A 144179-nucleotide genomic window follows, 5' to 3' on the forward strand; every position below is an offset into this window, starting at 1 on the left:
AGCGCCGGTGCCTTCTCAAACGGCTGATCGGCGGGGGTACCGGGTGTCGGACCCCCGCCGATCAGAAGCTGATGATCTATCCAGAGGATAGATCATCAGTTAAATGAAAGTGCAGAACCCCTTTAAAGTTACTTTCAGTGCAGCCTGGATGATTACAGTGTTTACTACTTTACCGTTTAGAGAAATCATGTTCAAATGTGAGCGGTGGGAGGGGGATCGGGGGTCTGTGGATGTCATGAGTCATTACACTGTTATAGGGGGGAGGGATCTGTGGATGATACTCTTATAGTGTTATAGGGAGGGGGATCGGGGGTCTGTGGATGTCATGAGTCATTACACTGTTATAGGGGGAGGGATCTGTGGATGATACTCTTATAGTGTTATAGGGAGGGGGATCGGGGGTCTGTGGATGTCATGACACTGTTACGGGGGGGGGGGAATCTGTAGATGACACTGTTATAGGGAGGGGGATCTGTAGATGACACGGTTAGGGGGGGGGGGGATCTGTGCCACTCTGTGGATGACACTGTTAGGCTCCATTCAGACGTCCGTAACAGCGGCAATGTGCGGGTCCGCATTTTTTTTCGGGAATGGAATTGCGGACCCGGAAGTGCGGGTCCACATTTCCGTATACGGCAGCACATTGTGCTGCCCTATAGAAATGAATCGGTCCGCAATTCCGTTACACAAATTTCAGATGTGTGAATGGGGCCTTATAGGGAGAGGGATCCCGGTATGACACTGATATGGGGTGGATCTGTGGATGACACATAGCATAAGATGCTATAAATGGTATGTGTCATCCACAGATCCCCCTCCATAAGTGTCATCCACAGATCCCCCTCCATAAGTGTCATCCACAGATCCCCCTCCATAAGTGTCATCCACAGATCCCCCTCCATAAGTGTCATCCACAGATCCCCCTCCATAAGTGTCATCCACAGATCCCCCTCCATAAGTGTCATCCACAGATCCCCCTCCATAAGTGTCATCCACAGATCCCCAGGCAGCTAGGACATGTTGAAATCTGAGTGATTGGGGTTTTTCTTCCCCATTGCGGTTTTAGGTATTGGGTAAAGTATCGCAGCATTTCTAAGCGTACTTGTGTAAATGTATCGTTGTTATAGCTGCCCCCCCTACTTTTGTCCTGCCCCCCCAAAATTTGAAAGCTAGAGACGCCACTGCCCCTGATAGATCCCGTGTTGTCCATGTCATTCTTCTAATGGTCTAGAAATTATCCAGATGTTCTTCTTTTACAAATACAAAGATGGTTTTCTTCAGTATTAATGCTTTTCTTCTTGCTTTTGTTCCCTGAACCCCATTTTGCCAAGTCTTGATCTTATTATTTAGACCTTCGCCTTAGTTAACTCTAATGGCAAGGCCTGGATGAGTTGTTGCTGAGCCTTTGGAGTGGTATTGTCAGATCGCCCTCGCTGAAACCTTATTTCCATAAAAATAAAAAGATACATTTCTTTGGATTAGAGGACTGGATTCGATATAGTTGTGTTTCGAGGCATCTACCCTACATAGTGGTATGTTTACTTTGAAGATTTTAGACTCCCTTTAACGCTTGCTCTGTATTAGAATGTATTATACTGGGTGGCCCACAAAAAAGTAGCCCGCCTCCAGCGGTAGTAATAAAAAAACAACAATCCACTTTCTCGTCCATCTTGTCATACTTTCGCTGGAGGCGGGCTACTTTTTCGTGGGCCATCCTGTAGCTTGTATATGTAAAAAGCATAAAAATGCCCTGACTCCGATTGTAGTGAGGCACGGTGATCAAAGGGGATGTCTCATATCAACACTATAATTGTCTGATTGCTGCGGTCCAACTGCGACAATCACTCATACGTGCTACTGCTCCATTCAAAGTCAATGGGGGTGATGGAGAAAGTCGAGTACAATGCTGTCCTATCGAGTCCTATAGACTTTGGACACAGCGGTAGATGAGCACGGGATCCCTGATCTCATGATTGATGGGGTCCCAGCTGTCAAACATCGGAAAGCGTTGAATATGATAAATATGCAATAATGGGGGGAGGGAGCTACATGGGGGCAATAACTTTTTTAGATGGCTACTATAAAAGTTTGAGAACTGTAGTTCTTGGGTTTACTCGGGTTCAAGTTAAACATTATAATAGTAGAGATGAAATGAAGGAAGTGACACTATGAGAGAGATATAGGGAAGTCCATCAAGTCACAGATAGTAGACTTGCCGTGTTTTATGGTAATAAAAGCTTACGTGACCCATACTGGGCAGACTGGGAAATCTACACCACTCCTAACCGACTAAACAAACATGCAGGTAAGGTGTATTTGAACTGCCATGAGTCCTGTCCATGAGTTTCTTTGTACCAGTATTTCCCAGTGTGTGTGTGATTATTAGTAACATTGGAGCAGCTTTGTGCTTGGACACTTAATGAAGCAGCTCTCTCTTCCCCTTTCTCAGCAGAAAGTCACAGCACCATTCACCATTCACCACGTAAGTTGTAGCCAACTGCTAGGTCTGCAGTCCATTCCCGTCACCCTCCTTCCGTACCCTGTGGACGCAGACGCTGAGCCACTTACCATATCATTCAGTGTTCTGGTCGCTTATGTTCTATCTATGCTGCTGCCTCCATGTTCCTACCTGAAGCTTCTTTAGGGAGCGTGCACTCCCCTCCAGCCTCTTGAATGGTCAGTGTGCATGCTCTCAAATCCTTCCCCAGCCAATGGTTGAGGGTCCCTGGGTATTTAAGATACCCTCTCCAGTAGAAGGATGCCTGAACTTTAGGTTCTCTGGTGACCAGAAAAGGTGTTCGATAGTCTAATGCTATTCCAATTTACCTGCGTTTATCCCACGTTATCTCTTGCCTGTATTTTGTCTGTGTTTCAAGTGTGTGCCATCTTGCCTGTGCGCTCCTACAAGTCCAAGTTCAGTTCAGTTTGTGTTTAAGTTTTCTGTACCCTAAGCTTTTAGTGCTTGCACCAGAATCCCTGACCCCAGCGGGTAGGCTTCCAACCCTACACTACAATACAACGAATCCAGTTGCTTCCCTAGATCCCTGTATAGGGTTTAAAGGGTAAATACCAGGGAAGCACCTGAATAATGGCTCAAAGCCAAACCGGTACAGTGGGTCCACACTGATCCGTAACACCAACTAATCAGCTGCAAGTCAACGAAACACTGTCTCTCCACCTCTGAAATTGAAGAGGCTTCCTGACACTACTTACCACCGCCACCTATAACTAATTTACAAAAAAAAGTACTTATTATTTAAAAAAATTATTTCATGTTTGTGTTGGTATTAGTGACTGTGAAACCTCTCAAGGGCTGCACTTTATATCAGATCAGATGACAGAGAGATGAGGCCAGAGGGAAGAACAACCAAGAGGAGGAAAGAAAATAGAAGTGAGAAGATAAAGGCCCCTTTCACGCGAGTTTGACGCATTAGGTCCGGATGCGTTCAGTGAAACTCGCACTATTTTGCAAGCAAGTTCAGTCAGTTTTGTCTGCGATTGCGTTCAGTTGTTCAGTGTTTTCCTCGCGGGTCCAATGCGTTTTGATGCGTTTTTCACGCGCGTGAGAAAAAACTGAAGGTTTACAAACAACATCTCCTAGCAATCATCAGTGAAAAACGCATCGCATCCGGATGCAATGCGTTTTTCACTGAAGCCCCATTCACTTCTATGGGGCCAGGGCTGCGTGAAAAACGCAGAATATAGAACATGCTACGATTTTTACGCAACGCAGAACTGATGCGTTAAAAACAACGCTCATGTACACAGACCCATTGAAATGAATGGGTCAGGATTTGAACACATAGCACCCGCACTGAATCCTGACCCATTCATTTCAATGGGTCTGTGTACATGAGCGTTGTTTTTAACGCATCAGTTCTGCGTTGCGTAAAAATCGTAGCATGTTCTATATTCTGCGTTTTTCACGCAGCCCTGGCCCCATAGAAGTGAATGGGTCTGTGTGAAAAAACGCATTGCATCCGCACAAGTGATGCGTGAAAATCACCGCTCATGTGAACAGCCCCATAGAAGTGAATGGGTCGGTATTCAGTGCAGTGCGTTCACCTCCCGCAACGCATCCGCGCGGAATACTCGCCCGTGTGAAAGGGGCCTTAGGATCACCCAGGACAACTACTAAAGCAGGACCACCAGGCATGCCCACCACATTACAGTTGATGACCATTAATGTGCTGGATCCCAACAAACTATAGAACTGACAAAGGTGACCATTAAAGCTCTAGATTAGCAGAGTTGATCTCTGGATCACCGGGGGGACAACTACTAAAGCAGGAGCACCAGGCATAACCACAAAAAAATTGAATTTGTGTATTAATTCTTTGATCCCATTTAATAAAAAACTTCAGGTCTAACTGTTGTTAACCTCCCTTTTTCTGTCATGATTATAGTCAGGAGGTTCACAAAACTGAAATACGAGGATCTGTCTGCTGGAGTTGTCAGACCATAGATTATGGTTTTCCATGCGTTTGCCTAGGACATTGAGGGATTAGTGAAAAATAAAATTTGCAAATGTTGACGATTAGAATGAACTGTTGTATTACCATTGGTGTAACTAGTATATTTGTGTCTATGCTCTCACTTTTCTTTCGAGCTCCCCACATCCAAGTGAGCAAAGAACTCAATCGTTTGCCCATGGCTTCTAATAAAATGCACGAAGTCCCCAGATACTGTAGGGATTAACAATTAACACATAAAGGTTTTCTTCTAATGCCTGAACCTAGTTCCCTGACCATCAGAATTACTGAAGCATCTATTTATTGTGGTCTGGGCAGACACAACTTCTGTCTGGCAAGATGGATGCGAGAAGAGACATAACACACTCAGCCTTGTTTTTTAGGCCCTCAAGGGGCACCGTGATCATTGGCGGTTTTGATTTGTAGGAAGAGAACAGAAGCCTCCAGAAGAAGGAAAAAAAACAACACCGTTTTCATCTTTTTATTCCAGTGTAATAGTTTAGATATCAACATTCTAAATAAATAATGGGGCTATTTCTGGGCCAAGAAGACACAAAGGAAAAATGGGACAACCTGCAGACTGGATGTACGCACACAGTCTACGAGTTGTGTGTATTGGGGGATTTCAGGTCCACTCATTTGCGATTAGAAGTAGTGGCTTCTGCTTGTGCTCTGGATTCTCTTGGATAAAACTCTGCCAGCATTGATTCTGGGATACGTTTTAGTAGTTCCTTAGGGAAGATGCGTAGCAGCTGCCATCCAATATCCAATGACTCAAATATGGTTCGGTTCTCATAGGCTCCTGGAGAAAAAGAGCAGCGGTCGTTAGAAATACAAATGTATGCAAGGAGCATGAACTACGCAGTGTTGTTCCCGTGGCGGGTTGTGATGACGATCTACTTATCTACTTGGCTGTCAGCCACCGAAAAGGGAGGTATGGATGGTCAGCATGGCCAGGAATGGGGACGATGTGCCCAGTGATGACAATACACTGCACCATCATGCCAGTGCATAGCACCATCACGGTGTTACAGGTAGCTCATGTTTGGCGCCAGTGGTCAAGAGTGGATGATGCAGTGCCTACAGTGTTGGTCTGGGTAATATCCAGACCTAGGGCCTCTAACATCTGAGAGGAGTGTGGAGTTCTTAAGGATGTAATGTTCAGAAGATGTAATGGGTTTGTGTAAAGCTGCATAGCGGGGTACCTGGCCAATTGAGGCAAACCTATTAAGAGAAACAAGTCTACTCTTCCACTGAGTAAGGCCAAGTCCTCACAGGTGAGCTAACACAGTGATCACTTGTGAGACGAGGGGTAGATATTCTGCTGATGAAGGAGGTTGATTAGGTCTGGGAGAAGTCTGCTGTGGCTGTGGCATCAACCAGCAAGGTTGGCTACAGCTGGATCCAATCAGGGCTGTGATATGTGCCAGTACTTTGGGCTTAGAAAGTGTCTAAATTAGAGGTCAGGTAGGTGTGATATGTTGGGTTCTGAAAGGTCTAGTTCTGTGGAGTAGGAGCAGAGCCATTGAGAGTCAGAGCCTATGGGGAGGAGAATTGGAGCCTTTATGCCCTTTATGATCAGGGTCAAAGTGAGAAGAACAGGACTTTAAAGGATAGGGTGTTTGCTGTGTGAGGCAACCACTTGATACTCAGTGAAACCAGAAATTTGAGACATGTGTAGAGTGACATGGTCACTGGATGAGACTCTTTATCATATTTTATTCCTTTCTGTAACATCGAAGCTATAGTGCTACAGTGGGTAAACCAAGATGATTCTGTGCCTCTAACAGTGACTACAATCATCAAGCTTTGTACCACGGTGTCTGCAGCTGCCATGGCTAATCATTTGCACATAATCTGGTCTGCAGATGTCTCCCTTTAAAGGGAAACTACTTGAGTAATACCACCCTACAGAGGAAACATTCCCGCATGATTTCCAGAAAATGAGAAGCCATAGGTGATTATTCACAGTGTATTTGCTGGAAGATACAAAGCACCATTGAGTGAGCGATTCAGCAGTAAGCCTACACTCAAGAGTACGGGGTCTGATGGGATCGAATGACTTGTTTAGCTTTCTTGTTTACATCTGAAGACTTGTTTAAGTCTGGAAAAACTGTTTATTCATTCCCATAGACTTTTATTGAAACTCTATAAAATGACAGACTGAAATTGCAACATTGTTTTTGTTTAGACTGTGTTTTTCTACTCCACCCCTCCCACTAGAAGGTTCTAGTTCAGCTAGAAACTGTATATAAGGAGAGCAGTCTACAGATAGGGACCAGTGTTTGGTAGGAGAGACTCTGCAAGACTGCACGAGTAACCAGAAGAAGATATTGAGATGGGAATATTGTGCCACAGACCTTGGATCACCAGCCCTAGAACCAGAGATCCTGCCGGACGACTGAGCCACCGACTCATTATGAGTCTTAATTCTAGCCTAGACTTTTGATGGGTAACCCTTGGCATCCCCTAATAAACTGCCCATACTGGCAACTATTATCAGAGGGCGCTCCAATCATCTCCATATCCCAATACATACCCTGAGCAATAAACTGCTTCTCAAACTTCTGCAGGAACTCCAAATACAAGAGATCATCCGAGGACAGAGCTTCTTCACCCACCACGGCTTTCATAGCCTGGACATCCTTTCCAATAGCGTAACAGGCATACTGTGAGACAAAAAACAAGGGTTAGTGCAACAAGTCTACACCTGGTCTATTCCTAAAATTCTGGAATTGTATCCTGCCCACCAGGTATAGTCTACTGTATATAATGCTTACTACCAGGTATTATCTCCTGTATACTGCTTACCACCAGGTATTGTCTATTGTATATAATGCTTACTACCAGGTATTATCTACTGTATACTGCTTACCACCAGGTATTATCTTCTGTATACTGCTTACCCCCAGGTATTGTCTAATGTATATAACACTGACCACCAGGTATAGTCTACTGTATATAATGCTTACCACCAGGTATTGTCTATTGTATATAATGCTTACTACCAGGTATTGTCTATTGTATATAATGCCTACTACCAGGTATTATCTACTGTATACTGCTTACCACCAGGTATTATCTCCTGTATACTGCTTACCCCCAGGTATTGTCTAATGTATATAACACTGACCACCAGGTATAGTCTACTGTATATAATGCTGACCACCCGGTATTGGATGCTGTGGTGCCCTACATTCCCCCATTTAAACCCTTGCAGTGCATGTATTGTATTTTTTGTAAGTTTTGCAATTATTGGGCCACTACTACTCTTCTCAGATTTGCCGTGTACTCACCAGCTGGTTAGATACATCTCCGTGGTCTTTTCTGGTCATGCCTTCCCCTATGGCTGATTTCATGAGACGGGACAGAGATGGGAGCACGTTGATCGGAGGGTAGATCTGAAAAGTATTCATCACCTTGAGCACGAGCGGAGTTTCTCGTTTTTACAGTAAGACATATTTCCTAATGCCAATTGTCAAACACTTTGCAATCACCGTCAGGCTGGGCGCCATATTTATTTTCAGTAAGTGTCTGGAACAGAGAGGAGTTTCTGTAGGGAAACTCTTGACACCTTTTATGCTTGCCAATTGCCATTTATGGTAAAGGAGATTGAAATGCGTTACTTCATATATAATACAGCCTCCATTGTACAAGAGAAATATGGCTTCTCCATAGAGGCATATGAAGATAAAATGTTAATGACCTATCAAAGGATCTGGATACCTACAAGAGCATTTTTTACTGAAATGCATGTATTTTTGGATAATTTTTGTAATTGGGTTTTTAAAAAAATGTAGCTCCGTTTGTCTTCTGCAGCTTCTGTGTATTCTCATACGTTGCAGACTACTCAGCCCTGATCAGTGTGAAATTCATCTGACGATCTCTCTGAAGCCCCTCTCACTGCTCTTCCGAACACAAATCTAAGCCGACAACTTTACACCCAAATAAAATAAACTTGAATCAGAAATGATGTCAGATTTATGAGCGTTCAGCGGAGCAGAGAGAGGGGCTGCGCCAGAGACAGATTAAACACTGATCGAGACCTAGCAGCCTGCAATGCATGTGAATACACAGAAGCTGCAGAGGACAAAGAGTTGGAAACCAATTTCAAAAATTATTCTAGCCAAAAATACTATAAAAATATGCTCACATTGGTGTCCATAGCCTTGTTTTGGAAACCTGTCACCTGGTTTGGGGACACTAAGCTACCACCATGATGGGATTTATGGTGCCAAGCCTGCCTATAGCAAACCTGTCTGTCCCTGTAAAGTATAGTACATGAAGATCTAACTCATCAGGAGATGAGTCCAGGACTCCAGCGCCATTGGACACATGCACGCCAAAGCAAAGTGTAATATTCTCGATTGTGCCCGCACAATGCACATGCACCTGATGCTGCAGGAGATCAGTCAGCTATGGGACTAGAGACAAACAAATTGTCAAAAAATTCCACTCGGGTTTGATTCAACCAAATCCGTTGACCAATTTGATTCAGGTTCTAATTGATTCTCCCCGAATTGAAACTTCTCCAATTGGATTGAAAAATTTTGTAAAACACTGTGAGGATTTCTAGAACAATTTTTTTCCTCTCTCTGTTTCTCTCCTAAATTTGCCTGAATCGATTCACCAAAAGCTTTAAATTCGGATGCAACTTACATTTTTACAAAAATTTGAGCCAAATTCTATTTGTTTATAGTTAATTTGGAAGCCAAAATCCCAACTGCATGATGGCACCAGGTGACAGGTCCCCTTTAAACTCTGTTTAATCTGTATGTATATTAAATTAGGAAGTTCTGTCTACACCTCTTAATGATGGTCCACATGAAACTGACCTGTCTGTTGTGTAGTTGTCTGTCCACATAGATCTGTCCTTCGGTAATGAAGCCAGTCAAGTCAGGGATGGGGTGAGTAATATCTGAAAAGAGTTCAGTATAAATTAGGTCTTAAGACCACATCAGGTCGTACCCTCTTTCCAATGCAGATGAAGTTCAGGTGGTCGATGTACTATAAAGCATAGGTACCCCAGGGGGTGAATGCTAAGTCTCTAGAGAGTACTTGCATAGTCTTCGTGCTGTCATTTTAGTAGGTATTGATTTTAGAAGGTACTGGTTTTCCTTGTGGAGATAAATCTGGTGTAAGCAATGCTCCCGGGGAAAAGTAGGCAAATTAGGTCTCCTCCTGAAGGAAGAAGAAGGTCTTTCTAGTGCTACCTGCCTAGTAAGTCAATGTCAAACTCATTAAACAGACTTGAAATATCAATCGGCACCACACTGTTTGATCATAGCCTTGGGGATCCTTTCATGTATTTTATTTCAGTAAGGGCTACGTGACTTAGGAAACACCGATATAGAGGGTCCCGAAATAGTCTACCAGAGCAGATAGGGGCTTCCAAGACACATAGCTTCAATGCCTCTTCACAAGCGCCAAGATATACCAATGGGAAATAATGGAAGTGGCCTAAACCCACAACAGAAGCTAAGACAATAACCTAAACCAATAACCCTGTGGAGGGGATTATAATATGAAACAGTACCAAACTGATGGTGAATAAGGTGTTTTCCATGTTATGGGCACCTACCATCATTAGGCATTGTTAGGATTGGTATCTGGGTAATGGATCCACTTCTGCCCTCCACTCGACCGGCTCGTTCATAGATTGTGGCCAAGTCAGTGTACATATAGCCAGGGAAGCCTCGTCGACCTGGTACCTCCTCTCGAGCTGCCGAGACCTATGAGTGAACAACGGTGAGAAACAGCTGATTAAACCAATTAGATTAATTTGGCAAAGAGGATTTCAACATGGAACTGACCCACCACCCAGGCCTAAAGGAGACTATGGGGTGTGGGTAAAGGTTAAATAGAGCTTTGCCCCCAAAATATTACTTTTTTGGGTTCAATGTTGGCTTGGACTGATTGTCAGGTTCTTCCTTGGGTTTTCCAGTCTGGCAGGGACATCTTGAAAAGATGCTGGCCCCTCAATCTTTACTAGTGACATCATTAGTCATCATCATGCCTTATTGTGATGTCACTGTATGCTCAACTATTGGACCTACAGAACATCAAAACCCTATGCTTTAGCTGAATGCAATCTATTTATGGGGCGAATGGGGTCTCCCTCAGCTGCTATTGCAGCCCCTAATATCACTCTTGCCTTCTATGACAATAAAAGGCAGTATCAAGTGATGCCATGACCATGTCATACTGTTTGAAGACCATTGTATGGTAGATGGATAGATGAGTGAGTAGTTGTCTATGCCAGTACCAGGAGGTTGTTTCATGTTCTGTACACTCCTGTACCCAACCAGGAAGATAATTTTTCATGTCCTCTATGAATATATGCCTGTGGATGGACATAGCCAACTCCTGCCAAAGTCCAAGATGGGAAATTACCTCACGTAGAGCTTCAGCGTAGGAGCTCATATCTGTGAGAATGACGAGCACATGCTTCTCACATTGGTAGGCGAGGTACTCTGCTTCGGTGAGGGCCAGGCGAGGGGTGATGATCCTCTCAATGCTGCAGAACAATAATACGAGAGTGTCTATTATACTGCAGAGCAGGCTTATCTGAACATATCATATGAGATGACGTCTATGAAACCAGTGTGGGGTTAAAACTTCTACAATTGGTTATCTCAGGATTAGTACATAGAGTATACGATTGGGGGTAAACAGGTATTGTCGGCAGGGAGGCGCTATTTGACAGCCATTAATTTCATTAGCAAAGCACCTTCTCATTGGCTCCACTTGCCTCCAGTGTAATGCATGAATTGGGTGATCACTGTGGCGATTACCAGTGAAGTCAATACAGATTGATGGGATGGTCCAGCCAGTCACGTGCAGTGGACTGTCAGTGGCATCATAAGTGGTTTCAGGCTGAAAACATTGTAACCTCAGGGACCACAATATTTCTACGAGGTTCTTCTCACGTTATTTGGCTCCATACACTTACGTGGGATCGTTGGCTAAATTCAAGAACAGGCAGACATTGTCCATGGATCCGTTTTCCTCAAAGTCGGACTTGAAGAAGCGGGCCGTCTCCATGTTCACCTGTCGGGGACAGACATCCAGCATATTCTTCGATTACTGGTCACACATAGGAGATGAGAAGCCATTACTGAACTCATTAGGCGTTTGTTACTTACACCCATCGCGGCAAACACAATGGCAAAATTGTCATCGTGGTAGTCCATGACGTCCTTTGATTTCTTCACCAGCCCGGCCTGTCTGCAGATCTGTGCCGCAATCTATGGGGGAGAAAACCATAAGAAAACAAGAAGAAAAAAAAACAGGTTCTGTACTGTTCATGGGGTCTCAGCTCAAAATTGTATCATATATTATTCACTGGACACATCAAACAGTGACACTGAGGGTACAACACAATGAGATTAGGGGTACAGGATAATGACACTGACACTCGGGGTACAGGATAATGACACTGACACTTGGGGTACAGGATAATGACACTGACACTCGGGGTACAGGATAATGACACTGACACTTGGGGTACAGGATAATGACACTGACACTTGGGGTACAGGATAATGACACTGACACTTGGGGTACAGGATGATGACACTGACACTTGGGGTACAGGATAATGACACGGTGACACTTGGGGTACAGGATAATGACACACTAACACGGGGGTACAGGATAGTGACACTGACACTTGGGGTACAGGATAATGACACGGTGACACTTGGGGTACAGGATAATGACACAGTGACACTTGGGGTACAGGATAATGACACGGTGACACTTGGGGTACAGAATAATGACACTGAGACTTGGGGTACAGAATAATGACACTGACACTTGGGGTACAGGATAATGACACTGACACTTGGGGTACAGGATAATGACACTGACACTTGGGGTACAGGATAATGACACTGACACTTGGGGTACAGAATAATGACACACTGACACTTGGGGTACAGGATAATGACACTGACACTCGGGGTACAGGATGATGACACTGACACTTGGGGTACAGGATAATGACACTGACACTTGGGGTACAGGATAATGGCACTGACACTTGGGGAACAGGATAATGACACTGAGACTTGGGGTACAGAATAATGACACTGACACTTGGGGTACAGGATAATGACAGACACTTGGGGTACAGGATAATGACACTGACACTCGGGGTACAGGATAATGACACTGACACTGGGGGTACAGGACAATGACACTGACACTTGGGGTACAGGATAATGACACTGACACTTGGGGTACAGGATAATGACACTGACACTTGGGGTACAGGATAATGACACTGACACTCGGGGTACTGGATAATGACACTGACACTTGGGGTACAGGATAATGACACTGACACTTGGGGTACAGGATGATGACACTGACACTTGGGGTACAGGATAATGACACGGTGACACTTGGGGTACAGGATAATGACATGGTGACACTTGGGGTACAGGATAATGACATGGTGACACTTGGGGTACAGGATAATGACACGGTGACACTTGGGGTACAGGATAATGACACTGACACTTGGGGTACAGGATAATGACATGGTGACACTTGGGGTACAGGATAATGACACGGTGACACTTGGGGTACAGGATAATGACACTGACACTTGGGGTACAGGATAATGACACAGTGAAACTTGGGGTACAGGATAATGACATGGTGACACTTGGGGTACAGGATAATGACACGGTGACACTTGGGGTACAGGATAATGACACGGTGACACTTGGGGTACAGGATAATGACACGGTGACACTTGGGGTACAGGATAATAACACGGTGACACTTGGGGTACAGGATAGTGACACTGACACTTGGGGTACAGGATAATGACACGGTGACACTTGGGGTACAGGATAATGACACGGTGACACTTGGGGTACAGGATAGTGACACTGACACTTGGGGTACAGGATAATGACACTGACACTTGGTGTACAGGATACTGACACTTGGGGTACAGGATAATGACTCTGACACTTGGGGTACAGGACAATGCCACTGTGACACTTGGGGTACAGGATAATGACACTGACACTTGGGGTACAGGATAATAACACGGTGACACTTGGGGTACAGGATAGTGACACTGACACTTGGGGTACAGGATAATGACACTGACACTTGGGGTACAGGATAATGACACTGACACTTGGGGTACAGGATAGTGACACTGACACTTGGGGTACAGGATAATGACGCTGACACTCGGGGTACAGGATAATGACACTGACACTTGGGGTACAGGATAATGACACTGACACTTGGGGTACAGGATAGTGACACTGACACTTGGGGGACAGGATAATGACACACTGACACTCGAAGTACAGGATAATGACACTGACACTCGGGGTACAGGATAATGACACTGACACTTGGGGTACAGGATAATGACACTGACACTTGGGGTACAGGATAATGACAGTGACACTTGGGGTACAGGATAGTGACACTGACACTTGGGGTACAGGATAATGACGCTGACACTCGGGGTACAGGATAATGACACTGACACTTGGGGTACAGGACAATGACACTGACACTTGGGGTACAGGATAGTGACACTGACACTTGGGGTACAGGATAATGACGCTGACACTCGGGGTACAGGATAATGACGCTGACACTCGGGGTACAGGATAATGACACTGACACTCGGGGTACAGGATAATGACGCTGACACTTGGGGTACAGGATAGTGACACTGACACTTGGGGTACAGGATAATGACGCTGACACTCGGGGTACAGGATAGTGACACTGACACTTGGATACAGGATATTAATAATAAGATGTCTAGACTTTGGTGTTTTTCTTGACAATGTTTCGTTATTCATCTAACTTGCTTTTTCCATTAGAATGACTTGTACAAGGAATCTTCCAGCATTAAATACTGGTGCCTCATGCTTCAGTCAGCCTGATCCGTGTATGATAACCAACACCTGATGGGGGTTAGGGTGTTGATAACATTTGCATGACTAAAAACTTTAATCTCACCTCATAGCTCCAGTTATGCAAATATGATCGACATCCTTACCTCCATAAAGTCCTTGTTTGGTTTTGATAAACCAAAGGCTTACTGAAGCGTGAGGCGCCAGTATTTAATGCTGGAGAGTCTTTGTATAAGTCATTTTAATTGAGAAATACAATCGGGTGACGAGTGAAAAAGCTACAAGAAAAACATAAATGAAACAAGTCCAGCTGCTCTGACATTTTATTACTGACATTCTATGACCCCCATCTTCTCATACCTCATTGTGCGGTAGACCAGCTGCAGAGAAGATGGGGATTTTCTGTCCTCGAGCAATGCTGTTCATGACATCGATTGGGGAGATTCCAGTCTGTATCATCTCCTCGGGGTATGTTCTTCCAAAAGGGTTAATGGGCTGACCTAGTAGGTGACGGAAGTGTACGTCAGAGGATGGGGTCTTCTTCTTCCATGTGATAACAAACAGAAGCTCCATGCCCCCCACTTATCAGAGTGTAGAAATGTATTTCTTACCGTTAATGTCTAAGAAGTCTTCTGCCATTACAGTAGGACCATTGTCAATGGGCTTCCCCGAGCCATTGAAAACACGACCTACAAGGAATGAGAGGATACAGAGGTCAGACCGCTCACACTGGACACCCCACCGACCACCACCCCTCCGAAACCTCCATACACATGTATGTATCCTGAGCGAGGACATGTCCTCATCACGTCAGGTGTTCTCCACCCACTACATCTATTGTATTGGTCATATGCACTGAGGCCCATCTATCTATCTATTATCTATTATCTATCTATTATCTATCTATTATCTATTATCTATCTATCTATTATCTATTATCTATCTATTATCCATCTATTATCTATTATCTATCTATCTATTATCTATCTATTATCTATCTATTATCTATCTATCTATCTATCTATCTATCTATTATCTATCTATCTATTATCTATTATCTATTATCTATCTATCTATCTATTATCTATTATCTATCTATCTATTATCTATCTATCTATTATCTATTATCTATCTATCTATCTATTATCTATCTATCTATCTATCTATCTATATATTATCTATCTATCTATTATCTATTATCTATCTATTATCTATTATCTATCTATTATCTATCTATTATCTATTATCTATCTATCTATTATCTATTATCTATCTATTATCCATCTATTATCTATTATCTATCTATCTATTATCTATCTATTATCTATCTATTATCTATCTATCTATCTATCTATCTATTATCTATTATCTATCTATCTATCTATTATCTATTATCTATCTATCTATTATCTATCTATCTATTATCTATTATCTATCTATCTATCTATTATCTATCTATCTATCTATCTATATATTATCTATCTATCTATTATCTATTATCTATCTATTATCTATTATCTATCTATTATCTATCTATTATCTATCTATTATCTATTATCTATCTATCTATTATCTATTATCTATCTATTATCCATCTATTATCTATTATCTATCTATCTATTATCTATCTATTATCTATCTATTATCTATCTATCTATCTATCTATTATCTATTATCTATTATCTATCTATCTATCTATTATCTATTATCTATCTATCTATTATCTATCTATCTATTATCTATTATCTATCTATCTATCTATCTATCTATCTATCTATTATCTATTATCTATCTATCTATCTATCTATCTATTATCTATCTAGAAATAAAAAATAGCCAGCAGCACTCCAGGAAATTAAAGGCAAACGGTGGTTTATTAGACCCAAAGTCAAGCGACGTTTCGACAGCTTGTTGCTGTCTTTGTCATGCATGACAAAGACAGCAACAAGCTGTCGAAACGTCGCTTGACTTTGGGTCTAATAAACCACCGTTTGCCTTTAATTTCCTGGAGTGCTGCTGGCTATTTTTTATTTCTAGTTCATTGGACCTAGGTGCTGGTCCACATCTGCCGGACGTGCACCCCTCGTTTATACAGTGTGCTGCCTCCTCATTTTTTCAAGTTTTATTATCTATCTATCTATCTATCTATCTATCTATCTATCTATCTATCTATTATCTATCTATTATCTATTATCTATTATCTATCTATTATCTATTATCTATTATCTATTATCTATTATCTATCTATTATCTATTATCTATCTATTATCTATTATCTATCTATTATCTATCTATTATCTATCTATTATCTATTATCTATTATCTATTATCTATTATCTATCTATTATCTATTATCTATCTCATATCTATCTCATATCTATCTATCTATCTATCTATTATCTATCTATCTATTATCTATTATCTATTATCTATCTATTATCTATCTATTATCTATCTATTATCTATCTATTATCTATCTATTATCTATCTATCTATCTATTATCTATCTATTATCTATCTATCTATCTATCTATTATCTATCTATCATCTATCTATTATCTATCTATTATCTATTATCTATCTATCTATCTATTATGTATTATCTATCTATTATCTATCTATTATCTATCTATTATCTATTATCTATTATCTATCTATTATCTATCTATTATCTATTATCTATTATCTATCTATCTATCTATTATCTATCTATCTATCTATTATCTATCTATTATCTATCTATCTATCTATTATCTATCTATTATCTATTATCTATCTATTATCTATTATCTATTATCTATCTATTATCTATCTATTATCTATTATCTATCTATTATCTATCTATCTATTATCTATCTATCTATTATCTATCTATCTATTATCTATTATCTATCTATTATCTATCTATATATCTATTATCTATCTATTATCTATTATCTATCTATTATCTATTATCTATCTATCCATCTATTATCTATCTATCTATTATCTATCTATTATCTATTATCTATCTATTATCTATTATCTATTATCTATTATCTATCTATTATCTATTATCTATCTATTATCTATTATCTATCTATCTCATATCTATCTATTATCTATTATCTATTATCTATCTATCTATCTATCTATCTATCTATCTATCTATTATCTATTATCTATCTATTATCTATCTATCTATCTATTATCTATCTATCTATTATCTATTATCTATCTATCTATCTATCTATCTATCTATCTATTATCTATTATCTATCTATTATCTATCTATCTATCTATTATCTATCTATCTATTATCTATTATCTATCTATTATCTATCTATTATCTATTATCTATCTATCTATTATCTATCTATCTATCTATTATCTATCTATCTATTATCTATCTATCTATCTATTATCTATCTATCATCTATTATCTATTATCTATCTATCTATCTATCTATCTATCTATCTATCTATCTATCTATCTATTATCTATTATCTATTATCTATCTATTATCTATCTCTCTATTTCATATCTATCTATCTATCTATCTATCTATTATCTATCTATCTATCTATCTATCTATCTATTATCTATCTATCTATCTATTATCTATTATCTATCTATTATCTATCTATCATCTATTATCTATTATCTATCTATCTATCTATTATCTATTATCTATTATCTATCTATTATCTATCTATTATCTATCTATTATCTATTATCTATCTATTATCTATCTATCTATCTATTATCTATTATCTATTATCTATCTATCTATCTATTATCTATCTCTCTATTTCATATCTATCTATCTATCTATTATCTATCCATCTTATATCTATCTATCCATCCATCCATCCACCTGCAGCCGGTGGTCTGTGTATGTCACATTAGTAGGACACACGTGTCGGACCCGGGTCCCTGTGATGGCTCAGCGCCCTGATGGGGTGGCCCACTTTCTAGCACTCAGGGACCATCGCCCGCTCGCCCTGTCACTGCACATAACACTGACATCCCTGTCAGGAAGGAGACTCAGTGACCATGAAAGGTCAGTAACCTTCTGCGCCACTCCAGCGTCTCCTACCTCATGTCATTTGTGCCCCCGATGCAAATAAAGAAGATGGAACACGGATCCTTAAAGGGCTCCAGGTGAGAGGCGCCCCCTACAGACAGCTCAAACCATGGCTTAGATAATGCGGCACAGAGGCAGAAAAACGCCTCCTTATACATGAAAAGACGTGTTCATGTCACGTCAGTGCCGCTCTACCCCACAGCTCGTCTTCCTCCTCCGTGGACCACCTGCCTCATCATTCAGTTCATTTAAAGGCCCACCACACTGATCGGTGTCTCCTGTGCAGGAGCAGTACCCTCTGTGGCCAGCAGATGGCGCTATATGCAAAAAGTAATTCGCTCTAAAATATAAAACCCTAAAATGGGAAGCGATATGGGATCAGTGTTTGTAGGAGCCCAGTGCTGACCACATAGACAGTACATACTGACCTCAGCACGCCACCCAGCTTTCCCGCAGTCCTTTCATACCTAGAAACATCAGTCTTGAAAGGATGCCCTCTAATGGCTAAAATATGGGGCCCCCTAGTGGCTAGAAATGGGGCCACTAGTGGCTAGAAATGGGGCCCCTAGTGGCTAGAAATGGGGCCCCCTAGTGGCTAGAAATGGGGCCCCCTAGTGGCAGGAATAACAGAAACGTGTTATACCACTTAGAATAGATTTATTAAAAATAAATAAATAAACTAAAAAAAAACTTTGGGACAAGATGAAGAACATTAATGGGTTAAATAGCCAGGGCGCCAGAAGTCGTTGCAATGGATGCACTGGGCAATATTATGGATCTGAGTTGTACTGATAGAAATCTATGCCCCCACATTGCACCTCTGGGCACCTCCGATTTCATAGTGCCATGGGAGGAGGGGAGTCAACATTTGACACCTAAGGCCTCTTTCACACGACCGTTTGGCTTTTTCAGTATTTTTCGGTCCGTTTTTCACAGATCCTTTGTCCCGTTTTTTGTTTCCGTTGTGTTTCCATTCCCGTTCCGTATGGCATATACAGTATACAGTAATTACATAGAAAAAATTGGGCTGGGCATTAAATTTTCAATGGATGGTTCTGCAAAAACGGAACGGATACGGAAGACATACGGAATACATTCCGTATGTGCTCCGGTTTTTTTGCGGACCCATTGACTTGAATTAAGCCACGGAACATGATTTTCAGGCAATAATAGGACATCTTTCTACGGAACGGAAATACGGAAACAGAATGCATACGGAGTACATTCAGTTTTTTTTGCGGAACCATTGAAATGAAAGGTTCCGTAAACGGAGAGCAAAAAACCGCCTGCAAATGGAAAGAAAAAAATGGTCGTGACTCTGAGCAAGAGGCATAAAGGGAATGATAAAATTCCAGTTTACAAAAATAAAATCTGGTTTTGGGGGTCAAAAGGAACGAAGGAGTGAATATAAACGATGGAGCAAAAATGAATGATGGTGTCAGAATGTACAAAAACTGTCCGCACAGGTTTTCCACGTTCCTGAGGGTCTCAAAATTTGACCCTCTGAAGAAGGTGATACAATATCAATTTTATAAAAACAAAATTTGCTTTTGGTGTCAAAATGAAGGAGTATTGGGTCAGTACTGGAGGGGTCACTGTCACTAGTGGGGTACCTCAGGGGTCAGTACTGGAGGAGTCAGTGTCACTAGTGGAGTACCTCAGGGGTCAGTACTGGAGGAGTCAGTGTCACTAGTGGAGTGCCTCAGGGGTCAGTATTGGAGGGGTCACTGTCACTAGTGGAGTACCTCAGGGGTCAGTATTGGAGGGGTCACTGTCACTAGTGGAGTACCTCAGGGGTCAGTACTGGAGGGGTCACTGTCACTAGTGGGGTACCTCAGGGGTCAGTACTGGAGGGGTCACTGTCACTAGTAGAGTACCTCAGGGCTCAGTACTGGAGGAGTCACAGTCACTAGTGGAGTACTTCAGGGGTCAGTACTGGAGGGGTCACTGTCACTAGTGGAGTACCTCAGGGGTCAGTACTGGAGGAGTCAGTGTCACTAGTGGAATACCTCAGGGGGTCAGTACTGGAGGGGTCACTGTCACTAGTGGGGTACCTCAGGGGTCAGTACTGGAGGAGTCACTGTCAATAGTGGGGTACCTCAGGGGTCAGTACTGGAGGGGTCACAGTCACTAGTGGAGTACCTCAGGGGTCAGTACTGGAGGAGTCACTGTCACTAGTGGAGTACCTCAGGGGTCAGTACTGGAGGAGTCACTGTCACTAGTGGAGTATCTCAGGGGTCAGTACTGGAGGGGTCACTGTCACTAGTGGGGTACCTCAGGGGTCAGTACTGGAGGGGTCACTGTCACTAGTGGGGTACCTCAGGGGTCAGTACTGGAGGAGTCACTGTCACTAGTGGAGTATCTCAGGGGTCAGTACTGGAGGGGTCACTGTCACTAGTGGAGTATCTCAGGAGTCAGTACTGGAGGAGTCACAGTCACTAGTGGAGTGCCTCAGGGGTCAGTACTGGAGGGGTCACTGTCACTAGTGGAGTACCTCAGGGGGTCAGTACTGGAGGAGTCACAGTCACTAGTGGGGTACCTCAGGGGTCAGTACTGGAGGAGTCACAGTCACTAGTGGAGTTCCTCAGGGGTCAGTACTGGAGGGGTCACTGTCACTAGTGGGGTACCTCAGGGGTCAGTACTGGAGGAGTCAGTGTCACTAGTGGGGTACCTCAGGGGTCAGTACCGGAGGAGTCACAGTCACTAGTGTAGTGCCTCAGGGGTCAGTACTGGAGGAGTCACAGTCACTAGTGGAGTACCTCAGGGGTCAGTACTGGAGGAGTCACAGTCACTAGTAGAGTACCTCAGGGGTCAGTACTGGAGGAGTCAGTGTCACTAGTGGAGTACCTCAGGGGGTCAGTACTGGAGGAGTCACAGTCACTAGTGGGGTACCTCAGGGGTCAGTACTGGAGGAGTCACTGTCACTAGTGGGGTACCTCAGGGGTCAGTACTGGAGGGGTCACTGTCACTAGTGGAGTACCTCAGGGGTCAGTACTGGAGGAGTCACAGTCACTAGTGGGGTACCTCAGGGGTCAGTACTGGAGGGGTCACTGTCACTAGTGTAGTACCTCAGGGGTCAGTACTGGAGGAGTCACAGTCACTAGTGGAGTATCTCAGGGGTCAATACTGGAGGAGTCAGTGTCACTAGTGGAGTACCTCAGGGGGTCAGTACTGGAGGAGTCACAGTCACTAGTGGAGTACCTCAGGGGTCAGTACTGGAGGAGTCACTGTCACTAGTGGAGTATCTCAGGGGTCAGTACTGGAGGGGTCACTGTCACTAGTGGGGTACCTCAGGGGTCAGTACTGGAGGGGTCACTGTCACTAGTGGGGTACCTCAGGGGTCAGTACTGGAGGAGTCACTGTCACTAGTGGAGTATCTCAGGGGTCAGTACTGGAGGGGTCACTGTCACTAGTGGAGTATCTCAGGAGTCAGTACTGGAGGAGTCACAGTCACTAGTGGAGTGCCTCAGGGGTCAGTACTGGAGGGGTCACTGTCACTAGTGGAGTACCTCAGGGGGTCAGTACTGGAGGAGTCACAGTCACTAGTGGGGTACCTCAGGGGTCAGTACTGGAGGAGTCACAGTCACTAGTGGAGTGCCTCAGGGGTCAGTACTGGAGGGGTCACTGTCACTAGTGGAGTACCTCAGGGGTCAGTACTGGAGGAGTCAGGGTCACTAGTGGGGTACCTCAGGGGTCAGTACTGGAGGAGTCACAGTCACTAGTGGAGTGCCTCAGGGGTCAGTACTGGAGGGGTCACTGTCACTAGTGGAGTACCTCAGGGGTCAGTACTGGAGGAGTCACAGTCACTAGTGGAGTACCTCAGGGGTCAGTACTGGAGGAGTCACAGTCACTAGTAGAGTACCTTAGGGGTCAGTACTGGAGGAGTCAGTGTCACTAGTGGAGTATCTCAGGGGTCAATACTGGAGGGGTCACTGTCACTAGTGGGGTACCTCAGGGGTCAGTACTGGAGGGGTCACTGTCACTAGTGGGGTACCTCAGGGGTCAGTACTGGAGGAGTCACAGTCACTAGTGGAGTACCTCAGGGGTCAGTAATGGAGGAGTCACTGTCACTAGTGGGGTACCTCAGGGCTCAGTACTGGAGGAGTCACAGTCACTAGTGGAGTACCTCAGGGGTCAGTACTGGAGGAGTCACAGTCACTAGTAGAGTACCTTAGGGGTCAGTACTGGAGGAGTCAGTGTCACTAGTGGAGTATCTCAGGGGTCAATACTGGAGGGGTCACTGTCACTAGTGGGGTACCTCAGGGGTCAGTACTGGAGGGGTCACTGTCACTAGTGGGGTACCTCAGGGGTCAGTACTGGAGGAGTCACAGTCACTAGTGGAGTACCTCAGGGGTCAGTAATGGAGGAGTCACTGTCACTAGTGGGGTACCTCAGGGCTCAGTACTGGAGGAGTCACAGTCACTAGTGGAGTACCTCAGGGGTCAGTACAGGAGGAGTCAGTGTCACTAGTGGAGTACCTCAGGGGGTCAGTACTGGAGGAGTCACAGTCACTAGTGGGGTACCTCAGGGGTCAGTACTGGAGGGGTCACTGTCACTAGTGGAGTACCTCAGGGGTCAGTACTGGAGGAGTTACAGTCACTAGTGGGGTACCTCAGGGGTCAGTACTGGAGGAGTCACAGTCACTAGTGGAGTACCTCAGGGGTCAGTACTAGAGGAGTCAGTGTCACTAGTGGGGTACCTCAGGGGTCGGTACTGGAGGAGTCACAGTCACTAGTGGGGTACCTCAGGGGTCAGTACTGGAGGAGTCACAGTCACTAGTTTAGTGCCTCAGGGGTCAGTACTGGAGGGGTCACTGTCACTAGTGGAGTACCTCAGGGGTCAGTACTGGAGGGGTCACTGTCACTAGTAGATTACCTCAGGGGTCAGTACTGGAGTAGTCACTGTCACTAGTGGAGTACCTCAGGGGTCAGTACTGGAGGGGTCACTGTCACTAGTGGAGTACCTCAGGGGTCAGTACTGGAGGAGTCACTGTCACTAGTGGGGTACCTCAGGGGTCAGTACTGGAGGAGTCACAGTCACTAGTGGAGTACCTCAGGGGTCAGTACTGGAGGAGTCAGTGTCACTAGTGGAGTACCTCAGGGGGTCAGTACTGGAGGAGTCACAGTCACTAGTGGGGTACCTCAGGGGTCAGTATTGGAGGGGTCACTGTCACTAGTGGAGTACCTCAGGGGTCAGTACTGGAGGAGTCACAGTCACTAGTTGGGTACCTCAGGGGTCAGTACTGGAGGGGTCACTGTCACTAGTGGGGTACCTCAGGGGTCAGTACTGGAGGAGTCACAGTCACTAGTTGGGTACCTCAGGGGTCAGTACTGGAGGAGTCACAGTCACTAGTGGAGTACCTCAGGGGTCAGTAGTAGAGGAGTCAGTGTCACTAGTGGGGTACCTCAGGGGTCAGTACTGGAGGAGTCACAGTCACTAGTGGAGTACCTCAGGGGTCAGTACTGGAGGAGTCAGTGTCACTAGTGGAGTACCTCAGGGGGTCAGTACTGGAGGAGTCACAGTCACTAGTGGGGTACCTCAGGGGTCAGTATTGGAGGGGTCACTGTCACTAGTGGAGTACCTCAGGGGTCAGTACTGGAGGAGTCACAGTCACTAGTTGGGTACCTCAGGGGTCAGTACTGGAGGGGTCACTGTCACTAGTGGGGTACCTCAGGGGTCAGTACTGGAGGAGTCACAGTCACTAGTTGGGTACCTCAGGGGTCAGTACTGGAGGAGTCACAGTCACTAGTGGAGTACCTCAGGGGTCAGTAGTAGAGGAGTCAGTGTCACTAGTGGAGTACCTCAGGGGTCAGTACTGGAGGGGTCGCTGTCACTAGTAGAGTACCTCAGGGGTCAGTACTGGAGGAGTCACTGTCACTAGTGGAGTACCTCAGGGGTCAGTACTGGAGGGGTCACTGTCACTAGTGGAGTACCTCAGGGGTCAGTACTGGAGGATTCACTGTCACTAGTGGAATACCTCAGGGGTCAGTACTGAAGGGGTCACTGTCACTAGTGGAGTACCTCAGGGGTCAGTACTGGAGGGGTCACTGTCACTAGTGGAGTACCTCAGGGGTCAGTACTGGAGGGGTCATTGTCACTAGTGGGGTACCTCAGGGGTCAGTATTGGGCCCTATTCTCTTCAATATATTTATTAATGATCTTGTAGAAGGCTTGCATAGTAAAGTATCAAGTTTTACAGAGGACACTAAACTGTGTAAAGTAATTAACATGGAAGAGGACAGTATACTGTATATATACTACAGAGGACAGTATACTGAATATATACTACAGAGGACAGTATACTGTATATATATATACTACAGAGGACAGTATATTGTATATATACTACAGAGGACGGTATACTGTATATATATATACTACAGAGGACAGTATATTGTACATATACTACAGAGTACAGTATACTATATATATATATATATATATATATATATACTACAGAGGATAGTATACTGTATATATACTACAGAGGACAGTATACTGTATATATATATACTATAGAGGACAGTATACTGTATATATACTACAGAGGACAGTATACTGTATATATATACTATAGAGGACAGTATACTGTATGTATACTACAGAGGACAGTATACTGTATATATACTACAGAGGGCAGTATACTGTATATATACTACAGAGGACAGTATACTGTATATATACTACAGAGGACAGTATACTGTATATATACTACAGAGGACAGTATACTGTATATATATACTATAGAGGACAGTATACTGTATGTATACTACAGAGGACAGTATACTGTATATATACTACAGAGGGCAGTATACTGTATATATACTACAGAGGGCAGTATACTGTATATATACTACAGAGGACAGTATACTGTATATATATACTATAGAGGACAGTATACTGTATGTATACTACAGAGGACAGTATACTGTATATATACTACAGAGGGCAGTATACTGTATATATACTACAGAGGACAGTATACTGTATATATATACTATAGAGGACAGTATACTGTATGTATATATATATATATATATACAGTACAGACCAAAAGTTTGGACACACCTTCTCATTCAAAGAGTTTTCTTTATTTTCATGACTATGAAGGCATCAAAACTATGAATTAACACATGTGGAATTATATACATAACAAACAAGTGTGAAACAACTGAAAATATGTCATATTCTAGGTTCTTCAAAGTAGCCACCTTTTGCTTTGATTACTGCTTTGCACACTCTTGGCATTCTCTTGATGAGCTTCAAGAGGTAGTCCCTGAAATGGTCTTCCAACAGTCTTGAAGGAGTTCCCAGAGATGCTTAGCACTTGTTGGCCCTTTTGCCTTCACTCTGCGGTCCAGCTCACCCCAAACCATCTTGATTGGGTTCAGGTCCGGTGACTGTGGAGGCCAGGTCATCTGGCGCAGCACCCCATCACTCTCCTTCATGGTCAAATAGCCCTTACTTTCAAAGTTTTCCCAATTTTTTGGCTGACTGACTGACCTTCATTTCTTAAAGTAATGATGGGCACTCGTTTTTCTTTACTTAGCTGCTTTTTTCTTGCCATAATACAAATTCTAACAGTCTATTCAGTAGGACTATCAGCTGTGTATCCACCTGACTTCTCCTCAACGCAACTGATGGTCCCAACCCCATTTATAAGGCAAGAAATCCCACTTATTAAACCTGACAGGGCACACCTGTGAAGTGAAAACCATTTCAGGGGACTACCTCTTGAAGCTCATCAAGAGAATGCCAAGAGTGTGCAAAGCAGTAATCAAAGCAAAAGGTGGCTACTTTGAATAACCTAGAATATGACATATTTTCAGTTGTTTCACACTTGTTTGTTATGTATATAATTCCACATGTGTTAATTCATAGTTTTGATGCCTTCATAGTCATGAAAATAAAGAAAACTCTTTGAATGAGAAGGTGTGTCCAAATTTTGGTATGTACTGTATATACTACAGATGACAGCATACTGTATATATACTACAGAGGATGGTATACTGTATATATACTACAGAGGACAGTATACTGTATATATACTACAGAGGACAGTATACTGTATATATACTACAGAGGACAGTATACTGTATATATACTACAGAGGACGGTATACTGTATATATACTACAGAGGACAGTATACTGTATATATACTACAGAGGACAGTATACTGTATATATACTACAGAGGACAGTATACTGTATATATACTACAGAGGACAGTATACTGTATATATACTACAGAGGACAGTATACTGTATATATACTACAGAGGACAGTATACTGTATATATACTACAGAGGACAGTATACTGTATATATATACTATAGAGGACAGTATACTGTATATATACTACAAAGGACAGTATACTGTATATATACTACAGAGGACGGTATACTGTATATATACTACAGAGGACAGTATACTGTATATATACTACAGAGGGCCGTATACTGTATATATATACTATAGAGGACAGTATACTGTATATATACTACAAAGGACAGTATACTGTATATATACTACAGAGGACGGTATACTGTATATATATCCTGCAGCGGACAGTATACTGTATATATACTACAGAGGGCAGTATACTGTATATATATACTACAGAGGACGGTATACTGTATATATACTACAAAGGACAGTATACTGTATATACACTACAGAGGACAGTATACTGTATATATATACTGCAGAGGACAGTATACTGTATATATACTACAGAGGACAGTATACTGTATATATACTACAGAGGACAGTATACTGTATATATACTACAGAGGACAGTATACTGTATATATACTACAGAGGACAGTATACTGTATATATACTACAGAGGGCCGTATACTGTATATATATACTACAGAGGACAGTATACTGTATATATACTACAGAGGACAGTATACTGTATATATACTACAGAGGACAGTATACTGTATATATACTACAGAGGACAGTATACTGTATATATACTACAGAGGACAGTATACTGTATATATACTACAGAGGACAGTATACTGTATATATACTACAGAGGACAGTATACTGTATATAAACTACAGAGGACAGTATACTGTATATATACTACAGAGGACAGTATACTGTATATATACTACAGAGGACAGTATACTGTATATATACTACAGAGGACAGTATACTGTATATATACTACAGAGGACAGTATACTGTATATATATACTATAGAGGACAGTATACTGTATATATATACTATAGAGGACAGTATACTGTATATATACTACAGAGGACAGTATACTGTATATATACTGCAGAGGACAGTATACTGTATATATACTACAGAGGACAGTATACTGTATATATATACTATAGAGGACAGTATACTGTATATATACTACAAAGGACAGTATACTGTATATATACTACAGAGGACGGTATACTGTATATATACTACAGAGGACAGTATACTGTATATATACTACAGAGGGCCGTATACTGTATATATATACTATAGAGGACAGTATACTGTATATATACTACAAAGGACAGTATACTGTATATATACTACAGAGGACGGTATACTGTATATATATCCTGCAGCGGACAGTATACTGTATATATACTACAGAGGGCAGTATACTGTATATATATACTACAGAGGACGGTATACTGTATATATACTACAAAGGACAGTATACTGTATATACACTACAGAGGACAGTATACTGTATATATATACTGCAGAGGACAGTATACTGTATATATACTACAGAGGACAGTATACTGTATATATACTACAGAGGACAGTATACTGTATATATACTACAGAGGACAGTATACTGTATATATACTACAGAGGACAGTATACTGTATATATATACTACAGAGGACAGTATACTGTGTATATACTACAGAGGACAGTATACTGTATATATACTACAGAGGGCCGTATACTGTATATATACTACAAAGGACAGTATACTGTATATATACTACAGAGGACGGTATACTGTATATATACTACAGAGGACAGTATACTGTATATATACTACAGAGGGCCATATACTGTATATATATATACTATAGAGGACAGTATACTGTATATATACTACAAAGGACAGTATACTGTATATATACTACAGAGGACGGTATACTGTATATATATCCTGCAGCGGACAGTATACTGTATATATACTACAGAGGGCAGTATACTGTATATATATATACTACAGAGGACGGTATACTGTATATATACTACAAAGGACAGTATACTGTATATATACTACAGAGGACAGTATACTGTATATATACTACAGAGGACAGTATACTGTATATATACTACAGAGGGCCGTATACTGTATATATACTACAAAGGACAGTATACTGTATATATACTACAGAGGATAGTATACTGTATATATACTACAGAGGACGGTATACTGTATATATATCCTGCAGCGGACAGTATACTGTATATATACTACAGAGGACAGTATACTGTATATATATACTGCAGAGGACAGTATACTGTATATATACTACAGAGGACAGTATACTGTATATATACTACAGAGGACAGTATACTGTATATAAACTACAGAGGACAGTATACTGTATATATACTACAGAGGACACTATACTGTATATAAACTACAGAGGATGGTATACTGTATATATACTACAGAGGACAGTATACTGTATATATACTACAGAGGACGGTATACTGCATATATACTACAGAGGACGGTATACTGTATATATACTACAGAGGACAGTATACTGTATATATACTACAGAGGACGGTATACTGCATATATACTACAGAGGATAGTATACTGCATATATACTACAGAGGACAGTTTACTGTATATATACTACAGAGGACAGTTTACTGTATATATACTACAGAGGATAGTATACTGTATATATACTACAGAGGACAGTATACTGTATATATACTACAGAGGACAGTATACTGTATATATACTACAGAGGATAGTATACTGTATATATATACTACAGAGGACAGTATACTGTATATATACTACAGAGGACAGTATACTGTATATATACTACAGAGGACAGTATACTGTATATATACTACAGAGGGCAGTATACTGTATATATACTACAGAGGACAGTATACTGTGTATATACTACAGAGGGCAGTATACTGTATATATACTACAGAGGATAGTATACTGTATATATATACTACAGAGGACAGTATACTGTATATATACTACAGAGGACAGTATACTGTATATATACTACAGAGGACAGTATACTGTATATATATACTACAGAGGAGAGTGTACTGTATATATACTACAGAGGACAGTATACTGTATATATATACTACAGAGGACAGTATACTGTGTATATACTACAGAGGACAGTATACTGTATATATACTACAGAGGACAGTATACTGTATATATACTACAGAGGACAGTATACTGTATATATACTACAGAGGACAGTATACTGTATATATACTACAGAGGACAGTATACTGTATATATACTACAGAGGACAGTATACTGTATGTATACTACAGAGGACAGTATACTGTATATATACTACAGAGGACAGTACACAGCTACAGATGGATCTGGATAGATTGGAGGCTTGGGCAGATAAGTGGCGGATGAGGTTTAACACTGATAAATGTAAAGTTATGCACATGGGAAGGAATAATGCAAGTCACCCGTACATACTAAATGGTAAAACACTGGGTAAGGGTACTTTCACACTGGTGTTAAAGTTTTCCAGTATTGAGTTCTGTCCTAGGGACTGAATACCGGAAAAAAAACTCTTCAGTTTTATCCTAATGCATTCTGAATGGAGTGCAATCCATTCAGTATGCATCAGGATGTCTTCAGTTCTGCCACTCTTACGGTATTTGGCCAGAGAAAATACCGCAGCATGCTGCTGTATTTTCTTCGGCCAAAATTCCAAAACACTTGACGGAATGCCGGATCTGACTTTCCGGGTGACACCAGAGAGACGGATCCGGTATTGCAATGCATTTGTGATTTCCGGATCCGGCAGGCATTTTCGCGAACGGAACTACCTACTGGATCCTCACAATGCAAGTGTGAAAGTACCCTAAGACATCTTGCACACAAATGTATTTTCATTCCGTTTTGTTTTTTTTTGCGGACCATATATGGAACCATTCATTTCAATGGGTCCGCAAAAAAAACTGAAGGCACTCCGTGTGTATTCTGTTTCCGTATTTCCGTTCTGCAAAAAAATAGAACTTGTCCTATTATTGTCCGCATTATGGACAAGGATAGTACTTTTCTATTAGGGGCCAGCTGTTCCGTTCCGCAAAATAAGGAAAATTAGGGTTATTCACTTTAGAAAAAAGACGACTGAGGGGAGATGTAATTACTATGTATAAATACATCAGGGGTCAGTACAGAGATCTCTCCCATCATCTATTTATCCCCAGGACTGTGACGAGGGGACATCCTCTGTGTCTGGAGGAAAGAAGGTTTGTACACAAACATAGAAGAGGATTCTTTACGGTAAGAGCAGTGAGACTATGGAACTCTCTGCCTGAGGAGGTGGTGATGGTAAGTACAATAAAGGAATTCAAGAGGGGCCTGGATGTATTTCTGGAGTGTAATAATATTACAGGCTATAGCTACTAGAGAGGGGTCGTTGATCCAGGGAGTTATTCTGATTGTCTGAATGGAGTCGGGAAGGAATTTTTTATTCCTCTAAAGTGAGGAAAATTGGCTTCTACCTCACAGGGTTTTTTTTGCCTTCCTCTGGATCAACTTGCAGGATAACAGGCCGAACTGGATGGACAGAGGGCTTTTTTCGGCCTTATGTACTATGTTACTATGTTATATAAATGATGGGGCAAAACTAAACCTTGTTTAAGGAGTCAAAATGAGTAAGGCTGGGTTCAGACCTGAGCGTATTTGATATGCGCGATTAACGCGCGTTTTTGTCGCGCGTTTTTATGCACGTTTTTTGCAATAGTAAACGCGCATTTGACGCGCGTTTGTGTGATTGACTGCAGTGTCCTATGGCCACAAACGCGCGTCAAAACGCCCCAAAGAAGCTCAAGAACTTGTTTGAGCGTAGGGCGTTTTTCAGCGCGTTCAAACGCGCTGTAAAACGCTCAAGTGAGAACCAGGGCCATAGGGAAGCATTGGTTTTCATGTGTTGAGCGTTTTCATGTGATTGACTGCAGTGTCCTATGGCCACAAACGCGCGTCAAAACGCCCCAAAGAAGCTCAAGAACTTGTTTGAGCGTAGGGCGTTTTTCAGCGCGTTTGAACGCGCTGTAAAACGCTCAAGTGTGAACCCAGCCTAAGGCCCCTTTCACACGGGTGATTATTCCGCGCGGATGTGATGCGTGAGTTGAACGCATTGCACCCGCACTGAATCCGGACCCATTCATTTCTATGGGGCTGTTCACACGAGCGGTGATTTTCACGCATCACTTGTGCGTTGCGTGAAAATCGCAGCATGCTCCTCTTTGTGCGTTTTTCGCGTAACGCAGGCCCCATAGAAATGAATGCAAGTGCGGATGCGGTGCGATTTTCACGCACGGTTGCTAGGTGACGATCGGGATGGAGACCCGATCTTTATTATTTCCCCTTATAACATGGTTATAAGGGAAAATAATAGCATTCTGAATACAGAATGCATAGTAAACTAGCGCTGGAGGGGTTAAAAAAAAAATTTAAAATAATTTAACTCACCTTAATCCACTTGTTCGCGCAGCCCGCATGTCTTCTGTCTTCATCTGTGAGGAATAGGACCTTTGATGACGTCACTACGTTCATCACATGGTCCGTCACATGATCCATCACTATGGTGATGGATCATGTGACGGACCATGTGATGAGCGTAGTGACGTCATCAAAGGTCCTATTCCTCATAGAACAAGATAGAAGAGAAGCCGGCTGCGCGAACAAGTGGACTAAGGTGAGTTAAATTATTTTATTTATTTTTTTAACCCCTCCAGCGCTATTGTACTATGCATATTCTGTATTCAGAATGCTATTATTTTCCCTTATAACCATGTTATAAGGGGAAATAATACAATCTACACTACAACTAACCCAAACCTGAACTTCTGTGAAGAAGTTGGGGTCTGGGTACCACAGTCAGTTTTTTATCACGCGCGTGCAAAACACATTGCACCCGCGCGATAAAAAATGAACATCGGAACGCAATCGCAGTCAAAACTGACTGCAATTGCGTTCCTACTCACGCGGGTTTGCCGCAATGCACCGGGACGCATCCGGACCTAATCCGGACACGCTCGTCTGCAAGGGGCCTAAGGCCTCCTTCACACAACCGTGCCGTGTTTTGCAGTCCCAAATTGCGGATCCGCAAAACACGGATGCCGTCCGTGTGCCTTCCGCAATTTGCGCGACGGGACAGGCGGCCCATTGTAGGAATCCCTATTCTTGTCCGCAAAACTGACAAGAATAGGACATAATCTATTATTTATGCGAGGACACGTAACGGAGCAACGGATGCGGACAGCACACATCTTTTGCGGTCCCGTTGAAGTGAATGGGTGCGCATCCGAGCCGCAAAAAATGCTGCTCGGATGCGGAACCAAACCACGGTCTTGTGAATGAGCCCTAAAGGAGATAATAAAATTCTAGCTTACAAAATCTGAATCTGGTTTTGGGGTCAAAATGTGAATATAAATGAAGGAGCAAAAATAAATCTAGTTTAAGGAGAAGGTGTGAGAACGGACGGAGTCAAAATCATTTTAGTTCCTAGGCACAGGAAATACGAAAAAATTTACTTTAGGAGTCAAAATAAAGGACAATATTATAATGAATCTAAAATGGAAAATCGACAGAGGAAAAATAAATGGGTTCAAAATATATGTGAGGAGGTTAAATGTGGGAGTCAAAATAAGATAATAAAAAGGGTCGGTTAAGAAAATCAAGTTTATGGCTATTTTTGGAGGACAACATTAAGGAATAGATTCAGACTCTGTATGTATGCTCTGGAATAAGAGGGGTTAACTGTTCCGGATCAGGACCATTTTCCATCCCAAAGTCGCCCTCCCCCCCACCTCCTATTCCATCTGGGAATACAGCTTGCCATTGAGGAGCTCTATGAATGGCCAGACGGCCTCGCCAGGGACCTTCGCTGCTGGTTTTCTTGCAGGCTCAGGAATAAAAATAAAAAAGGAGAAAAATCCAGCGCTCATTAGGCTTGTAGGTCTCGAAATCTCCGACCTAATTAACAACCTCCCACCGGCCGATAATTCACTTTACTTAAAGACGCTATTAGCGCGGGACAAAGAGATCTATAAATGGGAAATGAATGAGGTTTTTTTTATTTATTACAATGTTTTCTGCAAATGTTGTGAAACTAATTAAGGCTTTTTTTTGGGGGGGAAGGGGGGGCATCGGTCTTTGGCAGGGTGGGGATGGGCTATGCCCAATGTCACCACCATTCTTCACGATGCTGTAGTTCAGTGACCAGAGTCAATATGTTGGGAGGACAATGGTTAGAATCAGTGTCATACCTACCACAGAGACCGCGGGGCCTAACTTGAGGGGGGCTCAACAGCAGACCACACCTAACCTAAGACCAGATGGGTTTCTGGATCTGCTGCCATCTAACGCGTTGGTGTTCCTGGAGGTGGGAGGGGTTCAATGCTTCGAGCAGATGAATGATCCATGGAGTAGCTATATGAAATGCACCAACATCCTGGTGGACGAGTGCAATGTAAAGCTGGGTTCACACGGGCGAGATTTCCACGCGGGTGCAATGCGTGAGGTGAACGCATTGCACCCGCACTGAATCCGGACCCATTCAATTCTATGGGGCTGTGCACATGAGCGCTGATTTTCACGCATCACTTGTGCGTTGCGTGAAAATCGCAGCATGCTCTATATTGTGAATTTTACACGCAACGCAGGCCCCATAGAAGTGAATGGGGCTGCGTGAAAATCGCATAGCAAGTGCGGATGTGGTGCGATTTTCACGCTAGGAGACGATCGGGATGCTGACCCGATTATTATTATTTTCCCTTATAACATGGTTATAAGAAAAAATAATACAATCTACACAACACCTAACCCAAACCTGAACTTCAGTGAAGAAGTTCGGGTCTTGGTACCATATTCATTTTTTTATCACGCGTGTGCAAAACACATTGCACCCGCGCGATAAAAACTGAACAACGGAACGCAATCGCAGTCAAAACTGACTGCAATTGCATACCTACTAGCGCGGGTTTGCCGCAATGCACCCGGGACGCATCCTGAGCCAAAACGTGATGCCCGTGTGAACCCAGCCTAAGAGAGACATGTGATGGTTTCAGCCAACCTTGGTGGAAATTTTCCAACTTTCAGTCTTCAAAAATGCTGGTCAGAAATTGGACATGTTGGAGGAAGCATAGGTTAGGTAGAGAGAGGGTCATCTCCCACAGTGCATAGCTCTGGTTTGGATTGGAGATAACAAGGTACATGACATTTTTGTCACTATGGAACAATTTTACAACATTTTTCCAAAATTTTTCGAACTGCATAGTCCATTGGGCTAATATAGTAATGTCATCACAAATGTCAAAAAACGAGTCCAGGTAGATCAACTTATCATCGTGCAATTTTAAGGCAAAAGCTAACCCTCAAACACTATACAATTTTTAGAATCTATGCATTTGAGGCTGACCATGTGCCAAAATTTTTGTTTTACGTTTTGCAAACCTGGAGGCATGCAACACAGATTTCTAAAGCTGGCCGCATGGTTTAGAGAACTGTCGACCAAACTTTTGACAGCTGTTCCTATATGAGGTACATTTGCCATGTGGGAGCATACCCTAGATGTCAGTCTTTAAACAGAAGTATGGGTCCTATCCATCTAGGCAGTGTCGGACTGGCCAACCAGAGTACCAGAGAATCCTCCGGTGGGCCCAGGTTCTGATACCAAATTGGGCCCCAAAGGTCCAGGAGAATATTTGGAGCTGCCTTTGTAGACAATAAATTGCCACCAGGGTCTATGTCTTTGAATCAAAGTATCTTAGACTTTATTGGTAACATGGGAGTTGGGTCCCAAGAAAATTCCTCTGGTGGGCCAAGGAACCCCAGTCCAACCCTGCATCTAGGCAATGCTGCCTGGCATTGAATGGTTGGAGATGGTCATCTTTCAAGGCAATGTTGAGTATGTATAGGTAGCACAGAAAGGTCACTGATGACTCTTATCAAGGTTCTAATGGATCATTAGAGAAGACCTCCACAATGGCCCTAATCAGGAGCCCAGCCTTCTAGAGGGAGTCGGTGCACAGAGAACACCTCTCACCTAGTGATCTTAGTGTGTCCATACGTGGTTGTTCGATGTACCTAATGGGTGCAGGAACATTCTATGGTATGGCCAAGTGAGCTTCTATAAGACAAGGGATTTTGATGGGTAGACAGTCCATAGAAGTCTGGCTTCATCCTCCTTAGCAATCAAACAGATGGACATAGACGCGGGCTGCCCAAATACTAAGACCTTCATCTAGCCACCAGAAAGTTGGAGTATTCATCCAGTGATGAGTTATTATAGAGCCACCACCGAAAGGACCTACGCAGAATAGATGTGGACGAGAAGGATGTCTCTCCGGACTTTACCTGCAGTAACATCATTACATTAACCCCTGTCCAACGTACCCAGCATGTCTTCGGAAACAGGTGTCCTTAGGATGTCCCCTGTGAATTCGCAAGTTGTTTTCTTGGCATCTATCCCAGATGTGCCTTCAAACACCTGCAGAGACCCGGGGCAAGAACCCAATTACTGGCAATTAGTGAGGATTAAAGCAGACACCGCAGGAGAAAGTCAGATCCAAGTGAAAGCCAGGGATAATGTGTAGGGATTTGGGGAAGGAGGGGGATCTCTTTGCGTTTTCATTCACACCGGACCTCTAAGCTGCCAGGGAAGCTTTTAAGGTGCTGGGGAAGGGGGGGGGGGGGGGGGGAGAGTGCTGGTTGTAAGGGGTTAATAAGTCAATTAATGATTTTCACTTTCTCTTATGCATCCTTTTACTTTTTTTTATTGTATGTGAGATTTATCATCATGTATAGAAGGGAAGCTACTGATAACGAAGGTAGGCTCCTGCTAACCGATGAGTGCTAAGGTGCAACCACAAGAATAACCAGCACCTTTAAGAACTGGGGGTGGTTTGTCAAATTAGGGATGTGGTCATTCACAGATTGGTGGAAACCAGTCACAAACATTAGTGTCTTACGTTATGAGATAGATAGATAGATAGATAGATAGATAGATAGATAGATAGATAGATAGATAGATAGATAGATTTAAAATCTGTAGTTCCATGGAATCATTCCATCTGGAACATCTCATGGTGTTTTTGGTTGGACCTTTATCCATTTTTTTTTTTACGTTAAAATCTCTGCAGTATAAGGCTGAGTTCATATCAGGTTTTTCCCCATCCGTTTAACGTATACGTTAAGCGGACACCTCAGACTGATGCCATACATACAGTGGCATCCTTCACCATAGAGTTCCACTAGGTTACATTTCATTTAGCGGACTGTGCAGGATACAAGAACGTGGTGCGCTGCGTTTTTGTAACGGGATGTGAACCCCCCTAAGAAGCTGGAATACATGGAATCTCCATGGAAAAATGAAAGGCGAGCAGAACCCAGTGATTAGTACAATATTTGACACCATTTGTGGAAATTAACCTCCGGATCGGGGCTTTAATTAGATCCGTGTGGCCTAGGAATGTTCCGTGGCACATCTGCAGAGAGCTGTGCCTGTGTGCGACTCAGCCTAAGCTGCTGCTGCTTGCTCGGCTCTGAGGCTGACTCTCTAATGGGATTAAGAGGGCTCTGGGAAGGTCTCGCTGGGATTAAATAAGGGAAGGTTGGCAGCTAGCCAAGAGAGGTTGTACACAGGTCAATAGTGCGGTCTACCTTGGTTACATAAATGGAGGAGGGACTTGAATCAGGACTGGCAAGGTCTCTCTCCATTCCGTATTACATGTCCATAGCACTCCCAGTCATCTGGGTAATACGTCACTAAATTTCTAATGTACGTGCTACATAATAAGGCCTGGAACACACTTCATCCACAAGTTGGCCACACACATTAGATAAAGAACCCTGGTCTACCAGGTGACATAGGCCACAGGAGCACCTCCAATGATGAGTCACCTCATATACTTCCATTGATTTTTCTCCCATGTGTATGAGCAGCTTTAGGCTCAGTTACTAATGTGTTTGCACCAAGAAGATCTCCTCTTCCAGTCGGGAGGAAGAAATTAAATTCTAAAAGGAAAATCATTCAAGAACTAGGGGTTGGCCCACAAACAACATGGATCACCGATCATAAATGGATGATCACTGGGACTTCCAACGATCACGAGCGTTCCTCAGTGCTCTGCGTGAATGGAACAGTACTGCGGATGCGTGACCACCTCATGACAATGAGAATGGAGGACCAACCTGAACACCAACAGGTGATCCATGTTGTTCATGGGCTAACCCCTTTGGATAAATCAGATGGACATCACCAACTTGGAAGATACAGAATGTCTACTCTGAATATGATCTTTTTACCAGTGAGGCCAAGAAAGGAATGAAATGGATGAGGAGCCCAGAATTGTGAGCTGGTGCAAGATTTGTGGCTCCAGAAGTGGGTTCCTTATCCATACCTCACCTTGGAGAAAATCATAGTCATATCAGGTGATGATGTGCTAGGCAATGAAGAACAGATCTCCCTGACACTCATCTAACCTGGATAGAAGAAGATGACATTGGAATTGGGGTTCAAGGAAATACTGGTATTAGAGCCTATGGTAGTGGGAGCAGGAGGGAGAAGTAGTTGGTGGAGATGGATCTCAGAAGTAATGTTTGTGTAGATGAGGTAAGAGGGAAATGGAGCTGCTGGTAATAGAATAGGAATAAGGTGGAGGTGGTAAATATAGATCGGGATTTGTGCCACCAGAGACAGAAAACAAAATTCAGGTAGAAGAGAAAAAGGGAAGAGATGGAGTGAGGAAAGCTGGGAGAGGGCAGAGGTAGAGCTGAGGAGAAACAAAATGGAATGAGATAAAGGTAGAAAGCAAATTGTGGAAATCAGGAGAGCAGCAAGAAAAATATTCCCACTCAGTGTTAGATGTTACCTGGACAATGGCTTTAGTTCCTGCAACCTCCAAAACTTGACCACTACGAGCGGTTCCATCTGGGAGGATGAAGTTCACAATCTCTGCATACTGGGCATACTGTGCAATAAAAAGGAACGAGATCAGACAATACATGAGATAGGAGCAGTATTATAGTAGTTATATTCTTGTACATAGGAGCAGTATTATAGTAGTTATATTCTTGTACATAGGAGGCAGTATTATAGTAGTTATATTCTTGTACATAGGAGCAGTATTATAGTAGTTATATTCTTGTACATAGGAGGCAGTATTATAGTAGTTATATTCTTGTACATAGGAGCAGTATTATAGTAGTTATATTCTTGTACATAGGAGGCTGTATTATAGTAGTTATATTCTTGTACATAGGAGCAGTATTATAGTAGTTATATTCTTGTACATAGGAGCAGTATTATAGCAGTTATATTCTTGTACATAGGAGGCAGTATTATAGTAGTTATATTCTTGTACATAGGAGGCAGTATTATAGTAGTTATATTCTTGTACATAGGAGGCAGTATTATAGTAGTTATATTCTTGTACATAGGAGCAGTATTATAGCAGTTATATTCTTGTACATAGGAGGCAGTATTATAGTAGTTATATTCTTGTACATAGGAGGCAGTATTATAGTAGTTATATTCTTGTACATAGGAGGCAGTATTATAGTAGTTATATTCTTGTACATATGAGCAGTATTATAGTAGTTATATTCTTGTACATAGGAGGCAGTATTATAGTAGTTATATTCTTGTACATAAGAGCAGTATTATAGTAGTTATATTCTTGTACATAGGAGCAGTATTATAGTAGTTATATTCTTGTACATAGGAGGCAGTATTATAGTAGTTATATTCTTGTACATAGGAGGCAGTATTATAGTAGTTATATTCTTGTACATAGGAGGCAGTATTATAGTAGTTATATTCTTGTACATAGGAGGCAGTATTATAGTAGTTATATTCTTGTACATAGGAGGCAGTATTATAGTAGTTATATTCTTGTACATAAGAGCAGTATTATAGTAGTTATATTCCTGTACATAGGAGCAGTATTATAGTAGTTATATTCTTGTACATAGGAGCAGTATTATAGTAGTTATATTCTTGTACATAGGAGACAGTATTATAGTAGTTATATTCTTGTACATAGGAGACAGTATTATAGTAGTTATATTCTTGTACATAGGAGCAGTATTATAGTAGTTATATTCTTGTACATAGGAGCAGTATTATAGTAGTTATATTCTTGTATATAGTAGGCAGTATTATAGTAGTTATATTCTTGTACATAGGAGCAGTATTATAGTAGTTATATTCTTGTACATAGGAGACAGTATTATAGTAGATATATTCCTGTACATAGGAGCAGTATTATAGTAGTTATATTCTTGTCCATAGGAGGCAGTATTATAGTAGTTATATTCTTGTACATAGGAGACAGTATTATAGTAGATATATTCCTGTACATAGGAGCAGTATTATAGTAGTTATATTCTTGTACATAGGAGGCAGTGTTATAGTAGTTATATTCTTGTACATAGGAGCAGTATTATAGTAGTTATATTCTTGTACATAGGAGGCAGTATTATAGTAGTTATATTCTTGTACATAGGAGCAGTATTATAGTAGTTATATTCTTGTACATAGGAGCAGTATTATAGTAGTTATATTCTTGTACATAGGAGCAGTATTATAGTAGATATATTCTTGTACATAGGAGCAGTATTATAGTAGTTATATTCTTGTACATAGAAGGCAGTATTATAGTAGTTATATTCTTGTACATAGGAGCAGTATTATAGTAGTTATATTGTTGTACATAGGAGCAGTATTATAGTAGTTATATTCTTGTACTTAGGAGCAATATTATAGCAGTTATATTCTTGTACAATGGAGCAGTATTATAGTAGTTATATTCTTGTACATAGGAGCAGTATTATAGTAGTTATATTCTTGTACATAGGAGCAGTATTATAGTAGTTATATTCCTGTACATAGGAGGCAGTATTATAGTAGTTATATTCCTGTACATAGGAGCAGTATTATAGTAGTTATATTCTTGTACATAGGAGGCAGTATTATAGTAGTTATATTCTTGTACATAGGAGCAGTATTATAATAGTTATATTCTTGTACATAGGAGCAGTATTATAGTAGTTATATTCTTGTACATAGGAGCAGTATTATAGTAGTTATATTCTTGTACATAGGAGGCAGTATTATAGTAGTTATATTCCTGTACATAGGAGCAGTATTATAGTAGTTATATTCTTGTACATAGGAGCAGTATTATAATAGTTATATTCTTGTACATAGGAGCAGTATTATAGTAGTTATATTCTTGTACATAGGAGCAGTATTATAGTAGTTATATTCTTGTATATAGGAGGCAGTATTATAGTAGTTATATTCTTGTACATAGGAGCAGTATTATAGTAGTTATATTCTTGTACATAGGAGCAGTATTATAGCAGTTATATTCTTGTACATAGGAGCAGTATTATAGTAGTTATATTCTTGTACATAGGAGCAGTATTATAGTAGTTATATTCTTGTACATAGGAGCAGTATTATAGTAGTTATATTCTTGTACATAGGAGCAGTATTATAGTAGTTATATTCTTGTACATAGGAGCAGTATTATAGTAGTTATATTCCTGTACATAGGAGGCAGTATTATAGTAGTTATATTCCTGTACATAGGAGCAGTATTATAGTAGTTATATTCTTGTACATAGGAGCAGTATTATAGTAGTTATATTCTTGTACATAGAAGAAGTATTATAGTAGTTAAATTCTTGTACATAGGAGCAGTATTATAATAGTTATATTCTTGTACATAGGAGCAGTATTATAGTAGTTATATTCTTGTACATAGGAGGCAGTATTATAGTAGTTATATTCTTGTACATAGAAGAAGTATTATAGTAGTTAAATTCTTGTACATAGGAGCAGTATTATAATAGTTATATTCTTGTACATAGGAGCAGTATTATAGTAGTTATATTCTTGTACATAGGAGCAGTATTATAGTAGTTATATTCTTGTACATAGGAGGCAGTATTATAGTAGTTATATTCTTGCACATAGGAGGCAGTATTATAGTAGTTATATTCTTGTACATAGGAGCAGTATTATAGTAGTTATATTCTTGTACATAGGAGCAGTATTATAGTAGTTATATTCTTGAAAATAGGAGCAGTATTATAGTAGTTATATTCTTGTACATAGGAGCAGTATTATAGTAGTTATATTCTTGTATATAGGAGGCAGTATTATAGTAGTTATATTCTTGTACATAGGAGGCAGTATTATAGTAGTTATATTCTTGTACATAGGAGCAGTATTATAGTAGTTATATTCTTATACATAGGAGCAGTATTATATTAGTTATATTCTTGTACATAGGAGCAGTATTATAGTAGTTATATTCTTGTACATAGGAGCAGTATTATAGTAGTTATATTCTTGTACATAGGAGGCAGTATTTTAGTAGTTATATTCTTGTACATAGGAGGCAGTATTTTAGTAGTTATATTCTTGTACATAGGAGCAGTATTATAGTAGTTATATTCTTGTACATAGGTTCAGTATTGGGAAGAGAGAAAAATATGGCAGGAAATATCCCGTAAACTAAAAATTCCATGACTGCAGTCCCTAAAATACCCAGACATCATCTACAGGGTACCATCTAATGTAGGTAACATTGACCGGGGGACCATGTATCTGATCATTACCGTCCTCAAATACTATCACTGGAACACCAGAACCAGAGTGTCCATCAGTAACAAGCCATTCCAGCACACTGCTCCTATGTACAGGTTCTGGTGTTCCAGTGATAGTTATATTCCTGTACATAGGAGCAGTGTGCTGGAATGGCTTGTTACTGATGGACACTCTGGTTCTGGTGTTCCAGTGATAGTATTTGAGGACGGTAATGATCAGATACATGGTCCCCCGGTCAATGTTACCTACATTAGATGGTACCCTGTAGATGATGTCTGGGTATTTTAGGGACTGCAGTCATGGAATTTTTAGCTTACGGGATATTTCCTGCCATATTTTTCTCTCTTCCCATCACTCTGAAATAAAATGTGCCATGGTTTCCTCCTGCTGACAACCGAAGGGACACTTGCGATCTGACATGCTCAAAAATGTTAAGTTCTTTTTAAGAAAAAGCTTCCTATTTAAAGGACAGCAAAGCAATATCCAAAAAATTTAGGAAGGAGCCTTACAGCGTTGAGGAACCTCAGACAGTCTTGTCAGATGGTGGTCGTACAGTCTTTTAGTATGGGCTGTAAACAGAAGGTCTTACATCCCCATAAGTACAGCTCTTTTCTGGTCTTAGCATGAATAGAAGACTTCTGTATACCTCTTTTTTTAAGGCATTTGAGACAATAGTCCAGATACTGGGGAAGGTAGTCACGAGTCTCCCCCTGTTGAGACTGCCGCCTCGTACCCAAGATTCTGCAAAAAGCAATATCCAGTCCCTGACACTATTCACCCACAGGGAGCTGTTCTGCGAGTCCAGGGAACCAAAATTAAAGGGCTGTCCGGGTTCAGAGCTGAACCCGGACATACCCATAATTTCACCCAGGCAGCCCCCCCAGGGCACAGGCTCTTTTATTTACAATAGCACACTGCCGGGTGTGTTCGGTGACGTCACCGGTTCTGATGGGCTGTTTTACAGGCTAGGGCAGTGCTAAAGCCCGCCCATCAGTGCCAGTGACGTCACTGGGCTCACTGCTAGGCAGAAGCCTCCACCTGGCAGCCCCATGGGGAGCCCGATACGTCACCGTAACCCCATAAAATGCCTTTGCCCTGTGCGATTTATTTAGCGCAGGGCAAAGGAGAGAATCGGAGCATGAAATGCTCCATTGCTCAAGTCAGGGGGGCTGCCTGGGTGAAAATAGGGATATGTTCGGGTTCAGAGCTGAACCCGGACAAACCCTTTAACTTTTAGGAACATGAAGTCAAAGAAGACCCTTGGATTTATTATATCCAGCCCACCCTCTCTCCTCTGTAGGTAGGTGATCCCTCTTTTTACTGGGTTCAACCTGTTCCCCCAAAGAAGCTGGAAGAACAGGCTAAACAGCCTAGCCGAGAAAGATTCTGGCAAAGGAAAAATGACAGACACATATAAGAAGACAGGGACCAGGTAAGTCTTCAACATTTAGGTCAGCCTCCAGTTCTTCCATTGCTGTACCTTTGCATTTCCAATCTTTCTTCCCAATTTAGTTTGGAATTATCATCCCTCCCAAATTTAACCCCAAAGATCTTAATATAGGTGGAGGCCTTCGCAAATTGTGGCAGTCCAGAACTCAGTGTCTAGAAAGCTTGACTCTTCTCAAGATTGACCAGAGACCCTGAGGCCTCCGAGTAGCTTCTGATGTCTGCAGACATCTGCACCTCACGAGGCTCAGATATCTCCACAGTCACATCATCCGCATAGCCAATAACACTCAGAGGCAAGCAGTGGGGGACCGGAACCCCCTGTGGTATTACCACCTCTTTGTGCCCCCTACTATCTCCTAAGGTTTACCCAATGTCATCTTATGTATTGATTTCCAGGTCCTGTATCATATGTATATTCTTTTCCCTGTAATGCAACTGTTAAAGTGTAATGTGCCTGGTTTACCAGCAGATGGCAGCATCTATGGCAGAGTTAGTTTGTCTGGAGTGGAACCTGCTTTCCATTCTAGCCCTCTATAGAGAGGGAGGAGTTTAGTTAGTGAGTTTGAGTTTGAGAGTAGCCCCTGTATGGGGAGGCAGCAGGCCCTCGTTCCTGCTGTACGAGACCTGCAGGAGTGAGTTGCGTGTACCCCCTGCAAGGGGAAGGCTGTGTTCCAGTCAGCAGAGCACTGTCTGCTCTGCTGGGCCTGGAGGCCTAAGCTGAATGTCTCCAGAGTCAAGTGTAAGGATTCTCTGAATAAAGACAGGACTAAAGAAACAGAGACAAAGAGAAAGCTAAAGATACCAAGACAGAGATAAAGACAGAGTCGGACTACAGAAAGCTAGGTTCAACAGAAAGGAAAAGTTTATATTTAATCCTATCAGCAGAGCCAGAGAAAGAGTACAGATGTAGCAGAGCAGAATGTGTTTGCCTGCCAAAACTTATTCCAAAGCTTGCTGGTGACCAAGATAAAGTTGGAAGATTGTTCCCTGATACAATTTTATTTGAGTAAAGATGTTATCAACTTCAATACAAGTCTGAACTAAATTTATTCCCCAAATACTTCAACCATTTACCCTATTTGCACTGCTTCGGACGACTACGCCTGGGGTTCCAGTATATCCAGATAGGAGCATTGTGACACGTGCACAGCCACAACACCTAAAGGGACACCATAGGGTATCACACCACTCTGGCATTCCTACACCTGGGTAACACCAATACCATCTACTTAGGAGGACTCCGACCCTCGTTGCTGAAATGCAACTGGCGATATGGAAAAACTCTCATAACACCTTAAAGGAACCCTATAGCGTGCGGCGGTTCCTTCCTGCCCCCCGCACACACTCCTGCAGTGACCTTAAAAATGAGTCTAAGGCAAACACCTACAGCTGTGGACTCAACAGGCAACCCTGTCTCACCCCTGCCTTAACCCTGAACGTGTCACCCTGCCAACCATTGACCAGAGGAAAGCACTCTGCCTCTCTTCACAAGGTTTTCAGCCAATCTATAAATTGTCCAGCAGTATCATACTTTGACAAAGTGGCCCATAGATACTCATGGTCTAATCTGTCAAACACTTTAGCCTGGTCAAGACCAACTTATCTCTCCCACAGCGAAGAGCTTTACATCTCTCAAACATCTCCCTTACCAAGATGACTGCTCCAGAGATGTTCCGCCCTTTTACTGTGCCGGACTGACAGCCTGCCAACAGTGCCCGGGACAAACAGACTAATCTAGAGAACAGGATTTTTGCCAGAATCTTCCTGTTGACATTCAAGAGGTCACTTGGCCTCCAGTTCTTGATGTCACTAAGGCTCCTTACCTTTAGAAAGCAGAATTAACGAGGACACCCTCATGGACGAAGGCATCAGGTAATTTTCTAGACAGGTTTTTTCCATGAGTATTGGAGCCAAAAGGTCCCTAAATTTCTTATACAATTCTGCTGTTATACCATCTGGACCTGGTGCCTTCTTCAGATGTAACTGATCAATGGCCACTTTAACCTCCTCCCCCGTTAATTGTGCTGTCAAAGGAGAAAAGTCCACATCTTTAGTAGCAGGGCCTGGAGTTGCCTCCAAGAATTGATCCATCTTTTCCTTATCCAAAATCTTCCTCTGACACAAGTCAGCATAGTAAGATCTCACCACCCCCTCGATACCCTCCTAAGATTCCTGCAAAACACCTTGGGAGTCAGTGTGACCATTTTACCACACGCTCCCAGTAGTCCTCAAAAGGGATCAGGTGCCCTAAGGACCCATAATCCTATTCAAGAACCAGGGAGGTGTACCTGCTGTAATGATACTGCATTATTTCAGATTTCAGTCGGTTGATCTTTCCTTGGTTTCCCCCCCCCCCCCCCCCCCCCCGCCCATTGGTTTGCCAAATACAGTGACTCCGATTCTTTCCACAGCTTGAGATACTGGCTATACCTACTCTTCCCTTTCCTCAATGACAGTCTCCACAAGAGTGATCTGATATCTTTGATGTCCTCCCACCAGTCAGCCATGTTGTCATAAAAGTCTACTCTCTCTCTCTAGTTGATGCTGAAAAAGAGAATGGATGACTCTCTGGACATAAGGGTCCTCCAAGAGACTGGAGTTAAGTTTCTATAACTTTCTACCAATATCAGGATGCTTAGTGGCTACTAAGCAGAAAAACAAGGTCAGGTTATCTGAATAAGGGACTATTCGCTCCTCCATTCAACTAACAGTCTCTGCAGGACTAACAAAAGCCAAATCTATCCTACTTTTTCTGTCGGCACAAGAGTATGCGAGGTTTGGCTTCCTACCTCCCTGTGTGAACACATCACTGAGGCCTCCCTGCAAGTTCATGTTATTTAAGACCTTAGAGTCCCTGGTCACTGCTCGGCCGGACGATCTGTCACCTGATGTTTGAGCGATATCTCCAGCCATTATTACAGGAACTGAGGTAAAGAGATACTGCTTCACCTCACTGAACAACTGGATCCTTTCAGCCACTGACTGTGGGCCATAGATATTAATGAGCTGGAGCCTTCTACCATGAATAGTGACTTCTAGAACCAGACATCTTCCCATAGCCACCTCTGTTAACCAATGTATTCACAATATTGGTGGTAAACATGATAGCCACCCGGCATAAGGCTCCACAGCCAGTTACCAGAAAGAAGGACCAGACCTTCAATCTCTTTCTGCCTCACCTAAAAGTCCTAATGTGGTCAGACGGGTCTCCTGCAGGAAGATGAATTCTGCCGCAAGATACCTGAGATGGTCATACACAGCGTGTCTCGTACTCCTTACTTTTATACTGTTCACATTACTAGAAGCTATTTTTAAAGAAAACCCAGCCACCAGAGCACAAAAAATAGCAGTGAAGTCCCCATCATCAGAGTCTGAGTTGTTCTGTCTGCCACTTGTTTCCATCTCTGACTCTACCTGATCTTCTACGGCAATGGGTCTCCTTTTTTTTTTGGGGGGGGGGGGGGGTCTCCTGTGTCGCCTTCACATTCGTTGTCTAGTCTTTGTAGCTCTTGCTCATAGTCACTATCTGACTCTGTCAGAGTCTCATACCTATTAGATATCACCATTACATCTACACCTGTATTGACTATTTTCTTGGCCCATGTAATATCCCTCGGGCTTACGGGAGGAGGTGTTTTCCTCCATTTGTCCTGCTTGCTCTTACTCTCCTCAGGTACAGATGGTGATGCAGAAGAGGCTCCATCTAACTGTTGTTGGACCTGAGGGACAGTCTCCATGTCACCCTGCACACTCTCTAAGCCCTTATGTTCTAGCTCTACACCATCCAACCCCTGCTGGACTTCTTGCCTGGTCAGTATTATCCCTGACATCAAGGCTCCTCCTCTACAGTCTCTGCCTCTTCAACCAGTTCCTCATCAGGAAACTCTTTAAAGATATTGTGCCATGCATCTGGGCAATCTCTGTGAGGGTGTCCCATGTTTCCACACAAAGTACATCTGATGGTCTGACAGCTTGCACTTGCATGGACAACCTCACCACATAGATTGCACTTTACCACAGTGCAGGCACTGGCCAGATGACCGACCTTGCGACATCGGAAGTTGGGTAGATGCCAATGTAGAAAGAGTTGGGTAGTTGCCATGTGATATTATTGTGTTGATGCAGTTTTACCAGGACTTTCCACCCTCCCGTCCAGATACCGTCATCATGCCTGTTCTTAGTCAGGTTGGACATAAGATCGCAGTGTCTCCAAAGCCACACCACAATATCCTGGGGAGGGACGGCCTCATTCCAGAATATGATGTTAACTGTGAATGTGTCTGGTTTGGAGATTGGAATAAAAATGAATTTACTCCAATCTTCTGTGTCCCTAAACCTGGGGAAATTAGCCCAGAACCTATCCAGATTACACATGTCTGTCTATCTGGTAGGTTTATCGCCAAGATGTCAGTTGGCACGAACCCCATCTGGCCACACAGAAGTTCACGGACCACATACCTCCTATCGGGGAGGTCTTCTTTGGCGCCTCAGTATTTGAACCTCACCACGTTTCTTCTTTTAAAGGCCTGGCCTGTATAGCTTGCACTGGAGGCGAATGATGGAGCACCGCGACTCCAGGCATTTCTGAGGGGTTCCGGACAGGTCTCGCGGGTCTGATCTACAGGGGAAAGTCTGCACTAGATGTATCTTTCCGGTTATGAAATTCGTTTGCGATTAGTTTACTGGTAAAAGGTGAATTGCGTTAGGGATTCCGTTACCACGGACCATAACGCAATTCTATGATGGAATCCATAATGGCCTCAGTGAGTGCAACCTGCCATCATACAAGGTGTTACTCTCATGATTTGTAGTCTTAAGTTTATACAGACAGTCTATCTGCATCTGCAGCATTTCCTTATGGTGGTTCAGCTCCCCCATTCTCCTTACCAGCCCTGGGATCTCCTCCACCAGCTGCAGCTCAGGTGCACACGCCGTCTGCTTCACCAGTGGTCTTGGTTTGGGCAAAGTCTGAGGCTGTTTAAACTCAGAGTCCTTCAGCTTCCCCATTCCTGGCTTGATGGTCTCACTGGCTCCAGAGTCTGCACCTGTGATAGTCCTGGAGTCTCCTGGAGATCCTGCTGCAGGTTTCCCCTGGGCCTTCTCCACAGGCTTCTCAACATGTTTCATGCTCCCACCACCAGCCTGAAATCTTGTGCACCCTGAGCATGTTGGACTCCAGATCACGCTGCTGCCGGTTCTCCTGCAATGTCAGTCTCTCCAGGGAGGTTCTCCGCTGTCTGTGAGCTGAAGGGGTAAACTGCACACCTGCTGCATGGGACGCGCTCTATCCTCCATGCTGGGCACCTTGCTGGATTTTGCTTGCACTTTTTAGATTTCTAACTCAAGATTCTTTTTTGGAGTCATCTTCTGTTTTAACATTCTGCAAACCTTGCACGGTCGACTGTCTTACCTCACTTTCCTTAGAAGCAGATGCTGCTGTTCCTTCTTTCATTGTTTTCCTAATTTCCATTTCTTCATTTCATTTTCTTGAGCTGCAAACACTTTCATTCTGTGCATTTCTTCCCTCAGGGTTCACTTTGGGATTTGAATCCACATTTGGAAGAGTCAGGGAGTTTCCTCCCAGTGAAGGCCTGGAATCCTGGACCTTGCTTGGGGAACTTTCCCACCCAGGGTGTCCCCACCCTGGGCTTTCTCCAAACATCAGGAGAACTACAACACACAACCTCTCAGCTAGAAGCAGTATAATAGTAGTTATATTCTTGTACATAGGAGCAGTATTATAGTAGTTATATTCTTGTACATAGGAGCAGTATTATAGTAGTTATATTCTTGTACATAGGAGCAGTATTATAGTAGTTATATTCTTGTACATAGGAGCAGTATTATAGTAGTTATATTCTTGTACATAGGAGGCAGTATTATAGTAGTTATATTCTTGTACATAGGAGCAGTATTATAGTAGTTATATTCTTGTACATAGGAGCAGTATTATAGTAGTTATATTCTTGTACATAGGAGGTAGTATTATAGTAGTTATATTCTTGTACATAGGAGCAGTATTATAGTAGTTATATTCTTGTACATAGGAGCAGCATTATAGTACTTATATTCTTGTACATAGGAGCGGTATTATAGTAGTTATATTCTTGTACATAGGAGCAGTATTATAGTAGTTATATTCTTGTACATAGGAGCAGTATTATAGTAGTTATATTCTTGTACATAGGAGCAGTATTATAGTAGTTATATTCTTGTACATAGGAGCAGTATTATAGTAGTTATATTCTTGTACATAGGAGGTAGTATTATAGTAGTTATATTCTTGTACATAGGAGCAGTATTATAGTAGTTATATTCTTGTACATAGGAGCAGCATTATAGTACTTATATTCTTGTACATAGGAGCGGTATTATAGTAGTTATATTCTTGTACATAGGAGCAGTATTATAGTAGTTATATTCTTGTACATAGGAGCAGTATTATAGTAGTTATATTCTTGTACATAGGAGGCAGTATTATAGTAGTTATATTCTTGTACATAGTAGCAGTATTATAGTAGTTATATTCTTGTACATAGGAGCAGTATTATAGTAGTTATATTCTTGTACATAGGAGCAGTATTATAGTAGTTATATTCTTGTACATAGGAGGCAGTATTATAGTAGTTATATTCTTGTACATAGGAGCAGTATTATAGTAGTTATATTCTAGTACATAGGAGCAGTATTATAGTAGTTATATTCTTGTACATAGGAGCAGTATTATAGTAGTTATATTCTTGTACATAGGAGCGGTATTATAGTAGTTATATTCTTGTACATAGTAGCGGTATTATAGTAGTTATAGTCTTGTACATAGGAGCGGTATTATAGTAGTTATATTCTTGTACATAGGAGCAGTATTATAGTAGTTATATTCTTGTACATAGGAGCAGTATTATAGTAGTTATATTCTTGTACATAGGAGCAGTATTATAGTAGTTATATTCTTGTACATAGGAGCAGTATTATAGTAGTTATATTCTTGTACATAGGAGGCAGTATTATAGTAGTTATATTCTTGTACATAGGAGCAGTATTATAGTAGTTATATTCTTGTACATAGGAGCAGTATTATAGTAGTTATATTCTTGTACATAGGAGCAGTATTATAGTAGTTATATTCTTGTACATAGGAGCAGTATTATAGTAGTTATATTCTTGTACATAGGAGGCAGTATTATAGTAGTTATATTCTTGTACATAGGGGCAGTATTATAGTAGTTATATTCTTGTACATAGGAGCAGTATTATAGTAGTTATATTCTTGTACACAGGAGGCAGTATTATAGTAGTTATATTCTTGTACATAGGAGGCAGTATTATAGTAGTTATATTCTTGTACATAGGAGCAGTATTATAGTAGTAATATTCTTGTACATAGGAGCAGTATTATAGTAGTTATATTCTTGTACATAGGAGGCAGTATTATAGTAGTTATATTCCTGTACATAGGAGCAGTATTAGGCTACATTCACACGTCAGTATTTTTCTATATCCCGATTTTCGGTCCGTTTTTTGCGGATCCGTTGTTCCTGAAAATGTTTCCGTATGTTATCCGTATGTCATCCGTTTTTTGCGGATCCGCAAATAACGGAAACATGTATAAGTTTCAATAAGCAAATAAAGTTGTTTGGATTTCTTTGAAAAAAAAATAAAAAATTAAAATGTAATTTCCAGGAACGGAATCCGCATAAAACGGATGACATACGTAATGACATCCGAATGTCTTCCGTTTTTTGCGGATCCATTGACTTTGTATTGTACCAGGATCCGAATTTTGCGGAAAAGAATAGGACATGTTTTATATTTAAACGGACATGCGGAACGGAACAACGGAAACGGACAGCACACATTGTGCTGTCCGATTTTTTCCAGGACCCATTGAAAATGAATGGGTCCAGATCTGGTCCAGATCTGTTCCGCAAAAAACGGAACAGATCAGGAAAGAAAAAACGGACGTGTGAATGGACCCTTATAGTAGTTATACTCTTGTACATAGGAGCACTATTATAGTAGTTATATTCTTGTACTTAGGAGCAGTATTATAGTAGTTATAGTCTTGTACATAGGAGCAGTATTATAGTAGTTATATTCTTGTACATAGGAGCAGTATTATAGTAGTTATATTCTTGTACATAGGAGGCAGTATTATAGTAGTTATATTCTTGTACTTAGGAGCAGTATTATAGTAGTTCTATTCTTGTACATAGGAGCAGTATTATAGTAGTTCTATTCTTGTACATAGGAGCAGTATTATAGTAGTTATATTCTTGTACATAGGAGCAGTATTATAGTAGTTATATTCTTGTACATAGGAGGCAGTATTATAGTAGTTATATTCTTGTACATAGGAGGCAGTATTATAGTAGTTATATTCTTGTACATAGGAGGCAGTATTATAGTAGTTATATTCTTGTACATAGGAGCAGTATTATAGTAGTTATATTCTTATACATAGGAGCAGTATTATAGTAGTTATATTCTTATACATAGGAGCAGTATTATAGTAGTTATATTCTTATACATAGGAGGCAGTATTATAGTAGTTATATTCTTGTACATAGGAGACAGTATTATAGTAGTTATATCCTTGTACATAGGAGGCAGTATTATAGTAGTTATATTCTTGTACATAGGAGCAGTATTATAGTAGTTATATTCTTGTATATAAGAGCAGTATTATAGTAGTTATATTCTTGTATATAAGAGCAGTATTATAGTAGTTATATTCTTGTACATAGGAGCAATATTATAGTAGTTATATTCTTGTACATAGGAAGCAGTATTATAGTAGTTATATTCTTAAACATAGGGGCAGTATTATAGTAGTTATATTCTTGTACATAGGAGGCAGTATTATAGTAGTTATATTCTTGTACATATGGGCAGTATTATAGTAGTTATATTCTTGTACATAGGAGACAGTATTATAGTAGTTATATTCTTGTACATAGGAGCTGTATTATAGTAGTTATATTCTTGTACATAGGAGCAGTATTATAGTAGTTATATTCTTGTACATAGGAGCAGTATTATAGTAGTTATATTCTTGTACATAGGAGCAGTATTATAGTAGTTACATTCCTGTACATAGGAGCAGTATTATAGTAGTTATAGCCTTGTACATAGGAGGCAGTATTATAGTAGTTATATTCCTGTACATAGGAGCAGTATTATAGTAGTTATAGCCTTGTACATAGGAGCAGTATTATAGTAGTTATATTCCTGTACATAGGAGCAGTATTATAGTAGTTATATTCCTGTATATAGGAGGTAGTATTATAGCAGTTATATTCTTGTACATAGGAGGCAGTATTATAGTAGTTATATTCTTGTACATAGGAGCAGTATTATAGTAGTTATATTCCTGTACATAGGAGCAGTATTATAGTAGTTATAGCCTTGTACATAGGAGGCAGTATTATAGTAGTTATATTCTTGTACATAGGAGGCAGTATTATAGTAGTTATATTCTTGTACATAGGAGCAGTATTATAGTAGTTATATTCTTGTACATAGGAGCAGTATTATAGTAGTTATATTCTTGTACATAGGAGGCTGTATTATAGTAGTTATATTCTTGTACATAGGAGCAGTATTATAGTAGTTATATTCTTGTACATAGGAGGCAGTATTATAGTAGTTATATTCTTGTACATAGGGGGCAGTATTATAGTAGTTATATTCTTGTACATAGGAGCAGTATTATAGTAGTTATATTCTTGTACATAGGAGGCAGTATTATAGTAGTTATATTCTTATACATAGGAGCAGTATTATAGTAGTTATATTCTTGTACATAGGAGCAGTATTATAGTAGTTATATTCTTGTACATAGGAGGCAGTATTATAGTTGTTATATTCTTGTACATAGGAGCAGTATTATAGTAGTTATATTCCTGTACATAGGAGCAGTATTATAGTAGTTATATTCTTTTACATAGGAGCAGTATTATAGTAGTTATATTCTTATACATAGGAGCAGTATTATAGTAGTTATATTCTTATACATAGGAGCAGTATTATAGTAGTTATATTCTTATACATAGGAGGCAGTATTATAGTAGTTATATTCTTGTACATAGGAGACAGTATTATAGTAGTTATATCCTTGTACATAGGAGGCAGTATTATAGTAGTTATATTCTTGTACATAGGAGCAGTATTATAGTAGTTATATTCTTGTATATAAGAGCAGTATTATAGTAGTTATATTCTTGTATATAAGAGCAGTATTATAGTAGTTATATTCTTGTACATAGGAGCAATATTATAGTAGTTATATTCTTGTACATAGGAAGCAGTATTATAGTAGTTATATTCTTAAACATAGGGGCAGTATTATAGTAGTTATATTCTTGTACATAGGAGGCAGTATTATAGTAGTTATATTCTTGTACATATGGGCAGTATTATAGTAGTTATATTCTTGTACATAGGAGACAGTATTATAGTAGTTATATTCTTGTACATAGGAGCTGTATTATAGTAGTTATATTCTTGTACATAGGAGCAGTATTATAGTAGTTATATTCTTGTACATAGGAGCAGTATTATAGTAGTTATATTCTTGTACATAGGAGCAGTATTATAGTAGTTATATTCCTGTACATAGGAGCAGTATTATAGTAGTTATAGCCTTGTACATAGGAGGCAGTATTATAGTAGTTATATTCCTGTACATAGGAGCAGTATTATAGTAGTTATAGCCTTGTACATAGGAGCAGTATTATAGTAGTTATATTCCTGTACATAGGAGCAGTATTATAGTAGTTATATTCCTGTATATAGGAGGTAGTATTATAGCAGTTATATTCTTGTACATAGGAGGCAGTATTATAGTAGTTATATTCTTGTACATAGGAGCAGTATTATAGTAGTTATATTCCTGTACATAGGAGCAGTATTATAGTAGTTATAGCCTTGTACATAGGAGGCAGTATTATAGTAGTTATATTCTTGTACATAGGAGGCAGTATTATAGTAGTTATATTCTTGTACATAGGAGCAGTATTATAGTAGTTATATTCTTGTACATAGGAGCAGTATTATAGTAGTTATATTCTTGTACATAGGAGGCTGTATTATAGTAGTTATATTCTTGTACATAGGAGCAGTATTATAGTAGTTATATTCTTGTACATAGGAGGCAGTATTATAGTAGTTATATTCTTGTACATAGGGGGCAGTATTATAGTAGTTATATTCTTGTACATAGGAGCAGTATTATAGTAGTTATATTCTTGTACATAGGAGGCAGTATTATAGTAGTTATATTCTTATACATAGGAGCAGTATTATAGTAGTTATATTCTTGTACATAGGAGCAGTATTATAGTAGTTATATTCTTGTACATAGGAGGCAGTATTATAGTTGTTATATTCTTGTACATAGGAGCAGTATTATAGTAGTTATATTCCTGTACATAGGAGCAGTATTATAGTAGTTATATTCTTTTACATAGGAGCAGTATTATAGTAGTTATATTCTTGTACATACACTGCGTGCAGAATTATTAGGCAAATGAGTATTTTGACCACATCATCCTCTTTATGCATGTTGTCTTACTCCAAGCTGTATAGGCTCGAAAGCCTACTACCAATTAAGCATATTAGGTGATGTGCATCTCTGTAATGAGAAGGGGTGTGGTCTAATGACATCAACACCCTATATCAGGTGTGCATAATTATTAGGCAACTTCCTTTCTTTGGCAAAATGGGTCAAAAGAAGGACTTGACAGGCTCAGAAAAGTCAAAAATAGTGAGATATCTTGCAGAGGGATGCAGCACTCTTAAAATTGCAAAGCTTCTGAAGCGTGATCATCGAACAATCAAGCGTTTCATTCAAAATAGTCAACAGGGTCGCAAGAAGCGTGTGGAAAAACCAAGGCGCAAAATAACTGCCCATGAACTGAGAAAAGTCAAGCGTGCAGCTGCCAAGATGCCACTTGCCACCAGTTTGGCCATATTTCAGAGCTGCAACATCACTGGAGTGCCCAAAAGCACAAGGTGTGCAATACTCAGAGACATGGCCAAGGTAAGAAAGGCTGAAAGACGACCACCACTGAACAAGACACACAAGCTGAAACGTCAAGACTGGGCCAAGAAATATCTCAAGACTGATTTTTCTAAAGTTTTATGGACTGATGAAATGAGAGTGAGTCTTGATGGGCCAGATGGATGGGCCCGTGGCTGGATTGGTAAAGGGCAGAGAGCTCCAGTCCGACTCAGACGCCAGCAAGGTGGAGGTGGAGTACTGGTTTGGGCTGGTATCATCAAAGATGAGCTTGTGGGGCCTTTTCGGGTTGAGGATGGAGTCAAGCTCAACTCCCAGTCCTACTGCCAGTTTCTGGAAGACACCTTCTTCAAGCAGTGGTACAGGAAGAAGTCTGCATCCTTCAAGAAAAACATGATTTTCATGCAGGACAATGCTCCATCACACGCGTCCAAGTACTCCACAGCATGGCTGGCAAGAAAGGGTATAAAAGAAGAAAATCTAATGACATGGCCTCCTTGTTCACCTGATCTGAACCCCATTGAGAACCTGTGGTCCATCATCAAATGTGAGCTTTACAAGGAGGGAAAACAGTACACCTCTCTGAACAGTGTCTGGGAGGCTGTGGTTGATGCTGCACGCAATGTTGATGGTGAACAGATCAAAACACTGACAGAATCCATGGATGGCAGGCTTTTGAGTGTCCTTGCAAAGAAAGGTGGCTATATTGGTCACTGATTTGTTTTTGTTTTGTTTTTGAATGTCAGAAATGTATATTTGTGAATGTTGAGATGTTATATTGGTTTCACTGGTAAAAATAAATAATTGAAATGGGTATATATTTGTTTTTTGTTAAGTTGCCTAATAATTATGCACAGTAATAGTCACCTGCACACACAGATATCCCCCTAAAATAGCTAAAAATAAAAACAAACTAAAAACTACTTCCAAAAATATTCAGCTTTGATATTAATGAGTTTTTTGGGTTCATTGAGAACATGGTTGTTGTTCAATAATAAAATTAATCCTCAAAAATACAACTTGCCTAATAATTCTGCACTCCCTGTAGGAGCAGTATTATAGTAGTTATATTCTTGTACATAGGAGCAGTATTATAGTAGTTATATTCTTGTACATAGGAGCAGTATTATAGTAGTTATATTCCTGTACATAGGAGCAGTATTATAGTAGTTATATTCTTGTACATAGGAGCAGTATTATAGTAGTTATAGCCTTGTACATAGGAGCAGTATTATAGTAGTTATATTCCTGTACATAGGAGCAGTATTATAGTAGTTATAGCCTTGTACATAGGAGCAGTATTATAGTAGTTATATTCCTGTACATAGGAGCAGTATTATAGTAGTTATATTCCTGTATATAGGAGGTAGTATTATAGCAGTTATATTCTTGTACATAGGAGGCAGTATTATAGTAGTTATATTCTTGTACATAGGAGCAGTATTATAGTAGTTATATTCCTGTACATAGGAGCAGTATTGTAGTAGTTATAGCCTTGTACATAGGAGGCAGTATTATAGTAGTTATATTCTTGTACATAGGAGGCAGTATTATAGTAGTTATATTCTTGTACATAGGAGCAGTATTATAGTAGATATATTCTTGTACATAGGAGCAGTATTATAGTAGTTATATTCTTGTACATAGGAGCAGTATTATAGTAGTTATATTCTTGTACATAGAAACAGTATTATAGTAGTTATATTCTTGTACATAGGAGGCAGTATTATAGTAGTTATATTCTTGTATATAGGTGGCAGTATTATAGTAGTTATATTCTTGTACATAGGAGGCAGTATTATAGTAGTTATATTCTTGTACATAGGAACAGTATTATAGTAGTTATATTCTTGTACATAGGAGGCAGTATTATAGTAGTTATATTCTTGTACATAGGAGCAGTATTATAGTAGTTATATTCTTGTACATAGGAGGCAGTATTATAGTAGTTCTATTCTTGTACATAGGAGCAGTATTATGGTAGTTATATTCTTGTACATAGGAGGTAGTATTATAGTAGTTATATTCTTGTACATAGGAGGCAGTATTATAGTAGTTATATTCCTGTACATAGGAGCAGTATTATAGTAGTTATATTCTTGTACATAGGAGACAGTATTATAGTAGTTATATTCCTGTACATAGGAGCAGTATTATAGTAGTTATATTCTTGTACATAGAGGCAGTATTATAGTAGTAGTTATATTCTTGTACATAGGAGGCAGTATTATAGTAGTTATATTCTTGTACATAGGAGCAGTATTATAGTAGTTATATTCTTGTACATAGGAGCAGTATTATAGTAGTTATATTCTTGTACATAGGAGGCAGTATTATAGTAGTTATATTCTTGTACATAGGAGCAGTATTATAGTAGTTATATTCTTGTACATAGGAGGCAGTATTATAGTAGTTATATTCTTATACATAGGAGCAGTATTATAGTAGTTATATTCTTGTACATAGGAGCAGTATTATAATAGTTATATTCTTGTACATAGGAGCAGTATTATAGTAGTTATATTCTTGTACACAGGAGCAGTATTATAGTAGTTATATTCTTGTACATAGGAGCAGTATTATAGTAGTTATATTCTTGTACATAGGAGGCAGTATTATAGTAGTTATATTCCTGTACATAGGAGCAGTATTATAGTAGTTATATTCTTGTACATAGGAGGCAGTATTATAGTAGTTATATTCTTGTACATAGGAGCAGTATTATAGTAGTTATATTCTTGTACATAGGAGGCAGTATTATAGTAGTTATATTCTTGTACATAGGAGCAGTATTATAGTAGTTATATTCTTGTACATAGGAGCAGTATTATAGTAGTTATATTCTTGTACATAGGAGGCAGTATTATGATAGTTATATTCTTGTACATAGGAGGCAGTATTATAGTATGAACCTTTGGCAGTGACTGGAGATGCCCCTTCACCTCCATGACTATTGTGTATTCCAGCTCCTGTGTCTTTGGCCTTCTCCATCGAAGCTGATTTCTTCGTTGCTTGTTCCTGGCTAATCTGTGTGCTGTGTTGTATAACTGCCGCTGAATTGTAACCTTTGTTTCTTTTCCCAGAGTCCATTTAATAAGATTACTAATTGGTGCTTTGCCATCCTCACCGTTCTACTTACTTGAAATGATATTGCTGCAGTCTTTATTGGCAGTGCAGGCTGAGACTATGGGTAATACCTATAAAAATGCCTGGAGACTCTTCGAGCCTGTTTGCATCTCCATGGCTTGTGCCCGACCTGTCCCGCTGCATGCAACCTGCTTGCATCGCCAAACACTACACCATGTGGACAGAGTTCAAGACACACAGATATAGCAGAGCTGAACCTGTCACTTACTGTTTGTTTTTCCTATGTGACTGATGTCATGATTTGTGCCAAGTTTCAAGGGCTAGGTTAATTTCAGCGCTTTTGTTTAGACAAACACAGCTCTGCTACATCTGTGGTTTTCAATAAGGAATAGATGGCCCATAAAATGTATATTGTACAGATTATACCAGACATGGAAATGTCACTTTTCTAAAGCATGTAGAACCGCCATCTACCCATAGAGGGTGCTCTATAAGGAGGACACCTGCCTTCTGCTAATAGGGATCTCCTTGTGCTTTACAAGAGCACCACAAGGCCCAGCATGCATGGTCGTAGCAGTACATTTGCTTTGCACTATGCAGCGGCAGATCTATATTATTGTGGACATTCAGAAGGTCTGATGGATCTAGTGGCGTTCACCAGTACAGGGATAAATCAGCCGGTGCGGAATTGCCTAACCATCCGCCTCACCGCATTTAATCCGCTACGTGGCTTCTATAACATGGATTGCGCGGAAACTTCGGTCAGGTCCATGGTATGACAAGCCACCAATCCACCCCAGAAATCTGAGCGTGTACCTCACATGGATCCAGAGATCTCCTCATTCATTGCAGCTCAGGGGCGTGCTCCTTCTCAGAAGGTGTGTCCTTTCATCTGCAGCTGAAGGATGGAACTCAGCGCGTATGTTAGGGCTCATGCACGCGAACGTATTTTCTTTTTCCGTGTGCGGAGCCATTCACTTCAACGGGTCCGCAAAAACAACGGAAATGACTCCCTTTGCATTCCGTTTCCGTATGTCCGCTTGGCCGTTCCGCAAAAAAAATAGTGCATGTCCTATTATTGTCCGCAAATCACGATCCGTAGCTCCATTCAAGTCAATGGGTCGGCAAAAAATACGGAATGCATACGGAACACGTCCGTAGGTCATCCGTATTTTGCGGATCCATGCCCACTTTGCCCGTGTGTTTACTGTTTGCAAACATTACAGTAATGATAACAAACTTCCTGTTTCCGTTTGCGATCCGCAAAAAAACGGATCGCATATGGAAACCATACGGATATGTTATGTTTTGTGGCATAATGGAACGGATGCGGCCACAAAACAGAAAAAAAAACAACCGCAACACTACAACGGTCGTGTGCATGAGCCCTTAACCACAGTGAGCTGGACAGAAAATGTATAAAAAGGGCAAACAGCAGGTGGCGCTATACAGATTTTAGTGAATAACTCACATGCTATGTAATTACTTGCAATTACAAAAGTAGAAGTTTAAAAAAGTAGAATGTTTTTCAGGGCGCAGCCCCTTTACATGTTCTTTATAGGGGTCTTATCGGGATTATATATAGATATGTACTATGTGTGCGGGGGCAGAGGTGCTATACCTGCACACGCTCCAGACACTTTCTTGTACCCTGCGCCACCAGACTTAAAGGGTTTGCCCAAAATAAACTAAAATCGGGGCACAGTATGAGATGGTGTAAAATAACAAAATAGGCATGACTTACCCATAGGACCGCGCAGGCGCTGCCGTTCCAGTGTTACCTATGACTAGGGATGAGCGAACCCGTGGAAGTTCGGGTCAAGCCTTTATTATTTTCCGTTATAACATTGTTACAGCGGAAAATAATAGCATTCTTAAGACAGAATGCAAAACAATATGGCCATTTAGGGGTTAAAAACAACAACTGGTGAGCCGCGGTGACGTCATCGCAGGTCCTACTGAAAGAAGATAGAAGACACTGCGGCAGCGCGTTTAAGTGAATGAGGTGAGTTGTTGCTTTTGTTTTTTGTTTTTAACCCCTACATTGCCATACTCTTTCGCATTCTGACTTAAGAAAGCTATTATTTATATAACCGTGTTCTAACAGAAAATAATAAAATCACCCGAACACCGGACCCGATCTTCAGTGAAAAAGTCCAAGTTCGGGTCCGGGCACCTGAACTCACTTTGCAGTTCGGGTTCTCTCATCCTTACCTATGACCCTTGTAGAGCCGCAGTGATGACATCACATCGACGCGTTGAGGACATGGCAGCAGAGGGGCGGTGGCTGGAGCAGTGATGACATCACATCGACACGTTGAGGACATGGCAGCAGCTGGGCGGTGGCTGGAGCAGTGATGACATCACATCGACACGTTGAGGACATGGCAGCAGCTGGGCGGTGGCTGGAGCGGTGATGACATCACATCGACACGTTGAGGACATGGCAGCAGTGGGGCGGCGACTGGAGCAGTGATGACATCACATCGACACGTTGAGGACATGGCAGCAGCTGGGCGGTGGCTGGAGCAGTGATGACATCACATCGACACGTTGAGGACATGGCAGCAGCGGGGCGGCGGCTGGAGCGGTGATGACATCACATCGACACGTTGAGGACATGGCAGCAGCGGGGCGGCGACTGGAGCGGTGATGACATCACATCGACACGTTGAGGACATGGCAGCAGCGGGGCGGTGGCTGGAGCGGTGATGACATCACATCGACACGTTGAGGACATGGCAGCAGTGGGGCGGCGACTGGAGCAGTGATGACATCACATCGACACGTTGAGGACATGGCAGCAGCTGGGCGGTGGCTGGAGCAGTGATGACATCACATCGACACGTTGAGGACATGGCAGCAGCGGGGCGGCGGCTGGAGCGGTGATGACATCACATCGACACGTTGAGGACATGGCAGCAGCGGGGCGGCGACTGGAGCGGTGATGACATCACATCGACACGTTGAGGACATGGCAGCAGCGGGGCGGTGGCTGGAGCGGTGATGACATCACATCGACACGTTGAGGACATGGCAGCAGCGGGGCGGTGGCTGGAGCGGTGATGACATCACATCGACACGTTGAGGACATGGCAGCAGCGGGGCGGTGGCTGGAGCGGTGATGACATCACATCGACACGTTGAGGACATGGCAGCAGCGGGGCGGTGGCTGGAGCGGTGATGACATCACATCGACACGTTGAGGACATGGCAGCAGCGGGGCGGTGACTGGAGCGGTGATGACATCACATCGACACGTTGAGGACATGGCAGCAGAGGGGCGGTGGCTGGAGCAGTGATGACATCACATCGACACGTTGAGGACATGGCAGCAGCTGGGCGGTGGCTGGAGCAGTGATGACATCACATCGACACGTTGAGGACATGGCAGCAGCTGGGCGGGGGCTGGAGCGGTGATGACATCACATCGACACGTTGAGGACATGGCAGCAGTGGGGCGGCGACTGGAGCAGTGATGACATCACATCGACACGTTGAGGACATGGCAGCAGCTGGGCGGTGGCTGGAGCAGTGATGACGTCACATCGACACGTTGAGGACATGGCAGCAGCGGGGCGGCGGCTGGAGCGGTGATGACATCACATCGACACGTTGAGGACATGGCAGCAGCGGGGCGGCGACTGGAGCGGTGATGACATCACATCGACACGTTGAGGACATGGCAGCAGCGGGGCGGTGGCTGGAGCGGTGATGACATCACATCGACACGTTGAGGACATGGCAGCAGCGGGGCGGTGGCTGGAGCGGTGATGACATCACATCGACACGTTGAGGACATGGCAGCAGCGGGGCGGTGGCTGGAGCGGTGATGACATCACATCGACACGTTGAGGACATGGCAGCAGCGGGGCGGTGGCTGGAGCGGTGATGACATCACATCGACACGTTGAGGACATGGCAGCAGCGGGGCGGTGACTGGAGCGGTGATGACATCACATCGACACGTTGAGGACATGGCAGCAGCGGGGCGGTGATGCCTATTTTGTTACTTTACACCTCCTGCCTCTTCTCATGTGCTTTCTTTTTACATACTTCCTTGCTCGAGGTATTTGGGATCTTTTTCTCCTCTTACACACCATCATTTTGCATTCACTTTAGTCGTTTCATCACCACATTTCTCTTCTCTTCCTACCTCTTCATGTGTCATTCGTCTGTTTTTCTCTTCTCTGGTCTTGGGTCGGCGCGTTATTTTTGTGACCCCTCGCGGAATTTTAGATTTCTCTTTCTATTAGATGTTTTTTAATCTTCTTGTGATATCTATGTCTTTTTGAGAATGCGGTATCCTTTCTCTGATTCGGGGCGTGCACACAATTGTTGGTGCGTTCCCTGAGGTTGTGCAGTGTGGCGAGTACAAACACCGCTTGTCCTGGGCTCCTGTGTTCACTCACAACACGACTCACTGTGATGTCAACAGACCCGACCGCCGCCACCCGCCTCAGGTGTTTACTATACAGAACCACCTGTCCTGACAATGTCACCCACCCAAGGGTGCAAATTCCAGGCACTTACTGTATATTGTGTCAGCAATAGCTTCAGAGGGGAGAAAGTGCTGCGCCCTGCGCTCACCAAACCTCACTTATACCTGGAGTCACCCCCGCACCTAGGTTACTGTCCTGCCTGCCGCCCCCTATCCTAGAGAGATATCTACCATGGCTATTATACATGTGAAGCTAGAAGTAGCAGCACACCACTATGTGCACTATATATAAGTATAGGGTCTTGTGTCTTAGTGCATATAGTGGTGTGCTGCTACTTCTAGTTCTACATAGATATTAGATAGACTGGGGGCGGTGGCCGCTGTCTGCAGTCTTGGACCGCTCCTTTAGCCTAATTTTCCTCCTTCACTTCTTCATGTGCTTTATTTATTTATTTATTTTTTTGTTATGTTTTTATATACCTCCTTCCTCGAGGTATTTGGGATATTTTTCTCCTCTTAGGGTACTTTCACACTTTTATTGCACTAATGCGGCACTAATACATTACAATTGGGGGGAAAATTCCGGCAAGTGTTCAGGATTTTTGGCCGGAGAGAAAACGGCAGCGTGCTGAGGTTTTTTCTCCGTCCAAATACCGTAAAAGGACTGAACTGATGCGTCCTGATCGGATCGCTCTCCATTCAGAATGCATTAGGATAAAACTGATATACCGTTATTTTCCGGTATTGAGCCCCGAGGACGGAACTCAATACCGGAAAACGTTGACGCACGTGGGAAAGCGCCCTAACTCACCATTACTTGCTTCTTTTTCGATATTTTGCACTCACTTTATATCGTGTGTTTTTATATCCCCTCATTTATCTTCCCTTTCTATCCCTTGGTTTCTTCTCTTATCCGGTTTTCGGTTGGCGCGTTATTTTTGTGACTCTTCTGAATTTTGGATTTCATTTTTTTTATGTTTTTAATCTTCTTGTGATATCTTTGACTATGTCTTTTTTCTTCTTCTTGGGAATAAAGTATCCTTTGGTTTTTTATACCGGGGGTGCACAGGTGAAAGTCCGACCTGCCACCCCCGTCTGCACCCCTGTCCCAACCTAAAGTCATATCAGCACACGCCCTATGCAATATCATGTAGAAAGCATGCTGACCGCTATCCGCCCGGATAAAGGGGGGTTCTCCCATGAATAATGTAAGACATGAAAATCAGAACCAGCCCTGTACCTCACAGCGATCCAGAGATCTCCCAGTTCATTGCTCCAATAGCTCGGCTAGATCTATATCAAGCTGATAGCTCAGGAGGAGTGTCCTTTCTGCTGCACCTCAGGGGGAGTGTCCTTTCTGCTGCAGCTCAGGGATAGTGTCCTTTCTGCTGCAGCTCAGGGAGAGTGTCCTTTCTGCTGCAGCTCAGGGGGAGTGTCCTTTCTGCTGCAGCTCAGGGGGAGTGTCCTTTCTGCTGCAGCTCAGGGAGAGTGTCCTTTCTGCTGCAGCTCAGGGAGAGTGTCCTTTCTGCTGCACCTCAGGAAGAGTGTCCTTTCTGCTGCAGCTCAGGGGGAGTGTTCTTTCTGCTGCAGCTCAGAGGGGAGTGTCCTTTCTTCTGCAGCTCAGGGGGAGTGTCCTTTCTGCTGCAGCTCAGGGGGAGTGTTCTTTCTGCTGCAGCTCGGGGGGGGGGTGTCCTTTCTGCTGCAGCTCAGGGGGAGTGTCCTTTCTGCTGCAGCTCAGGGGGGAGTGTTCTTTCTGCTGCAGCTCAGGGGGGAGTGTCCTTTCTGCTGCCGCTCAGGGGGGAGTGTCTTTTCTGCTGCAGCTCAGGGGGGAGTGTCTTTTCTGCTGCAGCTCAGGGGGAGTGTCCTTTTTGCTGCAGCTCAGGGGGGAGTGTCTTTTCTGCTGCAGCTCAGGGGGGAGTGTCCTTTCTGCTGCCGCTCAGGGGGGAGTGTCTTTTCTGCTGCAGCTCAGGGGGAATGTCCTTTCTGCTGCAGCTCTTTCTCCCTATCACACCTCAGGAGGCAGTCCAAGGATGGAACTGAGCCTGCACACCCACCGATGTGAGGTGGACAAAGACATAAGGGAAAGAACAAACAGCGGGTGGCGCTATACAGATACATTTTATTATATAACTCACCGGCTATACCACATTTTAATTTTTGAAATTACAGAAGTAGTCAGATCCTGGTGCTGGTTTAAAAACTACAGAATTTTTTTCACGGGTTAACCCCTTTAAGACCAGCTTTTTTTGAGTAGTAGTCACAGCTCTGCTCCTGCTTCCACCCGTGTATAGAAAACCAAATAAACTGTATAACTTTACACAGGAAATGTAAAACCCGGAAGGTTTTAAGGACACATTTTTATGTTGTTTTCAATATATTGAAGGGATATGGCGGCATACGTAGATCTATTGGTCTCATGCTTAATGTATATGACGGACGGCAGTGCTCGGAGGCGTAGCCCTATAGAACGTATTACGGACCCCCTAGAGGAGCAGAGACCCTCAAAGATTCTGCATTTTTTTCGAGTTTCTTTTTGGAGGATATTTGTTCATAGAAGATTATTTTTTATTATTACGGGGAAGTATCAGCTTCACTCTGGTCTATACCGATCCACCCCCAACGCCGCGCCGTCTACAGACCTTTACGTTGTCCAGCACCACCAACGGCCCGTTAACAGCGCACACCGTCCGGTAGCCTGCAAAAAAGATAAAAAATCATTATAAAAATGTGTAGAGATTTAGTACATCCTTTCTTTACCTTTTCAGGTGTTTATTATTTTTATTTCTTCATTTTATTATATTACAATGGATTCCATTATTTTTGTTATTATATTTCTACGGACTGATTTTATTACTTTTCTTGACCTCTGTAGTGTTATATTTTATGTTTTTTAGGTTATGCTTTCATTACATTTTAATATATTTCATTACTGTTTGATTTTATAAAATTTGTAGGTTACAATTTTGTAATATTTAATAGTAGTGTTTGATTGTAATATATTTTTATGCTATGATTTCATGATCGTTTATTGTTTGATTTCATCATATTTTTACGTCTAGGATTTCAATATCATTTATTAGATTTTCTTGCTGTTTGACTTAATTATACTTTTTAGCAGATTTTATTGATGTTTGATTTTATTATATTTTTGTATTTATAATTTTATTATTGATTGATTTTATTATATTTTTATGTTGCAGTTTCCTTATACTTTATTACATTTTATTATTGTTTGATTTTATTATATTTTTATATTAATAATTTCATTTTTACTGATTGGATTTTGTTATTCTCTGATTTTATTATATTTTCGTGTTGCAGTTTCCTTATAATTTATTACATTTTACTATTGTTTGATTTTATTGCATTTTTATGCTTATCATTTCACGATAGTTTAGTCGATTTTTTTTGCTCATATTTTTAAATAAATAAAAGCTTAATGATTGCGTTTGTGTCCATTTTTTGGACTCAAAAAGGGCGCACATTTGTCGTGCAAGCCACTTCCGCCAAATTTGCAACGTTTGGGAATTTTCCGCCGCTCACGCATGACTCAGAAAAGTGGGCGGGGCTTTGCTGAGAGGGCGCGGCCTAGTCAGTCTGACATATTTCCGCCAGTCCACGTGTCGATTTCACTTTGTGGTGCACATCAGATTCGGACTGGCTGATGATGCGCGGTTCTTAACAAATTTATCCCAGTGTTTTCCAATTCTTCACCATTTTCAAGATATCTGCTTGCTGTCAGTAAACGAAAACACTTGTTTTTGCATTCAGAGCTGCAAGCACCGTAGACAGCTGGTCCTAAGGCAATGCTCGGCAGCTGCACACTTCTGTCTGGGCGTTTGTTACAATGTATCAGTCTAGAGTTCAGGCTGTATCAGGTCTCAGCTGAGAGCAGGACTGAATAGGTACCGAATGTGCGGCCTCTGAATGGAAACGAGTGGGTTCTCTGACAGCAAGCAGAGATATTGAAACATACATTAAACTATAGATGGTTTCATTTCTGCACCGGTTAATGGCAGAAAAATTATTTTGGTAATCTCACCTGAGAAGTAAACTATCATCGGAATACAGGGAGATTTTTTGAATTTCAAATATTTTTATGACTTTTTTCTCCTGTATGGTATTAATAATAGTAGTCGTCGTGACTTGCGGAGCAGATTTGTGAATTTCTTGCCCCTTCTGTCCAAATCTTACAATAAAGATTCTGCTGGGCAGTAAAATTCTTATTATTTTCGTCTTAGTAATGAAAAAATAAGAAAAAAAAATCTAAAATAACGATCTTATAAAAACATTTTGTTATTCTGTGTTTATTTTATTACCTATTTTACTTTAGAACGATTTCCTATTAATTTGCCTTAAAAAAACCAAAAAAAACAAGGAGACTTAAGAAAGTGAAAAGAGATGAAAAAGTTGTTATCGGGAGAAATGATGTAAAATAAATGACATTTCTTATAACATAAGATAATAATAATAATAATGTCCCGATTGTACAGAATTCCCGGACAATGCAGAAGCCTGAGAGGGACGGAGGACGGGGCGCAGACAATTCTGCCTCATTCTTCGGAAAAATGCAGTGTGTGGGTGGGCTGCGGAGCGGGGAAAGTGACGGGCGAATCTGTGCAGAGAACAAGTCTTTCAACCTGACCCTGCGAATATCACCGCGCCTGTCACATGGAGTCACCGCCAGAATAAGGCCTCATTAACCCACGACTGGGAGAGATATATAGATAGATAGATAGATAGATAATAGATATATAGATAGATAATAGATAATAGATATATAGATAGATAATAGATAATAGATAATAGATAGATAGATAATAGATAATAGATAGATAATAGATAGATAAATAGATAGATAATAGATGATAGATAATAGATAATAGATAATAGATAGATAATAGATAGATAATAGATAGATAATAGATAGATAATAGATAGATAATAGATAATAGATAGATAATAGATAATAGATAGATAATAGATAATAGATAGATAATAGATAGATAATATATAGATAGATAGATAGATAGATAATAGATAATAGATAATAGATAGATAGATAGATAATAGATAGATAGATAATAGATAGATAATAGATAGATAGATAGATAGATAGATAGATAGATAATAGATAATAGATAGATAATAGATAATAGATAATAGATAGATAATATATAGATAATAGATAATAGATAGATAGATAGATAGATAATAGATAGATAGATAATAGATAATAGATAGATAGATAGATAGATAATAGATAGATAATAGATAATAGATAGATAATAGATAGATAGATAATAGATAGATAATAGATAATAGATAGATAATAGATAGATAATAGATAGATAGATAGATAATAGATAGATAATAGATAGATAATAGATAATAGATAGATAATAGATAGATAATAGATAGATAATAGATAAATAATAGATAATAGATAATAGATAGATAATAGATAATAGATAGATAATAGATAGATAATAGATAGATAGATAGATAGATAATAGATAGATAATAGATAATAGATAGATAATAGATAGATAATAGATAGATAGATAATAGATAATAGATAGATAGATAGATAATAGATAGATAATAGATAGATAGATAATAGATAGATAATAGATAATAGATAGATAATAGATAGATAATAGATAATAGATAGATACTAGATAGATAATAGATAATAGATAATAGATAGATAATAGATAGATAGAAAATAGATAGATAGATAATAGATAGATAATAGACAGATAATAGATAGATAATAGATAGATAATAGATAAATAATAGATAATAGATAATAGATAATAGATAGATAATAGATAATAGATAATAGATAGATAGATAGATAGATAGATAGATAGATAGATAGATAATAGATAGATAATAGATAATAGATAGATAATAGATAGATAATAGATAGATAATAGATAATAGATAGATAATAGATAGATAGATAATAGATAATAGATAGATAATAGATAGATAGATAATAGATAGATAATAGATAGATAATAGATAGATAATAGATAGATAATAGATAATAGATAAATAACAGATAATAGATAGATAATAGATAATAGATAGATAATAGATAATAGATAATAGATAGATAATAGATAGATAATAGATAAATAACAGATAATAGATAATAGATAGATAATAGATAGATAATAGATAATAGATAGATAATAGATAAATAACAGATAATAGATAGATAATAGATAGATAATAGATAATAGATAATAGATAGATAATAGATAGATAGATAATAGATAATAGATAGATAATAGATAGATAATAGATAGATAATAGATAAATAACAGATAATAGATAGATAATAGATAATAGATAATAGATGATAGATAATAGAGATAATTTAGTAGAAGCTTCTATCTTCATATGTGTTTATTCTTGAGGTTCAGCGTCTTTATCCATTCATCTCACTGAGGCTTTATTGACACTGTGGCCCCTATTGGCAGGGCTGGGCCCCTCCAGTGCACAGTAAGGCCTCATGGACACAACTGTTGTTTTGGTCCGCATCCAAGAAGCAGTTTTGGCGGCTCGGATGCTGAGAATAGGCAGTTATATTAATGGCTGACCGCGCAGTTCCGCAAATTGCAGAGCGCACGCGGACGCCATACGTGTTTTGCAGATCCGCAGTTTGCAGACCGCAAAACACACAACGGTCGAGTGCATGAGGCCTAAGGGGCCCTGGTGGGATTTCCTGTGATTGGCCGGTCTCCGACACCCGTGCCCTAGTGATAAAGATCCTCGGTTATTCCTACATTTCTCAGGACACCTTGGCCGTGGTCCCGAGCGGTAGACCCCGAGAAGTAGCCCGTAGGAAGCTTGGGAGGGTCCCTGGAAGTTGGTAGCTTTTCCGCTCTCTCCTCTGCCCTTTGCACCAGAGCCATTGTGCGATGTGTCAGCCGGGAGCGGTGGTGACAAGCCAAGCGGCCTATCCGCAGCCAGCGGCCCCTGTGAAAAGCCCGGCAGGGAATCTCATGCTATGCCACTAATTAAGCCTGGAGCTCGGGGTTCCCATACACACCTGCACAGTCATGTGAGCGAGAAGAAGAAAGACCTATAGAAAGGCCGGAGCTGACCGAGCGTGAAGAGAGACAGGAGCGAAACAAAAGGTGGGGGGGGGGGGGCAGTGAGGCCTTGGCAAGACAGACACAACCGCCGATACTTCATCGGGCTTTTCACTTGCAGGAAAAGATTAATTTGCAAGTGTCGCTGCTTCTTTTGTTGCTGTCCCATTTGTGTGTCCTTTGTTTCGGACTTTGCGGTACAGGAGGAACAGGAGGACGCTTTTTTTTTTTAAAATGGTTCTAATGGCATCACCTACGTGTGCCAAAAAAACGTATCTGCAGCAGCATCGTGGTCCAAGAGCTCCAACAGGTCCCCTAAATGACCAGGCTTAGGAACAGACTGACTAGGACCACCCAGTGTCTCCAGTCTCAAGTCAGAAAGAAGTTGGTCAGTTCTGCTCATCCCCGGTTCATGAAGGGAACGCTAGAACAGTTCAAACTGACACACCGGCGGAGCTATGGGAGAAAGAGCAGTCAGATACATGTAGATTGATATTTGACAAGGGTTTATCTTAGTAGTTGTCGGCCATCTTGGCAAGAGTTGATACAGAAGTGTTCTTCCGTAAAGGGGTTATCCGGGTTGTGCCATGTTCCGTTGGGGCAGTCATTACCATAAATCAAGAACTCGTTGCGCATGCGCGAGTCTGATTCTCTTACTAGCGCTGTGGCGACTGATTCAGACTCCCGCATGCACTGTGGGTTCTAACCCCAGGCTGATCCCGGAGGTGGCTTCCACTAGGGAACGCGGCACAAACCGGATCACCCCTTTTATATGGCGAATGTTCACTGATTAGTCCATCTTTATCTCCCTTCTGATACAGAGCTCCAAATCCCCTGCTCATATATAAATATTGGAATTCTCACCACCTCATGTCACCACTAGGGGGAGCTGGACAAATGTATCAACAGCCTTACAGCGAAAAGATGCAAACTGTGCGTGCAAAAAAAAACCCACAAAAAAACTTCCTAAAAGTTTGTAAGGTGACTGCAGTTAAGGCTACTTTCACACTAGCGTTCTAGTTTTCCGGTATTGAGATCCGTCGCAGGGGCTCAATACTGGAAAAAAAACGCTTCAGTTTTGTCCCCAATGGCGACAAAACTGAACTGAACAGAACGGAGTGCTCCAAAATGCATTCCTGTCACGGATGGTGTTGCAGAAAGCTGGAACTTATCAATAAACATCCGACTGGCTTGATCCCAAACTAAGGAGCATATGGGTGATCCCTATAAAACCCCTAGAGCTCTCCCTGACTGCTATGCCCATGCAAAGGTCTTTATGGTAGACGATGGCATGCCCACGTACCTTATACTATGTAACACCTGAAAACCCTATAATAGTGAGGGGACACGACCACCGGCTCCCTGCACTTAATACGGACGGAGTCAGGGTCACCTACAATCAAGCCAGCAAGGAAACACAAATAAAGGAAAAGGACTTATCTGAGGAATCAGGAGAAGCAGCCTCCAGCAGTGAAGACAATCCAGGAAGAAGTATAAACCGCAAAGTGAGGCAGTATGGGAGGGAATAAAAAGGGAGACAATCAGTGCAAATAGGTGACAGCTGGGAGAAGGAAAGGAGATGACAAAGTGAAACCAAAACAAAGAACGTCGTGCAAGAGGTAGCGAAGAACGTCTAACAGACCTTCTCACAGATCTGGTGGTGACAATTCCGTTCCGTTTAGTTGCGTTCTCATACCGGAGAGCAAACCGCAACATGTTTGCTTTCCGTCCTTTCCGTTTGCGGAGCAAGACAGATCCGGCATGACCCCCAATGCAAGTCAACGGGGACGGATCCGTTTTCTCAGACACAAAAGAAAACGGATCCGTCCCCCATTGACTTTTAATAGAGTTCATGACGGACCCGTCTTGGCTATGTTAAAGATAATACAACCGGATCCGTTCATGCCGGATGCAGACGGTTGTATTATCAGTAACGGAAGCATTTTGCTCAACTCTGCCGGATCCAGTAAAGACTCCAGTGTGAAAGTATCCTTACTGAGAAGGGCACAGTCTAAAAGTTTTACACAAAAAAATAGCAGAAATTTTGTCTTTACTGCCCTGAAGAGAATCGTCATTGTGTGCACAATTCACACACTAGTGGCAGTTACAGGCCGCCACAGTTATATGTTTTAAAAGGGTTGTCAATAAAGAAAGCCCCTGTCCATATGTCCTGTTATGGGGCATGGACACAGACGAGCAGAAACGGGGGCAGGATAGATGTGGAAATAGGGAATGTTTTCAGTGCACGCCCACAGAAGTGTCCTATACCTTTCCCCTTGTCTTGATAAATCCCGATACTCTGTCGGGAGACATTTACTCTATATGTGTCTCCAGGTGGCCACCCAGTGGTTGTGAGGAGCTTTGCAGGCTGTTGAGGGTTTTTTCTAGCATTGCATCTAAATGGTGAGAAATTTGGGGGACTTGAAGGCAGTGACCGTATGGACATCAGATAAATGCGCACATATCTTAACACCTCCGGTATACCAGGCAGCACACAGTGACGACTGCGCAGCTCTGTGATGACAAAATAGCTGAACAAGCACAGGCCGAGTCGTCAGCCGCTCCGCTCTCGCTCCAGCTGGAAAATTTTTGCTGGGGAAGAGACAAAAGCCGGGCTGGGGACTGGCTGCCAATTCACGGAGCTGCCAAGCCAAGAAAATGAGCCAAGTGGGAGTGGGAGACGCCTCAAAGGCAGCAATTCGGGAAGGTGCCAGAAAGCAATGACTTTGATGTACAGGGAAATGAGAGACAAGGGATGGCTCCTCTGTGGACAGATGCCAGGCAGCCAATTTTATCTGCTGGTGCAGAGCATTACGGGTAGCGGCTCTCCGGCAGTGGAATTCACACATGATAATGTGGCCAGGCCTGAGCGTAGTGATGTGCTCAGATGTAATGCACAGCTTTTTGCAATTGTTTGCTAGGATGCTCATATCCTCTGTACTGCTGGGGAAGGGGGGGGGGGGGTGTTCTTTCCATAATCAGCATGAGACTTCCTACAAGTATCGATGCTGAATGCTGGAAATGAAGAGCAACCTCAGTTTGGACACATTGGGACGCCAGGAGGTCCACCGCTAAGGCTCCATTCAGATGTCCGTGTGTGTTTTGCGGATCCGCGGATCCGCAAAACACGGACACCGGCAATGTGCCTTCCGCATTTTGCAGACCGCACATCGCCGGCACTAATAGAATATTCCTATTCTTGGACAAGAATAGGACATGTTCTATTTTTTTCAGGAACGGAAATGCGGACCCGGAAGTGCGGGTCCGTATTTCCGGTTCCGGGCCGCACATCGGGCGGCCCCATAGAAATGAATGGGTCCGCAATTCCGTTCCGCAAAATGCGGAACAAAATTGCGGATGTGTGAATGGGGCCTAACTGGTGTCAAGTGCATGAATGAGGGAGTACCTGCGGTATGTTTACACCAGACTATGGACTGATTACACCGTTTACACTAGATTATGGACTGACTGACCTCAGTGTTTACACCGGACTATAGACTGATGTAGAGTTTACACCAGACTATGGACTGACTGACCGCAGTGTTTACACCGGACTATGGACTGACTGACCGCAGTGTTTACACCGGACTATGGACTGACTGACCGCAGTGTTTACACCGGACTATGGACTGACTGTAGAGTTTACACCAGACTATGGACTGACTGACCTCAGTGTTTACACCAGACTATGGACTGACTGACCTTAGTGTTTACACCAGACTATGGACTGACTGACCTTAGTGTTTACACCAGACTATGGACTGACTGACCTCAGTGTTTACACCAGACTATGGACTGACTGACCTCAGTGTTTACACCAGACTATGGACTGATGTAGAGTTTACACCAGACTATGGACTGACTGACCGCAGTGTTTACACCGGACTATGGACTGACTGACCGCAGTGTTTACACCGGACTATGGACTGACTGTAGAGTTTACACCAGACTATGGACTGACTGACCTCAGTGTTTACACCGGACTATAGACTGACTGACATCAGTGTTTACACCGGACTATGGACTGACTGACCTCAGTGTTTACACCGGACTATAGACTGACTGACATCAGTGTTTACACCAGACTATGGACTGACTGACCTTAGTGTTTACACCAGACTATGGACTGACTGACCTCAGTGTTTACACCGGACTATAGACTGATGTAGAGTTTACACCAGACTGTGGGCTAACAATATAATAACATTTACAAAGACAGGTGCACTCTGCGGTCTTACTAAACCCTCATACTCAGGCTCGGACTGGCCCACAGGGGTACAGGTGAATCCCCCGGGGGGCCCCTAAGCAAGGTGGGCCCCTAGTCTCCCACGCCCTGCACTAGTGGCACATAACACAGTAGACCTACTGCACTACATATATGTATTCAATGTACAGCTCCTCCACCAGCCAGTGTTCATAGAAAAAACATTTTTTAGCATATATAAAAAACATGTTAGATTACTATATTTGAATGTGTCTGTACGGTGGGCCCCCATAATACATTTTACTGGTGGGCCCTAGGTACCCCAGTCCGACACTGCTCATACTGATGTTAAAATTTAAAGATTAACCAACATATCCTACTGTGGAGGACATGTCTGAGCCCGAGCACCGCGCCAAGGTTTCTCAAGTAGCTCGGGACCTAACACTCACCTACCTGTGCCGTATGGGCAATAGTTGGTGAGTGTTAGAATTACAGGAGCATAAGGTCCGACTTATAGTGAGGCCTGGGTGATATCAGCCAGTCTTGAGTGGGACTCGCAGACTCTTCACTCCTTCCATTTCAAGAATCGCTACATGCTGGAGGTAACTAGTGAGTTGGCTATGAGTGGGACCTTACGCTCCTGTAATTCGCCCACTGGCCCCTGATATTGCCCATATGGCACAGGTAGGTAAGTGTTAGGATCCGAGCTACTTGAGAAACCTTGGCACGTTGCTCGGGCTCAGACATGTCCTCCACAATAGGATATGTTGGCTAATCTCTAAATTTTAACATTAGTATGAGGGTTTAGTAAGACCGCAAAGTGCACCTGTCTTTGCAAATGTTATTATATTGTTATATTGGTTATGACATCCACATAATTGCTATCTTGTGTAGGATGTCTATTGTGGTACTTGTGGTCCGCTGCGGGCATCCTCCACTGTATGCATTTTTGCTGGGGATCGCCATTAGCAACGGGCTACAAATGCAGGATTTGCTCCCCTGTATATATATATATGCACAACTGCATGTGGGTTTGAGCACTTCCTGCCTGTTTAACACCACGCCATTTTTCTGTTGGTTTGTAACTGTAGAGTTTACGCCAGACTATGGACTGACTGCAGTGTTTACACCAGACTGTGGACTAACTGTAGCGTTTACACCAGACTGTGGACTAACTGTAGCGTTTACACCAGACTGTGGACTAACTGTAGTGTTTACACCAGACTGTGGACTGACTGTAGAGTTTACACCAGACTGTGGACTGACTGCAGTGTTTACACCAGACTGTGGACCGACTGCAGTGTTTACACCAGACTGTGGACTGACTGTAGCGTTTACACCAGACTGTGGACTGACTGTAGAGTTTACACCAGACTGTGGACTGACTGCAGTGTTTACACCAGACTGTGGACCGACTGTAGTGTTTACACCAGACTGTGGACTGACTGTAGTGTTTACACCAGACTGTGGACTGACTGTAGAGTTTACACCAGACTGTGGACTGACTGCAGTGTTTACACCAGACTGTGGACCGACTGTAGTGTTTACACCAGACTGTGGACTGACTGTAGTGTTTACACCAGACTGTGGACTGACTGTAGTGTTTACACCAGACTGTGGACTGACTGTAGTGTTTACACCAGACTGTGGACCGACTGCAGTGTTTACACCAGACTGTGGACTGACTGTAGTGTTTACACCAGACTGTGGACTGACTGTAGAGTTTACACCAGACTGTGGACTGACTGTAGCGTTTACACCAGACTGTGGACTAACTGTAGAGTTTACACCAGACTGTGTACTAACTGTAGAGTTTACACCAGACTGTGTACTAACTGTAGTGTTTACACCAGACTGTGTACTAACTGTAGCATTTACAGCAGACTGTGTACTAACTGTAGAGTTTACACCAGACTGTGTACTAACTGAAGAGTTTACACCAGACTGTGTACTAACTGTAGAGTTTACACCAGACTGTGTACTAACTGTAGAGTTTACACCAGACTGTGGACTGACTGCAGTGTTTACACCAGACTGTGTACTAACTATAGAGTTTACACCAGACTGTGTACTAACTGTAGAGTTTACACCAGACTGTGTACTAACTGTAGAGTTTACACCAGACTGTGTACTAACTGTAGAGTTTACACCAGACTGTGGACTGACTGTGGAGTTTACACCAGACTATGGACTGACTGTAGTGTTTACACCAGACTGTGTACTAACTCTAGTGTTTACACCAGACTGTGTACTAACTGTAGCGTTTACACTAGACTATGGACTGACTGTTGAGTTTACACCAGACTATGGACTGACTGTAGAGTTTACACCAGACTATGGACTGACTGTAGAGTTTACACAAGACTATGGACTGATCAAACATTTATGTCCTATCCTAATGCCCCTGACATTATATTTTCTGAATGCCCTCATTAATGTCTACCAGACTATGTCAGTCCATAGTCTAGTGTAAACCCTGAGGTCAGTCAGTCCATAGTCTGGTATAAACCCTGCGGTAAGTCAATCCATATTCTAGTGTAAACGCTGAGGTCAGCCAGTCCTTAGTCTGGTGTAAACGCTGCAGTCAGTCAGTCCATAGTCTAGTGTAAACTCTGCGGTCAATCAGTCCATAGTCTGGTTTAAACGCTGCGGTCCGTCAGTCCATAGCCTAGCGTAACCACTGCGGTCAGTCCATATTCTAGTGTAAACTTTGCAGTCAGTCCACAATCTAATGTAAATGCAGCAGTCATCCAGTCCATAGTCTGGTGTAAATCCTGCAGTCAGTCCATAGTCTGGTGTAAACACTGCCATCGGTCCATAGTCTAGTGTAAACTTTGCAGTCAGTCCACAATCTAGTGTAAATGCAGCAGTCATCCAGTCTATAGTCTGGTGTAAATCCTGCAGTCAGTCCATAGTCTAGTGTAAACATTGTGGTCAATTAATATCATAACTGATCCCCTAAACACATTCTTCCAGACTTCTGGTCTGGGTTCTCCATTAGCTAAGATCTCCTACTATCACCCCACCCCCCAAATACAGAAACCAGACCTAACCTCATAAAAAAACAACAACTTTAGATCAGAACCCCTAAATAATACAGAACTGGACCAGTCCCTCCAAATAATACAGTCCAGAATCCTCCCTAGGGATGTGTTTACAGCCCCCAGACCCCATGGTTTATAGTCTCAAGAACTTACCTCTCCTGTTTACAAATCCCTTCCAGTTAAAGACATTTGCTCAGTATTATGAAATTGTCCGTATCAACACCCAGGAGCAGAGGAAAGCATAGAAACGAGGAAAATTGTGTATGTGGGGCATGTAGGACATATACCACCTGCTCTGGAAGTCGAGAAACCCCCCTTTGGGAGTCTCATAGAAATTGTAGATGACCTAGCGAGTGTGCATATGACCACCTGCACAACAGACCAGACCCCTTCTGTTTACAGACCCCCGTTCAGTGTCAGGACATTGTCTGTGGCAACACAAAGTAGCAGATGAAAGCAAATAAGGATACATTAATATGCGGGGCACATGGGCGATATACCAGCTTCTACAGGAGTCTGGGACATCGCCCATTCAACTGGGACTTTCCCAGGCATTCTGGAAGCATTGTCAAGTATGAATATGCACCATACCCCCAAAAAAATGTATAAATGTATAGACCCCAGACCAGACAAGTAGATTCCTACAGTCATCTTCAGTCCTAGGCTATGCTGGGATTGGAAAGAATGGCAGAACCAGGGAGAGATATATGTTGAAGAACACCATCATCCAGCAGATTACAGGCCTACACTAGATCATCAAGCTATGACGTGACAAGAATAGGTGTCTGTGACCAGTGCGAAGCGTCTTACATTCTGCTATTATCATTGGTCTCTGGCTCCTAAGATTGATGTAATTTAATCTCAGGATGACTGGTATTTACAGGTCACCTGGTGACATCCTGTGTTCTCGGGAAATATTGATTCATCCAATATTAGTGCTAGGTGTGTAGGTGACATGTGTTCAACTAAGGACAACTTTATTTTTTCGGAAATTATAGTTCTTCTTTTTACGCTTTTAAGTACAGACTAGAAGATGCTTGTCCTATGACTGGAGCCCTCTGTCCTCCCAATAGTCACTATCCTCATTAATGTCTTCATAAATCACAACACAGCAAAGTCAAGCCAGGTTATATGTGGACATTGATGTGGATGGGGACTGGGATCCACACAATATCCCTATACTAAAGCCAGAGCAAAGACCAGGATTGTCCTGAGGAGCTGCAGAGTCCTGGGATCGTGCCACCAGGTCCTCAAGTATCTGGAGAAGTATTAGGAGTTTAGGGATTACTGCCATTATTTACATAGTTCTCCATTTCCCTAAGCTCTCAATTGCAGAAGATCTCCCAGATGCCTTACATAGTTAATACGGTTGAAAAAAGACATACGTCCATCAAGTTCAACCAAGGGATAGTTGGGGACGCGAATCCCAGAAGGAAGTGAGACTCAGATTTCTACACGTTTTCATAGGCATTAATGTTTTTTACTTTTAAGAATTTGTCTAAACTCTTTTTGAAACTGTCCACTGCTCCTGCTGTGACCACGTCCTGAGGAAGTCTGTTCCACAAATTCACAGTTCTCACAGTAAAGAAGCTTTGATGCTTCTGGAGACTGAACTTTTTCCTCTTCAGTCGGAGGCAGTGTCCCCTTGTCTTTTGAGCACATTTTACATGGAACAGCTTTTCGCCGTATATTTTGTATGGCCCATTTATATATTTGTATAGGTCAATCATGTCCCCTCTTAGACGTCTCTTCTCCAGACTAAATAAATTCAATTATTTTAATCTTTCTTCATAACCAAGACTCTCCATGCCCCTTATCAGTTTAGTCGCTCTCCTCTGTACTCTCTCCAGCTCCAGGGCATCCTTTCTATGGACTAGTGCCCAGAACTGAACTGCATATTCCAGATGAGGCCGCACCAGCGCTTTGTAAAGTTGTAATATTACATCCCTGCCCCGCGAGTCCATGCCTCGTTTAATGCATGACAATATCCTGGTGGCCTTAGAAGCAGCTGATTGACATTGTATGCTGTAATTTAATCTACCATCCACAAGGACACCCAAATCCTTCTCTATAAGTGACTCTCCCAGTGTTACATCCCCTAGGACATATGAAGCACGGAGATTATTACTACCAAGATGCAGAACTTTACATTTAGCCACATTGAACCTCATTTGCCAAGTTGATGCCCAATCACTCAAAGTGTTCAAGTCAACTTGTTGTGTGTGGACATCTTCCATAAACTGTACAGTTCTACATAGCTTAGTGTCATCTGCAAATATAGAAATGGTGCTATCAATCCAATCCTCGATATCATTAATAAATAAATTTAATAATAAAGGGCCCAGCACTGAACCTTGGGGTCACCACTTATAACCTGGGACCATTCTGAATAGGAATCATTGACCACAACTCTCTGGACACGGTCCTTCAGCCAGTTTTCAATCCAATTACAAACTATACTTTCCAAGCCAATAAGCCTATAATTACCTGTGGAGGACCTGATCCTTTTTTGAATATGGGCACCACGTTTGCCTTGCGTCAATCACTTGGCACTGTACCAGTACCTAGAGAATCCACAGCCACAACCACAGCAATGACTGAACTGAGCTCTTAATGCACTCTTGGGTGTAATCTACCTGGACCCAGAGCTTTGTTCACATTTACCCTATTTAACTTGGACCATATCTACAGTTAGCCAATTGAGTATATCACTGGATGCCTGCAAGAGTATGAAAGTGTCCACAAAGTCGGGAGTGTGACCTCAGGTATGGTTGATGATTACTTTCATCAGATGAAGAACACTTTTACCATGCTTATACCTGAAGATCATTACTGGGTCAAGCCATGACTTTAGAGCAGCCACTCACAAGGCACCTCACATGAGACCCTCTGGATGGGACAATTACAAGTCAAGTCTTTCTTGCTAGATAGGTTACCTGATGATAAGCGGATCCCATCATGTCCTACTGCTGGGACCTCCAGTGATCAGGTACTTAGGCTGTCCATGTAATGCACAAAAACACAGAGTCCTAAAGACCAAGACCTCAAGCGCTCTGTACTCAGCTATCTCCATCAGTTAAACAGAGCTGAATGGAGATCTAAAACTGTTGCGCCTTTCAAACCAGGGGGTACAGGCCCAAATCCTAGGTTGACCCTCAAATTTCAGCCAAGGAGACTCTCTTCTCTGTGGAAGCCATGAAAAATCCCTAGGACCACCAACAATCTGCATGGAAAATTCCCACTGCATGAGAACAGAGTTGTGGAAAACCCATTCGGATGCATGGGATACAGACTGTGGTCAGAACTGGTGTGAATTTCCATGTCAAATCCAACAAAACTGTAGGGAACCCTTTTATTGTAGAAGATGAATCCCTTGAGTAGAAGGATAGGGTCTTCAGTCCCTAACAAATTGGGAACTATTGATGACCAAAGCTGACCACAGTAGTATGGACCGCATTTGTCACGTTCTTTAAAGTCAAGAAAGGGGGGCCAATGGTAACCAGAAAATGGTCTAAGTCGTCCCGTTTGGCCATCCAAAGATGTCTAGGTTATGGCCAGATCAAGCTATGAACAGCCGAAAGAAGATGAAAAGGAAGATGTTTCGAGGAGAACAATCAGGTTTGATGAAGCAGAGAGCTGAGGCGCAGTAATGAGCTGCTAATCATTTTCACACCATCAGGCATGGTATGTGATAGAGGAGAAGCCATGAGCCGCGGGACCCCATACTCCTATAAGAATTATGTCACATGGAATCAGGTCTGCTTGAGATCATCCAGGAAACAAGTAACACAGCTGCATGGACCCCGCCCCGAGTCCCCCAAATTCTTTATGTCTCAAGAATGGCCAGGAGGAATCTGAAGTGACCAAAATGCCACTAAGAACAAAGAAAAGAAAATATCTATCTATTTATCTCATATCTATCTCATATCTATCTTCCTTCCATCATCTATCTAGGGTGAATAAAAACAGGTCCACCACCATTCCCCTGACTTGGAGTGCTGTCCCCTTTTTGCCTTTTTGATACTTGGACCTAGAGCCAATGGTCTGGGAGGATTTGCTTTCTGTCTTTTCTTTATAGTATCTATCTATCTATCTATCTATCTATCTATCTATCTATCTATCTATCTATCTATCTATCTATCTATCTATCTATCCATCCGTCTATCAGCCTCTCTTGCTGGCCAGATGAGGGGTCTGGGGGTGTTTGGGCAGGGAGGGCGCTCTGATTGCTGCGAGGTGTAGACAAGATGCTAATTGTGTGGCTGCTCTAATTATGCGGAGCTGACCGCTGCCCCCGCAGCTAATGACCAGATGGTGAGATGCTGGAATTACTTCACCCCCAGCCCCGCTAATGAATAGCAAACTGCTGCCAACTTCCATTCCGGCCTGATGGGGGAGCCGCTGACCTCAGCCCCCTGGTGCCAGGCCAGGACCACAGGTGGCCCCCAACCCCCACAGATATTAGCCCAGAATTATATGGCAGGTCATGGGGCATTGTCTGCACAGGATAGGCTGAGATACACCGGACTGAATCACACATGATAGGCTGAGATACACTAGACAGTATCACACATGATAGGCTGAGATACACTAGACAGTATCACACATTATAGGCTGAGATACACTAGACAGTATCACACATTATAGGCTTACATACACTAGACAGTATCACACATGATAGGCTGAGATACACCAGACAGTATCACACATGATAGGCTGAGATACAACTAGACAGTATCACACATGATAGGCTGAGATACACTAGACAGTATCACACATGATAGGCTGAGATACACCAGACAGTATCACACATGATAGGCTGAGATACAACTAGACAGTATCACACATGATAGGCTGAGATACACCAGACAGTATCTCACATGATAGGCTGAGATACACTAGACAGTATTGCACATGACAGGCTTAGATACACTAGACAGTATCACACATGACAGGCTTACATACACTAGAGAGTATCACACGTTATAGGCTTAGATACACCAGACAGTATCACACATGGTAGGCTGAAATACACTAGACAGTATCACACGTTATAGGCTTAGATACACTAGACAGTATCACACGTTATAGGCTTACATACACTAGACAGTATCACACGTTATTGGCTTAGATACACCAGACAGTATCACACATTATAGGCTTAGATACACTAGACAGTATCACACATTATAGGCTTACATACACTAGACAGTATCACACGTTATAGGCTTAGATACACCAGACAGTATCACACGTTATAAGCTTAGATACACTAGACAGTATTGCACATGACAGGTTTAGATACACCAGACAGTATCACACATTATAGGCTTAGATACACTAGACAGTATCACACATTATAGGCTTAGATACACTAGACAGTATCACACATTATAGGCTTACATACACTAGACAGTATCACACGTTATAGGCTTAGATACACCAGACAGTATCACACGTTATAAGCTTAGATACACTAGACAGTATTGCACATGACAGGTTTAGATACACTAGACAGTATCACACATGACAGGCTTACATACACTAGACAGTATCACACGTTATAGGCTTAGATACACCAGACAGTATCACACATCGTAGGCTTAGATACACTGACTATATAACAATCTCCCAGATCATCAGTAAATGAGTGCAGTTTTTGCCTGTGCAGATAGTCTACTAGTTACACAGTGAGAGGCACTGTCAGGGATTGCTGGGACTTGTAGTTCTAGGACATGTCAGGTACTTACAGAGTCTGGGGTGGGAGATGTAATTTCGGGTGACGGCCAGGACGTGTTCCCTGGCTGCTGCCATGTGGTCTTGGTGGCCATTGACTCTCATCTCCACTTTGGTAGCCATGCTGTGCGCGCAGTGAGCGTGCGGCTGTGTCTGTTATATAGGCAGGGCTCCTGTGTGTACTACACCCATCATCCAGGTGAGACTGACCTTCTCCAGATCCACCTGCCCAGAACATTGCTGTGTACTGTAAACCGACACACATCACTGCCCACAATGGCTTCACCTCAACTCCTGCCACCACTGCTTAAAGGAGAACCCCTCCCCAATGCACCTTCATACAGGAGTGGTCCTGGCTCCTATAATGCCCCCCCCCCCCCCTTAATTATACCATCAGTCATCAGCAGGAGTGGTCAGTGACTGGATCTGTAGAGGAGATGCATGTCAGTATGGCAGGGGTTAACTCCCTACTGAAAACACAGTTGAGCATGCATGTATGTGGGGTTAGGAGAGATGGCTTAGAGGGAAGAATGGTCCTCTCTAGTTCTCTCTCTCCATGGAGCTTCTGGAGGTGAGGAGCACCAGATACAAGGCCTGACTAACCCCCCACACCCTACTAGACCTCCAGCGTTAACCCCACTCTAGCCCTAGGCCACCTAGAATGCTGCCAGTGACTCCTGACTTGCCAAGAACACCAGGAGGCTGACATTACCCCCTTACTAAATGGGTTTACCATGGATGCTGATATTAACCCATTACTGCCCCAGAACCCCATGAGGCTGATATTACCCCCGTTCTAAACAGGTTCACCATGGATGCTGACATTAACCCCTCACTGTCCCAGAACACCAGAGGTGCTGACATCAAAGTGACCCTTCAGTTCAATTAGAGAGAAGAGTGCGTCTCTATAGTTCTCTTTCTCCATGAAGCTTGTGGAGGTGAGGAGCACCAGATACAAGGCATGACTAACCCCCCACACTCTGCTAGACCTCCAGTGTTAACCATGTCTAGCTCTAGGCCACCTAGAATGCTGCAAGTAACTCCTGACTTGCCTAGAACGCCAGGAGGAAGACATTACCCCCTTACTAAATTGGTTCACCTCACCATGGATGCTGACATTAACCCCTTACTTCCCCAGAACACTAGGAGGCTGACATTACCCCTTACTAAACTGGTTCATCATAGATGCTGACATTGACCTCTCACTGCCAGAGAACACTAGGGGTGCTGACATCAAAGTGACCCTTCAGTTTGATTACAGGGAAGTGTGGTTCTCTCTATTTCTTTCTCTCCATGAAGCTTCTGGAGGTGAGGAGCACCAGATACAAGGCATGACTAAGCACCCTCACTCTGCTAGACCTCCAGCGTTAACCTTGTCCAGCCCTAGGCCACTTAGAATGCTGCCAGTAACTCCTGACTTGCCTAGAACACCAGGAGGCTGACTCCCCCTTACTAAATAGGTTCACCATGGATGCTTATATTAACCCCTTACTGCCCCAGAACACCAGGAAGCTGACATTACCCCCGTTCTAAACAGGTTCACCATGGATGCTGACATTAACCCTTTACTTCCCCAGAACACCATGGGTGCTGACTTCAAAGTGACTCTTCAGTTCAATTATAGGGAAGGGTGGTTCTCTCGGTTCTCTCTATTTCTCTCTATGGAGCTTTTGGAGGTGAGGAGCAGCAGATACAAGGTATGACTAAACACCCAAACTCTACCATAAACTCCTTTCTAGCCCTGGGCCACCTAGAATGCTGCCAGTAACTCCTGACTTGCCTAGAACACCAGGAGGCTGACTCCCCCTTACTAAACGGGTTCACCATGGATGCTGATATTAACCTCTTACTGCCCCAGAACACCAGGAGGCTGACATTACCCCCGTTCTAAACAGGTTTACCATGGATGCTGACATTAACGCTTCGCTGCCCAAGAACACCATGGGTGCTGACTAGTGTTGAGCGAACTTGTGTTTCAAGTTCGGCGTCTAAAGTTCGGGTTCGGGTTATCGAAGAATCGCGTTATGGATTCCGCTACCGCTACCGTTATGGTCCGTGGTAGCGGAATCCATAACGCGATTCTTCGATAACCCGAACTTTAGACGCCGAACTTAAAACACAAGTCTGCTCAACACTAGTGCTGACTTCAAAGTGACCCTTCAGTTCAATTAGAGGGAAGTGTGGTTCTCTCTATTTCTCTCTATGGAGCTTTTGGAGGTGAGGAGCAGCAGATACAAGGTATGACTAAACACCCAAACTCTACCATTAACTCCTTTCTAGCCCTGGGCCACCTAGAATGATGCCAGTAACTCCTGACTTGCCAAGAACACCAGGAGGGTGACATTATCCCAATACTAGACCCTTAATGCCCCAGAACACCAGGGGTGCTGACATTAAAGTGACCCTTATTAACTGAGGAAGAAACAATACGATTACGTGATACCCTCCTTTTCATCTTTTTAGCTAAAGTCTGTCAAATCCCGGGCCCCTCTCCTGCCATCCAAGATCCAAGCCTCTTATACTGCCTGATGGATATTTTGCATCTGGTGCCCCAAGACACTTTCTTCTGCCCTTAGATTGTCCATCGCTGCTCACGTGAATAATGCTGGCCGATCCAAGAGCTGGACAAGTAGGAACTGTCTTGGGCTACCAATGCATCAGTGTGCATCAGATAGACTGTGAAATGGGGTGGCCATCTTGGGTGGCAGAAGACGAGCTCGGGAATTAGTAGATATGCAGCTAAAAAAATGAAAAGGAGGACACAAGGTAAGTTCATTCCATAGGTTCACTTTAAATATTGACATCTCTAGACCACCCGGGATGCTGCCATAAAGTCCCTTCTTCTCTAAAACAGCAAAAACAGACATTAAATCCTTCACTGCTTTAAACCATGTTATCCCCTTCTAGCCCTAGACCCCCAGGGATATTTACATTAACGCCTTTATTACCTGGAACCACAAGGGATATTGACGTTGCCTTTTCAATACACAAGACCAGCAATAATGTTGGTATTGACCCCTAGGCTTGTTAGGATGTTGGTATTACATGATACCTGCCAGCCTCCATAGGTGCTACAGCTGTGATAGCATGGGTTCTTCAGAGAAACCCAGGCTACTGTAGACAATGAACGGCTTCCTCGATCTCCACATGGGGGAGCCATTCAGACCCTGGAAGAGCAATTGACCACAGTATCTGAGGGGTTTATTGTCTGGATTATCGGCATTACCGCAGACATTATTATCATTATTATCATTGCACACCTGACCAGTTAATCTGTCCTTGAGGCTGGTTTTAAAGTCAGTATAAAACTGAGTCTGCTAGTATAGAACCTACCATTAGCCATTTGGCTCCAGGAGAAGTATATGGTGGGTTCAGCATGCATGTTGGTACTTGCATCCCTGGATCCGATGAAAGCTGTAATGGCACCGGACGGGGTTACAAGCAAAGTGTACTTGGCTTGCATGCTGACCTGCATTCCCTGGATTTTATGTGGCTGTCATGGCCCATGAACAGGTAGGAACAACAGTTAGGGACCACTCATGAGACAGCCTTGACGCGGTGAGTGGCTTACTATGCTTTGGCCAAAATATAAACCAATGTCTCATCCAGCATGGAGGGCAGAGTGCTGGATGTAGTGTGCGATCACATTTGCATTTTCCGTTTGTATACCGCAGACATTAGCCTCGGGGGTCTGCTGTTTAACCTGCAGCTATAGTGCCTTCTGTGCTCACAAGCGGGTGCCATCTTTAAAGATCCGATTTCTGACATACAATTATGGTGGCGTACAGGAAGGGGTTCATTTTACTTTACCACAGTGACACAGAAATGACACATGACCCTCTGGCGTGCATTGGCATCTACAAGCAATAATATAAGGTCTTCTTCTGCTATAGTCTTGGAGGAAGAGGACAAAAAAAGAAAAAAAAAATGGTAGCCTGGTCAAAGAATTTCTTACTGGCAAAGTCTACTGGCTACTGACCTTGGAGTACCTTAGGCAGCTTTTCCTGTGGAAAGATGCCTGAGCAATAGGTTCCTAGCTTGCTAGTTCCTGCTAAGGTGTGTTGCATTTGTTTGCCTAACTGTGTACCAACTTCTGCCCGTTTCCTGCATTTTGACCCTCTGTTGCCTGACCTGACCTATGCCTGACCTTTGTATTGACCCTCCACTGCCTGCCCTGACTTCACACTCTTTATCGGATTGCTCATACTCTTCCTGCCTCAACCTCAGCTTGTCCCTGACTATGTTTTTGCCTGATTCCTTGGTGCTTCAAAGTGGCCAATAACACAGAGACAACTCCAGGAGGTAGCGGCCTGGTGGTTACCCCTGGAGCAAAATACAGAAGATAAAGGATAAAAACCAGGAAGCTGCCAGGATAAGTCCCTTAGGAGTAGCGTAACGTCAAATCTGTTGGTTGACAATGTGGTTCCACATCCACTGCCATAAGACATTTTAATTGGTAATCTGTGAAACCTAGGAAAGGACCCTCCAGAGAGAAATGAGGATCTTGAAGGGTCAGACCCTAATAGAGGGTATGAACATGGGTTTTCTCAACTTGACAATTTTATGTATGCATTTAGATAAAGAAGACTTACAGGACATGTGTAGTCCTCAAGAAGAACACAGAGGACCTTACTTTCCCTTATGTCCTGGTACAACAAAACCTGATTGTCTGCGCTCAAAGAGAGAAACGACAACATTTTTCTTATTACTGACCACTATAAATATTTCTTCTAACAACACGAGGGAAAGACAATGCACATAATATAATGTCATAACAAGACTCTTCTCCGTACGCCCTATGGAAACATCTAAAGTGGAAGAACCTGTTCAGCAGTCACACTGGCTGCGCTATAATCACCTGCATTTATCTAGCTTTCCACACAACCATCTCCGAGTAAATGATTCACAGATGTCAGACTCAGAGTCCGTGCCCAGAAGACAATGTATATTATAAAGGGGGCGAGATACACACTGCGATCAGACACCGGCGTATGATGGCGAATTAGGACAGCAAGACCTAGAGCAGGGACCGGCTCGGTTTATTATATGTGTGTGTGTATTTATATATATACTGTATATATTTACAGATGGCATGAGATATAGATACTCTTCTATATAGTGATATGGAGCATGCTGGTATAACCTGGGTATCTCCTGTATATAATTATATATGTACAGCTGGTATAAGTTATACATCTTCTGTATATAGTGATATGGACCATGCTGGTATAACCTGGGTATCTCCTGTATATAATTATATATGTACAGCTGGTATAAGTTATACATCTTCTTGTATATAGTGATATGGAGCATGGTGGTATAACCTGGGTATCTCCTGTATATAATTATATATGTACAGCTGGTATAAGTTATACATCTTCTTGTATATAGTGATATGGACCATGCTGGTATAACCTGGGTATCTCCTGTATATAACTATATATGTATAGCTGGTATAACCTGGGCATCTCCTGTATATAATTATATATGTACAGCTGGTATAAGTTATACATCTTCTTCTATATAGTGATATAGTCCATGCTGGTATAACCTGGGCATCTCCTGTATATAATTATATATGTACAGCTGGTATAAGTTATACATCTTCTTGTATATAGTGATATGGACCATGCTGGTATAACCTGGGTATCTCCTGTATATAATTATATATGTACAGCTGGTATAAGTTATACATCTTCTTGTATATAGAGATATGGACCATGCTGGTATAACCTGGGTATCTCCTGTATATAGTTATATATGTACAGCTGGTATAAGTTATACATCTTCTTGTATATAGTGATATGGACCATGCTGGTATAACCTGGGTATCTCCTGTATATAATTATATATGTACAGCTGGTATAAGTTATACATCTTCTTGTATATAGTGATATGGACCATGCTGGTATAACCTGGGTATCTCCTGTATATAATTATATATGTACAGCTGGTATAAGTTATACATCTTCTTGTATATAGTGATATGGACCATGCTGGTATAACCTGGGTATCTCCTGTATATAATTATATATGTACAGCTGGTATAAGTTATACATCTCCTTGTATATAGTGATATGGACCATGCTGGTATAAACTGGGTATCTCCTGTATATAATTATATATGTACAGCTGGTATAAGTTATACATCTTCTTGTATACAGTGATATGGAGCATGGTGGTATAACCTGGGTATCTCCTGTATATAATTATATATATGTACAGCTGGTATAAGTTATACATCTTCTTGTATATAGTGATATGGACCATGCTGGTATAACCTGGGTATCTCCTGTATATAATTATATATATGTACAGCCGGTATAAGTTATACATCTTCTTCTATATAATGATATGTACCATGCTGGTATAACCTGGGTATCTCCTGTATATAATTATATATGTACAGCCGGTATAAGTTATACATCTTCTTCTATATAATGATATGGAGCATGCTGGTATAACCTGGGTATCTCCTGTATATAATTATATATGTACAGCCGGTATAAGTTATACATCTTCTTCTATATAATGATATGTACCATGCTGGTATAACCTGGGTATCTCCTGTATATAATTATATATGTACAGCTGGTATAAGTTATACATCTTCTTGTATATAGTGATATGGACCATGCTGGTATAACCTGGGCATCTCCTGTATATAATTATATATGTACAGCTGGTATAAGTTATACATCTTCTTGTATATAATGATATGAAGCATGCTGGTATAACCTGGGTATCTCCTGTATATAATTATATATGTACAGATGGTATAAGTTATACATCTTCTTGTATATAGTGATATGGACCATGCTGGTATAACCTGGGCATCTCCTGTATATAATTATATATGTACAGCTGGTATAAGTTATACATCTTCTTGTATATAGTCATATGGACCATGCTGGTATAACCTGGGTATCTCCTGTATATAATTATATATGTACAGCCGGTATAAGTTATACATCTTCTTGTATATAATGATATGGAGCATGCTGGTATAACCTGGGTATCTCCTGTATATAATTATATATGTACAGATGGTATAAGTTATACATCTTCTTGTATATAGTGATATGGGCCATGCTGGTATAACCTGGGCATCTCCTGTATATAATTATATATGTACAGCTGGTATAAGTTATACATCTTCTTGTATATAGTCATATGGACCATGCTGGTATAACCTGGGTATCTCCTGTATATAATTATATATGTACAGCTGGTATAAGTTATACATCTTCTTGTATATAGTGATATGGACCATGCTGGTATAACCTGGGCATCTCCTGTATATAATTATATATGTGCAGCTGGTATAAGTTATACGTCTTCTTGTATATAGTGATATGGACCATGCTGGTATAACCTGGGTATCTCCTGTATATAATTATATATGTACAGCTGGTATAAGTTATACATCTTCTTGTATATAGTGATATGGACCATGCTGGTATAACCTGGGTCTCTCCTGTATATAATTATATATGTACAGCTGGTATAAGTTATAGATCTTCTTGTATATAGTGATGTGGACCATGCTGGTATAACCTGGGTATCTCCTGTATATAATTATATATGTACAGCTGGTATAAGTTATACATCTTCTGTATATAGTGATATGGACCATGCTGGTATAACCTGGGCATCTCCTGTATATAATTATATATGTACAGCTGGTATAAGTTATACGTCTTCTTGTATATAGTGATATGGACCATGCTGGTATAACCTGGGTATCTCCTGTATATAATTATATATGTACAGCTGGTATAAGTTATACATCTTCTTGTATATAGTGATATGGACCATGCTGGTATAACCTGGGTATCTCCTGTATATAATTATATATGTACAGCCGGTATAAGTTATACATCTTCTTGTATATAATGATATGGACCATGCTGGTATAACCTGGGTGTCTCCTGTATATAATTATATATATACAGCTGGTATAAGTTATACATCTTCTTCTAAATAGTTATATGGACCATGCTGGTATAACCTGGGTATCTCCTGTATATAATTATATATGTACAGCCGGTATAAGTTATACATCTTCTTGTATATAGTGATATGGACCATGCTGGTATAACCTGGGTATCTCCTGTATATAATTATATATGTACAGCTGGTATAAGTTATACATCTTCTTCTATATAATGATATGTACCATGCTGGTATAACCTGGGCATCTCCTGTATATAATTATATATGTACAGCTGGTATGAGTTATACTTCTTCTTGTATATAGTGATCTGGACCATGCTGGTATAACCTGGGTATCTCCTGTATATAATTATATATGTACAGCTGGTATAAGTTATACATCTTCTTGTATATAGTGATATGGACCATGCTGGTATAACCTGGGCATCTCCTGTATATAATTATATATGTACAGCTGGTATAAGTTATACATCTTCTTGTATATAGTGATATGGACCATGCTGGTATAACCTGGGTATCTCCTGTATATAATTATATATGTACAGCTGGTATAAGTTATACATCTTCTTGTATATAGTGATATGGACCATGCTGGTATAACCTAGGCATCTCCTGTATATAATTATATATGTACAGCTGGTATAAGTTATACATCTTCTTGTATATAGTGATATGGACCATGCTGGTATAACCTTGGTATCTCCTGTATATAATTATATATGTACAGCTGGTATAAGTTATACATCTTCTTGTATATAGTTATATGGACCATGCTGGTATAACCTGGGTATCTCCTGTATTTAATTATATATGTACAGCTGGTATAAGTTATACATCATCTTGTATATAGTGATATGGAGCATGCTGGTATAACCTGGGTATCTCCTGTATATAATTATATATGTACAGCTGGTATGAGTTATACATCTTCTTGTATACAGTGATATGTACCATGCTGGTATAACCTGGGTATCTCCGGTATATAATTATATATGTACAGCTGGTATAAGTTATACATCTTGTATATAGTGATATGACCATGCTGGTATAACCTGGGCATCTCCTGTATATAATTATATATGTACAGCTGGTATAAGTTATACATCTCCTTGTATATAGTGATGTGGACCATGCTGGTATAACCTGGGTATCTCCTGTATATAATTATATATGTACAGCTGGTATAAGTTATACATCTTCTTGTATATAGTGATATGGACCATGCTGGTATAACCTGGGGATCTCCTGTATATAATTATATATGTACAGATGGTATAAGTTATACATCTTCTTGTATATAGTTATATAGACCATGCTGCTATAACCTGGGCATCTCCTGTATATAATTATATATGTACAGCTGGTATAAGTTATACATCTTCTTGTATATAGTTATATGGACCATGCTGGTATAACCTGGGCATCTCCTGTATATAATTATATATGTACAGCTGGTATAAGTTATACATCTTCTGTATATAGTGATATGGACCATGCTGGTATAACCTGGGCATCTCCTGTATATAATTATATATGTACAGCTGGTATAAGTTATACATCTTCTTGTATATAGTTATATGGACCATGCTGGTATAACCTGGGCATCTCCTGTATATAATTATATATGTACAGCTGGTATAAGTTATACATCTTCTGTATATAGTGATATGGACCATGCTGGTATAACCTGGGCATCTCCTGTATATAATTATATATGTACAGCTGGTATAAGTTATACATCTTCTTGTATATAATGTTATGGACCGTGCTGGTATAACCTGGGTATCTCCTGTATATAATTATATATGTACAGCTGGTATAAGTTATACATCTTCTTGTATATAGTGATATGGACCATGCTGGTATAACCTGGGTGTCTCCTGTATATAATTATATATGTACAGCTGGTATAAGTTATACATCTTCTTCTATATAGTGATATGGACCATGCTGGTATAACCTGGGTGTTTCCTGTATATAATTATATATGTACAGCTGGTATAAGTTATACATCATCTTGTATATAGTGATATGGACCATGCTGGTATAACCTGGGTATCTCCTGTATATAATTATATATGTACAGCTGGTATAAGTTATACATCTTCTTGTATATAGTGATATGGACCATGCTGGTATAACCTGGGTATCTCCTGTATATAATTATATATGTACAGCTGGTATAAGTTATACATCTTCTTGTATATAGTGATAGTGACCATGCTGGTATAACCTGGGTATCTCCTGTATATAATTATATATGTACAGCCGGTATAAGTTATACATCTTCTTGTATATAGTGATATGGACCATGCTGGTATAACCTGGGTATCTCCTGTATATAATTATATATGTACAGCTGGTATAAGTTATACATCTTCTTGTATACAGTGATATAGAGCATGCTGGTATAACCTGGGTATCTCCTGTATATAATTATATATGTACAGCTGGTATAAGTTATACATCTTCTTGTATATAGTGATTTGGACCATGCTGGTATAACCTGGGTATCTCCTGTATATAATTATATATGTACAGCCGGTATAAGTTATACATCTTCTTGTATATAATGATATGGACCATGCTGGTATAACCTGGGTGTCTCCTGTATATAATTATATATATACAGCTGGTATAAGTTATACATCTTCTTCTATATAGTGATATGGACCATGCTGGTATAACCTGGGTATCTCCTGTATATAATTATATATGTACAGCCGGTATAAGTTATACATCTTCTTGTATATAGTGATATGGACCATGCTGGTATAACCTGGGTATCTCCTGTATATAATTATATATGTACAGCTGGTATAAGTTATACATCTTCTTCTATATAATGATATGTACCATGCTGGTATAACCTGGGCATCTCCTGTATATAATTATATATGTACAGCTGGTATGAGTTATACTTCTTCTTGTATATAGTGATCTGGACCATGCTGGTATAACCTGGGTGTCTCCTGTATATAATTATATATGCACAGCTGGTATAAGTTATACATCTTCTTGTATATAGTGATATGGACCATGCTGGTATAACCTGGGTATCTCCTGTATATAATTATATATGTACAGCTGGTATAACCTGGGTATCTCCTGTATATAATTATATATGTACAGCCGGTATAAGTTATACATCTTCCTGTATACAGTGATATGGAGCATGGTGGTATAACCTGGGTATCTCCTGTATATAATTATATATGTACAGCTGGTATAAGTTATACATCTTCTTGTATATAGTGATATGGACCATGCTGGTATAACCTGGGTATCTCCTGTATATAATTATATATGTACAGCTGGTATAAGTTGTACATCTTCTTGTATATAGTGATATGGACCATGCTGGTATAACCTGGGCATCTCCTGTATATAATTATATATGTACAGCTGGTATAAGTTATACATCTTCTTGTATATAGTGATATGGAGCATGCTGGTATAACCTGGGTATCTCCTGTATATAATTCTATATGTACAGCTGGTATAAGTTATACATCTTCTTGTATATAGTGATGTGGACCATGCTGGTATAACCTGGGCATCTCCTGTATATAATTATATATGTACAGCTGGTATAAGTTATACATCTTCTTGTATACAGTGATATGGACCATGCTGGTATAACCTGGGCATCTCCTGTATATAATTATATATGTACAGCTGGTATAAGTTATACATCTTCTGTATATAGTGATATGGACCATGCTGGTATACCCTGGGCATCTCCTGTATATAATTATATATGTACAGCTGGTATAAGTTATACATCTTCTTGTATATAGTGATATGGACCATGCTGGTATAACCTGGGTATCTCCTGTATATAATTATATATGTACAGCTGGTATAAGTTGTACATCTTCTTGTATATAGTGATATGGACCATGCTGGTATAACCTGGGTATATCCTGTATATAATTATATATGTACAGCTGGTATAACCTGGGCATCTCCTGTATATAATTATATATGTACAGCTGGTATAAGTTATACATCTTCTTGTATACAGTGATATGGAGCATGCTGGTATAACCTGGGTATCTCCTGTATATAATTATATATGTACAGCTGGTATAAGTTATACATCTTCTTGTATATAGTGATATGGAGCATGCTGGTATAACCTGGGTATCTCCTGTATATAATTATATATGTACAGCTGGTATGAGTTATACATCTTCTTGTATATAGTGATATGGAGCATGCTGGTATAACCTGGGTATCTCCTGTATATAATTATATATGTACAGCTGGTATAAGTTATACATATTCCTGTATACAGTGATATGGACCATACTGGTATAACCTGGGCATCTCCTGTATATAATTATATATGTACAGCTGGTATAAGTTATATATCTTCTTGTATATAGTGATATGGACCATACTGGTATAACCTGGGCATCTCCTGTATATAATTATATATGTACAGCTGGTATAAGTTATACATCTTCTTGTATATAGTGATATGGACCATACTGGTATAACCTGGGCATCTCCTGTATATAATTATATATGTACAGCTGGTATAAGTTATACATCTTCTTGTATATAGTGATATGGACCATACTGGTATAACCTGGGTATCTCCTGTATATAATTATATATGTACAGCTGGTATAAGTTATACATCTTCTTGTATATAGTGATATGGACCATACTGGTATAACCTGGGCATCTCCTGTATATAATTATATATGTACAGCTGGTATAAGTTATATATCTTCTTGTATACAGTGATATGGACCATGCTGGTATAACCTGGGTATCTCCTGTATATAATTATATATGTACAGCTGGTATAAGTTGTACATCTTCTTGTATATAGTGATATGGACCATGCTGGTATAACCTGGGTATATCCTGTATATAATTATATATGTACAGCTGGTATAACCTGGGCATCTCCTGTATATAATTATATATGTACAGCTGGTATAAGTTATACATCTTCTTGTATACAGTGATATGGAGCATGCTGGTATAACCTGGGTATCTCCTGTATATAATTATATATGTACAGCTGGTATAAGTTATACATCTTCTTGTATATAGTGATATGGAGCATGCTGGTATAACCTGGGTATCTCCTGTATATAATTATATATGTACAGCTGGTATGAGTTATACATCTTCTTGTATATAGTGATATGGAGCATGCTGGTATAACCTGGGCATCTCCTGTATATAATTATATATGTACAGCTGGTATAACCTGGGTATCTCCTGTATATAATTATATATGTACAGCTGGTATAGTAGAAAATTGGTACCTGGAATTTTACTTTCCTTGAGTCCGAAGGCAGCACAGAATGGGTTAACGTTGACCTCTTTTAGTTTCATAGGACCGCCCACCTAGATTTAAACAATCAAACAATTAGTCAATCACATAATTAGTACACCTATAAGGTCTGGTGAATTGCAACTGCCCCTTGTATTAAAAAATAGATCCACACAGTTGCAGAACAAAAAATATAATTTATTTAGGGAGGGTAAGCCTGTGCTGCCTTCGGACTCAAGGAAAGTAAAATTCCAGGTACCAATTTTCTACTTTCCCTTATCGTCCTCGGCAGCACAGAATGGGATTTTTATAGATTCCAAAGGGGGGGATTATACTGAAGCTGAACTTAGAATGCCTGTGCCAAAGGCTGAGCTCCTGGACTCGATGTCGAGGCGATAATGCTTTGCGAAGGTGGAAGGAGTGGACCAGGAGGCTGCGCTGCAGATTTCTTGTATAGACACCTGCCCATATTCCGCCCAAGAGGCTGCTGTCGATCTTGTGGAATGAGCCTTGATGGAAAGTGGTGGAGTTTCCCCCTCTAACAAGTAGGTTTCTGTGATGGTGTTCTTTATCCACCGGGCGAGTGAATCCTTGGATGGCGTTCGCCCTCTTCTCGGTCCAGAATAAAGCAGAAAAAGACTTTCGTCTAAACGGAACTCTTCCGTTCTTCGCAAATAAATTTCTACTGCTCTTTTCACATCTAGCATATGTAATTGCTCCTGTTCTTCATCCGCCGGATTTGGGAAGAATGTAGGCAAGAAGGTTTCCCTATTAATATTCATAGTGGAAGGAACCTTTGGTTGAAAGGAAGGTATGGTTCTAATCAATATCCCATCAGGAAGGATTCGTATATATGGATGTCTGGAAGATAACGCTCGTAGTTCCCCCAATCTTTTCGCCGAAGTAATGGCTACAAGAAACAGAACTTTGAAGGAGAGATATCTGATGTCCACCTGTTCCAGCGGTTCAAAGGGTGGTCTTGTGAGTCCCCTTAGTACTAGGGATAAGTCCCACACAGGAAAGGGTTCGTGAATCACCGGTCTTAGCCTTTTCAAGGCCTTGAAGAATCTGACTATCAGAGGATGGAACAGATATTTATTCTCAGTCAAGATATTAATGGCAGTCATCTGGGATTTTAAGGTATTCGGCTTCAAGCCCATATCAAATCCTTCTTGAAGGAACTGAAGAATACTGGAGATGTTTATTTCCGTATATCCCTTTCCCGACAACCAAGACCGGAATTTTCCTAATACTTTGGCATATTTCACATTGGTAGAACGCTTGCGGGAATTCATTAATGTGTCAATGACCGAAGCTGGTAGGCCCTCTTCCTCTAATCTGCTTCTCTCAACATCCAGGCCGTGAGGTGCAACCTGTCTAGGTTCTGATGGAATAGACCCTGCTGGAGGAGAAGGTCGGGGGCACATGGAAGCTTCCAATAGTTCCCTTCGGACAGTTGGAGAAGAAGAGGAAACCATGACCTCCGGGGCCAAAATGGTGCTATTAGTATTACTTTGGGTCTTTCTACCGCAATCTTCTGTAGAACCCTCGGTATGAGGGGTACTGGTGGAAATAGGTAGACAAATAGGCGACTCCAAGACATCGAGAAGGCGTCTACCACTGTCGGCCCGTCGTGTTTGCTCAGGGAACAGAACTTCTGGAGTTTCCGATTTTGTCTGGAGGCCATCAGATCCCAGGTTGGACAACCCCATCTGGCTATGATTTGCTTGAAGTAAATCGGATTCAAACCCCACTCGCTCGGACTGACTGTCATCCGACTCAGACGATCTGCTTGTATATTGTAACAGCCTCTTATATGAATCGCTCTTAATTGCAAAAGATGTGATTCTGCCCAGATGAAAATCCGTTTGCATAATCTCATTAAGGACGGGCTCCTCGTTCCTCCTTGTTTGTTCAGATAGAACACCGTGGAGAGGTTGTCTGAGCGAACCAGCACCGATTTTCCTTCCAGGAGGGTTTGAAAATGGACTAGTGATTCCAGAACAGCCTTCATTTCCTTGAAGTTCGAGGACTGTCGCATATCCTGGGGAGACCATTTCCCTTGGATCCATCTGTTCTGCACGTGAGCTCCCCAGCCTCTGGCTGAGGCATCCGTGGTCATTATTATCGGTGACAGATACTGAAATGATTTCCCTACTGTGAGCTTCTCCGTCTGTAACCACCAGTTCAGACTCTGAATAACGGAAGGCCTCAGGCTGATTCTTCTTTCCAAATCGCAATGACTGGTGCGTCTTGCCTGTATCATATTCCATTGAAGGTCTCGCATATGGATCTTCGCCCAGGGGACCGCATCTATGGTAGAAGTCAGATGACCCAAGGTCTTCATCACTCTGCGTACGGATGGCTTGTGAATGGATCTCAAGGTTCTCACTTCCTCTCTGATCTTCTGACCCTTGTCTGAAGGAAGGAACACTTTCATGCAGCGGGTGTCTACCACCATCCCCAAAAATCTTTTCGACGTCGTTGGGGAGAGCTGAGATTTCTTCCAACTCATTATGAAACCGAGGGACTGGAGAAGTGAGATGACTGTACGGAGATGAAGTTGTAACTGTTCCTCCGTTGCTGCTGCCACTAGCCAGTCGTCGAGGTAAGGATAGACTTGAATGGCCTGTAAGCGTAGATGCACTGCTGCTACCACTGATATTTTGGTAAAAATCCTGGGTGCGGACGTCAGCCCGAAGGGCAATGCTCTGAATTGAAAGTGCAGGATCCTTCCTGCTCTTCTGACGGCCACTCTTAGGAATTTCCTTGAGGACGATCTTATGGGCACATGCAGGTAGGCGTCCTCCAAGTCCAGGGAGGCCATGAACTGATCTCGCTGAAGAGTGGACACCACCGATCTTAATGTTTCCATTTTGAAATGGATTTTTTTCAGAAAATGATTTAAGTATCTGAGGTCTATAACGAGACGCCAATCCCCGCTTGCTTTTGGGACTAGAAACAACCTGGAGTAGACTCCCTTTTTTTCTTGACCTCTTGGTACCCGTTCTAAAGCTCCTTTCTTTAGAAATTGGTCCACCAGGTGATCTATACGAGGGTCTTCTCTTTGAAACAGAAATCTGCTTCTTGGCTGATGAAGAAACTCTAGCGAGTATCCGTCCCTTATTAGATCCAGAACCCATTTGTCTGTAGTGATTCTCTCCCAGTTGTTGTAGAAGTGGGATAAGCGACCTCCTACAGACTGGCTTTCGACGTCAGAAATCAGCCTTGGAGTTTTTACTGATGTCTTCCTTTCCTCTTGCTTTTTCAGCAGAACTGGGAAGGACTCTTCTGTCTGACCGGCCTCTGCTAGATCGCCCACGATAGCCTGTTCTGCGGTAAGGCTGCCTACCAAAGGGACGAAAATTCCTTGGACGGATCTTGGTTTTAACCTGAGGGAACTTCAGAGATTTTTCATCCGAATTGGCTTCTAACAGCTTGTCTAGCTGAGAGCCGAACAGTCTCCCAGGCTCAAAGGGTAGAGCGCAGAGGTTGGTCTTTGAGGCAACATCTCCTGCCCATAGCTTGAGCCACAAGGTCCTTCTTATTGAATTTGAGAGGGCCATATCTTTAGCCAGGAATCTCAGCGAATCCACTGGAAAGTCGCACAAAAACTCAGCGGCCATTTTAAGGGATGGCAGTTGAAGGAGCAGGTCTTCTCTGGAGACTCCGTCCTCGATGTCCCTTCCTAGGTGACTTAGCCAGATTCTGAGGGCTCGAGCCACTGGTACTGCGGCCATGGCTGCCTTACTTAACGTGGCCAAGTAAGAATGCAGTCTCTTTAGCAAGTTATCTGCCTTTCTGTCCATCGGGTCCCTCAGCAGCGCGGAGTCATCTGCAGGAAAGAAGGACCTTTTAGCCAGCCTTGTTACCGCAGGATCAACTCTGGCGGGGACTTCCCAGCTTGAGGACTCAGCGGAGTCGATCTTTACTTATGGCAGCTTGCTCCAGCCTGCATCCACCTTAAATATTTGAATTTGGCGCCCTGGACGCCGCCTGGTGACGTCAGCCGCTCCTGCGGCTTCCTATTGGCCCCAGAGGGCGCGCTGACTGATGACGTCAGACGCTGCCCGAACCCGGAAGTGCGGCGGCCTCCGAGACTAGGAGAGGCATGCTGGGGATGTCAAATGCCGGGGGCGTCGGGCGCACACTGCGCGAACCATCGGCAGGGCAGCGGCTATGAGACCGCAATGGATCCCTCCTGCCGGTGCGCACATCGTGGATGCGGCATAGTGCCAGCGCCAAGGACACACCCGTGGCACTGCTGGACACTTGGCCTGGAGCCTGGGACACACCCCACGGCATAGGTGGCCGATCTTCACCACACCAGACAGGTGGGCAGATTCCTCAGAAATGAGGACATAAAAAAAATACAAGGGGCAGTTGCAATTCACCAGACCTTATAGGTGTACTAATTATGTGATTGACTAATTGTTTGATTGTTTAAATCTAGGTGGGCGGTCCTATGAAACTAAAAGAGGTCAACGTTAACCCATTCTGTGCTGCCGAGGACGATAAGGGAAAAGTTATACATCTTCTTCTATATAGTGATATGGAGCATGCTGGTATAACCTGGGCATCTCCTGTATATAATTATATATGTACAGCTGGTATCAGTTATACATCTTCTTGTATATAGTGATATGGACCATGCTGGTATAACCTGGGTATCTCCTGTATATAATTATATATGTACAGCTGGTATAAGTTATACATCATCTTGTATATAGTGGTATGGACCATGCTGGTATAACCTGGGTATCTCCTGTATATAATTATATATGTACAGCTGGTATAAGTTATACATCATCTTGTATACAATGATATGGAGCATGCTGGTATAACCTGGGTATCTCCTGTATATAATTATATATGTACAGCTGGCATAAGTTATACATCTTCTTGTATATAGTGATATGGACCATGCTGGTATAACCTGGGCATCTCCTGTATATAATTATATATGTACAGCTGGTATAACATAGTAACATAGTACATAAGGCCAAAAAAATACATTTGTCCATCCAGTTCGGCCTGTTATTCTGAAAGTTGATCCAGAGGAAGGCAAAAAAAAAAACCTGTGAGGTAGAAGCCAATTTTCCTCACTTTAGGGTAAACAAATTCCTTCCCGACTCCAATCAGAATAACTCCCTGGACCAACGACCCCTCTCTAGTAGCTATAGCCTGTAATATTATTACACTCCAGAAATACATCCAGGCCCCTCCTGAATTCCTTTATTGTACTCACCATCACCACCTCCTCAGGCAGAGAGCTCCATAGTCTCACTGCTCTTACCGTAAAGAATCCTCTTCTATGTTTGTGTACAAACCTTCTTTCCTCCAGACGCAGAGGATGTCCCCTCGTCACAGTCACAGTCCTGGGGATAAATAGATGATGGGAGTGATCTCTGTACTGACCCCTGATATATTTATACATAGTTATTAGATCTCCCCTCAGTCGTCTTTTTTCTAAAGTGAATAACCCTAATGTTGATAATCTTTCAGGGTACTGTAGTTGTCCCATTCCAGTTATTACTTTAGTTGCCCTCCTCTGGACCCTCTCCAGCTCTGCTATGTCTGCCTTGTTCACATGAGCCCAGAACTGTACACAGTACTCCATGTGTGGTCTGACCAGTGATGTGTAAAGTGGTAGGAATATGTTCTTATCACCGGCATCTATGCCCCTTCTGATGCAACCCATTATCTTATTGGCCTTGGCAGCAGCTGCCTGACACTGGTTTTTGCAGCTTAGTTTGCTGTTTATTAAAATTCCTAGGTCCTTTTCCATGTCAGTGTTACCGAGTGTTTTACCATTTAGTATGTACGGGTGACTTGCATTATTCCTTCCCATGTGCATAACTTTACATTTGTCAGTGTTAAACCTCATCTGCCACTTATCTGCCCAAGCCTCCAATCTATCCAGATCCCTCTGTAGTAGTATACTGTCCTCTGTAGTATATATATATATATATACAGTATACTGTCCTCTGTAGTATATATACAGTATACTGTCCTCTGTAGTATATATATACAGTATACTGTCCTCTGTAGTATATATACAGTATACTGTCCTCTGTAGTATATATACAGTATACTGTCCTCTGTAGTATATATACAGTATACTGTCCTCTGTAGTATATATATACAGTATACTGTCCTCTGTAGTATATATATACAGTATACTGTCCTCTGTAGTGTATATATACAGTATACTGTCCTCTGTAGTATATATACAGTATACTGTCCTCTGTAGTGTATATACAGTATACTGTCCTCTGTAGTATATATACAGTATACTGTCCTCTGTCGTATATATATACAGTATACTGTCCTCTGTAGTATATATACAGTATACTGTCCTCTGTAGTATATATACAGTATACTGTCCTCTGTAGTATATATATATACAGTATACTGTCCTCTGTAGTATATATACAGTATACTGTCCTCTGTAGTATATATACAGTATACTGTCCTCTGTAGTATATATACAGTATACTGTCCTCTGTAGTATATATACAGTATACCGCCCTCTGTAGTGTATATACAGTATACCGTCCTCTGTAGTATATATACAGTATACTGTCCTCTGTAGTATATATACTGTCCTCTGTAGTGTATATACAGTATACTGTCCTCTGTAGTGTATATATACAGTATACTGTCCTCTGTAGTATATATGCAGTATACTGTCCTCTGTAGTATATATACAGTATACTGTCCTCTGTAGTATATATATAGTATACTGTCCTCTGTAGTATATATACAGTATACTGTCCTTTGTAGTATATATACAGTACACTCTCCTCTGTAGTATATATACAGTACACTGTCCTCTGTAGTATATATATACAGTATACTGTCCTCTGTAGTGTATATACAGTATACTGTCCTCTGTAGTGTATATATACAGTATACTGTCCTCTGTAGTGTATATATACAGTATACTGTCCTCTGTAGTATATATGCAGTATACTGTCCTCTGTAGTATATATACAGTATACTGTCCTCTGTAGTATATATATAGTATACTGTCCTCTGTAGTATATATACAGTATACTGTCCTTTGTAGTATATATACAGTACACTCTCCTCTGTAGTATATATACAGTATACTGTCCTCTGTAGTATATATATATACAGTATACTGTCCTCTGTAGTATATATACAGTATACTGTCCTCTGTAGTATATATATAGTATACTGTCCTCTGTAGTATATATACAGTATACTGTCCTCTGTAGTATATATACAGTACACTCTCCTCTGTAGTATATATACAGTATACTGTCCTCTGTAGTATATATATACAGTATACTGTCCTCTGTAGTATATATACAGTATACTGTCCTCTGTAGTATGTATATACAGTATACTGTCCTCTGTAGTATATATACAGTATAGTGTCCTCTGTAGTATATATATACAGTATACTGTCCTCTGTAGTATATATATACAGTATACTGTCCTCTGTAGAATATATATACAGTATACTGTCCTCTGTAGTATATATATACAGTATACTGTCCTCTGTAGAATATATATACAGTATACTGTCCTCTGTAGTATATATATATACAGTATACTGTCCTCTGTAGAATATATACAGTATACTGTCCTCTGTAGTATATATACAGTACACTCTCCTCTGTAGTATATATACAGTATACTGTCCTCTGTAGTATATATACAGTATTCTGTCCTCTATAGTATATATACAGTATACTGTCCTCTGTAGTATATATACAGTATTCTGTCCTCTATAGTATATATACAGTATACTGTCCTCTGTAGTGTATATATACAGTATACTGTCCTCTGTAGTATATATACCGTATACTGTCCTCTGTAGTATATATACAGTATACTGTCCTCTGTAGTGTATATACAGTATACTGTCCTCTGTAGTATATGTATACAGTATACTGTCCTCTGTAGTATATATACAGTATACTGCCCTCTGTAGTATATATACAGTATACTGCCCTCTGTAGTATATATATACAGTATACTGTCCTCTGTAGAATATATATACAGTATACTGTCCTCTGTAGTATATATATATACAGTATACTGTTCTCTGTAGTATATATACAGTATACTGTCCTCTGTAGTATATATACAGTATACTGTCCTCTGTAGTATATATACAGTATACTGTCCTCTGAAGTATATATATATACAGTATACTGTCCTCTGTAGAATATATACAGTATACTGTCCTCTGTAGTATATATACAGTATACTGTCCTCTGTATTATATATGCAGCATACAATCCTCTGTAGTATATATACAGTATACTGTCCTCTGTAGTATATATACAGTATTCTGTCCTCTATAGTATATATACAGTATACTGTCCTCTGTAGTATATATACAGTATTCTGTCCTCTATAGTATATATACAGTATACTGTCCTCTGTAGTATATATACAGTATACTGTCCTCTGTAGTATATATATATACAGTATAGTGTCCTCTGTAGTATATATACAGTATACTGTCCTCTGTAGTATATATACAGTATACTGTCCTCTGTAGTATATATACAGTATACTGTCCTCTGTAGTATATATACAGTATACTGTCCTCTATAGTATATATACAGTATACTGTCCTCTGTAGTATATATACAGTATTCTGTCCTCTATAGTATATATACAGTATACTGTCCTCTGTAGTATATATACAGTATACTGTCCTCTGTAGTATATATATACAGTATACTGTCCTCTATAGTATATATACAGTATACTGCCCTCTGTAGTATATATATACAGTATACTGTCCTCTGTATAATATATATACAGTATACTGTCCTCTGTAGTATATATATATACAGTATACTGTCCTCTGTAGAATATATACAGTATACTGTCCTCTGTAGTATATATACAGTATACTCTCCTCTGTAGTGTATATATACAGTATACTGTCCTCTGTAGTATATATACAGTATTCTGTCCTCTATAGTATATATACAGTATACTGCCCTCTGTAGTATATATACAGTATACTGTCCACTGCAGTATATATATACAGTATACTGTCCTCTGTAGTATATATACAGTATACTGTCCTCTGTAGTATATATACAGTATTCTGTCCTCTATAGTATATATACAGTATACTGTCCTCTGTAGTATATATATACAGTATACTGTCCTCTGTAGTATATATACAGTATACTGCCCTCTGTAGTATATATACAGTATACTGCCCTCTGAAGTATATATACAGTATACTGTCCTCTGTAGTATACATACAGTATAATGTCCTCTGTAGTATATATACAGTATACTGTCCTCTGTAGTATATATACAGTATACTGCCCTCTGTAGTATATATACAGTATACTGTTCTCTATAGTATATATACAGTATACTGTCCTCTGTAGTATATATATACAGTATACTGTCCTCTGTAGTATATATACAGTATACTGTCCTCTGTAGTATATATACAGTATACTGTCCTCTGTAGTATATATACAGTATACTGCCCTCTGAAGTATATATATAGTATACTGTCCTCTGTAGTATATATATACAGTATACTGTCCTCTGTAGTATATATACAGTATACTGCCCTCTGTAGTATATATACAGTATACTGCCCTCTGAAGTATATATACAGTATACTGTCCTCTGTAGTATATATACAGTATACTGCCCTCTGTAGTATATATACAGTATACTGCCCTCTGAAGTATATATACAGTATACTGTCCTCTGTAGTATATATACACAGTATACTGTCCTCTGTAGTATATATACAGTATACTGCCCTCTGAAGTATATATACAGTATACTGTCCTCTGTAGTATATATACACAGTATACTGTCCTCTGTAGTATATATACAGTGTACTGTCCTCTGTAGTATATATATACAGTATATTGTCCTCTGTAGTATATATACAGTATACTGCCCTCTGTAGTATATTTACAGTATACTGTCCTCTGTAGTATATATACAGTATACTGCCCTCTGAAGTATATATACAGTATACTGTCCTCTGTAGTATATATACAGTATACTGCCCTCTGTAGTATATATACAGTATACTGTCCTCTGTAGTATATATACAGTATACTGCACTCTGTAGTATATATACAGTATACTGCCCTCTGTAGTATATATACAGTATACTGTCCTCTGTAGTATATATACAGTATACTGTTCTCTGTAGTATATATACAGTATACTGCCCTCTGTAGTATATATACAGTATACTGTCCTCTGTCGTATATATATACAGTATACTGTCCTCTGTAGTATATATACAGTATACTGTCCTCTGTAGTATATATACAGTATACTGCCCTCTGTAGTATATATACAGTATACTGCCCTCTGTAGTATATACAGTATACTGTCCTCTGTAGTATATATACAGTATACTGCCCTCTGTAGTATATATAAAGTATACTGCCCTCTGTAGTATATATACAGTATACTGTCCTCTGTAGTATATATATATACAGTATACTGCCCTCTGTAGTATATATACAGTATACTGTCCTCTGTCGTATATATATATACAGTATACTGTCCTCTGTAGTATATATACAGTATACAGTCCTCTGTAGTGTATATACTGTCCTCTGTAGTATATATACAGTATACTGTCCTCTGTAGTATATATATACAGTATACTGTCCTCTGTAGTGTGTATACTGTCCTCTGTAGTATATATACAGTATACTGCCCTCTGAAGTATATATACAGTATACTGTCCTCTGTAGTATATATACAGTATACTGCCCTCTGAAATATATACAGTATACTGCCCTCTGAAGTATATATACAGTATACCGTCCTCTGTAGTATATATATACAGTATACTGTCCTCTGTAGTATATATACAGTATACTGTCCTCTGTAGTATATATACAGTATACTGTCCTCTGTAGTATATATAGTATACTGCCCTCTGTAGTATATATACAGTACACTGTCCTCTGTAGTATATATACAGTATACTGTCCTCTGTAGTATATATACAGTATACTGTCCTCTGTAGTATATATACAGTATACTGTCCTCTGTAGTATATATACAGTATAGTGTCCTCTGTAGTACATATACAGTATACTGTCCTCTGTAGTATATATATACAGTATACTGTCCTCTGTAGTATATATACAGTATACTGTCCTCTGTAGTATATATACAGTATACTGTCCTCTGTAGTATATATACAGTATACTGTCCTCTGTAGTATATATACAGTATACTGTCCTTTGCAGTATATATATACAGTATCCTGTCCTCTGTAGTGTATATACAGTATACTGTCCTTTGTAGTATATATACAGTATACCGTCCTCTGTAGTATATATACAGTATACTGTCCTCTGCAGTATATATATACAGTATACCGTCCTCTGTAGTATATATACAGTGTACTGTCCTCTGTAGTATATATACAGTATACTGTCCTCTGCAGTATATATATACAGTATCCTGTCCTCTGTAGTGTATATACAGTATACTGTCCTTTGTAGTATATATACAGTATACCGTCCTCTGTAGTATATATACAGTATACTGTCCTCTGCAGTATATATATACAGTATACCGTCCTCTGTAGTATATATACAGTATACCGTCCTTTGTAGTATATATACAGTATACTGTCCTCTATAGTATATATATACAGTATACTGTCCTCCGTAGTATATATACAGTATACTGTCCTCTGTCGGATATATATACAGTATACTGTCCTCTGTAGTATATATACAGTATACTGTCCTCTGTAGTATATATACAGTATACTGTCCTCTGCAGTATATATATACAGTATACCGTCCTCTGTAGTATATATACAGTATACTGTGCTCTGTAGTATATATACAGTATACTGTCCTCTGTAGTATATATACTGTGTACTGTCCTCTGTAGTATATATACAGTATACTGTCCTCTGTAGTATATATACAGTATACTGTCCTCTGTAGTATATATACAGTATACTGTCCTTTGTAGTATATATACAGTATACTGCCCTCTGTAGTATATATACAGTATACTGTCCTCTGTAGTATATATACAGTATACTGCCCTCTGAAGTATATATACAGTATACTGTCCTCTGTAGTATATATACAGTATACTGTCCTCTGTAGTATATATACAGTATACTGCCCTCTGTAGTATATATACAATATACTGTCCTCTGTAATATATATACAGTATACTGCCCTCTGTAGTATATATACAGTATACTGTCCTCTGTAATATATATACAGTATACTGCCCTCTGAAGTATATATACAGTATACTGTCCTCTGTAGTATATATACAGTATACTGTCCTCTGTAGTATATATACAGTATACTGTCCTCTGTAGTATATATACAGTATACTGCCCTCTGTAGTATATATACAGTATACTGCCCTTTGTAGTATATATACAGTATACTGTCCTCTGTCGTATATATATATACAGTATACTGTCCTCTGAAGTATATATACAGTATACTGTCCTCTGTAGTATATATACAGTATACTGCCCTCTGTAGTATATATACAGTATACTGCCCTCTGTAGTCTATATACAGTATACTGTCCTCTGTAGTATATATACAGTATACTGCCCTCTGTAGTATATATACAGTATACTGTCCTCTGTCGTATATATATACAGTATACTGTCCTCTGTAGTATATATACAGTATACTGTCCTCTGTAGTATATATACAGTATACTGCCCTCTGTAGTATATATACAGTATACTGCCCTCTGTAGTATATATATAGTATACTGTCCTCTGTAGTATATATACAGTATACTGTCCTCTGTAGTATATATATATACAGTATACTGTCCTCTGTAGTATATATACAGTATACTGTCCTCTGTAGTATATATACAGTATACTGCCCTCTGTAGTATATATATACAGTATACTGCCCTCTGTAGTATATATACAGTATACTGCCCTCTGTAGTATATACAGTATACTGTCCTCTGTAGTATATATACAGTATACTGCCCTCTGTAGTATATATACAGTATACTGCCCTCTGTAGTATATATACAGTATACTGTCCTCTGTCGTATATATATACAGTATACTGTCCTCTGTAGTATATATACAGTATACTGTCCTCTGTAGTGTATATACAGTATACTGCCCTCTGAAGTATATATACAGTATACTGCCCTCTGAAGTATATATACAGTGTACTGTCCTCTGAAGTATATATACAGTATACTGTCCTCTGTCGTATATATATACAGTATACTGTCCTCTGTAGTATATATACAGTATACTGTCCTCTGTAGTATATATACAGTATACTGTCCTCTGTAGTATATATACAGTATACTGTCCTCTGTAGTATATACACAGTATACTGTCCTCTGTAGTATATATACAGTATACTGTCCTCTGTAGTATATATATACAGTATACTGTCCTCTGTATTATATATACAGTGTACTGTCCTCTGTAGTATATATACAGTATACTGTCCTCTGTAGTATATATACAGTATACTGTCCTCTGTAGTATATATACAGTATACTGTCCTCTGTAGTATATATACAGTATACTGTCCTCTGTAGTATATATACAGTATACTGCCCTCTGAAGTATATATACAGTATACTGTCCTCTGTAGTATATATACAGTATACTGTCCTCTGTAGTATATATACAGTATACTGTCCTCTGTAGTATATATACAGTATACTGTCCTCTGTAGTATATATACAGTATACTGTCCTCTGTCGTATATATATACAGTATACTGTCCTCTGTAGTATATATACAGTATACTGTCCTCTGTAGTATATATACAGTATACTGCCCTCTGAAGTATATATACAGTATACTGTCCTCTGTAGTATATATACAGTATACTGCCCTCTGAAGTATATATACAGTATACTGTCCACTGTAGTATATATACAGTATACTGTCCTCTGTAGTATATATGCAGTATACTGTCCTCTGTAGTATATATACAGTATACTGTCCACTGTAGTATATATACAGTATACTGTCCTCTGTAGTATATATGCAGTATACTGTCCTCTGTAGTATATATACAGTATACTGTCCACTGTAGTATATATACAGTATACTGTCCTCTGTAGTATATATACAGTATACTGTCCTCTGTAGTATATATGCAGTATACTGTCCTCTGTATTATATATATGCAGTATACTGTCCTCTGTAGTATATATATACAGTATACTGTCCTCTGTAGTATATATAAAGTATACTGTCCTCTGTAGTATATATGCAGTATACTGTCCTCTGTAGTATATATACAGTATACTGTCCTCTGTAGTATATATACAGCATACTGTCCTCTGTAGTATATATACAGTATACTGTTCTCTATAGTATATATACAGTATACGGTCCTCTGTAGTATATATACAGTATACTGTCCTCTGTAGTATATATATACAGTATACTGTCCTCTGTAGTATATATACAGTATACTATCCTCTGTAGTATGTATATACAGTATACTGTCCTCTGTAGTATATATACAGTATACTGTCCTCTGTAGTATATATGCAGTATACTGTCCTGTGTAGTATATATACAGTATACTGTCCTCTGTAGTATATATACAGCATACTGTCCTCTGTAGTATATATACAGTATACTGTTCTCTATAGTATATATACAGTATACTGTCCTCTGTAGTATATATACAGTATACTGTCCTCTGTAGTATATATACAGTATACTGTCCTCTGTAGTATATATATACAGTATACTGTCCTCTGTAGTATATATACAGTATACTATCCTCTGTAGTATGTATATACAGTATACTGTCCTCTGTAGTATATATACAGTATACTGTCCTCTGTAGTATATATGCAGTATACTGTCCTGTGTAGTATATATACAGTATACTGTCCTCTGTAGTATATATACAGCATACTGTCCTCTGTAGTATATATACAGTATACTGTTCTCTATAGTATATATACAGTATACTGTCCTCTGTAGTATATATACAGTATACTGTCCTCTGTAGTATATATGCAGTATACTGTCCTCTGTAGTATATATACTGTATACTGTCCTCTGTAGTATATATACAGCATACTGTCCTCTGTAGTATATATACAGTATACTGTTCTCTATAGTATATATACAGTATACTGTCCTCTGTAGTATATATACAGTATACTGTCCTCTGTAGTATATATGCAGTATACTGTCCTCTGTAGTATATATACTGTATACTGTCCTCTGTAGTATATATACAGTATACGGCCCTCTGTAGTATATATATACAGTATACTGTCCTCTGTAGTATATATACAGTATACTGTCCTCTGTAGTGTATATACAGTATACTGCCCTCTGAAGTATATATACAGTATACTGCCCTCTGAAGTATATATACAGTGTACTGTCCTCTGAAGTATATATACAGTATACTGTCCTCTGTCGTATATATATACAGTATACTGTCCTCTGTAGTATATATACAGTATACTGTCCTCTGTAGTATATATACAGTATACTGTCCTCTGTAGTATATATACAGTATACTGTCCTCTGTAGTATATACACAGTATACTGTCCTCTGTAGTATATATACAGTATACTGTCCTCTGTAGTATATATATACAGTATACTGTCCTCTGTATTATATATACACAGTGTACTGTCCTCTGTAGTATATATACAGTATACTGTCCTCTGTAGTATATATACAGTATACTGTCCTCTGTAGTATATATACAGTATACTGTCCTCTGTAGTATATATACAGTATACTGCCCTCTGAAGTATATATACAGTATACTGTCCTCTGTAGTATATATACAGTATACTGTCCTCTGTAGTATATATACAGTATACTGTCCTCTGTAGTATATATACAGTATACTGTCCTCTGTAGTATATATACAGTATACTGTCCTCTGTCGTATATATATACAGTATACTGTCCTCTGTAGTATATATACAGTATACTGTCCTCTGTAGTATATATACAGTATACTGCCCTCTGAAGTATATATACAGTATACTGTCCTCTGTAGTATATATACAGTATACTGCCCTCTGAAGTATATATACAGTATACTGTCCACTGTAGTATATATACAGTATACTGTCCTCTGTAGTATATATGCAGTATACTGTCCTCTGTAGTATATATACAGTATACTGTCCACTGTAGTATATATACAGTATACTGTCCTCTGTAGTATATATGCAGTATACTGTCCTCTGTAGTATATATACAGTATACTGTCCACTGTAGTATATATACAGTATACTGTCCTCTGTAGTATATATACAGTATACTGTCCTCTGTAGTATATATGCAGTATACTGTCCTCTGTAGTATATATATACAGTATACTGTCCTCTGTAGTATATATAAAGTATACTGTCCTCTGTAGTATATATGCAGTATACTGTCCTCTGTAGTATATATACAGTATACTGTCCTCTGTAGTATATATACAGCATACTGTCCTCTGTAGTATATATACAGTATACTGTTCTCTATAGTATATATACAGTATACGGTCCTCTGTAGTATATATACAGTATACTGTCCTCTGTAGTATATATATACAGTATACTGTCCTCTGTATTATATATACAGTATACTATCCTCTGTAGTATGTATATACAGTATACTGTCCTCTGTAGTATATATACAGTATACTGTCCTCTGTAGTATATATGCAGTATACTGTCCTGTGTAGTATATATACAGTATACTGTCCTCTGTAGTATATATACAGCATACTGTCCTCTGTAGTATATATACAGTATACTGTTCTCTATAGTATATATACAGTATACTGTCCTCTGTAGTATATATACAGTATACTGTCCTCTGTAGTATATATACAGTATACTGTCCTCTGTAGTATATATATACAGTATACTGTCCTCTGTAGTATATATACAGTATACTATCCTCTGTAGTATGTATATACAGTATACTGTCCTCTGTAGTATATATACAGTATACTGTCCTCTGTAGTATATATGCAGTATACTGTCCTGTGTAGTATATATACAGTATACTGTCCTCTGTAGTATATATACAGCATACTGTCCTCTGTAGTATATATACAGTATACTGTTCTCTATAGTATATATACAGTATACTGTCCTCTGTAGTATATATACAGTATACTGTCCTCTGTAGTATATATGCAGTATACTGTCCTCTGTAGTATATATACTGTATACTGTCCTCTGTAGTATATATACAGTATACTGTCCTCTTCAGTGTTAATTACTTTACACAGTTTAGTGTCATCTGCAAAAATTGATACTTTACTCTGCAAGCCTTCTACAAGATCATTAATAAATATATTGAAGAGATTAGGGCCCAATACTGACCCCTGAGGTACCCCACTAGTGACAATGACCCCTCCAGTACTGACCCCTGAGGTACCCCACTAGTGACAGTGACCCCTCCAGTACTGACCCCTGAGGTACCCCACTAGTGACAGTGACCCCTCCAGTACTGACCCCTGAGGTACTCCACTAGTGACAGTGACCCCTCCAATACTGACCCCTGAGGTACCCCACTAGTGACAGTGACCCAATCTGAGTGTGTACCATTAATAACCACCCTCTGTTTTCTATCCCTCAGCCAGTTACTTACCCACTTACAGACGTTTTCTCCCAGTCCGAGCATTCTCATTTTATATACTAACCTTTTATGTGGTACAGTGTCAGATGCTTTGGAGAAGTCCAGATACACGACATCCATTGATTCACCGTTATACAGTGATATGGACCATGCTGGTATAACCTCGGTATCTTCTGTAACGATGATCGAGCATGTTTGGCCGAACACCAGGTATTCGAGTGTCCTGCTTTGCAGCCAGTAAACATGCTGGGAGGTACTGGCACGCACTGTAATGCTGTAGCCATGTTGGTTACTGGCATTACAGTGATTGGCTGGCCGGAACGCGTCATCGGTGCTATATAGCACCCAATGACGCGTGTTCGGCTCAGCCTTAGTCAGGGAGAGCTGCGCTGAGGAAGGGACAGAGAGTGTAGGGAGCGATTTAAGAACATTGTTACCCCAAAAACTTTTCAGAGACCCAAAAGTCCTTATAAGGACTATTGTGTGTGGCAGCAATATCTATTTTCAGTGCATCCTCATCCTGTGCTAAATAGAGTACAATAGTTAGGCCGCTGCAGACAGCGACATTACCTGTGCCACATCTCCAGTGTAAAGTGTTTGCAATGGCCAGGATACGGGTTGGTAAAGTTCTGTATTTGTCGTGACGCCAATTGCAGCGTGCACAGGGTACTACCCCAGGGCCCTTCCAAGGTGTTATAACGCACGTCCCAGATTAGGAATGCCAGAGTGGTGTAATGGCCTATAATGTCTCTATAGGGCGGTGATAATTGTGTCAATGGTGTCTCCTACCTGGGTACGGCCGGACTCCTGGCTCACTTACAATAAATTTGAGTGTAGTGATAGTAGGAGTAATAGAGGAATTTTGCAGCAGAAATTATGTTCAGACCTTTAGATGAAGTTCAAACGTTTCTTTACTGAAGATAACTTCTATCCAAGCAGTAAACAGCTTTGGTCTCTGGTCCCAGCAGGTTTTTAGCAATTATTGGCAGGAATAAATACTTCTGCACTTTAAATGTGGAGCTTGCAGGATAAGTCGTCTGCTTGGTAGCTCTGTAATTGTGGCAGGAACTAATCTTCTGCACTTTTCTTTAACTTCTGCTTTGTGGGAACAGACTAGCTGAGGAGGAATAGGCTTCTCCTAGGTCTCTGGACTTATCTCTCAGATGATTTCTCAGGGGATGCTTTCTTCCTGGAACTCTGGAGGTTGTCTGTAGTTTTCTGCTTCTTCATCCAGCTGAGCTGAAGGAGCTCAGACTGGGAATATGACTAAGTCTCTGTCACCGTCAGTTCTGTGAGAAGATCTGGCAGACGTTCTTCTCTACCTTTTGTATGATGTTCTTTGTTTTGGTTTCACTTTCTCATCTCCTTTCCTTCTGCCAGGTGTCACTTATTTCGACTAATCGTCTTCCTTTATAATCCCTCCCGTTACCCATTCCTTCCCGTCCTTGGACGCATCTGTCCATGGACTTCATTACGGACCTGCCTCGTTCCTCGGGGAAGACTGTGATTCTGGTGGTAGTGGACCGTTTTAGCAAAATGGCGCATTTCATTCCCTTCCCTGGGTTACCCAATGCTAAAACGCTGGCGCAAGCGTTTGTTGATCATATTGTTAAATTGCATGGCATTCCTTCAGACATCGTTTCTGATAGGGGCACGCAATTTGTTTCCAGATTCTGGAAGGCCTTCGGTTCTCGCTTGGGGGTTCGGTTGTGCTCGGATCGGCTCATGATGAGAGGGTCCCCTACCTAAGCCTATACTCCCCCCCCTACCTAGAAGCAGCAGAGTTATGCCGGAACTGCTTATCGAAGGGTAGCCTAAAGGGGGTCACACCAATGATGAGTCCTGAGAAGAAGGGAGGGCTTCTGGGTGGGTCGAAAGCATTCGAACCGACAAGTGGGGGCAGGAGAGCCAGGTTTAAATAATTAAAGCCCCGCCTCCCCTCACACAAACACGGCACTCTTAATTGCCTACCACTTGTGCTCGGATCGGCTCATGATGAGAGGGTCCCCTACATAAGCCTATACTCCACCCCCCCAACCTAGAAGCAGCAGAGTTATGCCGGAACTGCTTATCGAAGGGTAGCCTAAAGGGGCCAAAAGAACCATGCATAGGAGTTTGAAAAGACTTTGATAACAGAAACTACAAAACCAAAACTCGAAAGCAAGTGACATTTCGTATTAAGGATCCGGGATATAACGCATGGAACACGCGGAACTGCGACGACCTAACCGTTTGATGACATGTACTGGCACCTTATGCATGGACGCCGCAGCTGCCGCGCCCATGCGGAAGGAATGTCCTGTGCTCCAGAGAGGACCGACCCCTGAACCTGTCAACTAAACCCGAATGTACCTAAGAAAGGCCGCGGTGGTTAGCCGGGCATTGCCTAGTTCGAGTACGGGAGAACATGCCGGCTTGGACTAAATACTACGCAGCCAAGCCTCCAAGGCCTGCACCGGACACCATCTGCTGTCCGTGGGAAAGTATCTGACCGCCACCGATTCCCCCGGCCGTGACGTCTTGGACGAGGCCAAGGTGAGGACATAGATAGACCCGCGCCGGATGAGCTGACCTTTCCGCAAGCACCCAGCCAGCGTATTGGTGCCCATGAGCTCGCCTGACCTGAGGAATTCATGGAAGGCCAGGTACCAGGCTGTTTATACCAGAGCGCTAACCAGCAGCCCGAACGGTTTACCCTGCAGTTTGTCTGTCACGGCCTGAACAAGCTACCGGTAAATGGCTGACGCACATGTCGTTTCACAACAGACATCTTGCGCAAACCCTTCAACGCCGCTTTGATCGGTTGGGCGGAGAAGAGTGACGGTAGGTCCGGATGTAGCATGTACCAATGGTGCTGAATACCTGCCAGGTATAGTTAACAATGCTATAGGACAGGTTTAATTGAGAGTGGCAAAAACCCCGACAAAGCCCAATAGGTGAATGATAGCGGCCGGGTAGGTGTTCTCATATCTCTGAAACAGGCGCCAAGCTGTCTTGTAAGCCCTCAGAGTATTACTGGCCAAGGAATTGGCCATCAGTCTCTTAGCTATGGTGAGATGAGAGACTAGTCCCAGCGCAGCTGGGCCTGGTGAGGAATCTTTTTTTTTTTTCCTCCATGCGTGAGAGACTCTAATGGCGGAGTCATCTGTGTAAACCTAAAGCGGAGAAGCCATGGGCGAGAGACTCAGATGGCGGAGCCATACGCGAGAGACTGATGGCGGAGCCATGCGTGAGAGACTAATGGCGGAGTCATATGTGTAAACCTAAACCGGAGATGCTCTTCGTGAGAGACTAATGGCGGAGTCATATGTGTAAACCTAAAACGGAGAAGCCATGCGTGAGAGACTAATGGCGGAGTCATATGTGTAAACCTAAAACGGAGAAGCCATGCGTGAGAGACTCTAATGGTGGAGTCATATGTGTAAAACTAAAACGGAGAAGCCATGCGTGAGAGACTCTAATGGCGGAGTCATGTGTGTAAACCTAAAACGGAGAAGTCGTGCGTGAGAGACTCTAATGGCGGAGTCACCTGTGTAAACCTAAAGCAGAGAAGCCATGGGCGAGAGACTAATGGCGGAGCCATGCGCGAGAGACTAATGGTGGAGTCATATGTGTAAAACTAAAAAGGAGAAGCCATGCGTGAGAGCCTCTAATGGCGGAGTCATCTGTGTAAACCTAAAGCAGAGAAGCCATGCGTGAGAGACTAATGGCGGAGTCATATGTGTAAAACTAAAACGGAGAAGCCATGCGTGAGAGCCTCTAACGGCGGAGTCATCTGTGTAAACCTAAAGCAGAGAAGCCATGCGCGAGAGACTAATGGCGGAGCCATGCGTGAGAGACTCAGATGGCGGAGTCATATGTGTAACTAAAACGGAGAAGCCATACGTGAGAGCCTCTAATGGCGGAGTCATATGTGTAAACCTAAAAAAGAGAAGCCATACGTGAGAGCCTCTAATGGCGGAGTCATCTGTGTAAACCTAAAGCAGAGAAGCCATGCGCGAGAGACTAATGGCGGAGCCATGCGTGAGAGACTCAGATGGCGGAGTCATATGTGTAACTAAAATGGAGAAGCCATGCGTGAGAGCCTCTAATGGCGGAGTCATATGTGTAAAACTAACGCGGAGAAGCCATGTGTGAGAGACTCTAATGGCGGAGTCATATGTGTAACCTAAAACGGAGAAGCAATGCATGAGAGACTCAGATGGCGGAGTCGTATGTGTAAACCTAAAACGGAGAAGCCATGCACGAGAGACTCTAATGGAGGAGTCATATGTTTAACCTAAAACGGGGAAGCCATGCGCGAGAGACTCCGATTTTTATTTTATTTTATTTTTTATACTATAAACCACTTAAGCAGCTCCCATATGGGCACAGCTCTGAGTACGAGCATGAAGAGCATGGTATAACGCAGGTCATCTGCACGGACTAACTAACATCCTGTGCCTAAATAACCCCCTTGGAACCTTATGTACGGCCAGCAGCAGGAAGCCAGCCACCGCCTATGATCTGCTCCCACTGACCGAGCCTAGTACTCCTTCCCCTGATCCCTGCCTACCTAACGGCCCGGCGGCCCGTGCCAGACTTTATTGAAGATGAGGAGCCTTTACCCCCAGCCGCGCGGGGAGCTCACGCTGCTTCCTGGCAGAATGCACCAGTGCGGGGGAGCCCCCCCCCCCTCAGCTAGGGCCGCCCCACCGCCGGCTGGACACTCGTACCGCGTGGGGAGCAGCGCCGCTCCCTGGCAATGTGCACCGGATCAGAGGGAGCCCTTCCTTTACCGTGGGCCCTGGCCCCCGCTGGTTTGAATCGTGTGCCGTGTGAGGAGCCGCACAGCTTCCTGGCATTGTGCGCCGGTGCGGGAGTGCCCCCCCTCACCTAGGGGCTGGTTGTTGTGACTGGAACCCGCTGGGAGACTGAAGCCTGACCGGACCTACCTGTGACCGTGAAGGATGACCTCTCAGGCCGTGGCTGACCCGCGTGCGTAGACGTGACGCAACTACCCGTAGATGTCCACCCAGTGCCTGTAGTCAACGGGAGTGTGACCGAGTCTGTGGATGTGACCGACTAGCCCCTGTAGTCGTGAGGGGACCCTACATCGAGAGTAGCGGTAACGGACCATCGCCTGTAGACGTGGTAGTATTACGTCACGAGTCTGTTGACATGAGACTAATGCCTGCAGTCGTAGCCGGTCTTAATAATGAGTCTGTAGTCGTAACGGATTTGTGCCTGCAGTCGTGGCAGGGCTTTAGAGCAGGTCTGTAGTCATGACAGACTGACGCCTGCAGTCGTGGCAGGACTTTATAACGAGTCTGTAGTCGTGACAGACTGATGCCTGCAGTCGTGGCAGGGCTTTATAACGGGTCTGTAGTTGTGACAGACTGATGCCTGCAGTCGTGGCAGGGCTTTATAACGGGTCTGTAGTCGTGACAGACTGATGCCTGCAGTCGTGGCAGGACTTTATAACGAGTCTGTAGTCGTGACAGACTGATGCCTGCAGTCGTGGCAGGGCTTTATAACGGGTCTGTAGTTGTGACAGACTGATGCCTGCAGTCGTGGCAGGGCTTTATAACGGGTCTGTAGTCGTGACAGACTGATGCCTGCAGTCGTGGCAGGACTTTATAACGAGTCTGTAGTCGTGACAGACTGACGCCTGCAGTCGTGGCAGGGCTTTATAACGAGTCTGTAGTCGTGACAGACCTGGCAAAGCAAAATTTCTATCTAAATAATTATTATTATTTTATTTTTATTTATTTATTAATTTTTTAAACTTCCCACCAAAGGCCACGACTGTAGGCGCCACCCTGCAAGACATGCGCCAGTGGCCTGGGCATTGATAGGCCACCATACCCATTCCCCCAAGCCCACGCAGGAGTAAAAGAGGGGGTTGGCCCACGCATGCGCACCACACCTGACTCACCTAGCGGCCATGACAGCCACAAACCCCACAGTATCGCAAGTAGCCAACCACCTGTGGACCTGAATAAACAAGGACAGACATGTGAGTGAGCGAACCCCGGCTGAGTGACCCTTCACCCACGCAACCGCTCCCTAGCTAACCACCGGTTTGTCGCGGCTGCGCCCAAAACCGACCCACTGACTCCCGACGTACTGTATGGGCTTATGGGCGGCCAGGCTGCGTGCGCAAGGCGAAGTGGCCATCCCCCTTCCTTGAACCCTCTTTTTATTTAATACTTAAAACTTTTTTTTTTTTTTTTTCGGACGCCTGCCTTAGTGCCTAGCCACTGGTGCTGAGCAAGGAGCCCAGCACCTGGACTGCAGTGCCAGCATGGCCTGTAGGTGTCGCCCTCTCTTAGACCAGAACCTGCTGGAGCGCCGAAGGCCAGTGAGCCGCACTGTGGAGCCGATGGCCGGCATGACCGATGTGCTGCGCGCGATGGTATGAGAGCGGGAGTGTGACTCGCCGCAGCGGAGCCACAGGTGAGGGGTGACTGAGGAGGCTATTGCACCGTTAGCCTGGGGGACGCTGCATGTGAGCGGGGGAGCCTTAAACCGGATCGGAAAGTGCGGGCAGTCCCAGGTGCGGCTGGGGACAGACGGCAACGCTCGGCCGCGTAACATGACATAAATAAACGAGACGGGTGGGCATCCCTCCGACCTACCTATACTCCGCAGCGATGAGCCCGACGCAGCCGACCACACGAATTAACAACGAGACATGCGACCTTTCTGGAAGGACAGCCAACCCACGAGCCGATTCGAAAGCATTCGAACCGACAAGTGGGGGCAGGAGAGCCAGGTTTAAATAATTAAAGCCCCGCCTCCCCTCACACAAACACGGCACTCTTAATTGCCTACCACTTGTCATTCTCTTCTGCTTTTCACCCGCAGTCGAATGGTCAGACCGAACGCGTCAATCAGAATCTGGAGACATATCTGCGCTGTTTTGTGGCAGAGAATCAGGAGGATTGGTGTTCTTTTTTGTCCCTTGCTGAGTTTGCATTAAATAACCGTCGTCAGGAGTCCTCTGATAAGTCACCATTTTTTGGTGCATATGGGTTTCATCCGCAGTTTGGGACATTCTCTGGAGAGGGGTCTTCTAGTTTACCTGATGAAGAGAGATTTTCCTCGTCTTTGTCATTTATTTGGCAAAAGATTCAGGGTAATCTGAAGAGGATGAGTGAGAGATATAAGCGTGTGGAAGATAAGAGACGTGTGCCTGGTCCGGACCTGAATGTGGGTGATCTGGTGTGGTTGTCTACAAAGAATATCAAACTGAAGGTTCCCTCCTGAAAGTTGGGTCCTAAGTTTATTGGGCCTTACAAGATCTTGTCCGTCATCAATCCCGTTGCCTTCCGTCTTGATCTTCCTCAGATATGGAAGATCCATAATGTTTTTCACAAGTCTCTATTAAAACCTTATGTCCAAACCACTGTACCCTCCTCTTTGCCTCCTCCTCCGATTATTGTTGATGGTAATCTTGATTTTCAGGTCTCTAGGATTGTGGATTCTTGCATTATCCGCGGTTCTCTTCAGTACCTCGTTCATTGGGAGGGTTATGGTCCTGAGGAGAGGATGTGGGTCCCAGTGGCATGCAATCGTCTACCATACAGACCCTTGCATGTGCATAGCAGTCAGGGAGAGCTCTTAGGGTTTTATAGGGCTCACCTATAAGATCCTTAGTTTGGGATCAAGCCAGTCGCTCATTTATTTATATGTTCCAGCTATCTGCTAACTTCATCCGTGACAGTCTCAGACCGAGACTTGGTCCTTGCTGTCTCCCCTATGCAGGGGGTAACTAAATCTGGTTATAACTGTTTTTTCCCTCCCTTGCTGCAGGAAGACGGAATCCTCCACTTCTATTCAGCAGGGGGCCAGAATAGAACAGGATTGTTCCACTCTCAACTGCCATAACATTAAAACTATGATGCTGCCACCTGCTGGTATACCAGGAAAATGACTTGAACAATGGTATTTAATATGGTTTTAAATACACATTTGTGAAGGCATAATATAAATTACATCAGATGACAGTGTAAAAGCTCTTAGAAGATAGTAGCAGGGTAGAGGCGTGCAGTAACATACATGTGCGCATCCAAAAAATATCTGTGACATCCAGTGTACTTTTTCCATAGACAGTGTCCGCTGCGGACAGTGACATTTGCCGCGCCACATCTCCAGAGTAAAGTGTGCACTGAAAAAATGTATCTGTGACTGTGTACTTTTTACGTAGACAGTGACATTACCGGTGGTACCTCTCCTGTATAACGTTTCCTCATCACAAATACCTTTTTAAATTTGTTTGCGCATACACTTCCAAATCCTACGCTACTGTACGTGTGACGTACTTTCAAGCATATATAACATTTAATATGAAGAAGGCGAGCAGTAAGGGACAGGGAAGTGGCCTTGCTGCTGATGGTGCACGCAGAGGCAGTGGCCCTGGGCGCATTGAAGCTGTGCCTGCTGCCAGAGCACAAGAAAAACAATCATCCATGATACCTCGCTTCATGTCCCAGTTTGCAGGGCGGCGCAGGTCACCACTTCTCAAAGTCAGATCAGTGAGACCGGGTGATTGGTTGGATTGCAGCAGATAATGCTTCCAGTCGGTTAAGCACCACCCTATCTTCCACCAAAACTCCTTTTTCCCACCATGGAGAGTCTGGCCAAACAAGTGATCACACACTCGGATAATCCGAGGAGCTCTTTTCATCGCCATTCCTTGATTTGGCCCTCTCGCCAAGCACGCTTGAAGAGGGACAGATCTTGTGCTCTGATTCCCAAACTCTTGAGCATCCACAAGCACAAGAAGATGACGGTGGGGAACGGCAATTACTGTTTAATGAGGTGGATGATGATGAGACACAGTTGCCAATAAGTCCACGGCAATTAGTGTCTCAAGAGGTTTATGAAGAGGATGAGAAACAGTTGTCAATCACTGAGGTTGTGGTTAGGTCAACAAGTCAGGAGGATGAGCAGAGTGATTAATTGGAAGAGGAGGTGGTGGACGATGAGGTCACTGACCCAACCTGGGAAGGTGGAAAGCCGAGTGAGGACAGCAGTACAGAGGGGGAGAGATCTGCATGACCGCAACTGGCTGGAAGAGGCACCAAACAGGGCCGCAACTGTTACACGGAGCACCCCTTTGCGGAAATCTTCCTTGCCAAGTGGTAGGTGTTCCACAGTCTGGTGATTTTGTGAGGAAAGTGCAGACGACAAAAGAATAGTAGTTTGCAACCTGTGCCATACCAAAATGAGCCGGGGCGTGAACACTAGCAACCCCATCACCACCAGCATGATCCGCCACAAGGCATCCAAGCACAGTAATAAGTGGGCCGAACGCCTGGGTCCACAATCAGTGTCTGCGGTTCACTCCACTGCCTCCTCTTCCCCTCTGTTACGTGCTGACCAATCCCCTGTCGCAGGCGCAGGCCCAGATACCTCCCGCCCTGCACCTGGACCTTCGCAAGCACCGTGTCACATCGCAGCGTACAGATGTCCTTACCCCAGGCCTTTGAATGCAAGCACAAATACCTAGCCACCCACCCACAGGCCATAGCACTAACTGCGCAGCTTTCCAAATTACTGGCCATAGAAATGTTGCCATTTAGGCTTGTGGACACTGAGGCCTGATGTCGGCGGCCGCCCCTCATTACGCAGTCCCCAGCCGCCACTATTTTTCAAGGTGTGCCGTGCCCGCCTTACACCAACATGTGTCCCATAACATCACCCGTGCCCTGACCAACACAGTTACTGGGAAGGTCCACTTAATCACGGACACATCGACAAGTGCATTCGGCCAGGGACGCTACATTTCCCTGACCGCACACTGGGTGAATGTTGTGTAGGCCGGGAGTGAGTCGTACCCTGGGATGGCACAGGTGCTACAGACGCCAAGGATTGCGTGCCCTACATCGATCAGGGTTTCTGCCAGCACCTACGTTAGTGGCTGCAACCCCCCTTCTCCGCCTCCACCTCTGAATTCTCATCTTGCAGCACCAGTCAGCCATCAGTCAGTAGCTGGAAGCAGTGTAGCACTGCAGTGGGGAAGTGGCAACAGGCCGTGCTGAAGCTGATATGCTTAGGGGACAAACAGCACACCGCCGCAGAGTTGTGGCAGGGGATAAGAGACCAGACTGAGCTGTGGCTCTCGTCACTCAACCTACAACCAGGCATGGTTGTGTCTGATAATAGGCGTAACTTGGTGGCGGCTTTGGAGCTCGGCAAGCTGACACACATCCCATGCGTAGCCCACGTCTTAAACTTAGTGGTTCAGCGGTTTTTCAAAACCTAACCCAATTTGCCTGAGCTACTGGTGAAGGTGCGCCGCGTGTGTGCCCATTTCTGCAAGTCATTGACAGCTTTAGCCGGTCTGTCAACGCTTCAGCAGCGTTTAAAAATTGCCAGCTCACCGGCTGTTGTGCGACGTGAGCACGTGCTGGAACTCCACGTTCCACATGTTGGCCAGGCTTTGTGAGCAGCAGAGGGCAGTAGTGGAATACCAGCTGCAACATGGCCGTCGCCTTTCCAGTCCGCTTCCGCTATTCACAAGCGAGGAGTGGGCATGGATGTCTGACCTCTGTGAGGTTTTAAGAAACTTTGAGGAATCAACACAGATCGTGAGCGGCGATAACGCTATTATCAGCGTAACCATCCCACTTCTGTGTCTACTCAAACGCTCGCTGCTCACAATGAATGACGACGCTTTGCATGTGGAAGAGGTGGAAATGGGGGAACACAGTACACAGGGTGATAGCCAGACCACCCTCAGTTCATCTTCTCAGCTCGAATTGGACGATGAAGAGGAGGAGCAGGAGACGATTGCCTCCGCTACAGAGGGTAGTACTCATGGAAGTTTAATTCCATCTGTTCTGCGTGGGTGGGCAGAAGAGGAGGAAGAGGATGAGGAGATGGACAGTCATCCTCCTGATGACGACAGCGAAGTCTTGCAGGTTGGTACTCTGGCACACATGGCTGACTTCATGTTAGGCTGCCTTTACAGCGACCCGTGAGTTATACACATTTTAGACAACACCGATTACTGGTTGTTCAACCTTCTCGGCCCCAGGTACAAAGAGAACTTCTCATCTCTCATTCCTGTGGTGGAGAGGACGAGCAAAATGGTGCAATACCAGAAGGTCCTTATTGAAAAATTGCTTAAAAAAATTTCTATCTGACAACACTGGCGGCAGAGTTCGTTGTTCCTTGGGCAACCGAGGAGAGGAGACAAGGGGAAAACACAGCAGTTCCAACAGAGGCAGGGCAACACTCTCCAAAGCCAGGGACAGTTTCATGACACTCCACCAGCACCCTGATGCGTGGCCTAGTGTCACAAGGAGGGAAAAATTTTGGAAGATGGTGAAGGAGTACATAGCAGACCATGTTAGCGTCCTCAATAATCCCTCTGTGCCTTACAACTACTGGGTGTCCAAGCTGGACACGTGCCACGAACTGGTGCTCTACGCCTTGGAGGTGCTGGCCTGCCCTGCCGCCAGCGTTTTGTCCAAGCGGGTATTTAGTGCTGCTAGTGGCATAATAATTGATAAGCGTATTCGCCTGTCAACTGAAAATGCTGACAGGTTGACTTATAAAAATTAACAAAGCCTGGATTGACCATGACTTCTCGACTCCACCAGAGGAAAGCTGATGATCATAAAGGCACTTTAAATGTGTTGTTTATAAGGTACTGAATACACTGTATTCCCATGCACCCCTTCCACCACAAAAAAAGGGTATATGGTTGAATCTGGCAAGCGCCCGACTTCTAGGGAGGGTGCTTAGGGACTGGTGGCCCCCTTTTCCCTTTCCTAGCCGTGGAAGATACAGCACCTTGACGGTTGCTTTTAGGGACTGAAGGGTTAAGGGGATGTGTGGCACGTCACGGAGGGACGAGTTAGTGATGTCCCCTCCCTCTAGCAGGGTATATAGCCCCCTCCTCGGCTGCTGCACTTCCTCTTTGCAGCGGAAGCCGTGTTGGTAAGGTCGGCTGTCTGTGAGGAAATGTCCGCAAGGGATGCCTCCTTAAGGGAGGCCCTTCTGGCGAGTTTTTCGGAAGGGGGAGAGGGTTGGCTGCGCTCCTTTTTGAGCAGCCTTGGTTCCCCTCTGCCCCCTTCGGCTGTCGCGGTCAGTGGGGATGTGGCAGCGCTGCCGCAAGTGGCAGGCAGCGCCGTTACTTCTCCTGGAGGCCGGCGGTCTGCTCGGTGCACCCGCCCTCCCACCCGTTTAGGTCACAGCCCCCCCGCGCCCTCCCATAGAATAGGTAACACTCACCGGAGCTCCCGGTCCCGCGCGTGCGCTGTGCCGTCCGGCCGGGAGTCTTCTTCGGTGAGTCAATGCGCTTTGGCCCCGCCCCTTCCTGTTTCGTCACCTCCGGCTGCTCCGGAGTTAGCGCGTGCGTGGCAGGCGAGTTTGTTCAGCATAATGGGAGCACAAGGCAGCGTCGAGTCTTGTGACTCCCCACCGACCCCCCCTCTCTCCCAGCCCGCAGCGCAGGCTGCTATTATATATGAGGCCCCGGTGGGCACAGGTGCTGCCCCGAATGTGTTGAATGCCAATCAGGCTAGCTTTATGGGTCCTGCTCCTACCCTGGCGCCCCCCCTCCCTGCGATAGCTGGGCCTCCTCCTTTGCCATCCCAACCCCTACAGCTGCCTCAAACCCCCCCTGCAGTTGCAACCCCCCTGCACCCTCAGGCTCCCCTGCAGCTTCAAACTCCCTTGCAGCCTCAACCCCCCCTGCAACTTCCAACCCCTGGGGGCAGCGTTGGGTCACGCAGGCGTAGGGAAAGGTCGGGATCTTCATCATCATCCTCAGGCAGTAGGCGGCGGTACCGTCGCCATGCACGTAGGCGTCAATCCCGTCGCCGCTCCAGGGTCTCAGGTAGCAGCAGGCGTTCCAGATCCTCTAGATGGCGCTCACCGTCATCTTCGGATGGATCGACGGGCGCATCTGAGGAGTCTGGTCGGGCGACGGAGTCAAGAAGAAAGAGGCGGGTGCCTAGTCATACCTCCAGGGCCCCCAGCCTGGCTCCAGTGTCGGAACCCCGGATTGAGATCCCGGTACCCGGTCCTTCTCCGGTTTCAGCGACTGACGCACCTGGTGAGTACCATTATACCGGGGCATGGGGGGGAGGGGGGGTTGGTGGGGATGTGGAATCAGTGCTTAAAGCATTGCTTGCAAAGATGTCCCCGTCTCCTGCCCCGTCTCCTTCTTTATCACGCGCCCCAGTTTTAGCGGGGGTATATAAAGACTCTTTCTTTTGTGGTGTTAGCCCCCTGGGTTGTCACTTGGATGACGCTGCGAGAGAGAAAATATGGTCCAACCAATATATTGACATTTGGTCTCTTATATCGGTGGATCAGCATACGGTTGATAAGGAGAGGCGTTTTCCTGACAAGCCGTTTGACCGCAAGCCCAGGGTTGCTAAGACCATTAATAATTGGTTGCAAGCTTTTTCAGTATTGGGATGTATTATGGGTCAGCGTCACCCTGACCGTTGTTCTGAATTGTTTGTCTACCAAGATACCATTTATAGTGCTTATAGAGCTCATGGTGGTTCCGCTTGGTGGAGATATGATGAAGAATTTCGGCGGCGGTTGGCGTTACATCCGGAGGTAGCTTGGGGTGTCAAAGCAACTGATGTCTGGCTTCGCCTTATGGTGTCCCAGCGGCAGCCCCCCTTTCTTAGCGCGGCCACTGGTTCCGGAACAAGTGCTGGTCAGGGGCCAGTGGCCGTCCGCCGCCCAGGGGCATGCTGGCTTTTCAATGAAGGCCATTGCAAATATGCAGGTTTGTGCAAGTACAAGCACGAGTGCTCGGCATGTGGTGGCAGCCATGCCGCTAACCGGTGCTCTCGTCCCTCGTCTAGACCTTTCAAAACCCCTGCTTCGGGAGACCCCAAGGACCCCGGTGAGCGTAACAGAGATGTCCCCATGGCTAGACATTTACCCCAATAAGGCGGCTGCCTCACAGCTTCGGTTTGGTTTCACGTTTGGTTTCTTTATTCCTTTTGTCTTGAGCAGGTTTCCCGTTTTTTCCGATAATTTACGGTCTGCTAGGGAGCTCCCTGAGGTTCTTCGTGAGAAGTTGGGTAAGGAGGTATCTTTGGGTAGAGTCAAGGGTCCGTTTCAATCCCTGCCATTTCCTAACCTTAGAGTGTCCCCTTTGGGTATTGTCCCCAAAAAGGAACTTGGGAAGTTCCGCCTCATTCACCACTTATCCCACCCTAAGGGTTCGTCGGTGAATGATGCGATCCTGCCTGAGGAGTCCTCAGTGTCATATGTATCTTTTGATCGTGCGGTTTCTCTGGTTAGGACGGCTGGCCAGGGCGCCCTTTTGGCCAAGTCTGACATTGAATCGGCTTTTCGGCTCTTACCTGTTCACCCAGATTGTCATCATCTTCTCGGTTGTTCGTTTGATGGTCTGTATTATTACGATACTTGCCTTCCTATGGGGTGTTCTATTTCCTGCCATTATTTTGAGATGTTTGGTTCTTTTCTAGAATGGGTGGTCAGGTATGAGACGTTATCCTCATCGGTTATACACTATTTGGACGACTTTTTGTTTGTTTCCCAAGGATCGGGGGATGGTTGTCTTTTGCTACTCAACACGTTTTTGTCCTGTATGTCCAAGTTCGGTGTTCCCATATCAGCGGAAAAAACAGAGGGTCCTGTCACGTGTTTGTCTTTTTTGGGCATTGAGATCGATTCTGTTGATATGGTTTTTCGTTTACCCAGTGACAAGTTGCAGAAGTTGTTGTGTTTGATAGAGGGCTTCTTGGCAGTGAGTAAGGTGACTCTGCAGCAGCTTCAGTCATTGCTAGGTTTGCTCTGTTTTGCATGCCGGGTCATGCCCATGGGGCGGGTTTTTTCCAGGCGTTTGTCATTGGCTACTCGGGGGGCTAAGTCTCCTAATCACCGCATCCGCCTTACTAGGTCCCTGAAAGCCGACTTGCGGGTATGGCGGGAGTTTCTGCACTCGTACAATGGTCACACGTGTGTTATTTCTGAGGAGGTCCCTAATTCGGTTTTGTCCCTTTTTTCAGACGCATCTGGTTCCTGTGGTTTTGGCACAATTTTTGGTAAGGAGTGGTGCTCCGCCCCCTGGCCAGAGTGGTGGCGCTCTCATGGTCTTTGTAAGAATTTAACGCTGCTGGAATTGTTCCCTATTGTGGTTGCTGTGGAGATTTGGGGCCGCGAGCTTTCTAATCACCATGTTTGCTTCTGGTCTGATAACTTAGGTGCGGTCCATTGTATTAACCGCCTGTCATCTTCTTCTCTCCCGGTGATTGCGCTGTTGCGACATTTGGTATTGCGTTGTCTTGAGCATAATATCTATTTCAGGGCTCGACATGTTCCAGGTGTTGATAACAGTATTGCTGATGCTCTCTCCCGTTTTCGTTGGCAGGTATTTCGGGAGCTGCTTCCGAAAGCGGAGCACATCGGGAAGGAGTGTCCGGAGGACCTATGGCGTTTGGTGGCCACCAGCTGATGTCTCTGGTTGGGGCTTCGGTGTCGCCTGCGACCTGGCGGGGTTACGGTAAGGCATGGGACGACTGGTGGTCGGGTGTGGGTACCAGGGACGTTTCCACACAGGACTCCCTCCATCTGGAGGTTACGGTAGAGTGGTTGCTAAAGCTCAGATCCATGGGTGTATCTGCACCAGTTGCGCAGCGGCGGTTATCTGGGGTGGCCTTTTTCTTTCGCCTTCGTGGTTGGCCTGATGTCTCCAAGCATTTTATCATCAGGCAGGCTATGAAGGGCTGGAAGAAGGAATATGTTTTGAAGGATTGTCGCCGTCCTGTTTCTTTTAACCTGTTATGTAGGTTAGTTGAGGCTTGTTCGGGGGTGTGTACTTCAGTGTTTGAAGCAAAGCTGTTTTCGGCCTGTTTTAGTTTGGCCTTTTTTGCAGCTCTTCGGGTGGGTGAATTGCTCCCCCCTTCTGGTAAGAAGCCAGGGGGGTTGTTATCTCAGGATGTGGTCTGGGGGAATGGGGCGGTCAGGGTCCGTGTTCGCAGGTCTAAGACGGACCAGTTTGGCAGGGGGGCGTGGATCCCGCTTCACCAGGTTTCTGGTGTGGCTTGCCCGGTTCGTTTGGTCTCTGTTTACGGTGAGTCTCGCGTTGGTGGTGCTAATTTTTTCACTCATCTGGACACCTCCCCCTTGACAAAATTTCAGTTTGTATCTGTATTTCGCGCTTGCTTGTCACGGTTGGGATTCGAGCCGAAGGACTTTGGCACTCACTCGTTTCGCATTGGTGCGGCTACAGAGGCGGCCAGAGCCGGTTTGCCTGAGTCGGAGGTTATGCGCATTGGCAGGTGGCAGTCTGCCTGTTACGCCAGGTATATTAGGCCGGATCTCTTATAAAAAAAAAAAATAATAATTTTTTGCAGTAAATGGGTAAGTCATGCGGTGGTGTATGTGTGTGTTTCTTGTGTTTCAACCGGTGATGCAGGACAGGCACCAGTGGGCTTTTAGCGCGGGTTCGCAGCGTTATCATATGTTACTTTGGTACTAACTGTTTTCTCTTTTAGGTGTGGTGCGCCCGGCGGTCTGGTTGGTTGGCCACTCGTACATTTTCTGGGCGGCTCAAAGGGCGGAATGCAGGCCTGGCGGTCGGATGCTGGGATTCCGTGAAGTGGATGTATCCTGGAGGGGTATCCGTGGTCTTAAATGGTCACAGCTTCTTACTGAGGTGGTTGATATTGGTTTTCATTCCAGGGGTCCGGTAATTCTTGTCATTCATGCCGGTGGCAATGACCTGTGTCTATCACGCTTGGCTGAGCTCATGACCCTCATGCGCTCCGACATTGAGAGGTTCTCGTCCTTCTTTTCCGAGATGGTACTGGTGTGGTCCGAAATCATTCCCCGGGTGGTGTGGCACGGTGCCAGGGATGCCGAGGCTGCCGAGAAATGTAGGAGGACGGTCAATTCTCGCATGTCCCGGTTTGTTCGGTCCCGTGGTGGGATTGTGGTGAGACATCGCCAACTAGAAGGCGACAATAGATCCCTGATGAGGCCCGATGGAGTTCACTTGACTGAGATTGGGCTGGATATCTTTATTTCTGGCTTGCAGGATGGTATTGAGCAGGCCATGTTTTTGCTGGGTGGTGGTCGGAGCCCCGTGTAAGGCTGCGGGTCTCCTCCGTGGCGGCAATTGTTACAGCGGAGTTTTGGAAATGGCTGATGGCGTACTTGCCCGCCGGGAGACCGGCGGTTGGCATACCGCTCCAAGTTGTTATTTGGTTTTGCCGCATAAAATAAATAAGCTGTGGCCGATCATCACCCAGCTAAAAGGTTACCTGTTGTCCTGCGTTTTTATTGTATGGGGCAATTCTTAGGTAAGGGAAGCTTCAGGTAGGCAGAGGTGCCGGCCCGGTTCTTAGCTCTCCTTTGCCCTCTCCTGAATACCAGCAGTCTGGCAAGCGCCCGACTTCTAGGGAGGGTGCTTAGGGACTGGTGGCCCCCTTTTCCCTTTCCTAGCCGTGGAAGATACAGCACCTTGACGGTTGCTTTTAGGGACTGAAGGGTTAAGGGGATGTGTGGCACGTCACGGAGGGACGAGTTAGTGATGTCCCCTCCCTCTAGCAGGGTATATAGCCCCCTCCTCGGCTGCTGCACTTCCTCTTTGCAGCGGAAGCCGTGTTGCCCACCCTCCCGCCCTTGGATGGGTGTGTTAGCGGAGAGTTTACTTTAAAACATTACAAAAAAAAAAAAAAAAAAAAGGGGAAAGTTGAGATATAAGAGGAAGATGAGATAAATGAAGGTGAAAGGAATGACGAGGTATAAGGTTTAGTTTATGTAGATGTTAAACCTGTTACCATGTTTGAGTTATTTACATTGTCTTCTCTTTTAAGAAGGGCGATTTGATTTGAGAAATGAAGTCACAGCTGGCGGCAATTGTTACAGCGGAGTTTTGGAAATGGCTGATGGCGTACTTGCCCGCCGGGAGACCGGCGGTTGGCATACCGCTCCAAGTTGTTATTTGGTTTTGCCGCATAAAATAAATAAGCTGTGGCCGATCATCACCCAGCTAAAAGGTTACCTGTTGTCCTGCGTTTTTATTGTATGGGGCAATTCTTAGGTAAGGGAAGCTTCAGGTAGGCAGAGGTGCCGGCCCGGTTCTTAGCTCTCCTTTGCCCTCTCCTGAATACCAGCAGTCTTCCATTTCTCATCCTCCTCCTCTTCCATCATATCAACATGCTTATTCGTAGCATATAATGCTCTCACATATATGGCCTTCGCATCTAATGTTTTACAGGGTCAGCTTACCGGCAGGCCCTCGCATATAATTTTTTTGAGGGTCAGATCAACTGCATGCCCTCGCATATAATTTTTTAGAGATTCAGCTCATCAGCAGGCCCTCACCTACAATCTTTTACAGAGTCAGCTCACCTGCAGGCCCTCGCATATAATGTTTTACAGGGTCAGCTCACCTGCAGGGCCTCACATATAATCTTTTACAGGGTCAGCTCACCTGCAGGCCCTCACCTATTATCTTTTACAGGGTCAGCTCACCTGCAGGCCCACGCATATAATGTTTTACAGGGTCAGCTCACCTGCAGTCCCTCTTATATAATTTTCTAGAGGGTCACCTCGCCAGCAGGCCCTCACCTACAATCCTTTACAGTGTCAGCTCACCTGCAGGCCCTGGCATATAATTTTTTAGAGAGTCAGCACACCTGCAGGCCCTCAACTACAATCCTTTACAGGGTCAGCTCACCTGCAGGCCCTCGCATATAATGTTTTACAGGGTCAGCTCACCAGCAGGCCCTCACCTACAATCTTTTACAGGGTCAGCTCACCTGCAGGCCCATGCATATAATGTTTTACAGGGTAAGCTCACCTGCAGACCCTGGCATATAATTTTTTAGAGGGTCCGCTCACTAGAAGGCCCTCACCTACAATCTTTTACAGGGTCAGCTCACCAGCAGGCCCTCACCTACAATCTTTTACAGGGTCAGCTCACCTGCAGGCCCATGCATATAATGTTTTACAGGGTCAGCTCACCTGCAGGCCCTGGCATATCATTTTTAGAGGGTTAGCTCACCAGCAGGCCCTCACCTACAATCTTTTACAGGTCAGCTCACCTGCAGGCCCTCGCATATAATGTTTTACTGGGTCAGCTCACCTGCAGGCCCTGGTATATAATTTTTTAGAGGGTCAGCTCACCTGCAGGCCCATGCATATAATGTTTTACAGGTTAAGCTCACCTGCAGACCCTGGCATATAATTTTTTAGAGGGTCCGCTCACTAGAAGGCCCTCACCTACAATCTTTTACAGGGTCAGCTCACCTGCAGGCCCTCACATATAATGTATTACAGGGTCAGCTCACCTGCAGGCCCTCACATATAATTTTTTAGCGGGTCAGCTCACCAGCAGAACCTCACCTACAATCTTTTAAAGGGTCAGCTCACCTGCAGGCCCTGGTATATAATTTTTTAGAGGGTCAGCTCACCTGCAGGCCCTCACCTACAATCTTTTACAGGGTCAGCTCACCTGCAGGCCCTCGCATATAATGTTTTACAGGGTCAGCTCACCTGCAGGCCCATGCATATAATGTTTTACAGGGTAAGTTCACCTGCAGACCCTGGCATATAATTTTTTAGAGGGTCCGCTCACTAGAAGGCCCTCACCTACAATCTTTTACAGGGTCAGCTCACCTGCAGGCCCATGCATATAATGTTTTACAGGGTCAGCTCACCTACAGGCCCTAGCATATAATTTTTTAGCGGGTCAGCTCACCAGCAGAACCTCACCTACAATCTTTTAAAGGGTCAGCTCACCTGCAGGCCCTGGTATATAATTTTTTAGAGGGTCAGCTCATCTGCAGGCCCTCACCTACAATCTTTTACAGGGTCAGCTCACCTGCAGGCCCTCGCATATAATGTTTTACAGGGTCAGCTCACCTGCAGGCCCATGCATATAATGTTTTACAGGGTAAGTTCACCTGCAGACCCTGGCATATAATTTTTTAGAGGGTCCGCTCACTAGAAGGCCCTCACCTACAATCTTTTACAGGGTCAGCTCACCTGCAGGCCCATGCATATAATGTTTTACAGGGTCAGCTCACCTACAGGCCCTAGCATATAATTTTTTAGCGGGTCAGCTCACCAGCAGAACCTCACCTACAATCTTTTAAAGGGTCAGCTCACCTGCAGGCCCTGGTATATAATTTTTTAGAGGGTCAGCTCACCTGCAGGCCCTCACCTACAATCTTTTACAGGGTCAGCTCACCTGCAGGCCCTCGCATATAATGTATTACAGGGTCAGCTCACCTGCAGGCCCTCACCTACAATCTTTTACAGTGTCAGCTCACCAGCAGACCCTCACCTGCAAGTCCAGTCTCACTATTCAAGAGTCTTATCCCCGGAAGAAGCCAGGTCAATGGCGAAACGACGTTGGGAGAAGGAGACTGAGGGATCGGCGCGCTTACCTTGGGTATTTTTCTTAATTCCTTGATTTCCACATTACCCATTTATACTCTTATTGGATTTCTGTCCGGGGTTTCTTGTTCTTGGTCTTTATGTGGCGTTCCTCAATATTCTTGTATGCCCGTGTGTGTCTATCCCCCAGTCCCCTTAGGGTTTTTTCCTCATCAAAATATGCCTGTCTACTGCTGCTTTTATATATGTCAATATCTGTCATAATACTTATTTAATAAAGATTTTTCTAACTAAGTGACGGAGCTGTAGTTCTATTTTTTGGGTATTCAAGAGTCTGGTCAACACAATCCTCACCGCCGGGGGTCGCGTAACTAGTTATCACAGAGGAGTCTCGTTCGTTATTGAAATTAACCAGACAAATCGCTCCACCAACTAAGAACATCCATGTACCACCACCCACAGAATCGTAGAAGGAGCTATCAATCTGTCAATCCTTTTCGTGTTCGGGCCGGGTAAGGCTTCCCGTGCAGGGGTCTGGCACTGAGCGGTCGGGCACTTCGGATTTTTGTCTTAATGTTCAGGGCCCCTTCCCAGCAGCAGCAGCAGACCAGGCCCCCTCGCTAATGTAATCTTAATCTTACTGTCTCCTGAAGTCTCCCGATGTGTCTGGGATTTGAACCCACAACCTTCATGTATCAGATGCAAAGCATTTACCCACACAGCCATAAAGGCTGCCTTGCCAATGACTGAAAAAATATGAGACTTCTACTGTTGTAGCTGGCTAAGTGTACATCTATACACATGACAGCTGCCCCAACACACTCAGCACTGCTATATCTCTATATGACAGCTGTCCCAGCACACTCAGCTCTGCTATATCTCTATATATGATAGCTGCCCAGCACACCCAGCTCTGATACATCTAATACACATGACAGCTGCACCAGCACACTCAGCTCTACTATATCTCTATATATGACAGCTGCCCCAGCAAACCCAGCTCTGCTACATCTAATACACATGACAGCTGCACAAGCACACTCAGCTCTACTATATCTCTATATATGACAGCTGCCCCAGCAAACCCAGCTCTACTACATCTATACACATGACAGCTGCCCCAGCACACTCAGCTTTGCTATATCTCTATATATCTATATACTGTATAGCAATACTTAGAGATATATAGATGTAGCAGAGCTGGGTGTGCTAGGGCAGCTGTCATATATAGAGATATAGTATAGCTGAGTGTGCTGGTGCAGCTGTCATTAAGGGGGCACTATGGGGAGATTAGCTCAACTGGGGGCATTACAAGAGGGTATTTTTGCACAATATACAGTGGCACAGTGTATACTGTATATTGTGTGGCACAGTGTAGCGGTATACTGTATATTGTGTGGCACAGTGTAGCGGTATACTGTATATTGTGTGGCACAGTGTATGCTATATGTGTATAACATAAACATATTTCATATGAAAACTTCCAATTACTTGGCTTGACCTTTGGGGATCTCGGTCACCAATTCAACACTTTGGCCGGGGGCTTGGCGAAGCTAATGTTGTGTTTTATCCTAATGAGAAATATTTCATAAATAAGGATTTGGAGAAGGGGCAGAGGGATAGCAGAGCAGGGAGAGGCTGGTGCTGCTACACTGTGCCACACAGTGTACAGTATACCGCTACACTGTGCCACACAATATACAGTATACCGCTACACTGTGCCTCACAATATACAGTATACCTCTACACTGTGCCACACAATATACAGTATACCTCTACACTATGCCACATAATATACAGTATACCTCTACACTGTGCAACACAATATACAGTATACCTCTACACTGTGCCACACAATATACAGTATGCCGCTTCACTGTGCCCCACAATATACAGTATACCTCTACACTGTGCCACACAATATACAGTATACCTCTACACTGTGCTCCACAATATACAGTATACCTCTACACTGTGCCACACAATATACAGTATACCTCTACACTGTGCCACACAATGTACAGTATACCTCTACACTGTGCCACACAATATACAGTATACCTCTACACTGTGCTACACAATATACAGTATACCTCTACACTGTGCTCCACAATGTACAGTATACCGCTACACTGTGCCACACAATATACAGTATACCTCTACACTGTGCCACACAATGTACATTATACCTCTACACTGTGCCACACAATATGCAGTATACCTCTACACTGTGTCCCACAATATACAGTATACCGCTACACTGTGCTACACAATATACAGTATACCTCTACACTGTGCTCCACAATGTATAGTATACCGCTACACTGTGCCACACAATATACAGTATACCTCTACACTGTGCCACACAATATACAGTATACCTATACACTGTGCCATACAATATACAGTATACCTCTACACTGTGCCACACAATATACAGTATACCTATACACTGTGCCACACAATATACAGTATACCTCTACACTGTGCCAAGCAATGTACAGTATACCGCTACACTGTGCCACACAATATACAGTATACCTCTACACTGTGCCACACAATATACAGTATGCCGCTTCACTGTGCCCCACAATATACAGTATACCTCTACACTGTGCCACACGATATGCAGTATACCTCTACACTGTGCCACACAATATACAGTATACTGCTACACTGTGCCCCACAATATACAGTATACCTCTACACTGTGCCCCACAATGTACAGTAAACCTCTACACTGTGCCACACAATATACAGTATACATCTACATTGTGCCACACAATATACAGTATACCTCTACACTGTGCACCCCAATGTACAGTATACCTCTATACTGTGCCCCACAATATACAGTATACCGCTACACTGTGCCCCCCAATGTACAGTATACCTCTACACTGTGCCCCACAATGTAGAGTATACCTCTACACTGTGCCCCACAATATACAGTATACCTCTACACTGTGCACCACAATATACAGTATACCGCTACACTGTGCCCCATAATATACAGTATACCTCTACACTGTGCCACACAATATACAGTATACCTCTACACTGTGCCACACAATGTACAGTATACCGCTACACTGTGCCCCACAATATACAGTATACAGCTACACTGTGCCACACAATATACAGTATACCTCTACACTGTGCCCCACAATGTACAGTATACCTCTACACTGTGCCACACAATATACAGTATACCGCTACACTGTGCCCCACAATATAAGGTATACCTCTACACTGTGCCACACAATATACAGTATACCTCTACACTGTGCCACACAATGTACAGTATACCGCTACACTATGCCCCACAATATACAGTATACAGCTACACTGTGCCACACAATATACAGTATACCTCTATACTGTGCCACACAATATACAGTATACCTCTACACTGTGCCCCACAATATACAGTATACCGCTACATTGTGTCACACAGTATACAGTATACAGTATACCTCTATACTGTGCCCCACAATATACAGTATACCGCTACACTGTGCCGCACAATGTACAGTATACCGCTACACTGTGCCGCACAATGTACAGTATACCTCTACACTGTGCCACACAATGTACAGTATACCTCTACACTGTGCCACACAATATACAGTATACCTCTACACTGTGCCACACAATATACAGTATACCTCTACACTGTGCTCCACAATGTATAGTATACCGCTACACTGTGCCACACAATATACAGTATACCTCTACACTGTGCCACACAATATACATTATACCTCTACACTGTGCCCCACAATATACATTATACCTCTACACTGTGCCCCACAATATACAGTATACCTCTACACTGTGCCACACAATATACAGTATACCTCTACACTGTGCCCCACAATATACAGTATACCTCTACACTGTGCCCCACAATATATAGTATACCGCTACACTGTGCCACACAGTATACAGTATACCTCTATACTGTGCCCCACAATATAAAGTATACCGCTTCACTGTGCCGCACAATGTACAGTATACCGCTACACTGTGCCGCACAATGTACAGTATACCTCTACACTGTGCCACACAATGTACAGTATACCTCTATACTGTGCCACACAATATACAGTATACCTCTACACTGTGCCACACAATATACAGTATACCTCTACACTGTGCCACACAATATACAGTATACCTCTACACTGTGCCCCACAATATACAGTATACCTCTACACTGTGCCCCACAATATACAGTATACCTCTACACTGTGCCCCACAATATACAGTATACCGCTACACTGTGCCACACAGTATACAGTATACCTCTATACTGTGCCCCACAATATAAAGTATACCGCTTCACTGTGCCGCACAATGTACAGTATACCGCTACACTGTGCCGCACAATGTACAGTATACCTCTACACTGTGCCACACAATGTACAGTATACCTCTATACTGTGCCACACAATATACAGTATACCTCTACACTGTGCCACACAATATACAGTATACCTCTACACTGTGCCACACAATATACAGTATACCTCTACACTGTGCCCCACAATATACAGTATACCTCTACACTGTGCCACACAATATACAGTATACCTCTAAACTGTGCCACACAATATACAGTATACCTCTACACTGTGCTCCACAATGTACAGTATACCTCTACACTGTGCCCCACAATATACAGTATACCTCTACACTGTGCCACACAATATACAGTATACCTCTACACTGTGCTCCACAATGTACAGTATACCTCTACACTGTGCCCCACAATATATATTATACCGCTACACTGTGCCACACAAAATACTGTATACTGCTACACTGTGCCACACAATATACAGTACACCTCTACACTGTGCCACACAATATACAGTATACCTCTACACTGTGCCACACAATATACAGTATACCTCTACACTGTGCCAAACAATATACAGTATACCTCTACACTGTGCCCCACAATATACAGTATACTGCTACACTGTGCCACACAATATACAGTACACCTCTACACTGTGCCACACAATATACAGTATACCGCTACACTGTGCCCCACAATGTACAGTATACCTCTACACTGTGCCACACAATATACAGTATACCTCTACACTGTGCCCCACAATATACAGTATACCGCTACACTGTGCCACACAATATACAGTATACCTCTACACTGTGCCCCACAATATACAGTATACCTCTACACTGTGCCCCACAATATACAGTATACCTCTACACTGTGCTCCACAATGTACAGTATACCTCTACACTGTGCCCCACGATATACAGTATACCGCTACACTGTGCCACACAATATACAGTATACCGCTACACTGTGCCACACAATATACAGTATACCTCTACACTGTGCCCCACAATATACAGTATACCTCTACACTGTGCCCCACAATATACAGTATACCGCTACACTGTGCCACACAATATACAGTATACCTCTACACTGTGCCCCACAATATACAGTATACCTCTACACTGTGCCACACAATATACAGTATACCTCTACACTGTGCCCCACAATATACAGTATACCTCTACACTGTGCTCCACAATGTACAGTATACCTCTACACTGTGCCCCACGATATACAGTATACCGCTACACTGTGCCACACAATATACAGTATACCTCTACACTGTGCCCCACAATATACAGTATGCCGCTACACTGTGCCATACAATATACAGTATACTGCTACACTGTGCCACACAATATACAGTACACCTTTACACTGTGCCACACAATATACAGTATACCTCTACACTGTGCCCCACAATATACAGTATACCTCTACACTGTGCCCCACAATGTACAGTATACCTCTACACTGTGCCCCACAATATACAGTATACCTCTACACTGTGCCCCACAATATACAGTATACCTCTACACTGTGCCAAACAATATACAGTATACCTCTACACTGTGCCCCACAATATACAGTATACTGCTACACTGTGCCACACAATATACAGTACACCTCTACACTGTGCCACACAATATACAGTATACCGCTACACTGTGCCCCACAATGTACAGTATACCTCTACACTGTGCCACACAATATACAGTATACCTCTACACTGTGCTCCACAATGTACAGTATACCTCTACACTGTGCCCCACAATATACAGTATACCGCTACACTGTGCCACACAATATACAGTATACCTCTACACTGTGCCCCACAATATACAGTATGCCGCTACACTGTGCCATACAATATACAGTATACTGCTACACTGTGCCACACAATATACAGTACACCTCTACACTGTGCCACACAATATACAGTATACCTCTACACTGTGCAACACAATATACAGTATACCTCTACACTGTGCCCCACAATATACAGTATACCTCTACACTGTGCCCCACAATGTACAGTATACCTCTACACTGTGCCCCACAATATACAGTATACCTCTACACTGTGCCCCACAATATATAGTATACCGCTACACTGTGCCCCACAATATAAAGTATACCGCTTCACTGTGCCGCACAATGTACAGTATACCGCTACACTGTGCCGCACAATGTACAGTATACCTCTACACTGTGCCACACAATGTACAGTATACCTCTATACTGTGCCACACAATATACAGTATACCTCTACACTGTGCCACACAATATACAGTATACCTCTACACTGTGCCACACAATATACAGTATACCTCTACACTGTGCCACACAATATACAGTATACCTCTACACTGTGCCCCACAATATACAGTATACCTCTACACTGTGCCCCACAATATACAGTATACCTCTACACTGTGCCCCACAATATACAGTATACCGCTACACTGTGCCACACAGTATACAGTATATCTCTATACTGTGCCCCACAATATAAAGTATACCGCTTCACTGTGCCGCACAATGTACAGTATACCGCTACACTGTGCCGCACAATGTACAGTATACCTCTACACTGTGCCACACAATGTACAGTATACCTCTATACTGTGCCACACAATATACAGTATACCTCTACACTGTGCCACACAATATACAGTATACCTCTACACTGTGCCCCACAATATACCGTATACCTCTACACTGTGCCACACAATATACAGTATACCTCTAAACTGTGCCACACAATATACAGTATACCTCTACACTGTGCTCCACAATGTACAGTATACCTCTACACTGTGCCCCACAATATACAGTATACCTCTACACTGTGCCACACAATATACAGTATACCTCTACACTGTGCTCCACAATGTACAGTATACCTCTACACTGTGCCCCACAATATATATTATACCGCTACACTCTGCCACACAAAATACTGTATACTGCTACACTGTGCCACACAATATACAGTACACCTCTACACTGTGCCACACAATATACAGTATACCTCTACATTGTGCCAAACAATATACAGTATACCTCTACACTGTGCCCCACAATATCCAGTATACTGCTACACTGTGCCACACAATATACAGTACACCTCTACACTGTGCCACACAATATACAGTATACCGCTACACTGTGCCCCACAATGTACAGTATACCTCTACACTGTGCCACACAATATACAGTATACCTCTACACTGTGCCCCACAATATACAGTATACCGCTACACTGTGCCACACAATATACAGTATACCTCTACACTGTGCCCCACAATATACAGTATACCTCTACACTGTGCCACACAATATACAGTATACCCCTACACTGTGCCCCACAATATACAGTATACCTCTACACTGTGCTCCACAATGTACAGTATACCTCTACACTGTGCCCCACAATATACAGTATACCGCTACACTGTGCCACACAATATACAGTATACCTCTACACTGTGCCCCACAATATACAGTATGCTGCTACACTGTGCCATACAATATGCAGTATACTGCTACACTGTGCCACACAATATACAGTACACCTCTACACTGTGCCACACAATATACAGTATACCTCTACACTGTGCAACACAATATACAGTATACCTCTACACTGTGCCCCACAATATACAGTATACCTCTACACTGTGCCCCACAATGTACAGTATACCTCTACACTGTGCCCCACAATATACAGTATACCTCTACACTGTGCCCCACAATATACAGTATACCTCTACACTGTGCCAAACAATATACAGTATACCTCTACACTGTGCCCCACAATATACAGTATACTGCTACACTGTGCCACACAATATACAGTACACCTCTACACTGTGCCACACAATATACAGTATACCGCTACACTGTGCCCCACAATGTACAGTATACCTCTACACTGTGCCACACAATATACAGTATACCTCTACACTGTGCTCCACAATGTACAGTATACCTCTACACTGTGCCCCACAATATACAGTATACCGCTACACTGTGCCACACAATATACAGTATACCTCTACACTGTGCCCCACAATATACAGTATGCCGCTACACTGTGCCATACAATATACAGTATACTGCTACACTGTGCCACACAATATACAGTACACCTCTACACTGTGCCACACAATATACAGTATACCTCTACACTGTGCAACACAATATACAGTATACCTCTACACTGTGCCCCACAATATACAGTATACCTCTACACTGTGCCCCACAATGTACAGTATACCTCTACACTGTGCCCCACAATATACAGTATACCTCTACACTGTGCCCCACAATATACAGTATACCTCTACACTGTGCCAAACAATATACAGTATACCTCTACACTGTGCCCCACAATATACAGTGTACTGCTACACTGTGCCACACAATATACAGTACACCTCTACACTGTGCCACACAATATACAGTATACCGCTACACTGTGCCCCACAATGTACAGTATACCTCTACACTGTGCCACACAATATACAGTATACCTCTACACTGTGCCCCACAATATACAGTATACCGCTACACTGTGCCACACAATATACAGTATACCTCTACACTGTGCCACACAATATACAGTATACCTCTACACTGTGCCCCACAATATACAGTATACCTCTACACTGTGCCCCACAATATACAGTATACCTCTACACTGTGCTCCACAATGTACAGTATACCTCTACACTGTTCCCCACAATATACAGTATACCGCTACACTGTGCCACACAATATACAGTATACCTCTACACTGTGCCCCATAATATACAGTATGCCGCTACACTGTGCCATACAATATACAGTATACTGCTACACTGTGCCACACAATATACAGTACACCTCTACACTGTGCCACACAATATACAGTATACCTCTACACTGTGCAACACAATATACAGTATACCTCTACACTGTGCCCCACAATATACAGTATACCTCTACACTGTGCCCCACAATGTACAGTATACCTCTACACTGTGCCCCACAATATACAGTATACCTCTACACTGTGCCCCACAATATACAGTATACCTCTACACTGTGCCACACAATATACAGTATACCTCTACACTGTGCCACACAATATACAGTATACTGCTACACTGTGCCACACAATATAAAGTATACCTCTACACT

At 42.4% G+C, this 144179-nt stretch overlaps 2 protein-coding genes and 1 long non-coding RNA gene across 4 annotated transcripts; 1 reads left to right on the top strand and 2 right to left on the bottom strand.

Moving 5' to 3' along the window:
• Positions 1 to 4945: 4945 nt before the first annotated feature.
• ATP6V1B1 (ATPase H+ transporting V1 subunit B1) lies at positions 4946 to 83569 on the bottom strand. Its single transcript, XM_040419366.1, has 14 exons — positions 83413 to 83569; positions 65945 to 66000; positions 38561 to 38659; positions 36084 to 36177; positions 14986 to 15063; positions 14735 to 14874; positions 11618 to 11719; positions 11425 to 11522; positions 10866 to 10989; positions 10054 to 10204; positions 9308 to 9390; positions 7769 to 7873; positions 7012 to 7141; positions 4946 to 5274 (listed from the first exon to the last, which is right to left on the bottom strand). Exons 1-14 carry the CDS (start codon positions 83519 to 83521, stop codon positions 5108 to 5110), a joined length of 1536 nt encoding a protein of 511 aa, XP_040275300.1. The 5' UTR covers positions 83522 to 83569; the 3' UTR covers positions 4946 to 5107.
• On the bottom strand, positions 20222 to 21001 carry LOC120990508. Its single transcript, XR_005776429.1, has 3 exons — positions 20716 to 21001; positions 20363 to 20406; positions 20222 to 20274 (listed from the first exon to the last, which is right to left on the bottom strand). It is a non-coding gene; the product is annotated as an uncharacterized LOC120990508 (long non-coding RNA).
• A 4814-nt stretch (positions 83570 to 88383) lies between the features above and the next one.
• LOC120991847 lies at positions 88384 to 132153 on the top strand. Of its 2 annotated transcripts, XM_040420599.1 has the most exons (4): positions 88384 to 88448; positions 129636 to 129767; positions 130762 to 131201; positions 132085 to 132153. In XM_040420599.1, the coding sequence occupies exons 1-4, from the start codon at positions 88445 to 88447 to the stop codon at positions 132100 to 132102; spliced, it is 594 nt and encodes a 197-aa protein (XP_040276533.1). In that variant the 5' UTR covers positions 88384 to 88444; the 3' UTR covers positions 132103 to 132153. The 2 variants fall into 2 exon arrangements, with proteins under 2 accessions (XP_040276533.1, XP_040276532.1); XM_040420598.1 differs by lacking the exon at positions 132085 to 132153 and having other exon boundaries at positions 130762 to 131477.
• The last annotated feature ends 12026 nt before the right edge of the window (positions 132154 to 144179 follow it).

This window comes from Bufo bufo, chromosome 2, assembly GCF_905171765.1.
Source record: "Bufo bufo chromosome 2, aBufBuf1.1, whole genome shotgun sequence".
NCBI classification, from domain to species: Eukaryota; Metazoa; Chordata; class Amphibia; order Anura; family Bufonidae; genus Bufo; species Bufo bufo.

Bases quoted from the DNA above. Each gene is read 5' to 3' on its own strand.
- LOC120991847 (XM_040420598.1), top strand. The intron at 129,768-130,761 runs GTAAGGCATGGG...TTTCTCTTTTAG, and splicing joins TGCGACCTGGCGGGGTTACG to GTGTGGTGCGCCCGGCGGTC.
- ATP6V1B1 (XM_040419366.1), bottom strand. From the start codon at position 83,521: ATGGCTACCAAAGTGGAGATGAGAGTCAATGGCCACCAAGACCACATG. The intron at 10,990-11,424 runs GTAAGTGTATGG...ATTGTTCTGCAG, and splicing joins AATTTAGCCAACGATCCCAC to CATTGAGAGGATCATCACCC. The intron at 5,275-7,011 runs GTATGTATTGGG...CTTTTTCTCCAG, and splicing joins GAAGCAGTTTATTGCTCAGG to GAGCCTATGAGAACCGAACC.